The sequence below is a fragment of the Papilio machaon genome, chromosome 7 (assembly GCF_912999745.1).
Source record: "Papilio machaon chromosome 7, ilPapMach1.1, whole genome shotgun sequence".
NCBI classification, from domain to species: domain Eukaryota; kingdom Metazoa; phylum Arthropoda; class Insecta; order Lepidoptera; family Papilionidae; genus Papilio; species Papilio machaon.
In genome coordinates this window covers 6,666,554-6,800,202 of record NC_059992.1, presented here as the reverse complement: position 1 = coordinate 6,800,202, position 133,649 = coordinate 6,666,554, and the positions used below count along the sequence as shown (strand labels likewise).

Below are 133,649 nucleotides of genomic sequence, written 5' to 3'. Positions count from 1 at the left end.
TCCTCGATGATAAGTTTCTTTAAAAGTTATTAAATCTTATTATTTCGCTCAGTACTTGTCTTAACTATTTGTAATGCATAGGTACATGTTACCTTACATAAATATTGTGTGTGCAGATAACGTTTTGTTTAGAGTAGTGCGAGTAAGCTTAATTTAGCGATTTAAGTTTGTATAAAATCTCAAAATACGTTTAGGTGGTGTAGCACAAATAATTGCAGTTTAAATGCGGCCTGCAGCCGCGTCGCCCGCAATAAATAAAGCGGTGGAGTGAGCGCAACGTAAACAGATCGCGAGCATTAACCGCGCCGGCGTACATAAAGAGACCGGTATAAATATAAAGTTCCCACTCGCCGCCGCGCAAACTTAGCTAAACAACGCCATAATTGCCTTCATTACTTAAATTACTGAAATTATTTATTCAAAAAGCTGGCAACACCGTGGCGCGGGGAGCTCCGCCCACTCGGGGCGCACGGCCAATGGCGGACTCCGTGCCATTCCGGGCGGGCTTCGCACAACATGGCTGCCACGGCACGCTACAGCCTTTTTAAACGTCCCAGGTCTACAGGCGAGGTTGGCTTCGATGGCTTTTCGTTTTTCCGTGTCTGGTGACGTGCTTGTTTGTGTGTTTAATTGATTAGCGTTGTTAATTTGTGTGTGCGGTACGATGCCGAGTGTAGCGATACTGGTCCGCCGGAGTACGCCCCGCGCCGACGGCAACTAGCCGACGGCGACTTATCGATTCGATGCGTAATTGCAATTGATCGCTAGGTATTTTAGTTTTAATTTTTACATTGCGACTCACATTGTTAACACGGAAAAATTATCTTTATACAAGGTGTTGTGGAATTAACTAGAGATAAGTAATTTTTTTTTATAAAAACTACATTTAAATATATTACATAAATAAAATTTTAATTTTTAATTTACATTATATAACTCTTTTTTACAAACTTTGTGTAATAACTAAATGTAAAACAAATTACTAATATTTAGGTATGAATATTTAATTGTTAAATATTAATATTAAGTTAAATTATGTCGGCTATAAATTTGATTAAATGAAATCATTGTTTTATAATATGTTTGCAACGTGTAACTATTTTAAACAAAAGAGTAGTAAAAAATATTGTAAATAAATAGGCTATGTAATAGACATCACTATATTTTGCACACTTTACTATTACTGTACAAAAAAAATATTATTACTATATAATATTAATATATAATAGGTATAAGAATATTAAACAAGGATATTTATTTTAAGAATTAATTTTTCTTTTTAAATTTGCTCTAACTAATGTATTAATGTAAATTGCAATAAAATATGCTTTTAATATTGTCAAAATAACTTCCTTACATCATAAATAAACAATAATGAATGATAATTACGACAAATAATTAAAATTATGTCATAATTTTATTCTAATCTTATATTGTACCTATATGTAGGTATAGAGTTCGTGATATTAATTTATGTTATTAAATTAGGTACTCCAAATGTAAATTATTTACCTAAAAAACACCAATTTTGATAAATTTCATATAACGACATTGTATTTCAATTAAAGAAATAAACAAATATTAATTAAACATTTGTTTCACTAGTCTATATATATACTTTCCAAAAGACTTGTGTACTGGGTGAAGAATTCCGATGAAATTGGGTTTCTGATGATTAACTGTTTTACAAAGATGTTAAAAAAACAATAATTATTGAAATAAATTAAGATTAATTATATTTTAATCGTCCAAAGACATTCAGTAATGTGACACTAAACACTAATCAGAAAGCATGACCTCATGCCATTGTCATTTTTGATGTTTTGATAGTTCAGAATTCAGTACCACAACAATAACAGAGATACGATTCTCCTCTACAACACGACGTCACTGAAGACTTCATGACAGGTTATCGTACTTTCGCGGGACTCTGAAATAGATTTTTTAAAACACTAACTACACAATTTTTTTTAAATAAATCGTACATTATTTACTTTAAAAAATTAAACATTTTTAAAATTTTAGTATACAAACCTATCCTGTGTAGTATGTTTTTTTTTAATTTCTGATACATAACAATGGAGTAAATTTAATTTTAGTCCTCTTTCCTTTCCCCTCCCTTTATTCTTATAAGGCAAGAATGAGATGGGTAAGTAGATATGACGGGAAAGGAGATGCATAGGAAGAGAAATTATTCTCTTCCTGTGAATCCGTAGACAAAAGACAGGCAACGCATCTGCAATTGTGGATGTCTATGGGCAACGGTAGCTTCGCTTTTTCGATGAATACAGGTGGCCGCCTGTTCTATTGCCACCTTATTTTAAAAAAAAACTTATAGATACTCTGTAGTCTGTATTCTTATATGAAAGGGTAATGAGTATGACCGTGAGTATTCCTGTCAAAACACAAATAAAAAAAATAGTTTGACAGTAGTAGCAACTCACGATAGGGTAAAGTCAATCTATAAACGCAGACCAAGATTAACTTTTTCGTAATAATACTAACTTACATAATATTTAGAATATTCATAATGAACCACAATAACATCCTGGCAATACAAATAGATAACTTTCTGCTTAAAAATGTGTAAAAGCTACGTTTTAAATTTTAACGTAAGCAAACAAAAGTAAAATGATAATTGTTATTACAGGGACTGTTGTCCCTGTTTCCATTGTAAACACGTCAACGTGAATGATAATCGGTCAAAACGGCAGCATCGCGGTCTCGCAGCGATTTGTCTGATTAATCGTGCGTCGCAGATGTCTAGCCAAAAATAAAGGGCATTTAGGGTCGATAGATCGCGGAATAATCGAGAATCGTCCCCAACGACAGCGCCTAATGGATAGTGTTCATGCCCTTTTTTATTATGATTGCTGTTTTTTTTGTACAAACAAACAACCTGATGTCGATTTATTAGAGTTGATGGATACGTGCAGCATCATCTGGTATCAAGCATATTTTTTTTTAATAAAAAAGTTAGTTGAAACTTTTCTTAGTACTCATAGAAGCTGCTTTTTACAACAATACAATCATAGGCTACTTCTATTTCATGATGACTGGAAAGTAAGAGAAAATGCGAAAACCGAAACCATTCCTAACCACCCTCACAATGCCCCCATACGTAGTACTAAGCTGATGATGTTGGTAATTCATGGGTCAATTCGGCACGCTCTTGTATTGTAGAATTTTCTTGAATTTTCTCCTCTTGAAAATTGTAGAAGAATCTCGTAGTTTGACAAGAATTGTAAACCGTTGTCTACAACGAGTATTGACCCGAATCAAATTTACCAGGCTGTAGCAGACTTACCGTAGCTTTGCAAAGCTCCTTAGTGCGCAATAGAGCAAACTCATATTAAACAGTCGCCCTTCTAACAAGCCAAAAAATTATACACGTGCTTCAATAGTGGAAATCTACAGCTTCATTATGCACCACAGAACAACTCCATCCGCATTTAAACAGCGTGAGTTTGATGCATTCTGGGTAAACTCTCTTTTAGTAACTAAATACCTAACCTCTATAAATTAACTTACGTCAGCTAAATTCTATGAATCCCACATAACATTTTATTGCATATACACATGAATGTAATATATCAATTAATTATTATGTAATTAAATTTGATGGGCGATTCATTTCTCATATAATTTGGCGCTAATGCGAAACAATTTGCATGATCTGATTGCAGTCATTAATGGATGTATGAAGCCTCTAACGACATAATTAAACTTTATACTACCTGCTTAGTACATTATGTGGAACATTATCTAGGTACTAAGTCTTAGGTCAACACTAACTATAACTAATAATAATAACAATTACTTCGTCATTTCGAAAGTTACTCAATACCTATTACTTAACGTAAAATACTTAATAGCATCGAAATAAAGGTACATGTGAAAGGTGTGTTTTTGGAAAACCCCTAAATCTCTATTAATATAAAAAAGTACAAGAGACTTCATGAAAAGTTTAAACTTTAGTATTTTTTATTTTAAAAACAAAATAACTTATGTTAGGTTAATACTTTTCGTCAACATTTCTATGTAATACAATATCATAGGAAGCTTAGGTAAATGTGCATAAAGCGCGAGATATATCGTCTGCTAATGTCATCGCTGGTGCCTCAGCAACGTTCTGCATTCGGAAGATTACGAACAGATTAGCTATAAGAACATAATCCGTGCGGCGTCACCGTCTGAACTTGACCGGGTTTCACCCGCACTCCACACACATGCTGCACGTTATATACGACTAAAATCGAGTATCATACACATAACAATTTTTTAACTGACAAGAGTGAGACACAAATTACTACAAAGATTAAAAATTAGGTACTTGAGTAAATTTCTAGGGTACATTTGCAGAGAGTAAGTTATCATTGACGTACGTAAACATCTTCAACATCAGTGGGCCTAGCATGAATGTTTGTGATAATCACCTTCGTATCGTCAACGTCAATGATGTTTTTTTTTTTATAAGAGAAGGGGGCAAACCAGCAGCGGGAACACCAAGGTGTTCATCGACGCCCATGGACAACTGCAATACCAGAGGAATCGCACATGCGTTGCCGGCCTTTGAGATGGTGTTACGCTAGTTCTTGTCAAAATGAGTATGAGATTTTTGGTGTACTTTTAGTGCCTATCGCCACTTAGGGTTAATAATTCTTCGATGATGAAGATTTATATGCTTGCAAGGAAATAATACGGCCTTTTCTTGAACGATATTAAGTCGTAATGGTTAGAAAGTTCTGTAGCCGATAGATCATTTCATAATAATGTAAAATTAAAGTACGTATTGTAGCTTTAATGTCTCTTTTGCCCATTACAGGTTCTACGATAACGTTCTCATTAGATTTGTTAAATACTTGGTGGCAAAATTTTTCCACTTTTAGATAAAATCAAGTTGTTGTTAACGATTATACTACATTAGTTTTAATAAATGTTTGTCTCTATTTATTTCTTGAGTAAATTAATAATTAATTAATAAGAAAGAGATGACGTAAGTCGTCAGCGCACGGCGGCAGTCACACGGTAGCGTTTTAAAATCCATATTTAACTTCACATAGATTAGGTAATGCATTTTTATCACTATGGTCATAAATTAAAATAAATCTAAACGGTTATCGGCGACACGGCACGCCGCTGTGCTTTTGATTAGATACAAATTAAATGTTGTTTGTTGTCGAAAATATTTTAAGGAAACTTTTACAAAAATATAGGTAATTACATACCTGCTTATACCTATATCATATGCAATTTATCTTTTCAATCGATTTGAAATTGATAAGTTATGATTGAATATTATTATAATTGGAACGAAGTTCCTTATCGCGCGTTGTGAAGGGGGCTAGACGGAAAAAATTCTTACGAAAAGTTGTCACGACACTTTTTGCTATATCACCACGGCAACGACGTGACAATATATATATATTGAAAATTCATAGAAATAAAATGTACTTCTTGTGAAGACTTAAGTTTTTTATTCATAGAATAAACATTGGTTCCTTCCCTAATTAATAGAAAGGAACTTCGTTCCATCCGGGTGTCCCTTGACACCTCTCAAGTTTTTTTATATGATATATTTAGGTTTAGATATATTTACACCTTAAGTTAACTTCGCTCACTAATATCTGAACGAATTATATGTTATTCAATAACTTCTTTTTCTTCAAAACGTGCAAACTTTAGCAGTAATAATTTAATTCCAAAATTTTCCGCTGTTATACTAAACCAAGACGGGTAACGTAACTTGCCCGACCGTCACGATTTCCCTCAGCGCTGTCTGTTTACAATTGCCCTACTTACTGCTAATTTATTCACTTGGAATATTCAAAGCTGTAGCTCTCAATATTCATTTAAATTTTCTAATATACAAAGCACAAATTCGTGAGATAATATTTTGTTAAATTCGAACAATATTCCGATGTCTCAAATAGGGTAACCATGTATCTTCGCAAACGACTCAAAACTTTGTTGTGAACAAATTTATGAAAATAATCTAGATGCATTCAGTTTCACAAAAATATATCTCTTTAAAAAGAAGCGTTGACTGCTATCTCCTACAAGAAACTCACTGAAATAAACGCATTATCAAATCAATATAGAAAATTTCCTGATCATGTTCCACTTGGTTTCCTGAAAAACAAATGAGATCGTGGTTACGCACTAGTTTACTTAGTTCCAAAAGTAAGAATCAACAGTCGATTACATCGCCAACATTTTCCTTAATACAGCACTTAATGTCATCATGGTCACAATACAAGAGACTTAGCGAAATGATCCCCATTATTAATGATTCCAGTATTCTAATGAAGTGAAATTATGCAGCTTCAGTTGTGATCACAATAGACGCGATTCTTGCTGGTGATACCATCTTAAGATAAAGGCTTTCTGTTAATTCTTGAAGGAATGTCTCATTCTTACGGACGGTATATAACCAAAGATGTATAATATGTATAGGTAATGTTCCTATCTAAAGCATTTACAATATATTACCCTAGTAAAAACAAAAATGTAACTCGAAATATTTATACGCTTCATAAAACTACTTCTATTGGTAACACTTGTAATTTGGTTAATTTTCTAGTTCAATTTACTCAATTACAACAAATACGAGTCGTTGTTTTCGTCTTAATTCGTTTCGTAACCAGCCAAAGAAAATATTTTAGCAAATTTGATAAAACCCCGTCCGCAGATAATGCTTGAGAAAACGGCGTCCTGTAATTAAGAGAGGTCGCCGTAAGCCTATAAAAACAGAAGGCAGGACCTAAATTAATTTGGTCGGCGCAAGCCTTGAGAAACTTCGCAAATTGAGATCTTATCTTTTAATTCCTTTACGACTCAACGTCTATTGGTTTAGTAACTAAGTTTGTTGGTTACTGTTTAACTCGATAAACAATTTTAAATGTAAATTTTCCATGATGAGATCTATTACAATTGTCAACTGACTCTTTCAACTATAAAATAATCAACTTGATCAGTGAAACTATTCCTTAAACTGACTAAAGTGATTTTTACCTATTACGTGAAAACAGTAAATTAAAAAAAAACAGTTAAAACAATTTCAACTATCTTGCTTTCGTGTCACGTCGTTTGCTAGTTTCTTACCTTGTGTCTATATCACGTGAAAAAAGTGATCTAAATACGATACCTTTCTAAGATATCATGAAATAACTTAGTCGTTAGTATTAAGACATACTAAAGTAAATTAATATTGAACAGAGTTACATATTCAAGTGATTTGCGTTGTAACAGAGCGACAATGGAAACTGAACCCGTGCTTAATTACCGACCGGAATCAATAAAGCGCTGCGGCCCGGCTGTCTCAAGCTTGCCTAGTGACCGCACACGTTTCGTTGTGCGAGACTCTCCTGATTTACTCCTGTCCTTATGGCTCTATGGAAGCCTGGTTCTTTTCAAAAAAGGAAAATGGAAAATACTTCAATCATACACTTACTTTACATCTTGTTTTAGTATTATCATCAGCTTGAAAATTTGAGTGGTCCTTCGTCGTCCTGTAGCAACTAAGATTTATAACAAATCTCTATGTAACTAATAAACCTTGCTACAAAGAATGTGTCTGACATAATATTACATGAGGTATGCATAACACAGATTTAAATAATTCTACTGTATTTAAATTATAAATGTGCTAGTGAAGTCTAAACTTTGTTTGACAAAAACATTAATAAACATAGAACTTTCGTGTCCTAAATTTCAGTCAGTTAATATTGTCATCCGAGTTCGAAATAGTTAGTGTGTCTCAATCACACGGCTCGTAAAGCTGCCGCTACGATAGTTGCCGCTCCCTGTTACTTCCACTACATATAATTACGATTAAATTTACTGCTTTTATTGTTGCTCCCCGACAGCAGTGTCTGCATAGAGTATTGCAGCCAACTACCTTAGACACCGACGCTCTTAACGGATTAAGACATTAAACTAATTAATACTAAACTATCTTATATTTAAAGGAATTAGTTTTATTTCTTATTCTTGGTACCTAGCGCTGTGCGCAACATCAATTTTGTTAAATTAAATAGGTAATTCGCGTTCTTATTTTGATTCTTAAAGAGGAAAAATAATTACAGGTACTGGCCAGTATTATATTATATATCTCTCTACTGCTACTCTACTCTACTGGCTGATATTATTTTAATATAACTTAAAAACTGGCGAAACAATTGAAATTCTAAAGTTAAAAATATAAATTTTAAACAATGATCGATTTCACAGCACAACACAGCTCGTTTTCAAAACAATCCATTGATCAGATTTACGAAATAGTACCCAACATGGGGATAGTCTGAGGTCTGCATTGTGTATAAATCAATCCGATTCCCGGGAGCGGTGAAATTAGCGTGTAATACTTCCTGTTAGAATTATAAACGCCCCATTCTTCGGTAAATAGATGTCGCGACGCTGCTGCGAGGTCTGTACGGAGGCGACAGCACGCGACACGCACGCGATGCGCACGCGACTGGCAAGCGGCGGACACGCGCGCTCCAAGCTACAACCCCGCGCCTTCCGTAAGTATTATCCACCCACCCGAATAGTGACCATTTACTAGGAATACATCAGGACACATCCTACTTGTGATCTTGTCTTATCCAATAAGGAAATACTTGTATTATAAAAAAAATATAGATTAAATATATTTATTTCTGTATTTTATATGTGGTGATAGACCGCGCTGTTGGTCCATACATACATGCAAAATTAAAATATTTTAATAAAGAAAAAGAACGAAATTCCCCAATTATCTATAGGGATTGGTGACCCCCAAACTTCATTGTATTTATTTTCTAACTGTCCTCTCATTCGTATGACGTTCGAATCCAGTTTAGATTTCATCAGTTGCCGCCCTCGTTGCGTCCGAACAAACACACAAACAGATTGCATTATTATTTAATTGTTTCGAGTGCTACTTTCTTTTGTTAGTTTAAAAATTATGCTTACACTGATCCGATGTTCATTTTCTCTTTGTTTATAATATTTTCTCTATTCCCAGGACACTTTAAAACCATAGAATTTTTATAAACAATAAAACGATTTCATCGTTTCTTTTGATTTAGATACTTGCAATAATGGACATTTTTATTATAAGTAAATAAATAACCATAGGTGGGCACAGTTAATCAAAAAGTTAACTTCGTTAATCGTTAATTCGTTAAATAAAAATTTAACTTCGTTAATCGTTAAAGCGTTTAATTTACGAAAATTTAACGCAAGTTAAAGTTAACAGTTAAAGTTAATTTTTGTTTATATTACGAGTATAAGGCGCAAGCGGGAAATGGTCATATGAATAATCTCCGAATCGTATGGACCGATTTTGTCGAGACTTTCAATAGAAGTTAGGCTATTTTTTTACTGCGCTTACGAAATCTCGGGCTCGATCGCTAATCCTATCTATAGTTTAGTTATATAATATACTAAAATATAATTTAGACAATAGGAGCGATGTACTAATGCCTGTACCATAATAATGACATAGCATGCACTTGTTACACACACTTATATACTACACTGACAATGATGGACAATTTGCTTTTTCAGTCAATTTTTTTATCGACAATCCGACGTCACGGAATTAGAGAGCTAACTAAATTTAGACAACACAAATTTTCTATTAAACAGTAAGACATGTGATAATATTCAAAAGAAAACAATCAAAACTTTTGTGCAGTATTTACATTTATCTGTTACTATTTGCACCCGGATATTCATTAGCTCATACTCCAACAACTGAACATTTAATTTTATGTATAATTGGGTAATATTTTTGGAACGAAGTTCCTTATCGCGCGTTGTGAAAGGGGGCTATACGAAAAAAATTCTTACGAAAAGTTGTCACGACACTTTTTGCTATAGACGAATGAGCGCTACTTCACCATGGCAACGACGTGACAATAGGTATATAACGAAAATTCATAGAAATAAAATGTACTTCTTGTGAAGAATTTAGTTTTTTATTCATAGAATAAACATTGGTTCCTTCGCTAATTAATTGAAAGGAAATTCGTTCCATCCGGGTGTCCCTTGACACCCCTCAAGTATTTTTTATTTTATTTTAGCTAAGGACCCACGAACAGACTTATCATTTTTACGTACTTTTTATTTATTAATATAGATTTATTAATAGAACTTCTAACATCAGAGGAAACTTATTATAACATTGATAAATAAACTATATTATAACCAATCCAGTGATACATCTCAACGCATCAAACCATACAACTGAGATGCCTTCGATAACTTCTATCATCTAATGATCTATCGTCCGATCTATTGTTATATGTTAAATCAAGTTAAATTACTCTCAGTGTATAGAGCATAAGTTACACGACATAACGAAAACAACCGATCGCGGGTGATGTCTTCTCTCTTTCTTATCACCTATAAAATCGTTATAGTTAATTAGTAAGAATATGTTTTGAATTATTTTCAACGACATTCGATTAATTTTAAAATAAACTTTCGATATACGTAAAAAAATCGATGTCTTTTTGTAAAGGTCACTTGTGGCGACATTTCATATATTAAATTTAGTATAACACAGTTTAACATTATTTCACTAACATAATTATTTTATCTTTTTCCTCATTCTTTCTCGTTTTGTCGTATACTTTTTTTTATAAACAAACAAATTATCTTCGCTATTGTCTTTGCGCAGCGCACGTGCATCCCCGACCATTAGAAGGGTTGGGGCCATAAATCCATCGAGTTCGTTATCGCATTCTCTGTGCGGCTGACCATTTGATCCTTTGTTCATATTTTTGGTGTTGTTAAAATTATTTTTCGTTGACTATGAAGAAGCCCCAAAAAAACAAACGACGGTAATAAACACCTAAATCCCTTTTGTTTTTGAGGAACGTTTATTGCGTGCACATTTCGTCTTTCGAATTTGTAAATTTATTTTTCATTGTTTCTTATCTACGCAATGACAAAAAAATCCTATTTGTACGCTTTTTCAAATGAACCATAAACTATTTTTTTTTATATTTGTTGTTGTCTTTAAACTCCAACATTAAAATAAACATTTTTGTCTGCAACAAAGTTTAGTTGTATTTTAGGTACGACGTTGAAGAGTAATGCACTATTGATTATTTTGATTGTAATTCAACGCAGAGTTTATCTCTTTTAATAGATTTTGCGTCTCACGTATAACAATTATTGTATTAAGAGTAAAGTGTTTTCGAACCTTATGTTGATTTTATAACAGTCTTGTTCTAAAAAAAGTGATGTTAAATAAATGAAAACCAGTTTTAATGTGAATTAAATGTAATAAAGACTTTTCGAGATATTTGTGTAAATGTGAAATAATTACATATTAAACTTTGAAGGTGTCTAGCGCCTAAACTTCGCAATATTTGATAGAGGTAAGTTTGTTTAAATCGTCACTATTTTCTAACAAGGATTCTGTGGTACTCTTTTGATCACGTCTATCCCGGCCTCTCGGTGTATTGTATAACATGCATCACACTCGCTCGTTCTCGTTCTCTCTCGTTCTCGTTCACCATTCGACTCGCCGACGGTCTCCGAACATAGCCGAACTTACGAATGTACCCTGATGCATAATTTAAATAAAATGACAACACGTCAATAAGAGTCTATTGTAACAATTAACGGACTAAATTAACGGAAGTAGAATTTAACGGAAGTTAACAAGAGCGTTAACACTTTTTGAATTTAACTTAAAAGTTAATCCGTTAAGGAAAATGTTAACTTCGTTAATTAACGATTAACGGATTAACGAGTTAATGCCCACCTTTGTAAATAACTTTAGAAAAACACCAAATAAATGATTAAATTTGTAACTCAAAGTTTCAGGAAATGCACCATTTAACACATTCATTAAACATGTTCGGAAATGTTCAAAAAAATATTAATATATCAAAAACTAGTGCATCGTTGCAAACGTGCTAGCTAGCTATCTAGAGTAATGCTGGTGGGCCATAGATCAGTTCGCTCCATTCTAATGTTAATGCGCCCGCCGCGCGGAGCCCGATATTGTGCGTCCCTTCCGCAATAACAAATGTTTATTTTATACACAACGCCACTAACAATAGTGCGCAAATACCTAGACACCGTAAATGTTCACGCGATGCGATTTAGATGGTAATGCCCCCGCAGTAATAATAACGACCGTTTGTTGTAATTTCACTGTTTATTCGGATTGCGGTCCTCTATTGTGAATTTAGGGAATATTACACGCTTTTGTAATTTTGATATCCTATAGAATGTAAAGATGTCATTTTAATTAATTAATTCTTTAAATTCCGGTTTTTATAATATACCACGGAATAAACGATTTGTATGCGTATTTATGTCATAGTTGGATCTTATCCGTCAAAATCACCCAAAAACATAAACCTAATCTAACTAATATTATAAATGCTAATGTTTATTTAAAGGTGTCTCAAGAACGCCTCAACGGATCTGGATAAAATTTGGCACAAATGTAGAACATATTCTAGAAGAACACATAAGCAATTAATTAAGTATTTTTTTAATTCCGCGCAGACGAAATCGCGGGCGACAGCTAATTTACAACTACTTCATAAAATACAAATTTAACATTAGCCAGCTACAGTACATAACTTCCGCATTATTTTCTATGCTTATTTATTAGCATTAAATAAGGGCCTACTTTGTTTTATTTACTTAAAGAATAAATCAAAGTACATACGGACTGCCTGTTAAGGCGTAGTAAACACGAAACAAAGGGGCCGCCTACATGTTTAATTCGATATTTAAAGGTGCTTGCCTGCCCGAGGCACCTGACAGCGCTCATGCATATTCATATTGTGTGATTAATCACGCTCCAGCGTACCCCTGCCTCGATACCTACAAGATACTCACACCTACAAACAGTCTCCCTTTGATAACGATGTTGCCATGAACTGATATTATTTTTAATTTTCCTTTGTTTTTTTTTTTTGTATTAACGATATAGAATTATATAGTAACTTAACTCCAGAGGGTTTGTTTGACAAAAAAAAGGTTATGTGACGTTAGTTTGGTTTTAATAATAATTATACATACATATATTATTATTCATTTTTTTATTTTAAAACTGAGTTGAAAGATAATCATCATGACTAATCTCTTACGTCTCAATTCTGACTTTTTCATTTTACACTGTTGCATAATATGAGAAAACTGTCTTTAAACATATATGAAGTAGAAATATATTTATTTGGATAAGTTTTTTAATAAATTTACTTACATGCATAAATCTTAAAATACGGGAGTAGATAAACATTATTTTTTTTAATAACAAATTACAAGTTTTAATTTTAAAAGTCAAAAGTCTACAGTGTGGCAACACTATAAACAAAAGAAATTCGCGCCTTACGTTATAAAATATGTCAGTTTAAATGGGGGTAATTAGTTATACCATGCCCAATTTCTCGTGATTAACTTGTGCATAAAATTAAATCTTAAATATCTTAATATATAGAGCTATAGAGCGTCGGTGGTTCAGAGATTAAGAACTTGACTTGCAATCTGCAAGTCCTGGGTTCGAATCTCGCCAGGTACCAGTGTGTTTTTCGATTTTCGATTTTCATATATACCTACACTAATCAAGCAACCTGCACATATCTGAGAAGAAATTCAATGATATGTGTGAAGTTAACCAACCCGCACTTGGCCAGCGTGGTTGACTATGGCCTAGTTACCCCTAACTTAGGGTAGGCCCTTCGGTGGGGACGTATAGTAAGCTGATGATGATGATGATGATGATGATCTTAATAATGTTATAAATTTGCTCTTTTATGATAATCCCCATAAAGAGATTTTGTAGAAAACGAAACATGCGTTAGATAAATTAGTAAACAGAAATTAATTATTTTTGCGGTTTATTAAATTGTTTTTTTACAGGGCACGTATGGATTAAAAATAAATCAAATTAAAATGTTCATTCACAAATTCACAAACCAAAAAAAAAACTACTTTACACAGCACAAATATCAATGTGATTTATTAATCTTTATTAATTTATTTTATTAACGCAAAGCATACGCCGCGCGTGCCCACAATTTTTTACATTCCTTTCATAAAAAGTAGTTTACAATGTCATGTCTAAATCCGTCCATAGAATATAAAAAAATATTAGCATACGGAATCCATATTGAAGTCGTACCTTTCTTGTAAGCCTACATCTGTCAGTGGGCGGATGAAACGCGAGATGCATTCGACTTTTATGCTAATTTTCCACGCGCTTTAGCGACTATTAGCAGTGATATTGCAATTTGGTTAATGTGATTACACCCTTTAATACATAGCAATGAGTAAACTAATAACGTTTTGTTTCAAATAAAAATGTAATGGAGTGTGAAGTGATGTTTATAAACAGGTTTCTCAAACATATTGATTACGACAGAAGTGTAAGTCCCAATTAAAAAGGTAAATATTGGCTTGAAGAGCCACAAAATGATGAAAACCAAACATCAACCAAGTAAGTAATGTATATAAAACCTTTTTTATCTAGTTGTTGTTTAGCAGCATATGTTTCCTACTGATTGCCCATCGGCGTCAATCAGAAATAGCGTGTTGCCATGTGAAAAATTAAGTGAATTCCGTGGAGTGACAAATTAGGCTGGTCAGGGGGCAGAGACGAGGGGCCAGGCGCGTGCCGCGGTCTCGCGGGACCGCTGACGGATTGCGGGCCGATTGCAACTGACGCTGACGGCCCGATATTCCCCCAATCGTCAGCAGACGCTTGACGCTTTGATGTTGACTGGCCGATGACACTGATGTGATTCCTGACATATAGTGGAAACGTTATCTTAAACTTCATATTATGTGAATTATGAAAATAAAAATAAATGTCAGACGACCTTACCAATGTATAGTGTAAATCTTTTCAGCTATATAATTGAAAATAACTCAAGTATGGTTCATCAAATGCCTTTACTTTGAACTAATTTATATTCAGGAGTGGAATGATAAATAGTTATTCATTTAGGAATGAAAATTGTAAATTATGGCTAAATCATTGAAGAATATAGAAGATTTGTTTATTCTAAAAACCTTATAAACACTATACAATACAAAACTTATATCTATAACTATGTGACCCAACAAAAGCGCACACCAAAAGTGTATGCGTATACAAAAACAAACATTTTTCATCTATTAAAAGTGCAAACAGAATGTTTGGACAATTTTTTTTTCATTTACTCGTAACAGTTGGGGCGCAAAAAGGTAAGTGATCGAGGCATATTTTCAGTGTGAGCAAACACACTCTCCATTCATCGGCACAATGAAAATATTGGCCATTTATCTTTCCCTTTTCCCGGCAGACCTGTCGCGGCGAGCCTGTCGCCGCCGGACCTGTCGCCGGCGGGCCTGTCGCGCCCGCACACCGTTTGCTGTATGCATTTTCTGTGTGCTGTGTCAATGGAATTCATTTATCGAGTTCGCTGATATGTGAAATCACTATTTCGTTTTGATGCCCGTTGATCCTTTCCAATTTTATTGTTTTTGCAGTACAGTGGGTAGATAAATGTATTTTTCCCTCGCTTCATGTCACGAATGTTGTATTCGCGTATTACGGAGAAAGTAATCGTAGTGTTTATTATTATTCACTTTTAACACCAAAAATATTTAATGATAAGTAGGAAGAGGATGTAGGTCCTAATCCGTTTTGCCTGTTTACCTGTAAAATTAAGTTTCGTGATAAATATATTTCTAAAGAAAGAAAATACGATTTTTTTTTTTAATTATTAACACCTAGATATTTTGGAAAATTCTAACTAACAGATTTTAAATGGTATGAGAGCAATGATTTTTTTTTATCAAAGTAATAAACAAAATGGAATCCAACAACATTGCCCATCAGAAGCATTGTGACTTGAAAAAGTTACATTTGTAACCTAATTTCGACATACAATAATTAATTCAAACAATTGAAGCATAGATAAACAGAAATTCGTTAAGTACGACAAAATTGCAATACGAACTTTATAAGTCGACCAAGATAGTCGCGAAAATTCAGTTATAAATTTATACAATAACTAAAAATCACAGTTTGTAAACGAAAAAAATAAACCGAAACAAGAATAACAATTTTAAAACTAGTCACGCCATCTATTGTCGGATAGCATAAGCAAATATTTTAATGAAGACGGTTTTCATCAATAGATGTCACTTATTGTAATATGTCAAAATTTTCAGATCGAACATATAAAATGAATTACCAAGGAGAAAGGACTCATAAATAACTAGTTGTCGCCCGCGACTCCGTCCACTCGGAATTAAAAAACGATTAGTAGTCTATGTGTTCTTCCAGACTATGTTCTACATCTATGCCAAATATCATCAAAATTCGTTTAGCTGTTTTGGAGATATCTTACATCCTTCCATTCACCTAAACATTCGCATTTATTATTATAAATTATATATTACTATTGTTTTATACAGATTTCTAAATGTAATTTAATGCCTTCAATTATTTTGGTTCATAATTAATTGTATTCCGTAAAAAGTCTAAAATGTCAATAAAACCACTTCATTGTATCAAAAATATTTATTACCTCCACATTAGACCCAAACAATAACCCATAAACATAAAATACAAAAGTAACAAAAATACAAGAAGTAAAAAAAAGAAATCACAGACATAAATTAAATACTAAATACAGTTAGGAACGAAAGGAATGTTAACTGAACACAATATGAAAAACCTAATACAATGCAGCACATTTCTAATATTTATTTTATTTACTTCGGAAATTATAATGTAGAAATGTTCACATCTTTTTCATACATTTTCTAACAGATCTTTTATCAACACTGTTAAGATTACCCGCAATATTTAATTGAGCAATTTTATTTAGATATAATATATATATATATATATATATATATATATATATATATATATATATATATATATATATATATATACATCAGACATAAGCTGGACATTACGAACCAAATCATACAAAAACACGTAGAGTGTTTTTGTGTGTTTGTATTTCACAACCGAATTCCGATTATATTAAAAACTAGCTTTTACCCGCGACTCCGTCTGCGCGGAATAAAAAATAGAAAACGAGGTAAAAATTATCCTATGTCCTATTCCTGGTTCTAAGCTACCTGCCCACCAATTTTCAGTCAAATCGATTCAGCCGTTCTTGAGTTATAAATGGTGTAACTAACACGACTTTCTTTTATATATATAGATATTTATTGAAAATTATTCGTAATGTCCACTCTATAACTAATATTATATTTTAATCTCTTGATCTCCAAAAAATTGTCATGTAAATTATTATGTTGTCATATACATGCTAATATTTTTGTAAAAGTTTCTTAAATCTGCCTTTTCAAGGTTGATTCTAGAAACTTCGTCTTTTTATTTTATTATTAATAACGCCATTTTATTAGACATCAAATTTCATTTTTTTCGTATCACAAATTACATTAACAATTTTAAATTTATAAAATAAAATTTATATTAATAAAATAATTTCCTTAATTTATTTGCATTGATTGATAATATTTTGAGCAGATCATTATTATTATTAGTTTAATAAATAATTCAAGTCAGAAATAAATTTTAATATTTCCTAGAACTCTGGTATTAATAATATAAGTTCTTGAAAATTAATTTCGAGCTTTCTTAGGGTTTAAGACCCGTTTTCCACTAACACTACTGTGCGACTCCAGTCAGATTAAAATTTGTATAAGTGTTGCTAGTTCACAATCACTCTTAGAAATAGCAGTGAGCTAGTGGAAAATTGGTTTAAATTAATTTGCTATATTATAGGCCTTATAAGCGAACACTATTGGTATAAAAATCCAAAAGGACTAAGGCACTCAGATTGTCCATCATTGACACCTGGTCTTAAATTGATTCCTAATAAATATAAGACAGTTGTTAGAATATTCGCATGGTGTTAGCGCAGCCGTGGTTCATCCTATACTGGACGTAGATCATGGCTGAGTTATGCCAGTAGTACAACGCACCCAGTACTAAAATATGCCACCACTGGTGTGAGTGACCGATGTAGTCTACCTTGCCTGGGAACCACCGCTCTGGGATCTGTTACACGAAATATTAATTATTTTCTCTTAAACAATATTACAATTGATTTTTACATTTGCTAAAAAAAATATTGCCAATCTTACCTTAAAGGCGTATATTGCAAAAGCAGTACCACTAATAACATACATGCCGATCACTCGTGGAAAGAACATCTGAAAGTAAAACAATAAAATACTTACTAGATAAAAAAAACCTTACGAAAATGCTATTCCCATTGTTTATTTTTTTTAAATGTCGATTGCCATTACATAATCTTTGAAACATTTTCAAAGAGCATATTACAACTAACGTGCTAAGCTATATTTAATCTTTGACCAAACTTAACCCACTATTGCCAACATTTTAACATTACACTAAATAACTTTAAATCAACTCTAATAGAAAAGAAATAAGGCTGAAAATACCATATCTTTGAACTACGGAACACAGGTATTTAACGATAAACCAGCTAACCTGAACCATAGGGTTATCGAATCCCCCCATAACATAGGTCCAGTGTAAAGTGGGCAGGACGCCGTACGCCGCCCAGCCGATGAAGACGCACATCTTGACAGCATAGGGAACGTTGAAGCGCGGCACTTGCAGCGCCATCGCTACACCAAATATCACAGTCACTGTCAGCATGTAGAATATTTTTAGCTCCTGAAAACAATAAAAAACGAATAGAGTTTATTTTAAAATTACAACAAGCCCAAAACCAAGAGTTCGAGCGCGGTCCTGACACACCTCTTGTCTCTTTCACATGCATGCTCGTCGTTTTCGAATGCTCCTACTAAAGCACTTGCTTAATTATCAAAGTTAGGCGTTCAGATTATGTCTTGGCATTTTTTAAATAAGTTACATAAAGTTGATAAGTCAATCAACTTTTTTTTTCGTTAACATAGTATAACGTAACATGTTAAAACATGCGTGCGTCATTACACTATAAATTATTGAACAAAAAACTTAAATATGTTTCATTAGCTTAGATTCTTCGTGACCAATCCAATAAAAAATGAAAGAACATAAGTCTCAAAGGTGACGTCAATTTTATTTTTACATGTCACACTGTCAAGTTGTATCCATACTTTTACTTAGGGAATATTGAAGTTAAAGAGAAAAAACTTTATCAATATTTCTATCTTTAAAAAATATATTTGTGTAACAGTCAGTTGCGAAATATGTAATCGTAATGCCCTTGTGGGCCTGGGCGACTATATGTGACAATCGATCGTATCGTCGTCAACAAAATTTGTGCAGCGTACGATACAAAGGCCAACCGCCTTAGTAACATCGCCTTCAATTATGTCTAAATCACAAATATTCGTGCTAGACCCACTGTTTTCTTAAAGGAGACTTATCAACCCAAGGTATCACTTAAAATAATTTTTAAAATATTCTTGTAACATTTTAACTTTTCCGACTTATATAGGATGTGTTGCGAAGTACTATAATTGACCTTGCCCTAATACCAGGTCAAGTTGAGGCACGTGGCATTGCGGGAACACTGCGGAATGCAAATCAATACGCTGGCAATACCGTGGATGCTTCCAGAAGGTCATTATGTCACGCATACAGTTATATTGCTAAAGGATCGCACAGAATTTCTAATTGTCTTTGATTTGAAGTCGATATAAAAAGATCGAACACTAACAAATGGTTACATTAAGGCTCTAGAAGGTCACAACTAACGAAAACTAATATACCCACCACAAACAATAATAAGTTTTGCTTTAAAAAATGAATACTACAGATGCAAGTAGCGTTGCCAGGCGTTCGGATAAATCCGGACATAGATTGGCTTTTTGATAGCGTGTCCGGCTAAAATAAACGGTTTTCTGGCTTTTGGTAGGCTTTTTACATTTTCCAAACGAGAGTGTACCTATTAATACTGAGACAAAATCCTAAATAATATAGGGTGTCCGACCTTTCTACCCAAATGTCCGGCCAAACTGGCTGGTCTGTCCGGCTAGTAGGTTTGGCGACCTGGCAACCCTACATGCAAGCTAAAAATAATTAGAATTGCAATTTAACACTCACTCCTATACAAAATAATCTTTTGATATTTTTCAATTAAAACAAATCAATTCAAAGCTCTGAAGACCAATCTCTATTAATGAGATTGTGGGTGAAATAGAAAGCTAGTTCTAGTTACGAGTAGTACAATCATAACTCGTACATAACAAAATGTATTGTTCTATGTTTTTTTAAACAAAAAATAACAAAAAAAACATCAATTAATATTATCAACACAACCTTGAACACAATTATTTATGCTATAATCATGATTAGATATCATTTTAAATATAAAATTATTTCTTGGGAAATATCAGTAAAGGACAACTACGCTCAATCTATAGATTAGAATATTTTTGTGTTGTATGTTAAACAATTAAACACTATAATCTCAAAGAATTAAGGATAGCCACATAACTGGAATTTTAATACAATGTCACACCTTACATTTGAATTCATTGCCTTTATTATTAACTAGCTGTCGCACGCGACTCCGTCCGCGCGGAATAAAAAAAAACTTAATAAGTAGCCTATGTGTTCTTACAGACTATGTTCTATACAAACAAAACATCCATGCATCCATCCATCTAAACTTTCGCATTTATAATATTAGTAAGATATCCATCAAGAATATAAAAATTTCATTCATTCCTTCTTATTTCAGCAGACAAAATAACTTCTTATCGTATCAGATTTGTAACATCTACCTATTTATGTCGTAATGTTAAAAACAATGCGTTAGTACATTTAGTTTCAAATAACATAAAACTTTATGATGTATAAATCTACAACAAAAACTTGTATAATATTTTTTTAAATATTCTTAAACGCGAATTGGTAATCCGTACACAGTTGAGACAAGTTTGCAACGACCGTGAAATAAACTGGATGCTATTATAATCAGTTATAAAGTAAAAGGCAAATTAATTCGTATTATTTTGTAAGATAAAGTTCATTATTTCACAATCTTTTTATTTTATTAAAGAAAACAACAATTTAAATTATTACTTAATAAAAGGCCGGTTACATTTTTGTAACTTAAAGCATTATTTACGGTAAACAAAAGACCCATAAAAAAGGGTCTATCTACTTTTGGAACGAAGTTCCTTATCGCGCGTTGTGAAAGGGGGCTAGACGGAAAAAATTCTTACGAAAAGTTGTCACGACACTTTTTGCTATAGTAAGTATGTTAACGACGAATGAGCGCTACTTCACCATGGCAACGACGTGACAATATATAACGAAAATTCATAGAAATAAAATGTACTTCTTGTGAAGACTTAAGTTTTTTATTCATAAAATAAACATTGGTTCCTTCACTAATTAATCGAAAGGAACTTCGTTCCATCCGGGTGTCCCTTGGCACCTCTCAAGTTTTTTTTTTTTTTTTTTTGTAAATGTAAATTTCGTTGAAAAATATACTTACGTGGTGGCACCAAAATGCATAGTATACGCCGGATGTGTAAATAGCGAGCAAGGAGAGCGCTATACCGAAGAGGTCGTACATGAGGAACGTGTTGTAATCCGACTCGGAGCGGCACGAGAAAGTGTGGTACAGAGCGGACAGCGCCATGCAAACCTAAAATTACAAATATTGTTCGGGATTTTATATAAGTAATTTGTTGGGGATTTAATTTAATCTAGGTGTTTTCTGGTTCCGAGTACGATTTGATTCACAGACTCCCACAAGATATGTTAAAGGCCCTTTCTATGTTGTACTTTAACAATCTCTAAGCATTATAATGCATATTGGAGATCACAAGGTAATACTCAACCACATTCTTTTTAGTGAAACGTATTATTAATTGATCAAGTAAGTATACTTAAGTCCAAGTTAAAAGACACATTGCCAGCTTCAAGTCAAAGACCTTGAGCTCACAGTAAATGACAAATTACGGTATTTTTTCATTTCTCAAAACTAAGTGTGTTGGACTATAAACATTAAAATTAAACTAACACAAAACAGGTAAAAAATCATCTTGCTAATTTTTTACACAAATCTTCAGGTCAATCACATCAGAGCAACTTTAAATTATACATTGCTCGCGTCACTGAACTAACAACATGCTATTTGTTAAAAAGAACCATAAATAATATTTAACAGTTAAAACAAGAGTTATTATAAAGATGAAAAAACTTTTATTAAACAAAAATTGATAGTTCGCTGACTTAAAACGCAATTAATCTTGATTATATTGTCTTCAATTCTGAGGTAACTTAAATTTTTAGTTTTTTTAATCATCGTTATTACCAGACACTAAACGCAGTTATAACGGTAAAGGTGCTGTATTTGACCGCTATCTGCCTTCAATAGTTGCACGGAGCATGTCGTCCGAAAGTCATCGAAATTTGCAAGTCAGCGAACTTAATAACTGGTACTGTACGAGAGCAAAAATTAAATACTACCGAATAATTAAAAGATATTGAACAAAACTACGCTAAAACGGGTTATTTCCGTAAATTAACTCACTGATAGAAAAATATACTTCTAATTACCACTTAATTGTTACTCGAGGTTACAAAATAATTGTAAGTTATATTATGTTTCCTTCAGTTTTTGTTACTGACATTAATTTAAATTAATAAATATGAAAATTAAAAACCAGATTAACGTTCCTATATTTTCCGGCTGTACGAGTGTTTACATCGAAGTGATGGTAACAAGTTTAATTCTATTGCCATTAAAAGTCAACGTATGTGTTACGTTTGCTACACGTAATAATGGCTATGATGACAAAATTCTCAGTAATTATATTGTTCATACAACTTGTCGAACATTGCACTTACAATGTTGTACAATGGAAACGTACACATAACTTTCCAATAGCCTCGTTTTTGCAGATTCGTGACTGTATACTTATAACAAGTGTTTATAGCTAGAGATTGACATCGGATGCAGTTGTTACTTTCATCGCTCGCCACATCTATAGCTTTCTCTCATCACGGACACGCAAATACTATATATATCTAGTCACAATAAATACAGAGCTTCGACAATTATAATACATATTTATATTTAGTATATAAATATGTATTATAATAGTCGAAGCAAAGGGTCTAAACTACACTTCAGATCAAAGTATGTTGATCTGAATCGCTCAAGAATAATATAGTATACTAGCTGTCGCCCGCGACTCCGTCCGCGCGCATTTAAAAAATGGGGGGGGGGTTATGAAAAATAGATGTTGGCCGATTCTCATAGATACCGGATAAGCACAAAAAATTTCATCAAAATCGGTCAAGGCGTTTCGGAGGAGTATGGCAACGAAAACTGTGACACGAGAATTTTATATATTAGATTGAGTAAAAAATCTACAAAAATGACTTGACACCCAATAAAATTTGTCATCGTTATTTTATTTTTTGCACAATTAAATTGACATTTTATATTTTATCCAATTTTAATTAATGTTCACAGTACCAGAGTATTTACATTCGAATCACTTATGGTGTTAAAAGCAACGTCAAAACTAACATATGGCTCGTAGGCAATTTCCTCTTGTACATGGAACTATTAAGCTCATAAAGTACAATTAGATGAGAAAAGAAAGAGTCCATTTTTAAGCTAACGGTACAAAAATTAATGTCAAACTATTGTACTAATAACTATAAGAATGAAAGTTTAAAGTCCTAAATACCTTTAGACTTAAGTAAATAAAACTGTTTTGACATTTTCAAAGATTGGAAATAAGTTTTTGTCGTTTTTTCAACGCATAACTTTCACTAAAACATCTGTGGAATGGGCCGGTCATCTGCCCACTGCGCAGTGGGCACTTTCGTTAGGTCCACCAATGAGGCAGCACGTACATTTCGTAATGCATCTCGAGGAAATAATGACACTTCATGATGAAGTCGAGACGGAGAAATCATGACCGTACATAGCTTTAGCATGCCAAGATATTGCGTATATGTAGGAATGTTAGCTTACATTAGTTGCTTTATTACATAAGTATATAGTTTAAGTAATTAGAGCCTAAATAACGCCAAGGAATGGTTATAAATACATACCTACGTATTATACATTATATATCACATAAAATAAATTACTGTACTTAGTTATCGTTATGAAAATTCATATGCCATCCCATAATTTGATAACATAATAGACTTGAAGGCAAACAGCTGATCAACCGGAAGGTATAACCGGAAGATAAAACCGGAAACAGTATGACCGCAAAACATAAATTTTAATATCATTATGTAACCAGTATGTGCATCTTTAATATTTAATTCGTAACCTTGGTACGTGACACAATTAGTTATATTTTATAAAGTTTTTTGTTTCCGTAGAAAATAATAATGTACATTTTTTTATTCGAGTTGAACCTGGCCAGATATAAGGAAATTATAGTGACATCGAAATTGTCCAACTCCCTAACAAACACACTAGTGAAGCATACAAGTGTGTGATAGTCTGTCACTTGCATATGCTTATATTCTCTATACTCACCAAAAAACAGGAGAACAAAATCGCTGCAACTGTCTTGTCAGTTAATGTGGCGTGAATATTTATGATGACAAGGTCGTTGATTGTTAGGAAGAGCAGGAGAAAGAAACCAAATATATGTGTCCATATGTTCATAGTTTCATTCGTCCACCAGAATATACTGAAACAAATATCTTTATTACTTTATTTGATTGAGATGATTATCGAGATTTCTAACACGCTGCATGCGACGCCGTTTTAGTACGTAAGTGAATTTCGGCCAGTCAATGGCACTGAACGTGTTAAATATATTTGAATATTCAATGACTTCGTCACGTAAAAGAATGGATGGTTAAAAAAATTGTAACATAAACAACACCCATGATAGCCTCGAGTGCGGTTCAGTTTTATTTAAATAGTTTATAGGTCCTATAAGTACACATCCATTCTTTTTTAGTCTATCTTCCCTTACTTTTTGTGTACACTTCAAAAGACAAAATTAACATAACTCTGACAGTATTGTTTATCGAATATAGCGTAAATGTAGAATTAATTATATGTCCGCGAAACTGATTAATATTACAATTTATACTGAAAATGGAATATTTTCTTATGACCTGACATCAAGATCCGATCAGCAATTCACAGAACTGCGAATTGGCTTAAATTTACATGTTTACATATTTGTAATGGTTAATTACTTAAATATAAAAAAAAACAATAAACCCGATTAACAATTATAACCATCCGGGAGAAGAATACGGATCGAATTCTTAATCTTTAAAATAGGTCAATCTGCTTTACAGGTAGACACAATGGAACAGACATATGTATAACCTATTAGCGTGAAAAACGAATTACTACAACCTAAACATCCCGGTTGCGATCGTACGGTAATAATAGGCCTAACTATAAAAACTTAGACTGTGTTTCAATTATATTTTTGCCTAAATAATGTATTTATATACATTTTATTAACACAAACAAAAAGTATTCAAAAATAACTTGCTGTATTCAAGTACAAATAAATGGATTTAACCTTAAAATAAACTACGTTGTTTACGGAAATGCAACAATACGTAATATTACAGACGCTGTTAAATTAATATCTAGGTTATAATAGCTTATTTTTATTACAGTCATTTAAAAGTAAAAGTATCAATACTAAAATGTACAATAAAGATCTGACTAAGCTAATCATATTGGCATAATTAGTAAATTTTAATAATTGACTATCACATTTTTACTTAATATAAAAACTAAATAAATTAACTATTGGATCCAAAGACAAAAGGACCTGATCACATGTTACCATGTTTCCAGTTGTAGAATGTATAACTAACTATTAACTCAAAGAATTGCACAATTTGATTATTTGCAGTAATGTTACACTCCAATTGGAATGGTTCACAATCACTTACAACACAATAATCTATATTCATCTGTAACAGTTTTGTTAGTTAATGTACTTTTATTCATAGAATTATAAGAGAACAATACATTGAAATTCAATATGAATATATACATAACATGTTTAAATTTCTCTTTTAATAGAACTATTTTGATCTAAGAGGGTTGTAATATAACATTTTTTTAAATAACTATTAAACTTTTCATTATGTCAATTGTTCTCCGAAACCAAATCTGTAGCACATTTATATGTATCAAATACCATTGTGAAATATTTAACATTTAAAATTATATTTGGTAACTAAAAGATGGTAATATAAGTCATAAAAATTGTTATTTTTGAAAGTAATAAAAGACTTACCTCTCCCAGCATAATTTAGTGGGTAGTAATTTCCGATATCCATCCCTGATAAAAGGGTTGTGTTGCAAATATGCTGGAGCTTCTTCATATTTTAAGAGCTGTCTATAGTTTATATATAAAATATCTTCCTTAGTTATATTATTATTGTCTTCAAGTCTTTTCCCTCTACGTAGTAGTGTGGTGCTGCTGCAGTAGTCTTTTTCCATAATACATTCTTCTTCTACCTTAAAAAAGTAAATAAGTTAATGTAGTATATAAAAAAGGCACTGTAGATATCATGGAGGTTGTTGTGGATTCTCAATTTGCATGACCATAGCATATTTCCATGTTCTTTTTTTCATTCATAATTCTAGATTTTTTACCAATCCATAACTTAAAAATTTTTGCTAAAACTCATAAAAACCTTGACATATCTGATAAAAATTAGGTCATTTTACCCATGAAAAACATTTTAATTTAGGATTGACACCTTATACTGGTTACTAGTTGATAAACTTTAAATTTTTCACATAATCTTATAACGTTCTAGCTTGTGTACTTAACAAAAAAAAAATAATCAGAAGTTATTACTAAAACTTTTGAAAATAGGCATTAGGCTAAAAATTAATACTTACTTTCTCAATAGGCATAAACTGGAGAGTTTCTGCTTGGCATTCACTTACTTTTCTTGTCATCGTTATAGTCATGGTGTATTATTTAATATATGGTGTGTTATAAAATGTTGTGTGAAATATTAAAATTACTAATAATTTATTCACAAGTAAATTTCCAACTTCGAAACAGTTCGCCTACTATTGCTACTACGTTTATTTGTATTTTATGACTACCAAATTGATTGCACACTATGATTTAAAAATTAATAGTAAAATAAACACAAAAAAGACACTGCGGCACACACACCCTACACATTTGGAACTAATTTAAAGACTAAAAAGTTTTGTTTAGTTTTTGTTGGTAATGGTACTATTTTGTAATCAACGAAAACTCAAACTGAAATGACAAAAGTTATACTGTCAACCATCGGTCTACTGGGTCTACTGTCAACTACACGAATGACGTGTGATGAGCGCTAAGTGTGTCAAAGAGTAAAACGGCTGTTTGGTTCGTGATCTGAAGCAAAAATTCAGTTTCAGCATGACTCTTGGAAATTCATAAACATCAGTCTATTTTTCAAAACCATTAAATTATTTAAATAACCCTTCAATATTAGCAATTATAATTTATGATAATTTAAAAAACTTACAATAGAATTGACTGTCGATTTACCATTACCACACAATATATTTTCTGTATAACTCTAGTATTAGGAATATTCGAACTACCTACCTATTCATACCCTAAAATAACTACTAGAAAGTATAAAAAAAATTACTACTTTTATAACTTTTCGAAGTACCATAAAATTAACTTCTATATGATATAAGCAAGTATTATAGTTTTCAGATATCTTAGCGGCTCTTAACTTCGGACGAGTCGCTACGCATTACACAATTTTAGATTTACCGGATAGTAAAGGGATGCGGAGGGAGGGCCAAAATATTTGAAAAAAATTTATACTAAAATGCGGACCTTTTTTATATGTTCATTTAGAAGGTTAGGCCAGGCACTCCTTTAAGTTTTATATCATCATCGTTGTTTAAATATTGATATGTATTTAATGCATTTAAATATTTATAAGTTTGAATATTATACGTTATATGAAAAAATTATATAACAATTTTTTTTTCTAAACAGTGTAAATTCCTGTATACACCTGAGAAAGTTTCAAATTGCAGAAACGTGACGAATGAAAATAGCTTCTACTCTACAACTATTGCATCCAAAAATAGCGCCTAAAATTCTCAAGTAGTCGTCACTTCCGAAAACCAAGTGTTGCTACTTTAAGCTTGTAAATAGTATCAATTACAGTTGTATTTTAAGAACAAGTAAATAATATACAAAGATGATCTATTTAAAGTTACTGAACAATAATAACTATTTTTTTATCCCATTTGGACATGACACAGCAAAAGTCGTTAAAATATAATAAAAAAAAAATCTGAATACTAAAAATTTTATGCATACTACATAAAATGAACGCTCCTTGCAAATGGTCGATTTTCCTGTTTGCTGTTCTCCATTCGCCGCGAGTGCGTTAATTTTGTTGGAACTTGCGCTCTGTCCTAATTCTTATTATTTATTAATATTAGTTATTATTATTTTTTATTTAAGTATTTAAAGTTTTACTCCAATTGTTATTATTTCAATATTACTACATAAAACGACTAAGAAGTACTTTTGCGTTTAGACGGGAGCCATCTTGCAATCTCTAATCAAAGGTCCTTGGCTCACAGTTTCGTTGTCTGGTTGAAAGTCAGTTTATTCCATCATATTATAATCAAATGGCGTTAAAACGAATTAATAGGGTACGTACAGCTATATTTTCTCTTTATTTGAAAGAATACTAATTAAAAAATAAAGTGCTATAAAATTTTAACACAGTTCGCAGTCGCAGTGAATGTTTCGTCATTGTGAATACCTATTAGGTATCGAAATTTCTTCTGGATAATTCTGAGTGTGTGATTTTTAAAAATTCTAGTGTTACTGTAATCATATTTAGATTTCGTATCTTAAATACGAAAAAATGATTTTGCTGGTTAACTTTGATGACAATTTTATGCACACGGCGAACATAAAATGTCGGAATTATGTGCCAATTTTGAGGTTTTCATGTCATGTTTCCGAGACTTACAATGATTGAAGATAAAATGCTAAATTCTTATGTAGGAAATGTAATGTCGGAATTTTAATTTCACTATTTTTAAATTGTAATATATTAAAACACTGATTTTGCAAGTGATGATGTGTTTGACTTATCTCGTATTGTGTTTCCTGCTTTGTATGTAGATGTTATTTCTATTTCCAGGAATTACAAGATCTGGGCAGAGATCCACCAGCACAATGTTCGGCAGGACCACACGGGGAAGATCGTAAGTGCCTACTGATTTTTAATTTTATCACACCACTTTGTGAGTCATTTATAAAGCAGGAACAAAACAAATATCGTTCAAAAATAATACTTTTGATCAATATCCTTCTTTGTCTAAGGAAAAAGATTGATTTTCTAAATAGGTAAAAGTAGAAGAATAAATACAATCAGCTGTTTCTTTTGTACCCAAGGAAGTGCATTGTCGTTTCTTTTTTTAACTTTTCGCTTTTAACATTTTTTACTTGTAATTTCTTGTCAATATTTAAAACCATTAACTTTGTATAAACTGTTATGAATGCATTATAGTATATAGGTATATTTTATAATGTTATTGTCTTTCTTTTTCAGTATTCCATTGGCAAGCCACAATTATGGGTCCAGTAAGTTTTTTTTTATTATATATAAATATTAAATGCATAACAATGCTGTTTATAAATCAATAAATTATTACCATTAATTCTTATGAGAACAAAAGTAAAGGAAGTACAGTTTTGTTTTTATTTTTGTTCAATGTAAATTTATATTTTCCAGGTGGACAGTCCTTACCAAGGAGGTGTCTTCTTCCTAACTATACATTTCCCTACAGACTACCCGTTCAAACCACCTAAAGTTGCATTCACAACGCGTATTTACCATCCCAATATAAATAGTAACGGGTCGATCTGTCTTGATATTCTACGTGCACAATGGTCACCTGCACTTACCATATCCAAAGGTACCAGACTTCACCTTCTAAATTATTGTAATTTTTAAAAATATTTTATAATAACACATTACTTATTTTATTTTCCAGTGTTGCTTTCAATCTGCTCATTGTTATGCGATCCAAACCCTGATGATCCACTGGTGCCGGAAATTGCTAGGATCTACAAAACCGACAGAGAAAAGTACAATGAATTAGCCCGTGAGTGGACAAGGAAATATGCCATGTGATGAGTCAATTGTGACATTTGCAAACCATATACACACACATCGCCACAGCCCGGGCTCTAACCCCTTTCTAAGTTCCCGCTCCCCACTCCCTCTTAGTATAAAATTTCAATAAAAAAAACCCAAAATTAATTAAAATTGTATAAAACACTATTGGTCATTTGTAGAGTTTGCAAAGTTTGATGTCATCTCCAATAATTTTAATGTGCAACTCATCACATCAAAGTAAATTGTGTACAAGAGGCATTTTCTATGATGGCAAAAATTGTTTTGTTAGCATCATCACTCATTTAGTTGAAGTTTTGATTATTAGTTAAATTTATATAACTTGAATTTATGTATTCCTAAAAGAATTTGTACTTTAATTAGAACTAAATTGCATTGTGAAACTGTACAATAGCATGTGTTTAGGATACGGAGCGTTCCTTGCTTGTCACTTATCTGGTTCACTTAAGATTTTGTCAATGTTATTGTAAGCAAAGCTCATGATAAGAACATTCTGGTAATGTATGTAAATGGTACAACACGATGAGCTTCTCGACGGTGTTGAGTGAGTGGATTTTTTTTACTAGTAAAGCATCTCGTTTAAGTTAGTGAATGTAGCTCGCTACACAACAGACTGACATTGGCTGAGTGTTCAGTTTTCTTTCATCCACAATATCGTGAGTATCGACGAAAACGCTCCAATAGGGCCGAGATTTCAGTATAAATTACAGTGTATCTCATAAGATAATAAGTTTAATCTAGACATTTTTTTCAATATGGCGATCTTTATAATTATAATTTTATCTAATATATATTGTGGTTGTAAGGATACTTGCGTTGTGATTTCCTCTCCAAATTCTCCTTTCCACATTACCATCCTTTTAATCCATTTTAATATTAGCAGTATGGCAAACTGACAGCATGTTGGCACAAGTGGCAGGACATGGTGTGTTACAGTTGCCAGGAGAAAACACTCACTTGGCTAACACTGGGAGAGAGCAAAGTTAAAGCTTTTGAATTGTAATCAACAGACAAGATGTATTTTAGCTTCACTAAATTGTAAGAAAACAATAAATTATTGTGTATGTAAATAACCAATTGAGCTTTATTTAGGGGTCATTTCCTTGATTTGGGCGGTATTGGCAGTCATGGACTGACTTATCTTAATTCTTATAAAGATCAGTATTTTGTACACAATCTTGATCATTTTTGTTTAATCATTCAAAATTTATGAAAATTGATGTGTTCTTAATTAACCTGAACACTAATTTGGACTTAGACGTCAGTATTGAGCTTTTGGTGGAAGTAATACATCTTTGTCTTTAGACAAATAATTTTGCTTTTTAAATGTTCAAAACACAGCTTTTACTCGAATATCCTATTCTTGACTTATTTGGGACTATTTTAACAATATTTTATGTGTGGCCAATCTAAAATATATACAATTACCTAAGGCGTCTCCTTTCCATTTGTGTTCGCCATTAATATAGTATTCTTATTCATTCTACGTTACATAGAACAACGGTAGTATAGTTTTCTAAATTATTCGAGTTGACCATAAAAAACGTCGAGTAAAAAGAAAAAATCTAATGAAATTAAAACATTACTTAAATTTGAGAGGGAAATTTAAATGGATCAGACGTTTCTGCAAAGCAAATTGGGAAGTAAAACATGTTTCTAGGTTCACCTAAAAAAGCTATTATTGGATCTGTGATTTCAGCAATGAGGATAGGTCGTTGAGGATATGACTTAAAAACGTTTAACATTAAGGTGTAGGAAATTAGATTCATGACCGTTAACCGTGATGCTGACGTCAGAGGTAAATACACTTTGAACTCTCCGAGACTTACAGGGAATTATTAGATTTAGCATGCGATGACGCATTTTTATAAGACCTATAGCAAGACAGACACTAGAAAACTGCCTCTAGTCATGACATCTACAGAGCTAGAGTGGTTGATGTTATTCAAGGGCAGACTAACGTTGGGCCTGGAAGGATGTACAGTTTTTTTCCTGATACATGGTAACACTAACCGCAATGATAATTAGAGTTGGGTTAATATATCTCCCTCCCTCATCGTCATTTGTCGCCATCTATAAAAATGTAATCTCCTGATCCAATTATTGGTTACAACTCATACTATTTTTATCTTCAAGGCCAATATATCTGCATTATTTCTGCTCCCTTATCTATTGACCATATGCGGTATTCTAAAATTGTTTACCCTTATTAAAGGTACCTATTCGGTATAGGTATAATAATAATGAAAATATGCGTATCTTTACAGACTACTTTCTTATCGGTGTGTGATTTTAAAGTAAAAATATACTATACTAGCTTTTACCCGCGACTCCGTCCGCGCGGAATAAAAAATAGAAAACGGGGTAAAAATTATCCTATATCCGTTTCCAGGTTCTAAGCTACCTGCCCGCCAATTTTCAGTCAAATCGATTCATCCGTTCTTCAGTTATAAGTAGTGTAACTAACACGACTTTCTTTTATATATATAAGATTAGATAGACATATTTATAAATCACCACATCACTGTAGTAATGCTACAATTTTCATTGTTTACGATACCGTTAATAGAAAGTCCCGAACATTGGAATCCAATCTATTGTTTTATGAAGGTTATGGAGTTGCGTAATTAGTTACATTTCCATTTTCTATTGATTTACCTTTTATACGGCAGTCGGTTTTCCTGAATTCAATATTTAAAAGATAGTATAGTTGAAATTTCAACTTTACAATAGGTAGGTAATGCTAATAGAGAATTTGCTTATAAAGGTTCCTATAAATTATAAAGCACTAGCTTTTACCCGCGACTCCGTCCGCGCGGAATAAAAAAAAATTGAAAACGGGGTAAAACTTATCCTATGTCCTTTTCCTGGTTCTAAGCTACCCGCCCACCAATTTTCAGTCAAATCGATTCAGCCGTTCTTGAGTTATAAATGGTGTAACTAACACAACTTTCTTTTATATATATAGATATAGATTAAACTTACCAACTCAATCTTAAAAAGATCAGACATAAACAGATGTGAATTGACGTACAACCCCGTGTAAGCGGACAGGAACATGGGATTCTGTGCATTACGTCAGTGCCAGCGCCTGATGCTAATTATAATAGTGTTGTGAATGTTTTCCCTTTTAAAGGATGCCGATAAATTGCATGTCTTTTCTATAAGGAGGGAAACGAGCAATTTGCTAGGTTACCTACAATATAGTTTACACCATAAGTTTCTCCGAATGATTTTTAAGTGTGTTTGAAAGATCCTTTTCAATAAAATGAGAAATTGTATCAATGTTTCAGCATAAATTAATTCATTGAAACGCAATTAAATCTCACGTAGTAGATAATCTACGTATCTATGTTAATTTTCTTATCTAGTTATGATAAATATGTTTCATATGCTGTTTTATTTCTTTTTTTTAACTCGTAAAAAATCGTCTACGTGTAATAGGTATGTGCTGTAATATGTTCTGGATGTCGGGGCAAAGTGACTTACCAAGGAATTACCACAGTGTAAAAAAGACAAGACTATAATAATGCTTATATTTATTACTACCAAAATAACATAAGCAAAATAAATACAAATTTCGATACAAGACATTGAAGACATAATGGTTCTTATAATTTATATCTTAAGAGCATTGACAATCATTATTAATTTAACTTACGTATTATTTTTATGACTGGCAATACAAAACATACAAACTAAAACGTATAATTTAAATCTTACATTTTACAATTTATTTGTACACATATAAGCCTCTTAAATAAAATAATAGATTTACTTGTAAGCATAGTGACAGCAGGATATTTTCCAATCAGCAATTGTCCTGCCTTAATCACGTGGTGTAAAATATTATTTTAAAAATATATAGGCCTAATTTTAATCCACGTTCACTTCTCACCCTTTTATTTTAAGAAAATGATAAGAAGAGGAAGTGGATTTAGCGGTGCAGGGGACGCATAGGAAGAGACTTTCGGTACGTCCCCGTCTCTGTTGATTAAAGATAGGTAACGCATCTGCAATTGCAGATGTTAGTGGGCAACGCTGCGCTATTTCGGCGAACTCTGGTGTCCACATGCTTGTTTGCCACATTAAAAAAAACTTTTAAATCCATATCTCAAATAACTTCTATCCAGTGATTTTATTCAAAATCCTCAGCAACACATTTTTTTTCTTGTCACCATGACTAATTAATTATAGTCAGTATTTATGCAATTCATTACTTTAGAACAGCTGATAGCGGTGGGTAAATATTAATGTTTGAATACGTCATACGTTGTTATATCTGTATAAAAAATCAAATGTTCTCTTTGTGTATTTATCAGTTGGTTTCCATTGCCAAAATAATTGCACAAACGTGTAACTGTCACTGAAAACAGCGCAAACTTACAATAAGACAGTGAATTTATCTTCGTGTAACTATGATAACAAAAATGGTTTTATTATTTAAGTGGATATTGGAAATTTTAATTTGCATTCTTTTAAGTTTTCTCAAGTCAAATGGTATATCTATTTGTCTATAATCTCGCTCATAAAAAATCTCTGCTAATAAAATAAATTTCGTTAATTTTTTTTTATTTAGTTGAAGAAGAAGAAATCTTTTATTGGTGGCACAACTTATTTTAAATTGAAAATCATGTAATCATTTTAAAAATCATACGATTAGCAGTTAAAATGTTATTATTTTTTTATGTAGAATATGTGGATACAAGCAAAATTAAGCGAAGTTGCGAACGTGATCTATCTTTGTGACATTATCTCCTTTGTACACTCAATTGTAAATAAAAGTTCATTGCAGACTACCGTTTTACATTTCTGCGTCATAGATCGACCAAAATATATTTGTTCACTTATAAATATACGTTATTTATAATCCACATACAAAATATGTTACATTGTAATAATCTGTTACTATTAAAAATGTTATATAATTTAAAATGATGCTTTCAACAAGTTTTTGTATAAAACACACTCATATTTAGCAGAATTTTATAGTATTCTTTTGTCCGAGTTTATTTTGCGGAGACTACAATTCAGAAAGAACTAGTTTTAAGACATCAGATAGAATAGTTTCTGGCGGCAATATTTTCTCTTCAGCACTTTTGGGTAATACTTTCGACACTTTTGGGTAATATTTTATTATTAAATAAGGAACATTAACAACATTATTCGGGCTCAAAGAATATGTTTACTAAATAATTATTAGACATATGACATATTATATTTTAACCGTTATTATCGTATTATCCATTAGTCAGTTACTAGAGTTCGGTAGTTTCCATATTTTTAGCGTTCTTCATTTGCTCTAGCTGTTGGTAGAAAGCACAATCTGCCTGGTTTGTTCCAGTTTCAGTGTCATTAGACTGTATCGATGGGAACGCACCAGTTGTTATAAAATAAGGTTTATCAGCAGCCAGGTCCTGGTTGACCGCGTTCTCGTCCAGAGAGTCGCGTTCCGACTGACTCAGTTGTTCGTCGGATTTGTACCAGTCGTTCTCGTAAGCCTGCAGCCATATTGGGTTAGATCCCTTGGTGCTGTGCTTGTTTGTATTCGGTACTCGACCCGTGCTTCGGATAGTCATGTCAGAATCTCCGGGAGTTGGTGATGCTAAATAAAATTACAAATTAAATACAATATAAGAGTAAAGTCAGACAGAGGAACTCGCAGAATCTGTATAACACCTTGATAAAAATGACCAAACTTACAGTACGCAGTAGCGGTGGCGGCTTTAAGCCTCCTGACGTAGTCCGCTCTCTGAGTGAGACAGAGCACGAGGCAGAGTGCCAGCAGTGCGGCCAGCAGCAGTGAGGTCCACACGAGCCAGTAGACCGCCCGCCCGCCCCCCGCCCCGCCCACACCCGCCCCCGCCCCCGCCCCGCGCAGCGCCGCCCACCCCGCAGGCTGCGTGTCCAACACGTTAAACTCCTACACACGCAACGTACGGGTTAACATCACATACAAAAACACTATTTGTAGTTAATACTTCGTCAGTGTGCAAATCAAAAATAGCCTATGTTACTCTCACATATATCGGCCACCTTCTAGTGTGAGTCGTGTCAAAGTTGGTCTCACTGTTTCGGAGATTACTCGGAACAAAGGATTTGAAATAAATCTAGTTGAAATGAAATTAAAATGTAGTTGATATTACAAATACGATTTTTTTTGTGTCATTCCGTACCTTAATTTAACAGATATGGATGAATAAATATAATTAAAAACATGTCTTTGATTAAATTGTAGACTGCGTATTTTTACAGATATAATTGGAAGTAAATTTTTAGTCTTAGACCTTTTAATTTTGTTTTAATTGCAATTTTAGACAAGTAAATCCAACGGTGATTGTAACAAACTAAACGTTTGCAATGCAAAATTAATCTAATGAGGTCAACGAATATTAAACAATTTATTCGTTCTTGTAGAAAAAAATATCACACGTGTGAATGTGGAACATAACCAAATAAGAGTGATTTTCCTTCACAATATGAACATATAATGTATTAAAACTATTTAAAACTTGTACTAATTTGAACATAGTCATTAAAACTTTTTAAAAGCTGTCCCCTATTTTCTTTCATTCATTAATTTACAAAACAAAAAAGAAAATGACTATTATCCATACCTTAAAAAGGCTGTCTAGCTGCTCAATATTATTATCCACGAGTTTCAAAACTTGATCCACTTCTAGGACCGAATGGTCTTCTTTATTCACCAGATGTAGGTACAAATCCGTCTTGGTATGGTCTACTGAGCCGTCTTTGTTCTCATGGACCCGCAAATCATCTATATTGACCACAGATTGTGTCACATGTGCTAATGTTTCTCTGAACATCTGTATCTTGTCTCGTATTTCTGATGGGTGGGCGCGTAGAACGAAGCGCACTCGTTGGTCTTCTCGTAATAGATATATAAATACATGGGATTCATCATGATAGCCGTCTGTATCGTTTGCTAACACCTGGAAGTAGTTCAGATGTATTTTATATTTATACATTATGGAAGTAAATGTAAAAAAAGAGAGACATTAATTCCTCAAACATTTTTATTTATGTACAATGTTTTTCTTTAAATTTAGAGTAAATGAGTTATCATGAGTTGTATTAAAAGACTTGTACTTATCCTCAAATGTATAATAATTAAAAAAAATATGCGTTTTATATTATACTAACAACACTGATCTCTATAAATTGATAGGTCATTGCTTGGAAATTACAGAATTTGCTTTGTTCCGACTTGAACGTAGGTGTCGATGTTCCTGTCAGTTAATTCTATCTCTATTATTAGTTCAAATCCTCACCAATCGCAACAATCAGTACCAAAATGACAAAAATGAAATAAGCACAAAAAACTACGTATTATAGCCTGTGCTTTTTAATAAATGTCAGTGACTAAGTCACTCAATGAGTCATAATTTTCAGTAGTACCAACCTTAAAATCAAAGTATCCCTTCATCCCTTTCTGCGGGTCGAAGTTGAGCGAGACGGCACCAGTGTCGATGTTGACCAGGAAGGGTGACACCGCTAAATTCTCTAAGCCCTCAGTTAATGTTTCTTTCACGTCCCCGATCAAATAGTAGTTAATTTTAGCATTATCTCCTTCGTCTATATCAATAGCCTAAGTAAAAAAATATTTTAAGCCATTAATTATTGTACACAATTAGCTTTCAAATTAATAATTATAAATAATTTGCCCAGTTTTCTTCCCCCGTAATTTTATTTAATAGAACTGTTTTAAAGACATGATTTTAATGTCTTCCAATATAATTTAGTTTGAAATTTCAATTAATTTACTAAGGAATTATTAAAGAATATTAATATTAATCTCGATTTCATATATTCAATAGTAATAAGACGAAATAATTATTTATTTTAATAGAAATATCACAAAAACTTGATACATTACCTTAACATGCATAAATTCGATTCCAAAATCAGCGTCAGTAGTAATACCACCTGTGAATATCTCACTGACGAACTTTGGTGCGTTATCATTTACATCTAACACTTTGATGTACAATTTAAGTGAACTGACTGCATCTTCTGAAGACTGATATATAGGTGTATTGACACAATCTTCAGTAGCTAGGACTGTTAATGTGTAATTCGATTTCTGCTCACGATCTAACGCTATTGATGTTAACCTAATTAAAAATAGACACGTTTTATTGGTTTTGTAGTTAATTTTAAATTAGAAAAACATAACATAAAAATGCAATGCTTGTGGTTTTTTTAAGGAAAAATTTTGCTTTATTAATGTTTATGTAATTCATTAAAAGCAATATATTTATATCTTAAGTCTTCTCGAATCTTTCTTCACTATAAGAAAAAGTATAATAAAAGAAGCATATTGAAGTTATTTATTAAATTATTTTCCGTTACCTGTGAGTGCTCCTATCCAAATCAAACATGGCGTCTTCATTCCCTTCCACTACGTAGTAACAGACCGGCAGAATAGGTTCATCTCCTCTATCTATAGGGTCTCTTTCCACTACATTTGGTAAAATAACTTCATAATCTGCTACATTTTCAGTGATATTAATGTAAATGGCTTTATCAGGAAAGCGAGGTCTGTAGTTGTCAACATTCTGTACGTATATTGTGAGGTCCAAGTCCGAACTTAGCGGAGTGGGCATGCCCAAGTCGTACGCTTCTATTCTGAGCTGTAAAACGACATACTTTTTAATTCTGGATCTTGTTCTATTAACCGTGGGTTTCTGAGACCAAAATCTCCGTTTAAAAGATTTTAGTTTCAGAAACCCACTGTAATTAGAGCAAAATCAAACTAGTATTGATCTAAGTACGTGACTGTATACACAGATGTACGCGACTGTACGTAGTTATAACACAACTATATTTGGTTTTGTTCGCGATAGTGGTTATACGTAGTTGTTAGGGTATTAATGTAGCTAAACTTGCGTCTGTGTAACTGTAGTTAATAGTGTTTTGTGTAGTTCTCGACAGTTTTTCCAATTTGCTCGTTGTGTACGCAATTTTTTGTATTAGTTCACGTTGTGTACGTGACTATCATGTTACTTCACGTTGTGTACACGACTGTTCGTGTTAATTCACGTTGTGTAGGTACGCGACTGTTCGCTTTAATTCACCTTGTGTACGCGACTGTTCGTGCTAGTACGCGTTGTATGTGACTGTTGTTGTACATGCACGTCGTGTACACGAATGTACTTGTTAATGCACATGTACGCAACTATATAACTATTTTTAAATGTCTTGGCAACTTAGTCATCAGTGAACTGCGCAGTGCTCTCCCCCTGCATTCCTTTAGCCTCCGTTACAACTAAAATTGTGTTGTGGGCAGCTATTCGAGCGAAGTTAAGAGCCGCCAAGATATCTGAAAACATTTGTACCTGGTATGAGGTGCGGTGGTCGGTGTCGAGGGGCGCAGCGGTGCGCAGTACGCCGGTGGCGGGGTGCACGGCGAAGGTGCGCCAGGCGCCGGCCGCGTCTCGCCGCACACGATACCGCACTGCGCCGTTGGGGCCGATGTCCGCGTCGATGGCCCTCACCTCCACAACCACCGTACCGATTGTTGCGTTCTGTTTGACATAATGACGTCATACTGATATTTGAATATCATACTAATAATATAAATGCGAATGTTTAGATGGATGTATGTTTGAAGATATCTCCATAACGTCTCAACGGATGTTAATAAAATTTGGCACAGATGTATAACGTAGTGTGGAAGTACACATAGGATACTTTATTATGTCTTTTTTTAATTAAGTAATCTCTCGTAAGTTACCTCTGGCACTTTAATGGTGACATTCTGTGGAGGGTGCACGAATACTGGCGGATGGTCATTATAGTCAGTGACGCAGACACGTAAAATTCCTCGTGCTGTTAGCGAGGGATGGCCAGCATCTCGTGCTTCAACCACCAGCGAGTAGTTCCCAAAGCGATCTTGTAACGACTGTCGTGCGAACAACCGCGCAGTGTTAACTTCACCAGCAATTTGCTCGAAACGGAATAACTCTGTACGGAACATAAATATTTCACTACCACACGTATTCACTGTCAATCGTTTAGCAGTAACTTAAGTAGTTAATTGACTAAAGTCCTTTAAGTAGAGGTACTCAGAGGATGCCGGAGACCTAATTTTGTTCCATCCTTTTCTTATAAGAAAAGGATCGAAAGGGGCAGTGCGTTTAACGAAGGATGGGACGCATAAGAAAGGGAAATATTCTCTTTCTATGTCCCCAATCCTCCGTTTATAAGGTAGGCAGCGCATCTGCAATCGCAGATGTCTATGGGCAGTGGTTGCTTCGCTATTTCGGCGAATCAAGTAGCTGTTTGCTCGTTTGCTACTTTATACTATATATAAAAAAATACTATGAAGACAATTTATTCCATTAGACCTAGATCGAACTATTTTATTCGACTATTAACAATATAAGGCTTTATTTATTTAGGTTTAAATCAGTGATTCTCAAAGGGGTCCATATCGAACTTAAAGCATTGCTAATTCTCACTCAGTCTTTTTCTATTGACCTAAGTCAGAATTATTAATAATAATAATTGATCTTAAAAGTAGGTAATATTGCCATGGGAGGTAACAGTTCATTTTGGAAAAGGGTTCACTTGTCCAAAATAGTTTGGGGATCCTTGGTTTAATGAAAGTGAAAGGTATAAGGTTATTTACCATGTCCCTTGCCGCCGACAAGATGGAAGGTGACTTGTCCATTGGGCGAGGTGTTGTCGTCCGCATCAACAGCGGACACAGTGGTGACGTGCTCCCGTTGTTCATGGAACTCTGTCACTGTGGCACACTCGTTTGGCAGCTTCAACTGTGGTGGGTTGTCATTCACGTCTTCCACGTGCACACTGACAAAATTAAAAAAAGTTATGTTAACGAATCAAATAGTAGCAATGAACATTTTTTTATATTTTTTTTATTAGCATAATATGTGTTCTTCTAGATCAGGTATCCCCAAACTATTTTGGACAAGTGACCCCTTTTCCAAAATGAACTGTTACCTCAGACCCCCCATGGCCAATTTACTACTACTTACCACAATTACCTACTTTTAAGATCAATTATTATTATTATTTTTCATTTTGACTTAGGTGAATAGAAGAAGACAGAGTGAGAATTAGTAATGTTTAAAGGGGTCGACCGTGATATCGACCACTTTGGGAATCCCTGTTCTAGACTGTTCTACATATATGACAAATTTCAGTATGATCCGTGTAGCTGTTCTGGAGATACGTATCCAGGATGTTTCTTTTCTTCATCTATACATTCGCATTTATAATATTAGTAAGAAGTAAGATTATTCAGGCAAAATCTACATAGCCTGTTAGTATCTAATCTTTTATACCAAAAATTCACCAAATTAGTTTAATAGTTTTTAAGTGCTTCAGACTAAGAGATATTTTTTTATGTTGTAGTTGAAATCACGTGATACTTACACGATCTGTTTGAATGCGTTCCTACTCTCCCCGCTGAGGAATCCGAACTGGTAGTTGTCCCAGGCTTCCACCACCAGGTTGTAGGTCACCTGTGTCTCGCGATCCAATGGCTCCGATACTATAAGTGTACCCGTCTCTGCTCTTATAAGGAATTTGCCCTGGAATTAAGTAACTAAAGCTTTAATTTCTAATTCCTGATCTATATAGCATATTATGTAACATATAATGTTATATTATGTTGGAGAGATAAAAAAAACTATTAACATACTATAGGAAATGGATCGTCCTAATATTATCAATATCAATCCTACTGCTTACAAATACTTAGGAATTAATTTTTTGTTATAAATGTTTTTTTTTGTTTTGTTTACTACCTGTGTAGACATACGATCTAATAAGTATGTGATCTTCCCAAACTCCCCGGAGTCTGCGTCTCGCGCCACAATGTCCGCCACCGCTGTCCCAGGTTTGATATCCTCTGGTATTGTGTATTCAAATTTACTCGTCTCAAATACTGGATTGTTGTCGTTCTCATCTAAAACCTTAATGTAATAACAAAAAATTTAACACTCTAATAAACAAAATCTTATATAAACCTCGATCTTCGACATTCATATACATCTCAGATATATTTTTATATACATTTCACCAGTGCTAATTTTAGCACTACCAGTGTTTTACGAGATTTCCATGGTCCCCTTTTTTACAATACCATTGCAGAGGGGGGGAGGGGTTCCAATAGCGCCCAACTTTAACGCCAATACTGTATTTCCCTTCCTTACTTTCATCGGTCTTCATACCTGTATAAATAGATCGGCAACAGAGTATCGTTGCGGCAGACCACTGTCCACCGCCTTCACTGTGAGGTTGATCCAGGAGTGCTGCTCGTGGTCCAACTTGCTGCTCACCACCAGCTCACCACTCGCACGCTCCATGTGCACCAGCTCTAACAGCTCAGAAGGACCTAGTCGTAATTCACCAAGTTTAAATTAAACTACAGTCATAAAGGTTATAAATCGAAGGTACTGGCAATATTCAATCGTGAAAACCGTTAGTAACCTATGGTTATATCGCTGCAACCGATATGTAGTTTTAACCATAACCAAAAGTGTACCGTTAAGTTATAACTAGAGTATAAACGACGTAACAATTTGGTATTGGTTTTGTTACGAGACATTTAACACGAGAAATTTAAGATACCTTAAATTGCTTTGATTACGTCACCATATTATCCTTCCTCTGAGGACGTCATCAATGTTGTTTCGTCTATGAGGCATATATTTGAAAGTTTAAAATTGCCTGATATTGTATGTCGATTTAAACTTACGAGTGTCGGTGGCTCAGGGGTAAGAATTTGACTTGCAATCTGCAGGTCCTGGGTACGAATCCCGCCATGTACCAGTGTTTTTCTATTTTCGATTTACATATGTACATTTATCCGACATTCGTACGGTGAAGGAAAACATCGTGATGCAACCTGCACATATGTGTGAATTCCTAGGAGAAAAAGAAGGCTATAAAGTTCGCCACCCGTTACGTTTCGTCTCCCGAAATGGCGAAAAGTGGATTACGGATGTTCATTTGGCCACACCAAATGGAGGTCCGTAATCTCTGCCTACCCCTTTGGGTTTACAGGCGTGTGTTGTGTGTGTGTGTGTGTATTTTAATATAGTGCTTACATACCCTCAAGAAAATAGCTCATAGTTCTATTCTTATCAGCATCATCGGCGATTACTTTGTCAATAAGAGCACCGTTCTTTGAATTCTCAGCAATAGATGTCTTGTAGTAAGGCTTCCTGAACTTAGGATTATTATCGTTTTCGTCTTCAACGACAATAGTGAGTGTCGCAGACGCGGTCTGTTTCGGTCCGGTCTCAATCGCCGCCATGTCTTCAACTTTTATCATCAGTTTCACTATTTCGATTTTCTCTCGATCCAAAAGTCTGTAATAATTAATTCACGTCACTGTTAGTGGGACTAGAATATCTTTCCATCTTACTAATTTTATAAATGTGAAAGTTTAGATGGGTGGCGTACGGATGGATGGATGGATGGATGGATGGATGGATGGATGGATGGATGGATGGATGGATGGATGAATGGATGGATGAATGGATGGATAGATGGATGGATGAATGGATGGATGGATGGATGGGTGGATGTATGGATTGATGGATGGATGGGTGGATTTATGGATTGATGGATGGATAGATGGTTGGATGGATGGACGGATGGATGGATAGATATATGGATGGTTTAGTTAGTTTGGAAGAACACATAGGCTACTAATTATTATTATTTTTTATTTCCGAACGTACGGAGTCGCGGAGGACAGCTAGTTATATCAAAAAAAAGATTGAACTCTTCTCATCTCATCAGACATGTTATAAAGAATCTTACCTTACAACTTTGAGTGTTCCATCTACGGGATTCAAGTCCCACATTGTGAGGTAGTCGTACTCAGAGAGGTGCACAGGAACGCCCTCCTCGTTCTTGGCCGCGCTGCCCGCCTTGTCTATCAAGTAGCGCAACACTGGCTGCTCGTCCGGGTCGTGCGCTTGAGCGCGGTAGATCACTGTACCCACCTATACACAACTTGTACTTTAATTATACCCCGTTAAACTGTGGCACTCAAAGTCAATTAAGAGAGACCCTTAGTGTATATTTTTCACAATAAATCTCCTATATAAATAGAATTTTCTATAGGAGGCGGCTATTCTTGTATTTTCATCGATGTTGCAATTTTGTGAAAATTGTGTGTGGAATTTGCAATCCATACAATTTGTATGGATTGCAAATTTTCTATGATAAAATGGGAATATGCTTTCAACAAATTACAAATTTTAGTGTAAAATACTAAATTTAGTTCATAAATACCTGTGTGTTTTCCATAACACTAACAGTGCCCGGTTCGTACAAGATGGGCGGCTTGTTGTTGACATCCACTATAGTGATGTTGACGAGTACTGCAGCTCTCAGCTGTTGCTCTCCAATACCGCCGTCTATTGCGATCTATCCATACATTTATACAATGAATGATTAAATCACAATTAACTGGGTGTGTTTACTCATTTGTAAAAGTAGACTATATCAGCACCCACCTTCAAAGCACAAGTGAACAGTATCGCCCCCAGGGGGTTTTAAGTTTTAATTTTAGGGGGCGATTAAAAGTTCAAGTAAATTTGAAGAGCGTTAAATAAAAATAGGTGGGAAAAGAGAGCAACAAGTACTACAATCTAATAAAATCAGGGGAGTCTTCTGTCACGTGTATAAGATGTTAACAAAACTTGTGTACTTTTTGAACCCCATACCTGCTGATTCAATCCATGCAGAAACGTTGGTAACCTATAGCTACGTACCAGTGTGAGAGTATAGGTGGTCATCTTGGGGCTGGCGACGTCTGGGTCTAGACTGGCGCCCTGTGCGACGGCCACCACCCCGCTGTCCGCCTGCACCACGAACTTGTCCGCAGCCCCGCGCTCAATGCGGTACACCACGCGATTGTTCGGAGACGAACCGTCCATATCACGAGCTTTCACCTGATTTAACATATTTTATAATACTATATACTATATATACTATAACTAAAGAATTTCAAACATGAATGACTAATGAAATCTATTAATTAGAAATTTCAAAAAGAGAGGGGCAGCATTTGTTGCTTTCAGCATTATCTAACTGTAATTACTAATATTAATATTTAACTAAGAAACAATATTGTTACTTGTACACATGGAAAATTTACGGTTACAAAAACATATAAATAAGCATTACTATACCTCTAATATACTAGTGCCACCTGGCATATCTTCAGGGATGGATCGCTTGTAGATCATCTGTTGGAACATGGGGGCGTGGTCGTTGACGTCCTGTACGTACACGGTAACAGGCACTGTAGATGACAGCGGCGGTACGCCAAAGTCTCGAGCCTTCACCTGAATTCAATTTTAATTCTCATTTCAATAAAGATCTATTATTTTGTTGGTTCCAGCATGATAAGACAGCAAAGTGTCAAATAACATGCGGTTGACAGATGTACAATCTTAAACTACTTGTCTTGTTTTACTAGTTAAGGAATACTTTTTTTTTATATTATAAGGTGGCAAGCGAGCAAGCCTGATTTCGCCAAAATAGCCAAGCAACCTCTAGCAATAGACATAGATCTTTCCGTCCTGTCCTTATAAGAAAACGGAAAAGGAAATAGGACTAAAATTAGATCTCCGCATACTCATCAGACAAAACGAAATTACTACTACTTTGCGTCTAACACTGTTAAACATTTAGAAACTGTACTCACAACTAAATGTATTGGTCGTATGTTGCCATTGTCGCCAGGTATTTGTTCAAAGTCCAAACCCGATACCGGAGTGATGATTCCAAGGTTAGGATCGATTGTGAAATTGTTCTTGTAATCACCGCCTACTATTGAGTATTCTATATGACTGTTTTTAGTTCCTATAAACAGAATTTACAAATATTCAAATAAAATAAGGATGGATGGATGTTTGCCTAAAGGTATCTTCGGAACGGCTCAACGGATCTTTATGAAATTTGACATAGATGGCTACTAATAGACACTTTTTTAACTCCGCGCGAAAGGAGTTGCGAGCGACTGCTAGAGTTATATAAATATGAACTGTATAAATAACAATCAAATCAAATAAAGTCGCTATTTGATATGGCTAGGATTAGTACTGTTTTATATTTCGTATCCTAGGAAGAGTTGGATGGATTGTGTGACATCATCATGAAGGGAGAGACAACTGAAATTACGGAAGAAAGATCAATCTGGAGGATGAAACCTGATAAAGACAGAAACAGTGATATGAAAAAAAACTTACCATTTAAATCAGCATCCCTCGCCTCTACAATCAGTGGATTTTCAAAATGTCGCTCATTCTCCAACAATCTGGCTTCATATTTATTAGCTAAGAACATTGGTGCATTATCATTAACATCTTCTATATTGATCACAAGTTGTGCTGTATTTCTGTTACCATCACCCTGGTCATCTCTCGCTTCCACTGTAAGATAGTGTCTTGAAACCAACTCTCTATCGAAACTACCGTCTCCTGATTGCTTAACTGTTATTACACCTGTTATTTCATTTAGATTTAATCTGAAATTACGAATATGTTAAATAATATTTAAGCTAAATGTCACCGTTGATTTGTTTTATCTATAGTTTTACAAGTTATGTATATCTTCACATTATATAACTTTTATTATTACATATGTTATGAAGTGTCCAATTATCTTATTTAATTGCCAACCAAATAAAAAAAATACTTACAAATGTGCAATACTCCCTCCAAGGTATGTATATCGAATACCTTTTGTTCCGTAATTATCAGAATCTTGGTCCATAGCTTGTACCCAAGCAACTGTAGTTCCTACTCCACAGTTCTCAGGAACTGACACTGTATATACTGACTCCGTAAACTCCGGGAAATTGTCATTTTCATCTTTTATGTAAATTGTTATTGGCACTATACTGAAATTAAATATACACATTTTTAAAAGGTTATCATATCAAGGAAGCATCTTTATCTTTTTCTGTTAAGAGAAAAAAAAAAGTTGTAAAACTATTTACACAAAATAAATATTTAGTCAAAGCTGGATAAGCGGAAGTCCAAGAGACTGCAATTATTCGCTTATAGAGGTTTATCTCTTACCCAAGTTTCTTGCTTATGAAGGCCTTTTGCCGGGACTGGATAATTCCTCTCGCTTATCCAGGTTCAACTGTATCCTTAGAAATTTGTCTACTAACCTCATTTTTGGGTCTTTGGTAACAACTTCTTTGGCGATTAGAGTAAAATTCATCATTGTAATTTTTTCATAATCAAGATAAGATGGATTATTTACCCTGATCAAGAATGAGGCCTCATTGACACCTTTGAATGGTGTCACCTCAAACACACCACTATCACCTATTAAGTATAACTCAAATGTTCCATTTTTACCCTGAAATTTAATGTTATAATTAAGTTCTTAGTTTTAATTATTATTACTTATAGTAAAACAATGCTGAATAAATTAACAGACTGTCACAGAGCCTTCAAATATTTTACTCCTATTTTTGTGTGAACTTTGAATAAAGAAATAATTAAATCCCTTTTCTTTATAACATTAAAATAGACTAATTTTACTACTTAGTAGTAGTAGAGGTTATGGCTTTCGTAATTATTTAATTGAACTTAAAATAGCCATATTATATCAAAAAATATATCTGAATAAATATTAGAATACCTGATCATAATCATAGACTTCAGGCACACCATGCTGTAAGAGTGTGATAGGTGTATTCTGTTGGGCATTCTCTAATATTTCTCCAACATATTGCTCACTTCGGAACCTTGGTATCTCATCATTAACATCTGTTACAATTATTGTTACCTCAGTGGTAGCGCTGGGCAGAGGTGATATATGCTGTGATTCTTCTGTAGCCTACAAATATCTTTGTAATCAATATATTTTAAACATAAACATAAAAAAATGTTTTTAAAAGTTATATATTAAAATGAAAATGTTAGCATTATCGTAGTTATTTTTAGATAAGTAATTTATAATCATCATCAAATATAATTTATTTCACTGAGGCATACAAAAATTATGGCATTGTTTAATTGTTTATTTTCTTACCAATATCTCCAAGATATAAGCTCCATTGCTGTTAAGTGGATCTTCTCTATCCAATGGATTAAATGTATAGATAACACCCGATGTGCCATCAATATCAAAATGTTCCTCTCCACCTGACACAATGCTGTAGGAAATGCGATTGTTAATCCCCCTATCTCCATCGATGGCTCGCACTGAAAGATAGAATTAGGGAATGCAACACAAAAAATCTACAATTGCATTTATTGCAATCAAATAAGATCTCTTTACCTTGTAAAACTGAAGTCCCGATGGGTGCATCTTCGCTGATCCTAGTAACGGGACTGGCAACAATAAACTCTGGCGGCTGATCCTCAACGTCCTGGACTTTCACTAAAATAGCAGCCGTCCCCGTATTAATCCTGCCTTGATTAGCACGATCCACAGCCAATACTCGCAGTTGATAAAGGGATTTTCGCTCATAATCTAAACCATTTACTAAGCGTATCACACCTCTCCCGTTCACTGTTTGTATTAAAAAATTCTCAAGGTCGCCATCTAATTCTTGTAATTGATAAAGTACCTTTAAATCGTAAAATACATAAATTTAATTTATCTTTTGAAAATAAAAACAAGAAAGATTTACAGTAGTATTTGACAGTGATATTGCCAGACGTAACAGACTGACAAGAAAATCGTGACGTTGACATTAGTTTTGATGAGCAAGTTTCGTTTTACGATAAATATTAACTAAATGAAAAAGCGAAGAAGATATAAAAATTATGAATAGGTTACAGAATGAGAATTACACTCGTGTGCATTATTTAAGACCATGGATATGCTTACTTGGCCGTATGCCCCTTCATCAAGGTCAGTGGCTTCAACAGTTACTAAAATACCAGGATCAGCATCTTCTCTTACTGTGATAGCGGAAGGATATGGTTTGAAAACAGGTTCGTTGTCGTTTACATCTTCAACTAACAACAAAAAGCTTTGAGTGACAAAGTTACCCTCCCCTAAATATCCGTCAGTTAGTGTTAACACAAATGAGTATTCATCGCGTGTCTGTAAAAAAATTATAATTATAATTTGGGAAAGCTATGGCAATGATGTAATGTCTGATTTATCTTAATTAGCAAGATTGCAAATGTAAAGTGACTGTTAAAAAATTAAATGTAAAAGTAACAGGCGCTTTTAAATTAGATGTAACCAGAGTAAATAGATAGATATATACCTCTCTATCTAATTCCTTAACTAAATATACATTAGCTTCGTTGGACGAAATGGCTTCTATTCTTAATATATCACTACCAATTTGGTCTTTAATACCGAATTTTAACGTGTCCTCATCAGGGTCAATGCCCCGAAGTCGGTAAATTAAACTCCCTGAAATATATCAAATAAATAGTAAATAAATAAAAACATGGATGTACATATTACTACAATATTAGTTATGACAACAGAAATTATGAAAATATCTTAAAAGATACATGACAACATAAAATTACGCATAGTAGTTTTAGTTAAAGTTAATAAAACATTTATTCTACACAGGAAGGAAGACCTGTTACATAGAAAGTATACATATTAGGTATACTGTGACACAAAAGTAACAGGATCCTTATAGTATTAAATATAAAGAACATTATGCATGTCTCCCTCGAGGCTAATCGTTCGTTAACTTCCGTAAAAGCAGGTAACATGAGAAGTGTGAGGCTTCCCCTGTTTATGGTTTGTTGTCTTGGTAACACTCCACCCTAACTAAAGCAATATCCGGATAGTCATCGTTAAAGCGATGCCTAAATGCAATTACGCTCACTCGAATGCAGGTCTTGTCATGTTTACATAGACGTTAGAATAACAAGCAACAGTAATATCGTGTAAAAATTTTAATCAAAGTTTCCGTGACTTATATTTATGTTGTTAGCCTAGTGAATGACAGATATTTTTGCTTTTGATATTACCCAAAATATTGGTAAAATGCCAAGTAAAATCCAACATTCTTGAGTTTTTTATTTATGGTAAGAAAGTGCGCTATTTCGCATCGACATGAGATTCATTACACAACAAGAAATGGAAAAAGAATTAGGAAGACTAATATATATGTATATATGAAATGAAAATGGAAAGTACAATTGACTATCGAATTGCTGTGAATAGGAATCTCTTGCACGTAAATTTTACAAAGAAAGTATTACATAAAATATCTATAATATGTTCCTCGGTTAATTCCTCTTAAGCTTTATTTATATATTTACTGGCGATAAGCCTTTTAAACGGATCATTAAGGTAATTCTAAACCGGAAGGTTAAAATCGTAATTGGATTGCCAATTTAAGTAGGCTTTCATTACTACTTTTGTATTTGGTGTTAATTTCAAGTAAACGTTAGCGACTTGAGTCTTATAACCCACAAGCGCAACCAACTGTTTCGTATTATGTGGAGCTTGTATTAAATGCGATTTTTAACATAGCTTCGTGTAAAGTGACTCAATGTTACTTACCTACTGGAGTTTCGGGTCCTTCCTTTAACCTTACGACAATTTCTGATCGTCCATCGATCAAAAAGCGGGGTGGTCTGTTGGCTGAGCATGTCGCAATGAGCGTTGTGAGCACCAGCAACAGCAGTATCTGAGACCATTTGAGAGATGGTTTTAACCGGACTCTGGGCTGCTTCCTCGTAAAATCTGAGCATAACATCATCATCTTTCCAGTTCATCTGATGCATGGGTTCCTCTTTTTATCTAAGGAGACAAAGAACATTTTTCTGAAGCTTTCCTTCGCACGGTTTCTCCGTGGGAAGGCCGCGTGCTCTACTGGAGAAAGTGTTGTCACCTCAGGTTGACACTTAAGCGAGTTAATTTCGTTTACGTGACGTTTACTTCACGTGCACCTGTAAAAGAGAGACGAGTTTTAGACAGGTGTGAAATTAACAGTCGATCTTACGTAAATAGCAACAGTCACGTCCTTGCTTTCTTTAAAAATATTAAGTGTGAAGAACAGCTTCGTAGGTTTGAATTTGATTGCGAAATAAATGGTCATGACCGTCCGTCGCCTATAGTCTTGCAGTAGCCAAAGACTTATCCTATGTCTAACTGACTCTTGTGTACGTAGTCCAAGCTAACTATTGTCGAAAAGTTAGTCAATCAGTAGATGCTAGCCTTGTTATAGGTTCCAAATGACTACGCCTTAGACAATCGTCTTCAAACTGATCGATGTGATTTGAGCATGAAAAGCAGTTACAATGAAGCCTATGGCAGTGATCTAATGTTTTTTGTTTCTGTCTACACAAACAATTAGACAGATCGCTATGACAACATGAGAGTAGTCAAAAATATTATTAGATCTCACCTATCTATGTTCTTATTGTTTATAAACAATCATCACATCAGTATTCGTCAATTACCATTGCCCAGAAAACGTAATCGCTACATTGGTTATAATAATTTTATGTTTTCTATAAACGTAAAAAAATAAAAGATATTAATGGATATAAATCTATACTGCTTGTCTGGCGTTTACGTGACTCATATTTTAAATCGATGGCTCCTACTAATAAAGGCCAATGTGCAAATTGACAACTTTTCAGAAGAGGCTTTCAAAGATTCAAGCATATCGGAAAATAGGCCGCATGGGCCCTTTTACTTAAGCAAAAAATAACACACCTGTAAATGTGTTTTTTTAGTGCATGCTGTTAACTAAACTCAGAGGTAGGTTTTAAAAATCATCAATTTGTTACTTTGGCCCATATACATAGGACCCATCGAAATGTTGAAAAGGAATTTTAATATTTAAATTCGAGCTACACCAATCCAATGCGGTTAGACAGTGAGAAATCATTATGCTATCTTACTGCTTTGGGTACCAAATGTGGCTATACGGTTACTCATTGAACCCAAAATTAAATGCTTTGTCCCGCTTGCAATTTGTTAATAGAATTGCTATCACTAAATGATCGCTAAGTGCTATATAAGTGTATAGCTTGTAGGTTACCTAGGCACGGGATGGGAAGCAGTGCGTGTTAAACTGTGAACACATCGCACCTCATTGTTTAGACATGCACATGTTTGTACACACTTGCTTAACATGTCTATCTGATGATGATTGTAAAAAAAATTTAATGTATTGATTCTTCCACAGAATTTGTATGTAACGCGCTTAATGTGTTTTCGTCTAAAATAAACTAACTTGTAACAATTATCAATATAGTAAATTGTACTGTTGAAGTTACTTTTGATATGGGTATTATACAGTTGGTATTATCTTCCGTTACTTTAAAGTTACCGCCTACATTTTACAAAAAGGTATTTCGTGAATTGATAGCGGATAAAATTAGGTGAAGCGAATCACCTACATTTTGGATGTCTTTTATTTTCCATGAGTTATGAAATCTACTTCTTTCACTAAATGTTACCAGACTTTTGATCCGAAGCTTTGCTTCATTTTTAAATGTTTTTCTTTTTGAATAGACAAACCTGCGCAATCTGAGAACTGATTATGTAAGTACATTTTTGTGTCTTTTGTTTTAAGACTTTATACCTTTTCTTCGAATTCGTTTCAGCCATAGGGTTATTTTGTCTAAGTCTAAGTAGGCAGCAGAATAATTTATTTTATTTTTGATCAAGTAACTTACGAGTACCTTAATTCGTACATTGTTATTTAGCTTAGCATAACATTTCTCCCCAAAAAACTATACCTACTGGTATATTTATATTTGCAGCTTAGATTATTGACTTTAAGCCTTAGAATGTAAATGATAAATATGAATGTCTTAGGACGGGTAATTATTCTTAATATTCTTATTAAAAGCGTTGCATAAAACGATAGTAAGAGACTAATTTAGACGCTGTGGTTCATTCACACGCAACATATCAAAACAATAGACGAAATTATGTAAAATATAACAATTAAAAATGACCTCGTGTCAACCGGATATGTGTAACGTGCAGACGAGTCATTGACGTTTATTTTGGCGGGAACTGATGAGTTGTCATGTTGACAGAAACAAAAGAGGCAGCAAGCGCGACGGCGCGAAGGCCGTTGACTGTCAGCCAATGCGACAATTCATGCGATATCCAGGGAATTGACCCTTACATTCCTTTAATATTTTGTACACGTCACATTCAAAGATTCCAACACTGTTTTAGATTTAATTTCATATATGCGATTAGTTTCATATGTACGTAGTTAGTAATTAGATGGGAATCTAAAGGTGATGAGCTTTGTGAAAGTTACAAAATTATTTGGACAATGATCGTGAGTTTTATTTTCTGTTTGTACAGCCGGACCCAGAAAAATAAACATTGATGCTCGAATGCTTAAATCTATTTGGTCTGTTATCTCATATGTCATGTATTTTTTGTTTTCAATATAAAAAAGAGACTAGACCATGACCTATAATCTCATTTAATTTAATAATAGCTAATAATATCACAAACATGGCGTACTCAATGGTATCATTAAGAAAGTGTTATAGTGGCCAAATTAGTGAACTTAAAGCAAGGAGCGTGACGGAGTATGCAAAGCGCGGCCGAAAGCCGACCGACTCGCCCGAGACGAGAGAAAGCCTCTTCCCTCCGTTATTCGTCTCTATCATAGTATTTATCTTAAATTTCATATTTGCAGCATTTTAATACATCTTGAATAGAAACTATCGCGGTCTTGTTCTTTCGTCACAATCACAGATTATCTATTGAAATTGTAAAATATGTAAGTTTATTACATTATGATGACTATTTATAAATTAAACTGAAAACCACTTACGGTAAACAACATACGGTATATTTTTGTAATTTTAAAACTGCGTAAACGCGTCTCGAATTAAAAGTATACTATAAATTGAAATTTGTTTCATACTATAAACAAGGTATTGATTAAAGGCCTATGGTAAATTATGTTTCTACACGATCTTTCGCAGTTAAAAATTAATTAAGCGTATTTGATAACAGTAACTATGTAATAAAATATATATTCTCAGAGCGTGAGTACATTCACATTAAAGTTGTGTGAATGTTGATAATTTGGAATGGAGTATTTCACACGTAACAAATGTCAATGCTGTAAAATGCTGGGACAAAATCCGTGTGAAGACCACATGCAAGTGACGGACCTTAATTTATAACTAAATAATGATTAATACCGAAATTATACGAATGATATCAGTCTTATTCATTTTTTTCTGTATTTATAAACAAAAACATTACTTCTAGTTTTTAACTTAAATGTACTCTACTTATCTTTATTTAGAAATAAAATAAGTAATTGTAAACATATTATCGTAAAACGGCATTAATTTTATCATCTACCTAGATTAGAATACCACAATGCCAATTGAACCAGAACACAAAGATTCAAAATGTATTCTATTTCACGGATAAGGTTAGTGAAAAGCTCAAGGCCCTCAGACATTAAAAGCTATTATTATAGCCAGGTATCACTTTTTCAACATTTTTCACGAAGAGTCTTTCATAACATATCAAAATATTTAGCGACTCTCTCACCACCGGACTGGACGATGATGATTTCATCAAAGTCGTATTCTAAACTGATAAATGACCAAAACTAAATAAACGAATGTATATTCAAACGTGCCGAAACCAGTACATTATCATAAAAATTAATTTGTAACAAATTGGTAATACGACTTTTTTATAAGCAGAGAACAATGTTGAGAAGTAACTTAAGTTACTATAAATGACGTAAAGATTTTGTAACTTGTTTTGTACGTTCCTACGAACAACGAAACATACTAAATATGAAAGATACGACTCCCTTTACACTTTCGATTGAATTTTTAAACTTTCCATTTAATCTGGCAAATCTATTTATAATGATATAGTCTCATAAGTGTATAAAATTACAAAGAACAATTCCTCTGTTATAATAATAGGCACTTCCGCACGCTTTTGTATTGGACAGGTGGATCACGCAACATTGTAGCTCGTATAGGTAATATCAAGGGAAATCATTAAAGCTATTTTTGGTGATGAGGATTAGATCAGGCAATAGACCGCTAAATATGGCGAAAATAATTTCATAACTGTTTTCAGTTTGCAAAGAGCAAAACATAGGTATAATGAGATCATATTATATGATACTATCCAGTCCTGATGGAAATCAAGAATGTAATAGTATGAAATAATATCTAATATATAAAATTCTCGTGTCACAGTTTTCGTCACCGTACTCCTCCGAAACGGCTTGACCGATTCTCATGAAATTTTGTGAGCATATTCAGTAGGTCTGAGAATCGGCCAACATCTATTTTTCATTTTTTTTTAACTGCTCGTGGACGGATTCGCGGGCGTCAGCTAGTTTACAATAAAATTTTGAGTACAGTCACTACCAAAAAAAATACATTTCAAAACTTTTTAAGAAACTTGTAGATTTTCAATAAAATATATCATCTGACAGATTTTTTGATCGTGTATTATTTAAGATAAAGATCTTTGGGAAAGTGATTGCTATCTCATATACGTTTGGGAAACAAAGGTGTGCAGCGTTGCGAAGCGACGCGACACAGACACATGCTGAATATTTATGCAATTTAATTTAAAAGGCTAATATACTAATACTTAAAAGTTAGAAAGGCTGGAAAGGCTGGCTAATATACTAAAAAGGTAGAAAGCTGAATTATAGACTTTAGGAAGATAAATGAAAACAAAAGGTTACAGTTTATTAAGTAGGACCCGTTGGATTAACATCCCACTTTCAATCACCAATGGCTTTATACAGATCACAAGATAGCATCTGAATATCTTAACCTGTAACGTATGCGTACATCTTCCCAGTAAAGTCAGTTTGTAATTAATTTTTTGCCACTGAGGTACGGATAAGGATGCTGCTTAGCCTAGGTATTATAATGTGATAGTTTATACCTTCTGATTAGTAATGTATATTTTAAAATAAATATACATTTATTTTATTGTCTATATTTTGCCATAAAAATAGATTAAAAAGTTTTGTACTGAACAAGAAAGCGACTTATCTGGTAAGTTTTATTCGTACCGGTAGCAAGATGTTTTCATAAATTGTTCCTTTGTGGTAAAAAATACCGCAATGGGTATATTATAGTAACCAACAATAACAATTTACAGGTGCAAATTTATCGTAACTATTTGTTTCTTTCTTTAATGAAATCAAGAATTCGATCGAAATTTAGGGTCTAAAAGAAAAGTTATTTAAATAAAATCATCGTCTCCGTAAGCCTTTTTTTTTTATTTCATTAAAATTAATCATGTAAATCGCAGCCCTGTTAATATTGAGCAACAAATCCGGTGAAGATACGGAGCGGGTGAGCCAGTTTTTGCGCGAAAGTATCTCGGCCTCCACAATTACGCGTAATTATAAGGTGACTTCCTTGTCATTCAATGCTTGTTTAGTTCTGTTCTTGTTGTCACAGAAATATTGATAGGAAACGTTTTCCAATTTTGTTAATACGGGCAAAAGTTACTTAGTTACACGGAGAAATGATAATGTAAAATATCGATGACGTTATTTTTTTAATCTGTCTAGCGTCGTCCGAGGCACAGGTTCGTATCGCGCGCGGGTACCGTGACGGCGGCTGGCGCGGCCGAGCGTGCCTCCCCCGGGAACATGGCCGGTCGTCCCGTAACATATCCGGTAACGTTCCAACATCTAAGCCGTTACGGCTTTTTGCAACGCGTTTGACAAGACTAATTAATTTCATTTATATTTACCAATAACTAAGGTTTAAGGTTACCAAACCAATGTAAAAAATAGACTTTTTTCAAGTTTATTAAAGTATTGGACCTTATATTTATTTACCTGTGTGTTTGGACTATCCGCGGTCGTTGCACTGTCGGTTTTATAAAAAGCTCAATCACCTAGAAACTCACTGTACTGTTAACACTTTTTGCACAAAATTTCGATAATATTTTTCTGTTATCTGGTTACGGAAACTAAATGTTACTTACATAATTTTTAACGGTCACAAATTTCAAATCTATTCTAAAAATGTGGACTCATTGAATTTATGTTATTTAAAATGTCAATAAGTTTTGTGAGGTCATGGCATACTCTATCTTGAAGTTTGTTCCTACATTACGTAGTTTTCTGTTAAGAGTACTTTCATTTTACGAAAATTTTGAAGCATTTTAACAACATTGTGTTGAGATATTGTGCTAAAATGTTCCCAACATTCAATTGTTACAAAAAGTTGGCTTATCAGATTAATTTTATAGTTGCGTTCCACCATTATCACTCTTTTAATTGATAATAAATGGATGTGCAATAAACATTACGTAAATTTAGATGTAGTAGAAAACATGTCGAAATCATATTAGTATTTAAATTTTTATTAAAAAGAAATGGTGGTAAAAATGGATCATATTAGAAATCGATAAGTGCAATGCAATTTATCGGTTGATTTACGTGTCGACGTAATCAATGATGGGAAATTTTCCCATGGAAACAACAAAACAACAAAGCTTCATGTAGATTTTACTGATACAAGTGAAAGACATGTTAATTAATAAGAAACAATATCGGTTGTTTGTTGTTAGATATAACAGATTGTGTGAAACTAAACGAGATCTGATATACGATTGATAATGTATGATAAGTTTTATTCAGATAAATATGGCTTGTCTATTTAGCAAATCCACGCAACATGTTTTTGCTATATTGTCTGGAAATAATCTAATGGAGTCAACAAAACAATGAACCTCCACGAAGATGTTTCTGATGCAAGAGACTGTAGATATAATATTAATTTGGTCACAAATTTGGTGATTTTAAAGCGATTTCTAAGTGTCCTTATGCTATCTATCCTAATTCTAAGAATTTTAGTAAATACAAAATGTATGAAAATTAATAAAGACTCGATAACTTTCCTAGTCTGAATAATTTGTCGTCAGTTTGACCCATAAATCGAGATTTGATTCGGTCTACTTAACGCCATAATTCATTTGTGTACCTGTTGACAAATTATGGGCCTCGACGACTGATTCTACCTGTTCAATGGAGGGAGCAATCTCAATCGATTGGCGTGAAGCGTATCTCTAACTTGGATTCCTTCTAAATAGAGTGTAGAGTATCGGGCGAAGACAGAGCCGAGAAATGTGGGAACTGTTTTACTTTATATGCGTTGTATATAGTGATTGGCAATTTTAGAAACATTGTAGTTGACCATGGTTTAAGATACCTCGTGGCGCTTTCTTAGATGATGATCAGATGCATAAGAACTACTTAAGGGAGTTAAGAGAGGACTACTACTGAGTTATGTACTTATATTTAAATTCACTGTCGTGTAGGTACATATCTAATGTAAAAGAGATGACTGCAAAAGGAGTAAATCTTATTTTTAAACAGTAATCCATACATCAATAATATAATTGTATTTTCTCTATTATATACTACTTGATTACCAAATTATAAATTCACTAAATTGAATAATGCTATTAGAGATTTTATTTAAATATATACTGATCACCACAGAAAGTTTGCTTACTTATTTATGGACTGCAAAAACTCGATTTACATAATATGTATACACAATTACGCCCAATTGCAAAACATAAATAGTCATTGTTAAATTAAGCGCAATGTATCATCAGTACATTATGTTACCAAGGTTCTTGAAACCCATTAAATTACCTAAAATGCTTTAAAATTTGTTGTAGTACTTATTCCCGGAGACCTAGAATCAAGTACTAGAATGTATGTATCAGTATATGACATAAATAATTGTGTTAAAATGAATTTCATACATTCTATATGTTAATAACTACATTACGTGAAATAGTCGCAAACACACGACAACCGTCAATCGACTGCATTTTTTAAAAATGTTAGAGCATTAAGTTGTTTTAAGAAACTTTAACCAGAATTGGGTGCTGGAAGGAAAACCTTTTAAAAATAAAAAGGATTTCCTTCCAACATCCCTAATTTTGTTGCTACGTACGCTAAATTACCTATTTTGAAACTAACGCTAAAGCGACTAATGGTTAACTATTTTATAACGGCGCAAACAAACTTTTTCTAAATAAAATATTTGTAACGGACACAGCGTGGTGCCGAAATTTACTGAAAAACGAATCTGAAAGGTAAAAAAAAAAACCAGTTGTTTTGATAATGTTTCAGTGAAAGTTAAAATTGGTCCGTTGGATTTTGAGATCATTTCATGATATTAATTACATTTAATATTTGTGCGCGATTTCATATTAACATCCTAAATTAAAAAAAATAGTTTTTGTGTTTTTTTATTAATATATGAGTGATGTAGAGAAATGCGGAGATACTTTGTGATGTTTCTGCAATTAAATAACAAAATTGTATTGGAATTAAATTTTCATATCTATTATATATTACAGACTTATTCGTTTTATTTTATTACTACATTTTGTTTACGTAAAATATACGTTTTCAACTGTCCACAAATGTAGATTTTGTAATTTTCATTTACAAAGTAATTAAATTAAATTAAAGTACAGGTGTCGTATTACATTTTAAAATTAAATAAACATCAAAAAAAAATTACTTACGTGGAAAACAAAAACACTTATTGTTAAATAAATCCCTCCATTCAAGTTAAAAATTAAAATAATGGTTGCGGAATACTCGTTCACTGCACTTCCGATATATTTTATGAACACTTACGACGCGACTTACGCGCGTGAATCGCTTACTTCAACTGACTGTACAGTCAAGTGACAACCCTAAAACCCAGGTGTCAGCGCTTAATGATGGCAGACGGACGCTACAACAGTTTCTTTCTATATTTGCTAAAGCTTTATTAAAATGTGTTAATGTCACATGAATACTTATAGAAAACGATTTTTCACTTGTTTTTAAACATGTTGTCTTTCCCGAAACCTTAAAGCTACATCTGTCTGTTATCACCCCTATCGCCAGGTGTTGGTATGGTGGTAGCTACATTTAAAATTTCTTCGTATGGTTCTAAAAGTTATTGAAAGTGTCGTGAGAAGAATAAGCTAATATAAATTAAATTGTGTGATTTTGAGAGTTCGGAATTATTTTTTGGAACATTTCTTTGCGATTAATCATGCTTAATAATACATGACGTAGTGTTATGTAACTATGAAATAGAATTTCACTTGTAAACTGTTTCTTTTGTTATTGAGGCAGAAGATACATATTTTTATGAGTCATAATATATATATTAAAAAAAATAATAAGATAAAATTCACAGGAGAATAACCGGTTCTTCCTGTCATGGTTTTTCATTAAACTATAACCGCAATACCACAGTGACCACATAGGAGTCAAGTTAAAACTTTATTAACTCATTTTCAAGATAAGAAATAAATTGTAAAACATTCTTTTTAGCGTTTAATTCCTGCTAAACTTTCGTAATTATTTTGGGAATCGAATACAGGACCAGTAATGTAATCATAGTGCTACAAAGTGGTTCTACTTTCACTGCGGATCTATTTATTTTGAAAACATAATGAAATTCTTGTCTAAGCTTAATCTCGAATATTATCAGCTAGAATCTTACTCTTTACTTCGGTCTATTCAAATTTGGAACGTTGTTTGTGCAGCGGAGCGTATCCCACCTCGTCCCTTCCCCCTGACTAGTATGTGTCGGTGGACGATCGCTGACCGTGACCACCATATGCCACAAGTGCGTTAGTACTAATAATAATTAACTGTCTTCACTTAATACACACGTAAGTCGATTTTAGGGGCACAACTGTTTCGCTCAGTTGCCCAGGTATTTAATAAAACTATGTCAATCTGCATGATGTTATGACCATGATCATTACGTCGTGATCGGTTTTTGCGCGATAAATTAAATCAGCGTGGCTATTATTTTAAGTACATCAGGATAGACTGGATAGCAATGAGAGAGGCTTGCGATTAGTAATTTTGTTCTTCGCTTCATCATTCAGAACCAATATTGCATTAAATTTATTTGGGATAAAAATTGAAACGAAAGCACATAAAATTACAGCTTTTTAAGCCCGTTTTTCTTCTACAAACAACTATAGATTAACCTAAGAACCATTTATAATACAAATGCATTATATGTTTTATTAATTTTTCTTAAATTATGGAAGCAGTTGCATTACACCATTAGCTGTCTCGGATGGTCGGTCGACGACGCGGGACCCGTTCGTTGTTCCGCACCATGACTTCAGGTTCAATAATCGCTTACAGGTGTACTGAATGTATCTTATCTTCCTATTATATAATCATAACTAGAACATATTCTATATCTATGTTTAAATTTAGTACAAGAAAATAAACTAAAAAGTTTAATTTCGTTCTTTACAATAATTCACTGCTCAGCATAGGCATGTTCCAATTGAAGGTTAATTTCGCAAACCCACCATTAAAATTACTAATTTGTTTGCACAAAGGATAGATTAGTGATCAAAGCTTTTATAAAATATGGGTGAAGTAAACACTTTTTACCAAATACCGAAAGTGCAACAAGAGTACGGACGGGATATAAGATTGGGATCGGATCGAGTTTAAAATAAAAGAGAAAAGGAAATTTTCAATTTTATATTTAACAAAATTTGTGAGCACGAAGTAGATGACGTCACGCGGCGCCGCAGCGCCCTCTTATATATTATTTGCACTAATCAATATGTATATAATATTAATTACGTTTCACTAATACATATAACTCTATTAGACATTAAGAATGTATGCAATACAGTAAATATCTACTAACACAAATCCATCACAATAATTTTAGAATATCAGTTGATTTTTGATTCGTTCAGATTACGTTAATGTTTGTTAACCTAGTATACTTTATCTTAAACTAACTTTTTATTAAAATATATTTTCGACTTGATTTGTTGATAAAATCTTTCAATTGTCAACATTACATATTTAGCAACCGAAGTAGAAATAAATGTTTTTTTTAATATCATATTATATAGCTGCTTATCCTTATTATTATTATTGATTTATATTAAATTATTACAAAAAGAAATGATCAAATTTATTTCAGATTTGACTAGATTAATATATTTAGTACCTAGAGGAAAGTACGCTAAATATCCATTATATAAGATCTTATTTGTTTTTATTTATTGCATTAATATATGGCGTAATCATTTATATGTTAATGGCGATTAATTTCATATTGGTATATTAAGATGATATAAAAAAAATGTGAAACCTTAAAAAACTCGACATGCACAAAACTGTTGCATTCACCTTTGTATGGAAAAATACATTGAAACTAGTTACATGCAAAAAAATAAACAAACATGTGATTATTTATATTTGATATGAGTTTCTATGATCTTATCAAATTAACGCACTACAAGTTACAATTAAGTCTTTTAATGTTAATTAAATATATTTCACTTATCGTTGGTTTCTGAGATTAAAATCTCAGTATAAAACATATCGTCATCCCTGTCATTATCTTAGACAAAACAGAGACAACAATATCTTTTAAAAAGGAGATTTTGGTCTCAGAAATTAACGATAAGTAATTAAATTATTCTTTCATAATATGAATATTTTTCAGGCCATATATTAAAATACAATGTGCAAGTAAATAGTCCTTACGACGATTTTCTAAGATTCATATTAATTTTACATTTTTTATAATATAAATTATTATTTGCATTGTTATATTAAAATATTTGCAAATAAATTGTTTGATTAATTAAAGCATGGAATGCTATAACTACAGATAGTTTGCGATTACGACGTTTTATAATTTTAATTTATTTTTTAATTTAAAATTAGAATTATTTTGACATCAAACGTAAATCTTTTTCAATAGGAAAATAGGTATAAATGTGATTTCCAAATTTTTTTTTTCTTTATTATCGTTATTTTTTGAACGTTATAATGCTATGATTTTTTTAGTATAGATCGTGTTATTTGACCAAAGAAATATAACTTTATCGTAATTATTTTTTTACTAGCTAACGCTATTAATTTTTATGCAATTTTTTATCAATATCAAATTATATAAATTTTATGAGACTCTTTGAGAGATCAATTCCACAATATAGTAAGATAAAAACCAATTTAGTGTTAAAAAAACAACTAGTAGAAGAATGAAAATTAATTTGTATAGGAACTTTTAATATATTGTAGTAAGTTAAAAGTTTTCTATAACATAAATAATTAGGATGGTGACACATTGTACTGTAATTAAACGTTATTTGATGGCTTATTTTGATTCATCACTACGTGTTATTTACGTTCAAGATAAAGCATTTGTGCGGGTATTTTTTTACTAATGATTGTCTTAATAATTCCTACATATCACACAAATATTACTGTCATAGTGATATTCAAACTTTATAGTAGCTCGAGTTTTGAAAAACACTAACATAAAATATTTATTTTGTTTATATTAGTGTTATGAGGGGGGAGGGGGAGAAGTAAAATTATGCGGATAAGTGTACGCCCCTACGAACGGCGAGCGACCATAAAGTTTGAATCTTGTAATACTTTAATCTATTAAAAGTCCTTTTTTAGAATTCAATTACTCCTTTGAATACGAACGAAGCTATGTTGTCTTTATAAATAATCTCATTTTATAAACCATGAAATATGTGTTCAAATATCTAAGGGCTTGTGATGTTCACAAGCAATATGTGCTATTTGGTGCTCATTAAAATAATCATTTTTAATTGTATGTGAGTATAATTTATAACGATCTTTGTCCGCTTATCGTTTTATTTCCGTAGACATTTCATTTAGAGTTGGGAGGTCGCAGTACGGTGATGCAGATCGAGCCTCGGAGTATTCTTAGTAAGTCTATCACTTCTGGTGTCTTCATTGATGTCACATTTTCATCGTTCACCTGAAAAATAGTATTTCAAAAATTTTGTAATCAAAATATTGAGCAATTTTTCTATCATTGTCACTGTAATTGTAACGTTAAAATGTGAAATCATGAACAGGAACTCCTCAGAAAGGCTTAATGCTTTGATTTAAGGTGTGTCTTCTGTGTGTGGATGCAAGGTTTCTTACTGTAAGTGAGATGGTGCTGTGGAAGTTGTGTACCTGCAGTATGACGTCGCCGGGACGCAGACGGCCATCGCGCGCGGCCACACTGTCGCTGTATACAGCGGAGATGTAGCTCTGACCTGACTCCGGATGGCTCTGAACACTGAACCCCAGCCGACTGTTCCAGCCCCGGTTCAGTTCCACTGTAACTATCTGCAAACACAAACATGTTGGTACAAGCGACTGAACCCGGCTTAAGCAGTGGCTGCTTGAAGCTATCCGTGTACAGTCAGTCGCATAAATGTTAATACATTAGAAACTTTTATAGGCCTTCGATTTCAAAATTACGTATGCATGTTTTCTTCAGTAATGTATCGTGGTCGGACGCATACAAATTTAATGTAAATGTAATGATGGATAAGTGCATACAAACTTTGGAAACCGAAGATGTATACAAATTTCTGAAATTTTATTAAATGTACAAATAGTTATGCAGCTGACTGTACAGTGGATCTAGGAGTAGGAGAAACTGGAAACTTTAAAAAAAAAATTTAAATAAATATAACATACCGTCGGTTCATTGTTAACGTTTTCTTGAGGCGGTACAGGTTTGACGTTTTCTTTTTGCGCAATATCCACATCTTTCTGTTTCAGCTGTGTTTCAGGAAGCATCTTACGTTCGTTGTCCGGTGACAAGGCGACACCCTTCCATTTCTTTAAACCATTTCCTGAAAATAAATTGTTAAAACATCAACTAATGCATCAAATTTCACTTTTTTTATAGATGATAAGACTATCCGATCCTTTTATCTATGTATTATGACAGATAAAGAATAAAAAATACAATCTAGTTTACCATCATCCTTGTGTCCATCTGAGGCGGTCTCGCTGCCAGAAGTGAGTACAGCGCTCTGGTACGCCGGGTTAGAGTGTTTGAAGCGCGCTTCATCACTCGACAGTTCCACGGGCATTGACACCGGTTCGTCGGAGTCCGCGGGGAACACGGCCTCCGTGTACCTCGCCCTTATATCCTCCTGGTACACATTCGGCGCGTCCAGGGTATCGTTGTCCAGGTTATTTAACTCGTAACCATGAGGAGGCACTGGAATCACGAATATATAAGGTTAAATATAATTATTACAGTTACTTTCATAGACAGATTTTGTTAAATGAAACCGGTATAGCCCAAAAGTGGCTAATAATTTTAAATTATCGTGCTGCAAAATACTTTTCTACGTTCGTGCATATTGAAGTAAAATCCATTTATCTAACAGATAAAAATGTGAATGTGTAATAGGAAAATGTATTTACTATTGTTTATAAAGAACGTTGAAATTATATTTCAAGATGTGTGTTAAAATGCTGTAGGTTTGAAGTACTTAATGTGTTTAATAAAAGCAAGGACAACCTCTTGTTTGATACTACGAACACTAGCTCAATACATTTGAATTCAAAGATGTAATTGTGTAAAAAATGCAAACAGTGAAGGGTACTAACAAGCGGTATTGGTTACAGATCAAACCAATATAGATGGCAGTGAAAAAGTGCAATATGCGAGAAATGTACTTTGAATGTACGAATTGAAATTCGTTGTGCAACGTTTACTTATTCACGATACATTTTTCAATTTAATATAAAAATAAATATTACGAAAAATCTATTCCAAGTTTCATGTATTTATTCCTTTGAACATCTTTAATATTTATTTTCAATACATTTAAGTAACAATCGTTTGAAATTCTGCAACGTTGTAAAAGATACTTTCGTTCGTTATATTTAATGGCCAAATTTAAAATGATATATATTTCTGATAAATAATATCGGAATAGACGTATTTCAAACTTATCTAGTTTAAAGTTAGACGAAACGGAAAATTTATAATTTGTTAACCAACATTATTTGGTTATTAGGAAAGTATATTTTGTTGAGTTACTTAATATCGCCAAAAAATTGGAATATGGAATATTAAATAAATATATTATTTATTTAACTTAAAACCATTTTTCACAAAATTGGTGGGGCTCTGTCTCCCGAACTAGTTGAAACTGTGTTTCTGAAGGCAGCGCCTTCTCTTATTTATTACTTAATTAAGCGTTAGTTGCTATATTATATATTGAAATAGACATTGTATATTACTTTAAAACGTATCGTGAGCAAGAAAATCATTGTAATTTTCTACAAAGATTAAAGGAGACTTAAATAAATGCCGATAGACGATCGATTCGTCGTTCAAGATCGGACTATTCGCATAGTATAAGTGTGAGGGGTACTGACAGAGTCTCACCTGTCAGACTCAATTTTTGTTTCCTACAAGTGGGCGGGGCTGTGGGGCTGGTGAGTGTAGCAGTACGCTGCGGCAGCTGTTGTAACTGTTGCAGTTTTGGCAGCTGTTGCTGCTTGTGCTCGCACACCGTACCGTCGACGGTATCGGTTGGCGGATAGTGTGTCTCAAGCTTTATGTCCATACTTGGGCCATCTGTGCAGAAACTGTCGCTTAGTGCTTGTGTGTTGGATAGCGATATAAAAATATGTAACGTATAAAATATTGTTTAGTGTCTTTTGAAGATGAATAAAAAAAAGTATTTTAGTAATAGTAATAAGACTTTGATTTATTTTCTTCCTTTTTGTCTTAATTTTGTCTATATCACCAGCTTTACCTATAGCTCCAAATGTCAGTTACCGAGTAAATACAGAAACAAATTTGGTATTAGAAATAATTAAACCTTTATTAGAAATCGATAAAGGTCAAAGGGATTCGGTTACGAGATCAATCAATCGTTTTACGCAGATGGGTAATATTAACACGTAGTTTGTAAAACATTTTCAATTTAATAACTGTTCACTTTAACATAATTTAAAATATTAAATCAAAAAGAAGTAGTATTCAAAATAAGTGTAAAGTAATTAGTTTAAATAACAACACATTCTATAGCTATTAACAAACAATGGTCGGAAACGTGTTTTCGTTTGAATGCCAGTGACAGTAATGCGAATCAATTAAGCTCATAAACGTACATTTGTCCGGCCAGTGCGCATAATTAGCTTTCAATGTTAGTAGCAATTTGCACTTGGAAAAGCTTTACTGTAGTTTCATTCTTTGAGTAAAAAACATATTGAATTAAAACATTTGTTATAATACAAATGATAACCTAATATTTCTTTGTTCCTTATGCGTGCAGAAAATAATTTACAGATAAAAAAAAATATTTGATTTAGTTGAAACAGATAAAAAAATATATCCTTTTAATAGTATTAAAATGTTGTAGCTTTACTGGTCATTAATCCTTTTGAATATCGGTCGTCCCGTGTGTACATAGATAAATTATAAACGTGGCTCGCTTGCTCAAACCAGTGCAGACTGTACTGTGCGCATTGCATTGTTTTATCCATTATTTAAATGATACCCACATTATACTTTTTATTTTACTCTCTGCTCATAAATATACATATTCTATGCATGTTATGTGATTTGAATTATAATTAAATTATTTTATTTAAAGTATACAAGTTAATGTTCTGGTCTGTTTTACTTTCTAAAATAAATATGTTTATTCACTTAGGATAAATAGAGCTGCAAATTATCAAGTTATCTGTAAATTCAGTGGCGTCATTCCCGTCGATAATTCTTCAGATTCAAATTAATATATGTCGTTCTAATTTTGGTGAATTAAAAGATGAGTTAGTTAAACAGTTAGGGTGGTGTACTCACCAGTGGGTTGTTCGTAATGGTTGTTGTCTTTAGTTAGCTTGCGGAATTTGCGCGGAGAGAGACATGGAGAGCGCGCGCCGTCCGTCGCGTCCGGTGTCAGTCGCCGCGCCGCCAGGTCGCATAGCATTGATACTGCTTCAGGTCTGCACATACATATATGTTGTGAACACGTGTTTATTCACTAATATGTGTCATGACTGGTGAGTGTAGAAATACATTTAACATGTAAACTAACCCTTAAATAATTATCTTTAGAACTTACTACTAAATGTCTAGGTTTTTGTTTTATTGAATTTTTTTACGTTTCTCAAATGTACACCCTGTATTAAAGCGACAAAGCTAGGGAGCCTTGTTCGTGAGGTATAATCAATTACGAAGTATTAGTTCAATGAAACCGTTCAATGTCTGAGGAAACCTTACGTTTGAACATAAATCTATGTTGATAATTGTAAATTTCTACCTATGTATTTTGCATGAGGCTTACTGTCGTACTAAGTCATGGTCACTATGAGACCCTTAGTGAAGATTGACTATGGTACATTCCTCTGATTGATACTAGCAATAGCAAAAAATCTCTCTAATAATTAATAATTTTTATGTGTGGCATAAGACAAAGTATTCGAGTTAACTGTGATGACGTATTGTTTATACGCACCGCAAAGGTGGCTTAGGTCTGTTGAGTGGTGGGTCGGAGTCTGTGGGTCCATCATCCTTGGGTGAGACGGGCGAAAGTGGTGTGGCGGCGTGGTCACGGTACAGCCGCAGGCGCACATCTGCGCCGCACGCGCGGAGGAATGACACCGCCTCAGTGTGCGACATGTTGGACATCGGCGTATCGTTCACCTGTAATAAAACACAAAACATTGTTTCAGGTAAATGAAAATTTATGATTACACATTCCTAACATTTTGTATTAGATACAGGGTGTTAGCGAGTTATTGTTATAATAATAGTAGTAGTATAGGATATTGTTAGTATTTCTTACCGCGACGATCCTGTCCCCTGGCTGTATCCTGCCGTCGCTGAGCGCGGGTTCCCGCACCAGCGCACGCACATAATGCCCCAGTGCACTGTGGTCTTCCTTCCGCAGTGTGAAGCCCAGGGAACCGTTCACTTTCGTTATCACTATGTCGAATTCCTGCCATTTTTAAAAACGTATAGTAACTTGATATAAAAATCAGGTTATCTGATTGTTCCTGCTGTATTTGAAGTAGAAAACTCAATAAAAATAAAAAGCCAACTTTGATGACGTATATTAAAATTTCGATTCATTAAACTGAGCGATTTTAATGGTAAAAGAGACAATTAAAAAGCTCGCACTTTTAGCATTGAAATAAATAACAATGTTATCAACAGAAAACAGCTCGCAATATTGGAACACAATCAGCGAAAGCAAATACAAGTATCATAAAAACAAAAGCCATCCATTCATTACGGCGCTCCCAAGGAACGGGTATAAAATAATTATACGAAAATACATTTACGAAATTTGTACGGGCAGCAGAGCGGTGTTTTATTGGCAGCGGATTTTAATTAAAAAGGATTATTCAACTTTTAACGGCTGATCCTCTAAAGCTATTGAATAATTTACTCACCACCGATCCATCATCCTGCAGCCGTGAATAAATAGTTTTATTAATTGGGAAAGGGTTATCTAGCTGACTATTTTTGATATGCATAAAGTGAGAAGATAGTTACAACGTGTGTATATATAATCATCTAAAGAGCACAAAACCTTTTTATAAGATTGAATGTAGTAAAAATATACTAGTAAGATATAGAGAGTTAAGTCTTAGAAAACGTAGGATTAATTGCAACGAGATAAAACAAGACGATCGACACTTGTTTTAATTGATGATCCGCTCACTGAACTGAAATATATTCGAGGATTACAGCATATAGAGCTAGCGTCTTAATGATGTAAGAGAAAGACATTTATCTTACTCCTTTCTAAACTATTTTGTTCTTGCTATAAAATAGTTTACAAATTTAATTTACTCTCTTAAGAAATGACATTTATATACTAAAACCAGCTTTTCCCGCACCTCCATCCGCGCGTAATTGAAAAAAAAAACAATGAATTTTGGAAAAAATTATAAGTAGCCTATGTATTCTTCCAGACTATGTTCTACATCTGTGCCAAATTTCATCAGGATCCCTTAAGCCTTTTCGGAGATAACTTCAAACAAACATCCATCCATCCGTCTAAACTCTAAACATTGGCATTTAAAATATTAATCAGATAAGAATAAGATTAACAAGATATGTTTTGTACACTTTTACACACTTTATTATTAAAATATTAATAAAAGAAATTTACAATCTCATCAAGAAATAACAACCGTTTTTATATTTGCCTAAGGATTTAAAGAATTTCAGAGTATATTTATTTCGTACAAAATACTTTTTATGCAAAAACAGACTGATGGCATTCTTTAGAATACTAAAACATTTCTTTTTGCAAAGTTAATTCGATTACGCAGATTTGTTTTCGATTCCGGCCGCATTTTTACCCTCAAGGGTTGAATTTTTAAACGCGCAGCATTAATGTCGACTATCAATAAAAGAAATTGCCCGACCGTTTACTTTTCACAATGACTGCTCTGCTACTTCTGAATTGGCGGCCATTTAACTTTATAGGTCTTTACATTCAATCACCGAAGAGATGAAAAATATTATCGTAATTGTTAATGAGGCTACATTAAATATAAGCGAAGAATTGCGTACTAAGAAGTTACATACTTTGACTAAAGCTTATAATATTTTATTGAGTTCAACTTAAATATTTTATTTTCAATTTAATTTTGGTAAGAGAGTTTCTTATGAGAGAGTGAAAAAAGAAATAATGTACGGCTACGGAGAAATGTCTGAAAACTGTGTTTAGATATATTTGGTCTAATATTTCATAAAACCGTGAACTTATACATTTTCTAATTTAAACTTGTTATCAAACAGAAATTTTAAATACATTTATATGGATTTGAATGCGCCTATTCTCTATTATATGACACATATTAAAGAGTTGTAAATGAGGAGTACAATACGCTGTGCAATAACTTGTAATGTAGAGCAATGTACAGGCTGTTGTTAGGAACATAGTCGTGATATAGCTTTAGGATTGTATGAGAACGATAATGGTAACATTATGTAAACTGCCTACATTGATAGTTGTTGTCTATTCAATAAATTAAGTTACTACGGAAACAGTACTAGTAGTAGACTGTATTTGACAATATACATGTGATTAATATGTATTTAAATTCATTCAATAAAGTTGTTTCGACTTTTTGTATTATATCTAGCTTTTACATTGAGAAATGTTGTTAATGTTGCTTTAAATGCGTAATACTCACTCCATACTGTATATCGTAGACAGGCAGCGGCTTGTCCAGGTCTGGGAGGTGTAGATCCCGCCTGTCGGGTTCAGGGCTCGCCTCTCGTCTGCCCCGGCCTTCTGATGACGATGTGGTCGCGCTGCTAGTTGTTTGAGATAGCCTGCGTTACAATTATTTAATTAATATCCTAAGTATTATAAATGAGAATATAATATTTACTCGTAGTCTGAACATTATCAGAAGTTAGGAAAATCAAGATGTGATTTTTATCGTAAAAAACTGAATAAGAGACACCAAAGTGATCGTAGTTTTGGGTAAAAAGACAAGTCTTAAGTATATAGTATAGATATAAAAAGGTAGGTAGGATTTATTTACATAGGACATAGACCACCAATGTTTAATTTTACTTAAAGGTTAAGAAAGGGTTTTTACGTAAATGTTTTTAAAAAGGGTCTAATTTTCTAAAGTGACTTTAATTCACTAAAAAGACTAGGACGACATAATTAACAACAGCTTTCTTGTGCGTAGCCTTTGAATATGCGTAGTAACAACTTTATGTGCGCTTGTTTCTCTGATTATCTTGTCATACTATGTAAGGAATGGAGCCGCGGTTGTGCCGCTCCCCTTTAATTCCAAGTTACACGGCCAGACTCGTTTAGTCGACATCCAGAGAATTATTAATTGCCAATTGGATGTCTTAATTTAGAGCTTTGTAATCATATTTTTTTATTTTAATTATCTATTGGCTGGAATTAATAACTGCACACTGAAACACATAATTGTAAGGAAAATATATGTGCACTTGTTGTTTTTAATTGATTATATGTTAATAAGTAACATACGTATTTCACATTTTATATTAAATTATATCATGGGCAACAAAAATATATTCAGGCAATTGTGTAGTTTTTTTTTTACAAATATCTTGGTGGCTCAGAAGCTACGCAGAACACCATTTTAGGTGTAGTTATGCGGGGGGAGGGCACTGCGCAGTGCGCAGCGGACCCCTGGTCACCAAGATATTTAAAATAGCCCATATTGGTTTGTTCTCGTGTGAAACTATAATTACCGAGCATGTAAGGGATGGCAGTTGAGGGGGTCAAGCGGTGGTAGATGTGGCGGGTGCGGCGTGCGGACGGGCGGCGTGGGCGGGTCGGGCGGCGTCAGACTTTCCAGTGCGTCGCTCGGCGGCCGGCAAACACGCAGCTCAACACGCGTCGCCGCTGTCCGTAGCACCTCCAGTGCTTCCTACGACATAGAAGCAAAGAATGAAAAGGATTTAATAAAATTATACCTAAAAACGAACTTAAAAGTACAATCAGCATTTGCTTCGTGATCTTTTCAATGAGGGGGAAGTGTTCTTATGGCATATATACATATATTCCATTCAAAATGTAACGAAATAAACAGGATATCTATTTTATTCAATTACAGAACTATGCCTTATTTACTTACGGAGTTAGTCTTAGTTCGTTTTACTTAATGAATAAACTTCTTAAAAAGAAACTCGTGAAGTAAATTACATTTAACGGAATGTTTCATAGTACGTGCAATGTTTTCTTGACCGTATTTCTTTTCTTATTGGTATCGGCGCGTACCTGCTAAGTTTCCTCCGGGACTGCCTGAGATTCATTGCTCGGCTAAACTTCAAGCATTTGTTTCGTTTGTTTCGAACAATCCGATAAAGCATTGGGGAGTAAAAACTTTAGTCGTTTCTAATAAAAAACCTTATTCATGGGAAACAATAAGTAACAAAGTTACGCAATACTTAGGTCATTTTTTCAATACGTAATAATATAAATTCTAAAAGCTTTAGTGAAATTTACTAAAAATACAGTTATTGATTTTCAGTTTATTGTTCTAAATTGGCAGACATAATAAGTTTACCAAGACGTGTTTTTATCTATTTTGCCAAAGGGTTTTTTCCTTCGACGTAGCGTGTTTATTATATCTTTAAGAGGTGGATTTTAAAGACATATCGACATGTTATAATGTATTGTAGTGGACTCCATATTTAAATATAATCTATCCTTTTAAATGTACCTTTTATACAGAACCTTGATGATGTTAATCAAAGAAAAGGATTTTAATGAACCGCAACGTCGGGGCGGTAATGTTCTCGACTTTTCATTTCACGGAACTACGTTAATATTAGCTTCATTATTATACTTTATGCTAAATAATGAGCAGCTTCTTGCCATCATAAAGATTTTTATTAAAATATTAGCTGAGACCCGCAATTTTGGTATCATGCAGTTTTTGATTTAATTATGCTATTTTTTCTAGGCTCGAAATTCAATTAAGAATTTAAATTATTAGACAGAATTAATTGAATATTTCTTATACAACAAACGTAACACTGTTTGGCGACAGACTTTTGAACTTGAGCGTTTTACTTTATAGTATGAATCAATTTAAAATTTCTGAGGCCGTGGCAACGTCGCGGATAAATGGTCTGAGGAAACGAAGCATTCTTCAACATCCGTTGCTTTATGCCCTTTGAAGCTAAGTTCTGAAATACTAACATGTAAATCTAATTTTCCGCAGTTTAAAACAATAACATTTATTCCTAATCATATGTTAGGTACATACTTGTATCTTGAATTTATTACTTAAAGTTGAGATTGGCTTATCCTATTCAATAAAGAAATTTATAATGTATGGGCATTTTTGGAAAGAAAAACAATTTTGATTAGGAAGGAGGATTTGAATTTGGGAAGGGGATTTAAAGGAATAAAAATATGGTGAGCGTAATATTGCCTAGCTTTGTGTTGTTTGTGGTACACAATGGTGAAACAAACATTTGCAAAGCACGGAATACACTAAATGTACTAAGTGGGGATTAAATTAAGCAATAGTATGGGGATTAGGAGGCGCTGGCGTTAATCTTGTTTCAGCGGCAGGCGAGCGTCGAACCCGAGACGTTTGATATCTGATCGTTAAATTGCCGCGTTATGTGCTCCCGGGGCGCATTAGGTCTGCAATAAACCATTGCCCTGACTGCTTTATGGCTCACGGCCAATTGCTCTGTTACGTGGAGGATATAGTAATGTTTAGCATTTTATATCCTTTGACGTTAGTAGTATAATAGGCACGTGACATAGATATAGAAAGAAAATTGGCCTTGAAAAGAAATGGCTTATGTGGGTAACGTAAGGAGAAATCGATTACAAGCTTGTTTTTGTAGTTAGCGTCAAAGTTACCCAGTGGAGTAAGTCGTGCCGTTTATTCTATAGCGTTCTCCCATAATTAATGCACAACCTGGCTGAACGAGTATACACTTTGATAGAATCGTGCGAATGCGAAAGCTGTAACAATGTATGACGCCGTTCTAAAACGAGAAAGTAGTGCTTCATTTGATTATTTCTCATTATAAGTAAAGTACTTTTCAATCACGTAATGTAGAGCAACTTAGCTAAAGTCGTATTTTATTGATATTTTTACTATTTTTTTTAAAGGAACGTAAGACGCTGTTTAGCTGTTTCGCTTCATGCATTTTACTATTGAAAACTTTTTTTTAACGCCTTCTACTTCTCGGTTTCCGGGAAACAATAACGACAGTAAATGATTAAGAATGAATTGGTAGTTTCGTCTATTAGCTGTATAAAACATATCTGTATGTAACTCGTAACATAACTGTTTCTTAATAAGACAGAATGCGGATCGGGAATGTTGTTATGACGAGCCTCAATTGTTCTGCTATTCAACTTCGTTACGGCCGTCGTCGTTCTCGTTCTTTTGACCTATGCTTGTAATCGAATTGCGTACAATCTGTGACGCCATTTATTAAATTGTGTGTGCCGTAATATCTGTTAGAATGGTCGGACGAGGCCCGCGGCGTCAGATATAACATGTAATTCAATATCCTTAACTTTCTTTTGATAAGATTTTTTTAGATCAGTATTTCTTTTTCCCGAGTGGGATGTTTGGCACGGGTATACTTACATATGTATGTCTGTTATATTACAATCTCTTAAGGTCTTAACGGTTTTTAAAATTTTAGGTTAGGTTTGATTTTCCTCGATTCAGGATGTAACCAGCCTCTATTATTTATATAATTGCGTGTTCAATTTTTTGAAAAAAAAAAACAGTTTTAGAAATTTATAAAATCGTTTTTCCATTGTTCATCATTGGATTGCTACTCACGTTCTGCTTGAACGAGGTAAATGCTGCGATGAAAAATAAATTTCTTAGACGATCTTAGATGTAGTAAATGCTATTGAATTGATTCAACTACCCTTACTTTTAAAAATGAAGTTTAAGCTTTAGTTTCTTTATAAATATTCTTGTGTATATTAAAATTAAGTTGTATTCAATATAAAATAGTTATTTCTATTCATTCGTTTGTGAGACTTGCTTCCAAAGTGTATAGTGTTCTAAATTGTGAATCAATATAAGATCATTAACCTCAAGTCGGATATAGAGCTCCAGTTTTATATCAGATCGCATTTAGTTTATACGGAAACATTAGGTCGGCAGCAACGTTACCGTGACTGTGTTCCCGCACGCGACCAATTTCTGCGCTACTAGGAAATCAGCGATATTATATTTGTGCTACTTTTTTGGAATCCAGTCACGTTATTTCATAATTACGGGAAATTTTCCCGTTTTCAATTTTAAAATACTTTTTCATGAAATTGCGATGTATTAATGCAAAACGAGATTCGTAATTACATTTTAAAAATGTACCTATTTAAGGAAGAAAATATATGGTTACAGTGCACATTTGCTAATTGGGCCCAATAAATATCATTAAAGAAAAATAAATTCACGTTCTTCAGAATACAGAAGTATTTTGAAAGAGAACCTTATAATTTTATATGTAGGTATGCGTTTAACGTCTTATTTCACTATATACGGTAAAAGTTAGACTACTATCTCGTAGGTAATATCTCACGTTGTCAAGACGAGCCCGTAGCTGACAACAGGTCGCGGCGGAAGAGGAATGCTCTTCAATTTCCCCGCCTTTGTACACTCAGACTGTTTCTTTTAGCTGAGACGTTGAATAATGAGCAACCCGTTTGATACAAAGACCTAGAACGTTTTACTATTACAAACATTAAGGTTTCTAGGAAATACATTTTCATACGAGTAGAACGAACTATAAGTTCTAAGATTATATAACTGTTATATTTTTAACTTGAAAATTAGTAATTAATAATTATGATATTTAAATGCAATTAAATGTATCATTATTTCCTACTAACATTTGATGCTTAAATATAAACACAGTATTACTGTTGTTGAAAATAATATTTTCATACAGTCCGCTACATTTTAACTTTTCGGTCATCTGTTGGTCTGTTCTTTTCAGAATTTTAAAATTAATAAAAAAGAGACCCACCTCCAAATACTACCTTTCGATTAAAAAATATATAAAAATCGGAGCACCGGTAGCGTTGTTACGTGGTAACGAGTACGAGTATGCATTAAAAATACAGAGTTATTGATATCCTCCTTAAAAAGTTAATGAAGTTCTTTGTTCCTTAATTTCCTTTATTTTATTTGTTAGTCAGTTTTATCAGTTTCAGTAGCGCAGGTAACGCACTGGGCATTTTAATTTAGCGACACAATGGACGCCGGCCCAATTTTAAAATGTTCCCAACAGTTGCAATTTCTGTTTTGAATTGTTTGTATGATATGAATTTATTTCAAAAAAAATCTTGTACAATTTTGATTAAGAACACATTTTTAATAATTGCTGAAATTAACACTTATGAACAATATTTGGCACATTCACGCAATATAAATATTTTCTAATATAAAGTTGAAAGAAAATTGAAACAACATCATCGTTAAAAAGCGTAAAGAATCAAAGACAACATTGAGTTACCGTTCGCAAGAACTTATTTTAACTCAAACAAATTAAAGTAACTTGTAGAGTACAAGCACGGACTGTCTTTACACTTATAATCATTAGAAGGCAGGGAAAAGTAAAAATTTCAAACTACGTGGAGCTTCGCCGAGTCGTAACAAAGTTAAAAACTCATCGACTTAAGAAAAACATAAAAAAACTGTATTAAAGCGTTATTATGCTCGTTATATTTGTTCTATTTGGCATTTTAAGAGTAGAGTTAGAAGATATACAATGCAATAACTACATTATTTCACTCACATTTGAAGCTAATCCAAAGTAATTAATATTGGGCTCCCATTTCGTTGAATCACAAATCACATTTAAGTTTTCGAATACCTTCACAGATATTTAAATTCACATTAGAATGAGTAGGACTTTGTTTTTTTATAATTTTGAACTTCATAATTTTTGCGACAAATACTGAGTGAAATACATTTATATCTTTTATGTTATGCTACAAACATGTGAAATAGTCGTCATTAGTAAGAAACGAGACGTGCATTTCTGATTAACGTCATTGTCTTAAAGGCGCAATTAGGCAGGGGAGTGATGCAAGAGACGGCCCAAGCGATGCAGATGACAGCATTTTTATATTTTTAAGCATAACCCGCCACTTCGTCAGCAAGGAATTAAAAAAATAGCTTAAGTTACTCCCATATATATTAGATACCTTCCAATAAAAGTCCCGTTAGAATCGGTCCACCTGTTTCAGAGGTTACCCGGAACAAATGCGAATTTGCGGCCAGACAAACTGTTTTAAAAATTGGATTTTCATTATAAACAACGCAAAAACATATGCAAGTTTACGAAATAGGATTTTTTTAATAATATACAGACTCTAATTTATACATTATATATTATTATATAGAATATTTTTAGAATTATATTTTACTTGTATAGATAAAAAATCCTGCATTTCTATTTACACTCGTTCATTTGTGATATATTGAAGCGACTGTGTAGATAAATAACATTACAACTACCGTACAGTCCGATTTGTAATTAAATCTACGTAAGTGAGACAATGACTCTGCGTGCTGCAGTATTACTATAAGAGTAAAACGGTATAGACATGCAATGAAAGATCATCAACATCACCTCATTATACGTCCCCACTGAGGGGCTCGGAGCCCACCCCAAGGCGAATGATGAAAGAAACAAATGTAAAATTACTGAAATAAAGCAAAGGGAATTCAATTTCAAAATAAGGACAGCTTCACTTTGTTCGAGTTGTTAATTCTGTTCGTGACACCCATCGTTCTTCACCCTTCGACCTCCGGAACGGAATCAAGAGTTAAATATAATCCCAGAAAGTATTTTATTCAATTACATTTCGAAATCAATTTTGGACGAAAGAAAAAGAGCGATCCATTTTATTTTCGTTTCAAGTTCCATCAGTTTTTATTCCTTCAAAACGAATTTATTATTAAAGTTTGAAGTTATTTCGTAAATAGAAATTATATTATCTCTTAATATAGACTTTGTAAGTTTCTATCTTATACAGTGATATAAGGTTTCTATCAACTTCGTTCACGAAATTACCTTACAGAATCATACAAGAAAAGATTTTGTGTGTTCACATCAAAGTTGGGCAAAGTTATAACTTTATCGACAGGCCTAATATGTTACCGAAGATTTTAGTACCGCGGGCGACGGAGGATCCGAGACGTTTCCAACAGGGCTGTAATTGGAGAACTTTATGAGAAATTAAAACTTTTCTGACTGGAAGTACAAAAGTGTATTGATGTAGATGGAAATAGACATTTTCGCTAAATAAATCTGATAATGGGAGATCAATTTACTATAGCCATTTATTATATTTATTAAAAATATCCTCATGTAGTAGTTGATAATTGTAAAATTTAGGCTGTTTCTTTTAGTTTGAAGTTTTCATCAGAGCCTTTGAAAAAATTAATGCATAATAATTTTTATACGATGGCGTGACAACCCTGTAACCTTTGCAGTTTATTGCTGCAGCATTAGCGCAAGCAATTTCAACGTTAACATATTTTTTATGTTTAATACTCTGTCGTCGGAAGTGCTAAAACATGAAATTGCAACTTTTATAGATGACGTAATATTTACATTACTTAAGTGTACAAGATATAGAGCGTACAAATTATATGTACTATGTAATTTGTAAATACTACTATGATATGCTACATGTAAAAATATAGAACCTATTATTTCTCCCCACCTCAGACTGAGAAAGCTTTGATTATGAGCTTATGACAATGGCTGTTATTATTTCATGTAAAATTCAAAATTTTCCCTTTAGTATAAATGTACATTACATTTGTAACTTTATTATATCTTAGGAAAGTTTCCGCACGGAAGTTTAACAAATTCTAACTTTGTGAAGACATCTCTTGGGTCTAATGATATTGTAACTTGAAAAACAAATTTAAAAATGTCGAAAGAAATGCTAAACTTATTTTTAGGCAAAATATATAAATTTAGATGCTAGAATACCGAAATCAATAAACGACATTGGCATCTCAGTTGCGGGTAGAAGCAGTTAAATATGGTATTGCTAACAAATAAGCAGCTAAGACCCCATTTTCAAGTAAACAACTAGTCGCGGTTACAGTAAAGAGGCCAGTTAAAATACAAGATTACTAACAAATTAGAAGCTTAAACATGGAAAAACAAAGGATGCTGCGCAGGATTCCTATTAATATGAGTACAAGGCAGGTTAAATATAACAGTATAGGTACTCACGTAGGTACTAAGGCCGGCTAGTGGCACACCGTTCGCTGCGAGTAGGAGGTCCCTGGGCGCTAGGCGGCCGGTGCGCCAAGCAGGCTGCGGCGGGTACAGACGCCGAATGCGCACCAGCCCTGCCCCTCCACACACCGACATGCCTAGACCTCGCCCGTCCTTCTCAACCACCACGGTGAATGTGTTATCTATGAAATAAGATAGGAATTAATGTTATATATATTTAAGTCATAGCACATTTCATACTTAACTACAATCTTAGCAGTCGACCGCCACTTCATCGGCGAAGAAAAAAAGAACACGCGTGCATCAGCTTCCTTCCCGTCAAAGTCGTACCGGATATAACCCGGAACAAATGTGGTCTTGCGGACGGACCGACATACAGACAGACTGACAGACAAAAATTTTATAATTGGATTTTCGTAATCAGGAACGTAAATACATCACGTGTACGAAATATGATTTTTTATGAGTATGGACATTGTTTAAATAATGATAGTGAAGCCCGTCGTATGAAAGCTTAGTCCCGGGAGATGAGGCATGTTTTCGTTAAACACGACGCAGGCGACAGGTAAGTTAGGGTTGTTTGGCCTTTATTAACATTGTTTGTTCAGTCCTGTCCGAGAGTATGTTTGGGTCGACTTTTAGTGCTCCCCTGCAGTGCGGTCAGCGCGATGTTTTTAGTACAGATTACAGTTTCTCTCTCGGTTTATTGTTTCAGTCTATTAAATTATTTAGTACACGTCGTGAATTTTAATGCAATCTATAAGTGTTTATGTATTAGACACTATTCGAAAATGAAGACACTAAAAATAGAACGATAGAGTAATTAAAATTGTGTACTATTTATTTACTACGACTAATTTACTTTTTTCTTGTAATTTTTCAAAAACTAGATAACAACTAGTTAACAAATAGCACCATTTGTAAACGGTATGTTGGCGTAGCGACATATCTAGCATGCCTCTTTAAAAGGTCGAATATATATTTAACAATAGGATATTGTCGGTGAGAATTGATGCCAAATGGCAAAAAGCCATTGTTTCATATGAAATAATATAATGTACAAAAACATTTTTTTTATATAAAATGTACTTATTATTTGAGGCGACTAGCAATACGAATCGACATAGTATAAAGATCAAAGTTAATTTATTTTTTAAACCAAATATTTTAAAGTAAAACTATGCACCCATAAGTAAGTTAAAATCTGTCTAAAGATATACAGGAAAGCTCTTACGCAGCGATTTGCCGAAATCGACTTCACAAATACGCACGTAAAAGTAATAAAACTTTTCGAATTACTGCGATATTTTCCTTATGCCGTGAGAATTGCGTGGAAACAAGCGGAATTGAATGAGATCATTGGCGGAATTGTTTCTGTGTACTTCCCTTAGGTAATGTATAATTCATGTCGAAGCTTCTGGAACGTCCGTTACTAGTTGGTTCGAAACAAAATTTGACCGTGACACGACACGAGGTTTATTTGTCAGCAGCTCTCTATATTCAGAAAAATTAAAGGAAAAGTAAAGGGAAAAAGCTGCTATATAAAATTATTGCAACTATTATCTGATGTGTTAAGAAGAGTTAAAGAGTATTTTTGGAAGGTAAAAACTTACGTGAAACATAAAATTATGACAAAGAAAACTATATTCAACGTAAACCATAAATAGAAAGAAAAGAAAGACGTATATGTCATAAAAAGAACGCTATAAATAGTAAGCGGTTTACTTGCGGAGTTCGAAGCTCGAAGGCTTTTGAAAAAATGTATGTTGCAGAAAAAGTTTGAATTCAACGCATACTACGTTACACGCTCCAAAGCATTGAACACGGCACTGACTTGAACTCACTTCTATTTATTTAAAAAGATGATAAAACTACTTTATACGTGACTAAATTCTCTGTAAAGTCGTTCAACTATATTTTTAAACATACTAGAAAATAAACTTAAACGTTATAACTTTCGAAAATAGTTGTATTTCGTAACAGTATTTGATTATTTAACAAAAAATTGCTCGTTCTAATCCAAATTGATGACTTTTGAACTTCTATCAAGAATAACAATGTTATATGTAAATTTGAAGAGAGAAGTATGCTCTGCGAGATGTTGCCGCGCTAACACGGCTCTCCTCACAAAATTGAAACGTTACATCAACTCTGTATGACTAACAAAGTGATATTATCATAAGCCGTAAAATTATAATTTCTGTCTTATGTAGATGTAAAAGAAATAAAACAAGTATATTAATTTGACATTAACAAAACGTCAATTTTACAAAACCATTGTCCCCAAAGCTCTAATGGCTTTAAGTTACCAATTTCTGTGGAAAAATTTTACTCAGTGAAAATTGTTTTATTTTTCTTACATGTTAAGGGAAATCTTTAAGTATTATAAAAACATTACGACAGGAAATTAAAATCTCTTCATCATAGAATTTTGTCTTTTAGTTGGTAGTATATCGTATTTATTTGACGTTGACATTTCGAACGTGGCGCCATTTAAAATAGGGCGAGTGCACGCATGGCAGGCCACCTCGCCGGCACGCGTTGATCCGAATCGTGTGCACGAACCCGATGACCGGGTTTGCATCATACTTTAAAATATTACATGTCATATTTTTAATATTCAATTTAAATCAAAACCCCAGGAATCGAAGTTTTTAATTGATATTTCGTAACACTTGGTTATAAAATAATTTAGTCTTGAAATCCACAATCACAACTTAATGGATTTGTATATTATAATTAGCATATAGTATAAAGCAGAATGGTTACTGAAGTGTCTGAAATATCTATGAAATTGCTGTAACCATATTTTTTATTATGAAATCTCACAAACATGTACATATTTTGTTAAACACGTTTGTCTATACCGCAATTAATAACTAAAACTGCCGTCAGTGTAATGAAGTCTTGTAACTAATTACCGTTGGAAGCAATTGAGTTTGCAGGTAATTAGCAACGAGGTCAATTTCCGAGAGCTTGTCAAGTGCCGCAAAATATTCGGCTAACCACTACCTGTCCGCAAATTCAGTATTACCTAAGTTAATGGAATTTGGGATAAACGTATTAATAAATCTATATATATAAAAGAAAGTCGTGTTAGTTACACTATTTATAACTCAAGAACGGCTGAATCGATTTGACTGAAAATTGGTGGGCAGGTAGCTTAGAACCAGGAAACGGACATAGGATAATTTTTACCCCGTTTTCTCTTTTTTATTCTGCGCGGACGGAGTCGCGGGTAAAAGCTATCTATATATATATAAAAGAAAGTCGTGTTAGTTACACTATTTATAACTCAAGAACGGCTGAATCGATTTGACTGAAAATTGGTGGGCAGGTAGATTAGAACCAGGAAACGGACCATAGGATAATTTTTATCCCGTTTTCTATTTTTTTATTCCGCGCGGACGGAGTCGCGGGTAAAAGCTAGTGAATAATAATTAATATTCTCGAAGTTGCATTTGTCTTGGTACGCTTCTCGGGCTTCGCGTATGATCTTTGTTACGAGTGCTCTTCAAATCTTCTTAGCATGTAAACTGCTAAATTTCATATCAATAACGCTACTTTTACTAGCTATAGAAATATATAACAGCCTTGACCTTTCTTTATTCATCCTTTAAATTTGGTCAAACCCCAAAAGCCACCTTTCTCAATGTCAGTTACAATAAGCTCTTTTTAGGGCAAATTTCGTTGAAAGCTGAATTTTTCTATTGCCTTGACAGAAAGAATCATTTAGTGTAGATCTGGAAGCTTTTAATTGTTGGTATTAACTAACTAATTATTTTGTGGGATTTCGATTTGATTCTACGATTTTTCATTTATAACAAGAAGATGTATAAACGTATGCGAAAGAGTTGGGAATAATTAAATCATGAAATTATAAATTATAAAAGCTCATATACAACAAGAATTATAGAAATATCATTTTATTTTATTATTTTATTGTATATCCATAGTATTACTTATTTTAGTGCGGTCTTTATTCTTTTATACTATGTTAAACATACTAAGTTAAGTATGCACTCGTATATGTTATATATCATATTATCGTAAACTATTTCACTTATACTAAATATGTATTATTCTTATAATATATATTATAAGAATAATACATATATTTTTAAAATTTTGTGAAGTACATACACGATGGCAAGAAAATTATAATAAACGAATACGCTAAATCTTCGTTCGAGTTCCGATAATTTTATCAAATATGTGTACACAAGTAACTTTTAATGGTCCCCTTAATAACTTGTGAAGCTTTTCCGAAGAGACGTGAGGGGAGATGAAACAACTTTCATATACGTCACTGATTATTGATATACATAACATTATGATTTGAGATCGGATCGGCAAATGTTTAATCAAATATTTATCAATGTTAATCGAAATCTAAAATTAAGACTTCAAAATTGATCATTTTTTATTAGCGATTCGTTAGAAAAATACTTCTTAAATGACACTGACTTCTTCATTTTTCCGTGTACATATTTTAAATATTAATTTCTATCTTTTTCACTCTCGGCGTAATATAGAAAAAAATATTTTTAATTTCTTACTGTAAAATAAATGTTTCTTGGAAACCTTTATAATGTTAACAGCTCTTCATTATATGCTAAATGACAGCACTTAGTTAATTGCAAAAATAAATACTGTTCCAGTAGTAGGAAATATATCAAACAGACAAATTGAAAATACCTTTTTCTTTACAGATTTCTATTTTTTAATAAGCCCTAGAGCACAAAGTAGATGGTTAAAGGTACGGATTTAACATAAGATTAAAAAAAAACTTTCTAAGTTATGATATAACTTTAAGCAGTAAAATTTGAATCCATATTCTTAACAAGTTAGGAAGTTGTTAAGATGAAAAATGTGAGGCGAAGTTTCCTACCGCCTTGACAACCGACATCCGTTATAAGCAGATGATGTTTAATTAAGAAAACGTTAAACCAAATTTTTGTGGCATTAAATTGGAGTAATTAAATTACATTTCGCTTTACAATTTACGTAAACATAAGAACAAAAGACACAAGGGACAGAGGTCTTTTTTACCGACGGTTTCTGAGACCAAAATATCTGTTTTGTAAAAAATAATCACAGATATGTTTATTACAAAGATTTTCGTAACAGAAACCCGCAGTGAGAAATTGATCCTAACTGTTACTTCAAATTTAATAATAGTATTTGCCTTTCCCCCATAAAAAATGTTGCATTTGATTCCATGTAGGAAATAAAACATATTAATTTCAACGATAAACAACAAACACCATTTGCAATTGATACAAATGAGGCATCGAAAGAGATATTAGCTGATCACGTTAATTGCAGTAAACATGTTCATTTAGAGAAAACCGATAATGAAAAGGGGGAAAACGAGCTAGCCTTTAACATGCAGAAGTTAATTAAAAACCTCTCGTAATGGATTCGTTGGAACATTCAATCCAATAAGCTATTAAGTTAACACGTACACAAAGCGATGTGCTATTTTATTAGCACGTTTACGTTTTCCGTATCATATACACTTATTTGAAACGTCGAATAACGACTTAGAAACGTTAGCACTTTCAAATATTCAAAAAAATCGACATAGTTGGACTAATTTTTAAGTAATCCGAATTACACTTTTTAATGATATTCCATTGAAATCGGTTAAGCAGTTTTGGACTTAAATCGGACGATGTACGACAAATTAGATTTTTATTTTAAATGTTGTATATTAAGTATTATGCTTTATCTAATTACACCGGACGACCCGATATTCAGTGTTCTGCAATTAATAAATCAGTGAAAATATCTAATATGTAATGTTAAAACTAGTTGATAATATCTAGTTAATGATTTATCTGAAGATGTAATCAAAAATCATTTAAATTTATTATTACATCAATGACAATAGACAACTTAACGTGTGTAGAAGTTTCACCGCATCATAATTCTAATTTTAATAACACCGCATGTTTGTTATCACTCAGTTCTCACAGATAGTATTTATGTTGATCATATTTCTTGCTAGTCTCCGGATGAATAGACATTCTCACGAACTTCGAACTAAAACAATAATGCGATAAAATCTTTTTATCTAACGGTTGCGCGATGCAGTATGCTTACTGGTTTATTGATGTTAGACCCGGAATAAAAACATTATAAAGAAAAAAAAAGTTGCTGCATTTAATATTAGTTAAGGTCAGAAACTTTCTTTTTCTGAACCAAGAAATTTAAAACTATGCCCTTAGCAGGTCATCTTGAAGACAAAAAGCAGGAGTACAAAGTCTGCTATGGATCGAGATTAAATAGCTATTGTGCGCATTAAAACTTTAGCAGTTTCAGTTAAACAGAACTTAATTCATATTCTTAACAAGTTGAGAGCAGTTAAATGAAAAACGTGGCGGCCAACCGTTAGTTATCTCCTCGACTGCGAACATTATGTACAGAAATTTACTTAAGAAAATGTTAAACTCTTCTTGCTCGTTGTATGTCTTTTAACTCGTGTATTATTAATGCCTACATTTTATCTTTTAGACTAAGATTTTAAGTGAAAAAAAACGATTTGGGAATATTACATGTTTCATTATTTGACATTAAGCTTATATGTTTTAGTAAATTTCAGAAATTAGCATAAATATTGTTTTTCCTGTTAGCTACATTTTAGTTTAGTGTAATTTGCCAAAATATTTTATGTGCTTACATAATTAAGCTGTGACCGAGTAATTGTTGAAAATGTCAACCAGAGATGTGCGATTAGCATGCAAATTGAATATATGTCATGTTTGTAGCGTGGAAATTAGCTTTATTTAAAAACTAAAATATCGATTTTTTTTTATAAAATTGCTTACTACTTTTTTTGTTTTTTCCAAATAAAATTTGTCTTCTGCTATAAACTCGTACGTTACCCTGTCCGTATTAAAATTATATATATAATTATTTTTATATTTAGGTATATTTAAAAAATGCAAGGGCAATTTCAAAACAATAAAAATTAATTATTTATTATATAAGATTCTTTATAAAAAGAGTTAGATAGAATAAGAATAGAATGAAATAGTACTACAATACATACATGTGTAGTTACAATTTTCTACTCATTTACTAGTATAGTGATACAAGAGTACGGAAAATAAGTCTATTGTTACTTACTTCGGCATACGATGTAAATGATTGCTCCTTTTTTACTTCGGAATTGGATTCTAAGTGGATCCGATTATAATGTGGCGATGAATAAATGTGCTGAGTTTTATTTCTACGCAACAGATTAAACGCAGCACAAATGTGTAGTTTTCGAATTAAAATTTCATTGTCGTATTCTCGCTTTGTTATTTAACTTTAATGCTGTAAGTGATGCAAATGAATAAACTTTCGAAACGCAAGAGTAGTTTCATAGTTTTCATGGAAATGTGATCGATATTTGTATTCGCATGACGTAGGTGCTCGTAGCATCGTAGCACGTCTACGACTTAATAATAATTTATCAAGGTTATTTTGTCCCTTCTTACAAATGCTAAACAAAATCTGATGTAGCAACTTTTGGCCGAACTGCCAAGAGGGTTTATTTCAATGAATGTGTATAATTTTAATTGATACTCGTTTTTTACTTGTGCAATTTTTCGAATTATAAAAGTTGTCTCAGCCTCTATCATAAATTAAATTTTTGACACAGAAAATATATGACGAACGTAATAGAAGTAGTGTCGGCAGTTTGTGAAATCACAACAGCTGAACGTACCAGTTCGCGAAGTGGGATATTAGCAAAGTTGTTCGCTTACGGAATCGCGCAAAATGTCGCTACTTTGCCATTGTTTTGTTGATATATTACTATTTCTGTCTCTTGTATTTTGCGCATTGGTTATGTAACTTTACATATGTACTATCTCTATGCTTTACTTACATTTTCTAAATTGTAGAATATGTGCAAGACATAGTACAAAAAAACAAATGGGAAAATTATTTTGAAAATCTGATTACATAGAATAAGTAGTAAGAAAGCTATTATTTAACAAAATATGATAGTACAAAGTATGTCTAAACGTCCGAAGTTAAAGCAAAGATCGAGAAAATTTAAACATATAAAAAAATCGTAGAACTTTATGATTCTTATAGGGTAAATTGAACATTTCTTTTTGGCATAAGTTAGTATGCAAAGTTGACGATAGCTGATAGCTATCAGGCACAAGGTCGAGAGACTTAAAATGTGGTTCCGTTTTCTTTTCCGCTGCCAAGTTTTCTTTTGTTTCAAATTCTAAAACGGTATTCAAATTTCAATGATAGCATAATCAAGGTTGCTGTGAACTGACAAAGTTCAGTGGTGTTTTCTCTTTATTTGTTTCAGCCTTATAACATATAAAAAAACTTTACACATTATTTTATAAAATGGGTATTAAAAAATATAGCATATTTTTTTAAAATTATATAAACAAAGTCTACGGGATTTTAAAAATTTAAATAAGCATCGTAAAACATTTTGTAATGAAGGCAGTCTTCAATTTGCAATGGTAAGTTATAATATAAATAATATGCAACGCGACTTCAAAAGAAAATAGGCATCGTCAACTTTTTGAACAAAAATGTTAATGCCAATTTCACCTTTATTGAATTATCAGGTTTATTTACATGCAAGGGTTGAAAGGCTACCTTCATAAATCGAAACGCTTTCTTCAACAACAGATAGAAACTACTCCTATGTAATTTTTACCCGAAATCTATAATTTGAACAATAAAATCAGAATTCAGTTATTTATATATATAAATATATATAAATTGCAATTATTGCAATAATTACAATAATTGTTAATAATAATTACTACTACACTAGAAATCCTATTTACTATAGCCATACAAACGTTTTGGTACTACCAAACTTTGCCAATAACAACAGCCATCTTGTATATTCAGCTGTAGTCGTACACTTAGTTTGGAAACAGCGGGCGCAGAGAGCAGTTTTAATGTTGTATTCGACTTAAGTGATACTTGCTAATTAAACTTTATTAATATTCTTCATTGTGAGTTATCTTAGTTAATTTGAAAATAGCAGAAATATTTATTACGATTTAATTTTTTACTAAACACCACTTTTTATATCGTTTCTTTGCTGGAAGATACAAGATCCTCTTGTCGTATCGGCAAATTAGAATTTGGAATTAATCAATATGCAAAGTTAGACATCTCAGGAGTGGCCAGATATTATGTTATTGTCTGTTTATTTTTTACTCAACTTAATCAAAAAAAAAAATAATATCAGTTAACATTATCTGCGAGTTGGCTATTGGTTCAAAGGTTTAAAAGACCTTGTACCATCATAAATGTAATAACAACGGTCAATAAAAAAGGGTGGCTATTAGGATTAAAAAACAGAATTAATCCTTCAGCCGATAGTCGAACCTAGACTAGACTGTCATATAGATATATAGATAATCTCTGGCACATTCGCATCTATAAATCATGTTAGAATTAGATATTGTACAAATATGCAAATTATGTACGTACGTAAATTACATATTTGCCAATGAACTAATTAATCATTGCGAGGCTCGCATTAGAGATTGATGCGCTGCGTGACCCGAGTTGTGACATTTGTTCGTTAACAAATGTCATAACACAAGAGTCGTTACTCTGTGACAGAGTACTTCCTTTTAATATTTATTGTTAAAAATCGATAATACAACGCGTTAAAAATGTCATTTTGTAAGTGGTAAATTAACCTTGTAACAAATATTTAAAACTTGATTTTATTTAATTGTCAATGTGACGAAATTGTTATTACTGAACGAAGGAACATATCTTTGTGATACATATGTGTATATAGTATGTTCTAAAGATGTTGCCTTTCTTAGTAAATTAAACACGCTGTACCTATCTAACGCAGGAAGATACTTTTCTAAAGTTCAAATGTGAAGAAGGCTATACTTTCTAGTTATCGAATACCAGGTTGACGTTTAAGACACGTGTAAGATCAGCCCAACAAATTGATCTCGCTTGCATCGGGGATTGCACTCAGCTATCGTACGTGTTTAGAAATTTAAATATGCCATTCGATATTTGAACTACGGCACATTCTATATACTCCATACAAAAGGAGATTGAGTACAACGTTACGTTGATAAAAAATACAATCTTAAAGTGATACGATACAAAAAAGTCGGAGATATCATATTAAATGCTGTTTTAAGGATATCGCCAAATAAATCTAATACCTAATGACAGATAAGAGATATACCCTTTCGACCCGAGATATACAATTCAATTACGATGTATGATATCAAAGTTAACAGGGATCCTCTATATTCTTCAATTACTCGGGCGAGCAAATGATACGAGACAAGGAATAGCCAAGGGAGCTTTGGCTTTTACATAGAAATTGGACTTGTAAATGTGATAACATCTTATTCCCGCCTGCGGCCAGGTTTCACGATAAAGAAATGTCGAACAAAAATAAAACATTACATTTAGATGTTTGTTTGACAGAATAATATCTTTCTTTGAAATAAACAAGTTTTTTTTTTTTATAAAAAATGGATTTTTCAATTTAATTTACTATACTTTGAAGGTATACGTATTATTTAGAGAAATATCTAATCAACCTAAGTAGTATTATTATTATGTTACAACAAACTTTCCTACTAAACATCTTCCAGTAATTCATTGCAAAGTTCACTCGCTCCTGCAAACCCAAAACTAACAGTGATAAATAAAACATACATGGAGCTATTTTTTAATACTTTTTAAAATTGTAAAATTCAATTTTTCATTGTAGTTGGAACAGAGTTGACAATGGTCGAAAGCCATTTTATAAAAGCTTTGTTTATCAGTAAAAACAAAAGGCGGTGTTTGTTTAGGTATACTTGGGTTGTGTGCGTCTGTTTTTCTTTCCGGAAAATATTAAAGTTTCCCGAGGGACGGCCGGAAACAGCAGACTGGCTGTGGACGACTGTCGCCAATAAAGATAAAAACATTTAATATTATAGGTGTATATTAGTATAGAATTCTACTTATATGCATTTAAATAGGGGAAATATGCCAGAATGCCTTGAACGAATATTAAAAATTAAAATAAAAAAAAAATACTAAAAAGCAGACATAGAGCGTAAAAGCTGTTAGAATATCGTAAAAATATTAACTATTTATTTTAGCTAAAAATTAATATATTTAAGGTAACAAAAGTTGTTTAGTTTGTAATCTTTTTGATCAACGACCTCCATTAATTTCTCAATGGGTGGTAGGCCTAAATCCTATATTAAAGTACACGTTCTAAACCATTGTACTAGTTTGTGAAAGGACAAACACTGCGCGTGCCAGTTACTGAGGCAAACATTATTAAAGTAGGTTGCCCTACGTATAAATAATAAAGCCATGCTCGGTTATAGACGAGTATGGAAATTTTAAAACGAAAATAGCGGTTCCTAAATATCATATTTTGAAATGAGGATCATAAATTTTATTGTGAAATATCTAGGGTTATTTTTCTTATTAGACTAATGTACCCAGCATTGCTTTAAATATTTGTACATTTTTTTTTAAAATAAAATGTCGTTGAAATCATTTAATATAAATTAAATAAGTGAATTGATGTACATAAATGATGAAATACTTGAATTTAATTCATTTATAATTAGCGCTCGATACAAAGCTGATCAAAATCATTTCACCGGAAAATACAATTTCACTTCGACAGTTTTCATGATTCTATTTAGTTTATTTCACGGTTGTTATTCGATGCAATAATTCAATTTCGATAAAAGAGCTGCCTGAAATATAACTTATCAATTTAATATTTTGTGAAATTATTTATTAAACTGATTTTATAAATATTGTTTTTATTTTATTTTAGAGCATTTAAATAGATCTTGAGACCTAGTTAGTTCTAGTTAGTCTTTCTGACTAAGATGACTAACCGTGGGTTTTTGAGACCAAAATCCCCGTTTTAAAACATATTGTTATCTCTGTTTTGTCAAACATAATGACAGGGATGACGATATATTTTGTACAGACATAATGCTATCAGAAACCAACGGTTCGTTATTAAAAACGTAAACAAGAGTAGATAACCTATTTTACAGTAGTTTATAACAGCTGTTCTTTTTATACTTGGTAATAAAAATACTACAAAATAAATCCTATCCCCAGTTCAACCCACATCTGATTAGCAAAAACCATTATTTGTAATACGTTCTCACAATATGAAACAGTAGCGGCCATAAATTAAACATCGTGTGATCCTTTTGTTTAGCTTTAATATCCAGACTGTAAGGAAACTGTCACACTGTGTACTCTGTACTTTGTGATGAGGGTCATGAGATCGCACGACTTAATAAAAGTATTCCTTGCAATATATTATCCAAGTTACCAAATTGTTATTGTTGACATTGAACAGCGTCTAAAGGGTTAATAAAATTATATTATCAAGTAACATTTCTCATAAAGGATATACCAAAAGTAATATAAGCCTATTGCGGTACTGTCTGCTACATAGCTGAAGTTAATGAAATAAATTAATTGAAGGAAGTCTAAACAGAGTAAGAAGCACGTTCAGTAAAACAACGAGAGAGTCATCGCCCGTGAAATCGGTGGACACTAAACGGAGTTTCAAGCGATATTTTCACGTAAATACAAACACCGCGCTGTAAAAGAGAATTTTAAAAAGGTTAAGCGTTACGTTGGGGAGCGTTTTATTGCTTACATTATGAATAATTTATTCAACGGTATACGCCACTTAACTTCCTGCAAAAACATTGCTTTACAATGTTCATCTGCAATTTTAACTCTGTTCCATTTTATTTGTTATGTAACTTTTATTATCTCTTCGTTATTTTATTTTTGCACGAATGAGCCGGCTCGACCGGTGAAATACAAATACTATACAGAAGAAAGGCGTGAAGTTGAAGTAAACGTAGTCGTTTGTTAAAAATCAAACTCTAGCATTATAAAACGACATTAGCGTAACGAAGTGTACTTATATGTTCCCAATGAAGAGTAAGAATCTTACATATAAAATTGTCATGTCATAATGTTAATTACCATACTCCTACGAAATGGCTCGACCGATTGTTATGAAATTTTATATTCAAATTCAAATTCAATAGGTGTGAGAATCGGCTACTATCTATTTTTCATACCGCTATTAAGTTTTTTTTAATTGCGCGCGGACGGAGTCGCGGGCGACAGCTAGTAATATTACATATACGGTAGCTATATAGTGACTTAATTAAATGCGATTTATTTATTTTTTTTTATAAGAGAAGGGGGCAAACGAGCAGCGGGAACACCAAGGTGTTCATCGACGCCCATGGACATCTGCAATACCAGAGGAATCGCAGATGCGTTGCCGGCCTTTGAGAAGGTGATACGCTCGCTTCTTGAAGGACCCTAAGTCGTAGCGGTTTGGAAATACCGCCGAGGACAGACTATTCCACAACGCGGCGGTACGCGGTAGAAAGCTACGCGAAAACCGCACGGTTGTGGATTGCCAGCCATCGAGGTGGTGTGGATGGAACTTGGCGGAAATTTATATAAACTTCGTACATTTACACAAATAAAGTTGTATAAGATTTATTTCATGTCTCTTCTGGGAACAACAGATGATTAGTTACATATTAGTGCATTGACGATACCTATCTAATATATTACTAAATGTGGAAACATTAAAATTTAATTTATTGCTATTGTAAAATTGTTTACAAATTAATTTAAACCACATCAGTAATTTCAGAGTGTTTATGACATGTAACTCACCTTTTTGAAATAATAAATTAAAAGCTTTATGGTATATCTATATATTAGGTCCTTACATATGAAATTGGCGTTTTTCGTACTGGCCACTTTAATCACGAATTTCTCCTCTTTGGTAAGGAATTCCAAATTCAAATTTGTACAGCTATAGACTCATGTATTTGTGGTTCGATGACCGTCATTCATTTGTTTTTTTTCTTCTGTTTTTTTCTGTTTGCGTCACTCATTTTACAAAATGGAAAACTTAAAATATCGCATTATTTACGAGTACGAGTTCCGCCGTGGCACTAGTGCTGCGGAATCGACTCGAAGGGTGAATGATGTGTATGGCGGTCGTGTTGCAAAAGAAAACACAGTTCGTTTTTGGTTCCAACGTTTTCGTTCTGGAAATTTCGATCTGCAGAACAAGCCCCGTGGACGGCCTGAGACTCAAGTTGATAATGAAGAGTTGAAGGCTATTGTGGAAGCGGATCCATCGCAAACCACGTCCGAGTTAGCTGCAGGCTGCGATGTTAGTGATAAAACTGTTTTAATTCACTTGAAGCAAATTGGGAAGATTAAAAAGCTTGAAAGGTGGGTACCTCACGAATTGACTGAAGCAAACCGGCAAACGCGCGTCGACTGTTGCGTTACATTACTAAACCGGCACAATAATGAAGGTATTTTAAACCGAATCATTACCTGTGATGAAAAATGGGTTCTTTACGATAATCGGAAGCGCTCAGCGCAATGGTTGGATCCTGGCCAGCCAGCCAAATCCTGCCCCAAGCGAAAATTAACCCCAAAAAAGTTACTTGTAAGCGTTTGGTGGACTAGTGCCGGTATTGTTCATTACAGTTTTCTCAAATCTGGCCAGACTATTACGGCTGATGTCTATTGTCAGCAATTGCAAACCATGATGGAAAAGCTAGCGGCTAAACAACCTAGGCTGGTCAATCGCTCCACGCCACTGCTACTTCACGACAACGCTAGACCACACACTGCGCAACAGTCGGCTACTAAATTAGAAGAGCTTCAATTGGAAAGTCTAAGACATCCTCCGTACTCCCCGGACCTTGCTCCAACAGATTACCATTTTTTTCGAAATTTGGATAACTTCTTGCAAGGGAAAAAATTCAACTCCGATGGGGCAGTCCAAATCGCCTTCAAAGATTTTATTGATTCCCGTCCGACTGGTTTTTTTAGTAAAGGGATCAATGAACTACCTATGAGATGGCAAAAGTGCATAGAAAATAATGGTTCATACTTTGATTAGTTAAATATATTATATTAAAAAATATTCGACTTTTTGTTCCTCCCATACAAAACGCCAATTTCATATGTAAGGACCTAATATATAAAAGAAAGTCGTGTTAGTTACACTATTTATAACTCAAGAACGGCTGAATCGATTTGACTGAAAATTGGTGGGCAGGTAGCTTAGAACCAGGAAACGGACATAGGATAGTTTTTACCCCGTTTTCTATTTTTTATTCCGCGCGGACGGAGTCGCGGGTAAAAGCTAGTTTTATATAAAACATTATTGAACATATTTCAACTTACGACAAAAACCAAACAAGTATTGAATTATGAGAAGGGTCTTTGCGTCAAATAAAATAAAAGATGTTTGGCCAGGTCTACACTGGAGTACCGGGTAAAATGGATACGTTGTTTCTTATCCCGGAAAATATCAAGACTCCCCAGGGCACAAGACGAAGCAAATAAATAGTTCGACGAAAAGTAAACATAAAATACTACTTTTATTTCACATTTTCACGTCATTGTGGGAAAATAAATCATTTTATTTCATAACATGCGACGAACAGTATGATTAGGTTTTTATTGGTTGGTATATTGTAATTATTTATTGGTTCCATATTGAAAGATACAATCGTTATAACAAGCTTATTGATAAATCTGAATACATATCGAACGTTGATTAGTTAGTAATTGATCATTCAACAAGTTTAAATTCACATTTCCGTAAATTAATCGCTAAAAATCTTAATTCTTGTTATCGCCCACAACAAAATAAAATATCAATTTACCTATATTTTGACTTTTAATTAATCCTTATTTCAATTTGAAAAATATAGTATAAAATAAAATTTTGTACATCACAACTCAAGATGGCCGTTTCAGTAAGCAAAGATAAGAAATATAAAACTCCCGAATTTGCGGAAAGTCAACAAATGTAAACTCCTTCAGAGTCTTATCTGGATAAATTGAAAAGGGGAAGCGGACTTTAGATCTGAGAGGAAAATTTTTGTGTACATTTACGGAATGTATCCAATTCCACGATACCAATTTCTTTGTTTAGTTATGTTTTACGAAGGGGCTACAGAATCGCATTTGTTTATTCATTGGAAATTCGTTTCGGCAACATGTCGCGCATGTCATCGTGTCGCTGTCGGATTTTGCAAACGAATGACGTAATGCCATGTAGATTTGTTAGTGACGATATCGCAACTGTCGCAACAATGAGAACACGAACAAAGTAAGAAGTTAAATCTTTTGGTTATAAAAATACTTGTTCAACAATGACGATTCGTTTTAGAAAATGATAACAATGTAGTTACACAGAATCATTAATTTCAATATGCTAGAAATCGTTAATCGAATCACAGTGGCAATTTCAAGTAAAGTAACTCTATAAATCGATGGTTTATAATACTTATAGGTACAGAGTATTAAATAAATACCAAAACGCAAATTTACACTCAAAATACGCACTAAAATTATTAAACAATAGTTAATATTGAGTATTCTATTCAAACATCTTAAGAACGTCTTAGTAAATTAATCACTCCCCATTTCCCGAGGGATCTCCGCCACGTTGTTTACTAGTTACGGATAAATGTATTGACATTAAGCTCTTCACACCTCTCTACATATGCGCGTACTATTGCGTTTACTTTGCTTCAATATTATATTCATAAATAACTACTTTGGCAGTGAGGCTACCTATATTCCTACTAAAAGGCCTATAAGCCCTATTAGTACCGAAAATGGAACCATCGCCAAAATATAAAATTTACGGAAATTACTAAAAATTTTGGTCAATAGTTCAGAGATCGCGCTTTAACGATGTGGTTTTTCGTTAGATCGTGGTGTTGTCTTACATGTCATATAAGTCTTAAAATGTAATTTCGTAAGTCCCATGTCTTACAACTTGTCGTATAAGAAAATGCAACCATTGCTTGAATTGCGACATCTGGTAATGCTTACATTGTTTGAAGCGACGAATTTAAAAGCTCCTGACAAAAGCGGGCTAAGCCTAGTCAACAAGATAGTGTCAATAAAGATAAAGGCACTGAAATGTCCCACGTATATGTACTGTAACTCTGTGTGACGGAACCTTCTTTTGTCTGAGTGTGTGTGTTTCTGCGTGAGTTCAATTACCCGGATACGTGCGCAGTTACGTTTTTGCGTACGTCATTCGGTACTCGAACATTGACCAAATATTGCCATGGATTATTTAATAAGTATCGAGACGAAATTATATCCAAATGTAGAAATTTAAACCAATTTTTATTAGTTTCTATTCTAGAAAACAATTTTTTTTTCAGATCTATTTACAAATATTTAAGTTTTAAACAAGCCAATGCGTAAGTAAAAATATTCGCTAACGTGTTTTATCCATTAATAGCAGTTAAAGTGTGAATTAACAAATTTGTTTATTTAACACTTCGTTAAAATGTCAACCGATGTTCGCCTCAACCTTCAGCAAGGTTATATTATTTACGAATGATGTCACGGGCTAGAATTTTGTATTTACAGAAAAAAAAAACAGTCGAATACGAACGTTCTACGAACTCAAATCGGTTTTCATAAACACGAAACTTTTCATACCAGTTTTAATTGTTTATCACAAAATGTAAACGATTTTTGAAGGACTATTGATTATGAACCATTTATTTTCATATTAAAATTTCTTCCATAATCTACAATCTATCTCTTATTTCTAAGAACAGCATGGACATAGAGAACGCCAACAAAAGCTAGTTTGTATAAAATAAACAATAATAGTGTGCAGCAAACAGTGGCATAACATTCTGAGGGGAATAGCTTTATAGGAAAGAATTTACGAGGCTTACCCTCGGTGATAAATGGGTAGAGGTTGCGTAGTTCCGCCTCATACTCCTCCAGGGAGGCTGCGGCGGCGAGGGGAGCGAGGGGCAGGGGCGCCACGTACTCCTCCTCCGGCGACCGCTCCGACCCGTAGCCCTGGTCGAACTGAGAGTCTTGCAGCTTCCATACTGGTTCAGCATCTGAACCTAAAAGAACTACAGTTTTAGTTTTGAAATATAATATTTTGGACCAAAGTGGCCAATGATCAAAGGTAAATTTCATGTCAATTGACCGCTATTTTATTTTTTGTGCAATAACGAATAAATATATATTAAGCTCTAAATAATTTTAAAATATTCAATACGGACCTTACTTTTGGAACAATCGAAATAGATCAGTACTTTATACGAAGAGTCGTCTAATGTTTCTAGTTTATTTCTGCACATTTTAGAGAGAACACACAGGTGTTATGTTTTGAATTAGCTAACTAGTTCAATTAAAAGTTCAACATGCACGGCAGCGTGGAGTTGCTTCGTTGATTATAACTTTTTAGAATGTTTAACATAACTCATTTGTTTTTCAAAGTTCACAAGTATTTTTTAGTGTCATATTACTGATGTCATACGTTGATTTTGCTCAAGAAAAATGTATCCAGAATGTGATTTTTTATTCGTAAGCTAGAATAATGTATAGGTCACTGAAGATGAGTTTGAAGTCTAACACTATCCAATCTATTTGTGTATGTAACAACTAACATGTACAACAATAATATAACGTGTATGTTTGACTAACAATGAAGTTTGAGTCTACAAAACACCACTCATTGAATCAATACAATAGTTGTTGTTGATTTACAATGGACAGTATTTGTGAGTTACCAGCAGCATGTATAAGTCATTCAAAAATACTAAAACATGATATTAATTTATATCTAAGCGCCATCGGTCACACATTTTATTTTATTTAAAAAAAAAAAACAAGGACAAGTTTATATCGACGTTTGAAGCAGAATGGAACCCTTTAATAATACTCGTACGTGTCAATGTTTGAAGAGTTCATTCAGCGAAAAACTTTATCAAACAAAAAGCCTTTGTGAAGATCAAAAGAAAATAAAACCTCATTATATATACATTTCTCCTTCACTGCGTTATGGCTATTATTTCGGCCTCACCCTTTTTGTTACTTCGCTTTGCAAATGGAGCGAAAACGGAATCTCTGTTTTTTCAAACCATATGGCTGGCCTTTTTTGTAATGATTTTATTTACAGAGCCTAATGTAATAATTCTAGTAAGACAATAAACATTTCCATGAAATTCTTAATTTATCTCAGAGAAAACGAAAATGAAAATCGACACAATACTTTCATTACAATTATTAATATTGTAACGATTAACCGATGGTTCTAAGATCAAAATCTCTGTATAAAACATATCGTCAACTCTGTCATTATCTTTGACAAATAAGAAATATAAAGATGTTTATTACGGGGATTTGGTCTCAGAAACCCACTATCAATAATTACTTTCTACACAAATGTAACGTAAAATGAATTCGTAGTGCACTAGGGAATATTTATAAAATTGATGATCTCGGACATAAAATTATATGATCACATAAAATTAAACAAACAGACTTAATATTCCATTAACCTTATTTCTCGAACCTGTACAATATCGTGATCGGAAACAATAAAACCCTTTCGTTAGGTAACAAAGTAAGGATCATTTGCTTTGATGGAGGAATGCTTTGAAAAATATCAGTTTCGTGCTATGAGTCAGTTAGGCGATACTGTAGAATACGTTACTAACATTGATTTATAAGGCCCCGCCTTTGCGTTTGCCGCGTCGCGTGTACGACGGCTGAGGCGTGTCTGTTGAATTCTAAATAATCTTAAATTTTTAGGGTAATACCATCGATCCGTCTGAACAATAAATTCAAGCTACGACAGTTACACTTAAAGTTGTGTTTGTGATCTTGCTATTTATACGACTTTCATCGTTCTAATTTTTAATATACATTAAAAAGTTCAATATTTTATTGTACCTAGAATCTTATGACTAAGAACATAAATCGTGATTCCTTCATGGACTGCTACAAAAGTATAAAATTAAAAAAGAAATATTTAAACAATGTTATTTCCAATATTAAAATGTAATACAATACCACCTTGAGAAATGTTGAAAAATAGAACTATCAATACTCGTATTGATTTGTTTGTATTGTAGTGTGGGTTTCCCTTGATTAATCCAGAATCGGCTCACAAGGCAGCCGTCGGTTCATTAGATACGAAACGCTTCTATTATTCTCGCCTGTAATAACTCCCCACAGGAGGTATAGGGCCTATATATCACGAAGGAAAAACAAATTATTCCAAACAGGCTTCTATATTGTACACATACAGCGATAAGCGATGCCATTGTATGCTGTGTATATATAAATGATATACTTAATAAAGGATGAAAGAACGCCTTTAAATGAGGAGAAAATGGAATTGTTTTCACATAGTAGATATTGTAATTATTGGAGTTAAATATTTTATGAATATAATGTCAAAAAGTGACGACTGAAATTAGATTGACAGATCGGTTTGTAAAATGAAAAGCCTCAAATGATCAGGGCAAGGAGATAATAAATGTAAAACTATAAAATAATGAGCTAGATGAGAGGCATAAATATAGCTTTAGTATATCTATAGCGATGCAGTGTGTAGGGAGCTTAATTGGTCGAGTTGCGGAGACATAACTCACGGGTACCGTTTACTTATCATAATGTGCCGCCAGCCGAGCTCGCCTCGGATACACCTGCACTGCTTTTACGTAGGTTTAATAATGAATCATAACATTACGCCTCTATCTACTTATGTTTACTTTGAAAATTGTTTCTAAGATACTTGGGAAATTTATTAAAACACTATATATGTATTACGATTGTTCACGATATGATTAACTCGTGCCCTAAACAGCTTCTTGGATTTTAGTAGACGTGATCTTGTCGTAAATTTTGGCGTAAGAAATATCGTTAATATTTATGTATTGATCTTAGAAACGATGTTCCAAACAGAAAGCAGTTTTTTTCTAAAAGATACGATTTTTTTTTAACCAATAAAGATTGATAGCAACGAAATCTCATTAGGTTTTTCCCGCTCAAACAAATCATCAGAACGCTTTGTTTTGTAACAAACGTTTCTAATAAACGAAATGGCTCACAAATAAAGCAACAAAGTCCTGACTATAAATTACATTGACTACACATTTCAACAGTGTAAATTTTTATCGCTCTCCGATACGGACGCATTGAGAATAAAATTCAAATCTGGATATTTTTACAATTCAATTCGAGCAATTCTTTAAGGATTTGCTAGAAAGTAACAAAACTTTGAATTTATTTCGCCACCAACTCGGTAAACTGGGTTCAAGACGGAGTTGTATTTGTTACATCCAAATTGAAGAAAAGATTGTTTGTTCTGAAATTTCGACGCGTGATAACAATGACAATTATTCAAAGTTGGCATATTGTCTCTCATTCCACGAATGTTTGACTTTTTGTTACATATAATTCTGTAACAAAACAGTCGTTGTGAACTAGTTTTATGTTATAAATAAATTCTGTAGATAAAAAGTAAAGTGTAATCTTAATTTCTTAGTAAATTAACGTGAAAAATTAAACCTAACCTAAAAATTAACCTAATTAAAAAAATCTTGAAGTTCGAGAAACTAATCAAGCTGATTAAATTACTGTTTTAATATTTCATAAGAATAAAACTTATTCTGAAGACGTAATTAGTATATCTAATTAATATAATTTTAATTACTTTTGTAAATATGAATTTCTTCCAAGTAGAAGTGAATAAACAGGCTAAGTCATAAAGATAAAATTTAAATTTGCAAGAATTTCTTATTAACCTCAAAAAACCTAAAATTTCATTTTGCAGAAATTTCTAGAACAAGATATAACTCTCATAGATTACTCCCCGGCGGACTTATAATCATGATATTCCTTGTTGCAAAAGTGTCCTCTGTGGATCATTAACTTCTGAGATAGCATCAAGGATCTACGGAGTGTCAGCTTTTGATGATAAATGTATTAAGTTTAAAGAGATCCTAGAAATTAAGTCGTCTCGTAAATGATTAATAGAAATTTTTGTCCACAACATTGTGTTTATAATCTTAGGATTAAAAACTTTCGATATTTATGTTTTAAGTTTTTTATATTACAACTAAACTCTTCGATGTAAGAATTTGATCATATCACGTACAATAGTCTGTCATTGCTTCATAAGCCAAATACAAAAATATTTATTACCCAAATCTTTTGTTTAGTACATTCTGTGTAATAAAAAATGCCTACAGTATAGTACCGTCCTTGGCCGGCGCAGTAACTGGCGACGCAGTATAATGTCGGCGGATATGTTTCGTTTGACCCCACTCTAGTGATTTACCACCCTTACCCTACGCCGAAATGGCGTTCCATTTTCTAGAAATTAGGTTGGTCAGACTATTTCTCTACTTTTATTATTTGTTGCTTTAAGCACCATTTTGCTTGTCATAAAAAATTACAATACAGAACATGGATTGTTTTATATCCATTTCCGTTTCAATGCTATTGTTAGTGTCACAGTAAAACACTTTAACAACGTGCCATCGAGGATTCTATCTAAACCTTGTGTTACGAAAATTTAACAGTGGTAAAGCCCGCAATAAAATCTTCAACGCCTACCGACCTCCTGGATCAGTGTAATACTACACGACTACACAGAAGACAGGCGTGAATTGGAAGTAATTCCGCGTTTCGTCTGATCAGTCTGCGTACTGTGGCCTTATTTTAGTCATTTATCCCTTTCAGCCCTTACATTACCTACATATCTATGGGCAAAAGTCACATCGCTACTTTAGCAAATTCAAGTGGCCGCTTGCTTTTTTGTCATCTTTTGCTATTGCATTACAAGCATTGAAAAGTTGCGCGTATAAAATAATTACTTGAGATTTAGTAAATTGAAAGGTCTTTTTAAAACCAAATATATATAAAGCCAAAATAATTAATCCGGGTATTGTTCCAAATTAATTAAACAAAGCATATATGACTATTCCTTCATGACGCAACAGAAGTTAAATTTAAAAAATTGCATACACATTCTAAAAATCTTGAAACGGCTTTATTTTTAAGTTCACTTGCAACGTCCTAGATTTTACTCATCATAAAAACAATACGTTCGTCGTAGAGGAATGTAAAACAATTTCTCAGCTTCGCATCCAGACGTTCGGGGAAGGAATAAAATAAAAAATAAAAACACTTCGCAAATCATAAATCCAATTTGCAAGCTGTTGAATTTCGTAGTAGAATATGACATGACAACAGAACTGTACTGAAATAAAACTATATTTTTTAATTTTTAGTGTTGTGTTTATGCAATATCGATTACTCTTTTTTTAGAAAATAAAACCGATTGAATTTATTGATTGAAATTGATAAGACCATAATTGCAAATAGTAATCCAAGTGATTAGTTAGATTAGTGTTGTACTTGGACCACAAAAATACTTTTTTTTTCACAATACATATTCTTCTGTATATGTATAATTGGAGTTCTTTATTTATACGTACTTTATTAATCTTAAAAGTAAATATAGAGCAGTAATAAAACCAATTCCAGTACAAACAAAAGCGCTTAGATGGGATGCGGCCGAAACGAAGCTGTGAAACTTTTATTTAAGAAATCCTCGGAGTGCGCAAGCAAAAGAAAGCCGCAGACTGAACTGAAAAGAACTGTTTGTAATGCACAGAGATATAAAGAAATCTCTTTTTCTCTGTCGCCACCTCGTAAAGTGATAGTAGTAGTTTTTTCTTGTAGATAATATTTGTAAAATACATTTTCTCGCAATAGTCAGAAAGTTACATGATTTTTGAAGAGATTGCCGTTGTAGTTATTATTTTTTAAATCATAAGGTGGCAAACATGCAAGCCACCACGTGATTCGCTGAAATAGTGAAGCGACCTTTGCCTATAGACGCAATTGCAGATGCGTCGCCTACCTTTTAAAAACGGAGGAGGAGACGAACAGAAAAAGAATATTTCCCTTATTATGCGTCCCCTCGTCCAACAAATCCCAATCCCATCCTTTCTTTTATAAGAAAAGGGTAGGAATGGATAAAAGAATAAAATTAGGCCTCCGGCAGCACACTCGTTAGACGAAACGAGGACTACTTCACGCCTGTCTTCTGTGTGGTCGAGGTTTTGTACCAGGCGAGCCGATCAGCCGAATAGATGTTGATGCTGGCGTCTACCACTATAAGAAAAACACTGATGGAATGGGTAAGTAAATTGTAATGACAGATGTTAGATCGATTTGGAAAACCAAGAAAAAATAATGGAACGTTTTGTAAGAAATTATTTTATTTATTATTCAATTTCATTTTAGTATAAAAATCATTTACTTCAAAGCTACAGAGTAATAAATCGTGTAATCTCAATCTGAGTAATGGAGCAGCTGAGTCACGGTCTAGTACGAAAACCAGTTAGAAGTTTTTATGAATCAACATTAACAGTTTTGTTATGATTGCTATCACGTTTGAGTAATCAAAACGGATTCGTCTAATTAAACATCATCTATTAATTACACTGACCGACCCTGGTTAAACTTGTTTTTGGGATTGGACTGTTGCTTTTTGTTTTAAGAAATGAAATTAAAAAAATAACTGCTAAGTTTTCCAAAACCATTTTTTTTAGCTTAAACATCAGAACATTCCATTACCAGTATTATATTGAGACAGATGACAAAAAGGAAAAGAATTATGTGAAAGAAAGGCTTTTTAAAATATGCTCTATTGTTTTGTTTTTTATACAGATCTAAAATTACATCTAGATGCTTTGACGCTCTAAAGGCCAAATAAAAATTCGTTATATCGTAACATGTAATGTTGATTTATTTTATGTTTTTTTTTAAGTCATCTACATATTAGAACTCGAAATATGTCACAAAGTGCAAAAAGAAAAAACTCTTTACAAGGAAATATTTTACTTTAGTAATATTTACTCAAATCGATGAATAAAATAGAGAGAAAAATTCACACAATGTTCTGTTATTAAAAATTGTTCGAACGACACAATATTGGCAATAAAATGTATCTAAGCCAGCCATTGTTTAGAGGGGAAATAAATTTTCTGTTAATATAATGAAATTCTTAAAAATAGCTTTATTTTATTTGCAACGGCTCTTTAATTTTAAAATTTAACGATATTATTAGTTTTAAATATAGATTTTAAATGAAATGTATTAAGCAATACTTTTCGGTATTAATTATATTATATTTTATTTATTTTATTTAATATCAATATTTTTTAAATACAATATTAAACTGAAAATTTTAATCAACTATTGTAAGAATAAATTAAATTAAACCATAAATTAACTACAATATTTATAACACTAACTAATACGTGCTTCTGTAAAAAAGTATGGTTGAGGTTTCTTTTGTTTTACCAAGAAAGAAATGCAATATTTAAAAGTAAGTTTTTAATGTTAAATTCAAAGCTATAAATTTCAAAAGTACAAACCAATAAAAAATATTTTGTAACTTCCTTCTTCTATACAGTTTTGATTAAAACTAAAAAACATGTAAACTGTAAAATGCGGTAATGTGTATTAAGAAGTTCTCTAACTTTTTATATAGAAAATCCGTTGCAATGTAAAACTAAAAGTTTATACTTCAAAGTTGTATCGCAGTTAAGACAAACTCGGATTAACTGGACAATGTTACTTTTAAGTGTGTTCTGTTCATATAAAATTGTACGACTTATGTGATTTTTGCGCTCTTGGCAATTTAATGTTTAAATGTAGGTGCAGGATTACAGTAATAAGTATCAGATCATCAGTAGATAATATTAAAATTTAATGTCTTATTAGCAGAATAAAAATTCTAAGATATTTACGAATAAATTAAAAAAAAACTTAATTAATGTAACTTGACACAGCGACCCATGCCCATAGAGATTAGCAATTTCAGATGCGTTGCTTACCTATAATCAACGGAGGAGGGGACGCACAGAAAGAGAATATTTCCCCTTCCTATACATTCATTATAAGAAAAGGGTGGGAAGGGAATGTGGACTAATATTAGGACTCCGGCACCACACTCAGTAGACGAAACGCGGAATTACTTCCACTTCACGCCTGTCTTCGTGTGGTCGTGGTATTGCATCAGGCGAGCTGGCCAATTCGTGCAACATATGTTGTTGCTGGCGTCTACCACTGTTTTAATTTTCGTATATACTCATCAAAATATAAACAGAGACACTCAAAATGCTACTTTGTTAAAAGGTATTTCCCGTAGTAACAACAAATTTGAAACATAAGCACAAAAATGTCTATTCTACACAAGCCACGTAGTTCGCCGCTCATTTACTTACAGGCTTTTACTAAAATTAGTATTAGTGCAGAGCTCTTTATGTGGGAGAGTATTTCATGTTGCAAAAGCTGTTTTCATGTTGTTAAAGCTTTTTGGTGAAGTGCCCTTTTAGTTTCATTTGGAAAAGCGATGTTAACCGATTATGTTAACTAAATTAAATTAGGAAATGTTGTCCTCTACTATATACAACAATTAATTTGTTACTACAAGTTGCTAGTTTTCAATCGACCAACATTTTATACAAGACGTATTTAAAAAAGGGTAGTTAATAATCAAAATGTTGAATAGAATTATGTACTAATTATATTATAGCAACGCATCTGCAGTTTCTTTGGTGTTGTTGATGTCCATAGGCATCAGATCAACTAATATTAGGCGATCATTTGCATCTTTCTCCTATATATAAAAAATTATTTGATTATTTATATTTCAGAAGTCAAAGGAAGATTTTACAACTAGTCTTCTAGGTCCAACGATGATACTATTTTATAACTAACACTACTGTGGATGTAATTAACAAAATGTGATTGTATACAATTAATCTAGTAGGTTTAATTGATAAAATTTATTTTTATCCTAACAGAGAGACATTGTACTTTTTTAAGATCATAAACATTCGAACTGAAAAAAAAAAATACATCAACATTAAAAGGGAAACTTCTTCAAATTAGCAGTAATAATGTCTAGGCACTGGGAGAATGGTCCGTATTTGTCACTGATTAGTAGAAAGACAAATTGGTAAAGAAAATGTAACTTGAAGTTGTACTTTTCTTCCTAATTCGTCTTGATTTACGACTTTGTTAGAGAAATTCAGATAAGAAGAGGAACTTCGGCGAAAATGGAAAGTTCCTTGGGGCTAATAAATATAAAACCGGCATAAAATAGTTACTACATTTTTTATTTTATACTAAGCTGTTTGTATTATGAAGGTTGAAATTTGACAATGAATAAAAAGCACTCACGGTCGTTCCTAATCCTACTAGGACTAATAACCAAACTTTAAATATTTTTGTCTAACTTTAAGTTTTAGTAATATTGATAAATAAATAAGGGGAAAACATCTTTGGTAATAGTAGTTTTAAAATAAAAGGCCAATTAAAAGTAGGAAAGTTACAATGGAACGTTTAGTCACAATTTCGGTGCCGTTTTCTCCGCCTAATTAAAAGCTATTCGTTGGCTAAACGGGTCATACATCAACGTCGGCGGAGGGACGAATTGCAAATTAGGATTACCTAAAAAGGACAAATGTTCCAACATTTCTTTGCATGATAACAAGTAAGAGAAATAGGTTAGAAAAGAACCTTAAAGATTTTTATAGCAGCGAAAATTGAACCTATTTTTATCTAAATACTAAAAAAAATTATTAAGGAACAATTTTAAAATAGACGCAAAAACTTCGTCAAAACTGGATTTGTTTTGCAGTTAGAGGGATATAAAATTACTTAATGCCTTACATATCTTTAAAAATAATCATCGCATTTTAATATTAATTAAATGGACTTGTATTGAGTAATGAAATTTATGAGTTTCATAAATATATAAATTATTTTTCAGAGAGGATTAAAGGTAATCCTGTGGGGTTTCCTGTGGCTGGTTAAATTAATTAAAAGTTGTTTGTAATTTAGGTGTATAAAGTAATAATATTTAAGATACTTCATTATAAGATAGACTACATAAAAATATTCAATATATTATTTTGATTTTTACAATTTTTAATTAAGTATCTTTTACAATAGCCGAAAATTTCATTTAATCGTCTTTTTGTACAACTTTTGTTACTCTGGTTTACATCATTAAAAAACAATTTTATAGCAATTAAGGCCAAGGCTATTAAAATTATCTAAAAAGATTTGACGATCTTGATGAGATATATTTGTAAATTTATTAATTAGCTGCATAATAAAATTCTACAGACAATATTTTGTAATTAAAAATGCTATTAATCTTCAACTGGTTTCCCCTGGAAAACGCAAGCAAAAATCCATCGCAGAAAATTCTCATAAATCAAAAAGTTGAAAAGACATACTAAAGTCCATAAATTGCTGGTGTAATTTTTAAATAGAAAGCGGATGAAATTAAATGTTTCAAAAAGTGCAAACGGCAAGTGTACACAAAGTGCGCTTTAAAGCCTGGATTGTAGTCCTCAAAGTGACATGAAAAGACTTCGCTTCCACAGCTTTGCATTGCAGACACCCTTCTGACTATTCACTTTGTGTTCAGTTCTGACAACTATTCTATTGCCTTTGACTCTAACAGTTTTGAAACGATCCGCTTGATTTTTATATACGTTTAACTAAGTTTAAATAGGGAGACCAATTAAATTAGGTAATGTATTAGCTTGTAATAAAACGATCGATGGGATAATTCCAAATTTTGTGAAATAACTAAGGTAATAAAAGTTATTGTAAAAACACCAAAATAAATGAAAATAACTTAATAAAAAGAATAAAATTACGCTGACATTTCGAGCGGCACAATTTTAATGAAAAGATTTTTCGTTGCGATTATATTATGCTTCTATTTTTAAACTGAACGGCGAAGTCAGAAGCAGCCTACGTTCAAAAGCATTGATAAAAGTCCTTATAGTGAGATGAAAAGACTGTCGTCCCACCTCGCGGCCACACGAACTTCCGAAAACTCAGACAATTATTCCTAAAGCCTAACGCCCGGCGTTTTAAATACCGTTTATTTGAACTACGCAAGACTTTAAATCTTTTAATCAAATTAGAACCGTGGCGCATTTTATTTTCACTACTGAATTTAACTGAATTAAAATTATTCATGGCTTAATTTTATGCGCGCAGTTTTTTAAAAATACATGTTATTTAAAAAGAACAAAACCTCTATTGGAGTTGTTTTCTTTGATGTTATTTTTAAAATCCATTCAATGAATCCATATAAAAGCTTTCATAGACATAGTTTACGAGGTTGAAGACTAACGTTTTCCCCAAGGGAAATTCCGTCATAACCTTTACTTATAACGTATATTTAGTTATATTTCTAACATTAAATAAATAAGACTTTATTGCTTGTTTAAGTATATTAGATTTGATAAAAAATAATAGTTAAGGCACGGTTCAACTATTCAATTACCAGAGTTATTATCATGCGATCTCACTTACATTTTGGAATATTGGCTATAAGTACTCATTATATAAATTGGAAATAAATTCTTAAAATACATAAATTTTGTATCCTAATCGTGTAATTATCCAAACAACAACTTTTAATCTAGTATGCTACCTTTTTACGAAAAGCACAACTTTAGGCAAGTATAAAAAGATTAGACAATTTATACAACAAAAATGGGGCAAACTAGAGACGTCGTTAAAGGATTAGGGTTATAAATCACCAGGAGGTCAATCTCGCACCGACGTCACCCACTGCGTCAATAATGCCGGTCAAGGACGTCATAGCAGTCACTCTAAGTTTCTAATTATATCAACGTTTCATTATACTGTACAGGTCACACTCACGTCAATATTTTAATACGACTAAAAAAAAACATTTTTTAAATGTACACATATTTTGCTAACCTAACCTACAGATAGATTATAAAATAACCGTGACACAGAGTGTCACAGACAATTAATGGCCACTGAGGGATCCGCTTAATGCAGATTTAATACAACAAATACTCCATTAATGGACTACTCAAGTTACCGAGAAAACTGACTCTGAATGTAGCAGTCAGTAAGACAACTATGTGTAGATAAGTATTACTTAATTTATGGGATGTATTTCAGGAACAGTATAACATACTATGTAAATTTTTGTATATTTTAATATAATAAATAATAAAACTGTGGCATTCATTGTGCAGTTCATAATTAGATATGTTGTCCATCAAGTCAACATATTATGTTCGTTAGGGATTCCACTCTGCAGTATGTCGTTCTGTCTAGTTTATGTCCGACAGTGTCCCAGTAGCTATGTCGACATGTTACGCTAGAGGAACATCGTAAGGCTTTATTAGGTGCGAGTGCGACACAATCTGGAAATACGTAGAGGTACGTCGTTACGAGGTTACGCACAAAAAGATACTTTGCTACGGACACAGCTAATTAGTACAGTAGAAAAAGTTTAAAAAGAAAAAAAATAGCTAATCTTTTTTTTAAGAATACCATGTTTCATACATCTATTAATCAATCGTGCTACTTCCAATCTCGTGGCTAATTACATCGAAAAAGAAAAAGAATTGTATTTCTCAAACAGTCATTTTTCCTTCTGATACGCGGTTCATTTGCCTCTTAGCATTTTTTACGATTCAACATTGATATAATATCTTTAGATACGGATAAGAACATTATAGCAAAACACATAGGCTTCGTGTAACAAGAAAGAAGATTGATGTTAGTCTTGTGAAGCAAGTTATATGCGTTTTTCTAACCTTGTATCTTCTAACCATGCTGAACGAATGATCAAATGATGTATGTACAATGAATTTATGATAGTTTGTACCGTTTTTAATGATATGAATAAAGTAGTGCTTAAGTGTAATTCCATGCAATTAAATATGGACAAGGCTCTGAGTGATTTTTTTGTAACTTAAGATAAATTTTATCAACATAAGTAATGCTATTTAGGTAGGTACTTAATACATTTGCTCGCCTGAGGGTTAATGATATAGAAATTATTTTCATATATCTTACAAAAAAATTAAAATATATAAAAAAAAACTAAATTAAATATATCTATAGTGCGAAAATGTTTATGCAATTAGGACTCTATTAGGAATTTCTTGTGAAATAAAATATCATTACTCCGTCCATTTAATCCAACGGTAGAGGGTCCTAAGTGGTAAAGAGGTTTCAATTAAGACCTCAGTTCGTCATTAATTTTTCACGTCAATTAATTCTAACTCTATTTCCTTCTTAACACAAGAAAGTGTTTGTTTGCAAACAATTATTGAAAAACAAAACGACAAATATGGAAAAAATAAAATATAGTGAATGTTTTGTAGAACAAAATAACGATGTCACGATATTATTTTTTATTAATGGCAACCCTTGCTTTGAAGCGTGTAATCCAAAGCTTTTACCTGCTTACACTCAAGACTTAGCTTTCTTAGCCACTATTGCGCAATAATGAAGATGGAGGTGTGCTAAAAGCAACCACTGATATTTTATGTGACCATAAACAACATTTATGTGACTTTGTAATGCCGTTTACAGGTTAGTTTGATAAAACAGTATTTGTTTTTCGACAAAACAACATTGGAGAATAGTTTTTTATGGGAAAATGCAAACTTTGCAAGACTTTCGCATGTGTCATTTATTCAATGTAAGAAAGAAGTAAGTTCAATGAAAAACTATTAGCAAAAGTGTTTCTAAAAAACTGGATACGAATTTAGTATATTACGTATTGAACCTTGAATGGTTTGAAATAAAATAGTATAAATACATATTCTGCAGTAATACTGTCTTCTATGGTTTTGGAAATCGTCGTAAAACGTAACGTGAAATAAGGAGGAACAAACAATTACGTTCGCAATTAAAACAGACTTAAACGTACAAAACCGTTTCGGTCTCTTTGTAAACTATTATTCAATTTGTTGAGCTAATGTCTGGACGCGGTTCGTGGAAGCTGGCCAACGTCTAGTTCTACGTGACTTTATATCAACGTAGCCGTTTGATATTATTTGCATTTAAAGTTCATGAACTGAACATTTTCCTTGAATTAAATATTCTTGTTTATAAAAAAGAAAATTTAAAAATGTTGTCTTATACATTTTCTGGTTCATTTCTCTCATTTCATCTACTGTTTATCTTGGTAAACTTCTTAAAACTAATGACTTTTTAACTCGATGTAATGAATTGTTGTTAATTAAACTATATTAAAAGGATATTCACTCACCTGATTTTGAAACTCTGTACCGCAATCCGCGCCCGCCTTTTTGACATCGATTATACGTTCCGAGTTCTCCATAGTTATTGTTGACACGACTATAATCCGCTAGGTGGCGGTTACCATCAAGATGATTCGGCAGGGACCTATTCCATCCCATGACTTCACCCACCACGGACCCACATACTGAAGACTCAGTTTGACTTTTAGAGTCGCCATTGCAGAGATCTCCGCTAGACCTTGCCCGTCGGCCCTTGAGACCTTTAGAGGAGTGCTGGCTGATGTTGGAGCCCATAGCGTGGCGGGACCTTAAGTCGGCCCCGCCGGCGTCATAGCGCCACTGTTTTGTGTCGCTATCGCTAAGTCTTCCACTCTGGTGTTGATCTGAAAAAGAACACCACTGATCAAGTAAATGAAAAACGTAGCAGTCGAAAATAAAAAAAGCTTTAAAAATAAGCTCTTAAATAAACCTATCGAATTTAAGTTTTCCACTAATAGACTTAAAAAAAATGTTTAACTACTTTAATACCTTATTACCAACTGAAACTTGTACCTAAGCATATTACTTTGAAGTAAGAAATATCAAAACGGATCTCTTTGTCGTCAAGTAGGAGTAGGCTGGCGTAGGCATCTCGCCCTGCTTATAATGCTGTGTACATATTCATAAAAATTCACGGGACGTGAATACGAAAGCACAACCCACTTATTGAAATCTACTGTGAGAAAATACATATATATTTTTCTGTGCTTGTCGACACTTTTCTAGAAATGTATTGAATAGAACTTCATTTCCAACGAAAATTTTATAAAATTCATGTCAAATATGATGTAACATCTTGATATCGGAACTGAATAAAAATCCGCAAAAATGTTATTACCCGGAAATTAAAAAGTCTTTTAATATTAGAGAAAATTTAAGACTGTCCTTCAAGTTTTGAAACAATATTCAGCAGGTATTTCTCATCACAATGAGAAAAAAAACCATTGGTCTGATCGATCGGTAGGTCCAAAGGAATCACCAGACTCAGCAAGTATGAAAAAGTATCGTAAGAATAATTAAATTTAATAAGTTTCTTGCTTTCAGAGTTCATGTTATTCATGTAATATGGCGGGCTAACCAAGTGGTAATTGATTTTTGGTTTAATCAGGCCCAGGTTCATTAGCGTTGCAACCGCAATGTGAGTCGTTACACTGGATTCCACTTACGGCTTAAATCAAACGACCGCTTCATAAACAGAATGATTAAAGCTTACCGAAACTAACCTTATTTTGAATTGCTACAATCTTTTGTTCTGCACTAATTAACCATGAATTTCCATAGTCTAAACACCGGTACAAAAACATGTAAGAAAAAAATTGTGCAATTATTATTATTCGAAAACAATAATGAAATCATTTCACGGCAGAATAAAAACCTTCTTTTTTTAGTCGGGTAAAAAACAGGAACTGTCGCAAATGACGTCATTTATCATGAGCACTATTGGCAACATGTCCGGCGTTCGAAGAAACGACAAGATACTTTAAAATGCAAGCATTCTCAATTCTATTTATTTATGAAAGAATAAAAAAAAAACTCCATCATTGGCAAAGGCATTGTGCTATAGACAATGCCGCCGCAGTATGCGATGCATTGTTAATGCGTTATACAATAGAACTTCCTTCCCGTATCCGACCTTATTTCTTATATTGGTTATTGCAGTAAAAAAGAGTCACATTAGGAACAGATTTGGTCAAATTGGTATAGCTACAGATACTGATTTGTCTGAGCAAATCTATGTACAATAATTGCACCAATACGATTACAAATTGTTGAGAAAAGCTTAAAACAATAATATAAGCTAAACTAAAAAAATAGATATGCAGATAAAGAAAAAAATTAGAATACGTAAGTGCAAGTTTAAAAGGTTTCTAGTTCTAGAACATTAGTATCGTGTCACTACACACCGTTAATGTCCTCTGACATTAGTGCTCACCACATCGTTGGCATAAATTTAAATTTTCAATAAATCAAGAGATTTCCGATAAAAGAAAACTCCGTATAAAATTACTATCAGTCTTTAATTTTTTTTTTTTGTTATTTCACAACCAAGAAACTTCTGACAACGTACTTGAGTAAACCGTTCACTGAATCTACACATATGTGAAAATATAGAATGAAGTACAGTACTAGTTCATTAGTATTGCAGACCACAAGACTTAACAGACAGTAGGTCCCACCAACCTCTGTCACATGTCAGGCACAATGCAGACTAATTTCCATGTGGTTGTGGCTTGGGGGAATTTCTTGCGAGTCAAAGCTCGTCTTTGTTAGTCTATAAATCTATACTGATGCGAAGTATACATTAATCCTATTTTGTTAATACATTTTCATTGAAATATTAGTGGCGCTATCCACCGCACTCAGATTCGTTAAGTGACCACTAAGAGAGTGCCTTAGATGTATGCTTCCAATCCTTTGAAAGCCTAAATTAAGTAAACAGAGGCACGACAAATTCCAAACATGGCAGCCATTACTATATTTCACTTTCATTTAGCTTTTTTGTCGAAATTAAGTGGTCGCTTGCAAATTAGCAACCTTTCGCTATAAAAATTATATTGACATCACAAGATTCAAACATTTCTTAAAAAATAGAAATGCTTAAATTGGTTTATGCTTTATTACAAACATACACCGTATTATATATGGTTTCATATTTAATTTGTCTTTATTGTACAACATAACCTATGAGATTAAGATAGAATTATAGCGAGCATAATTAAAGCGAAGCTTCAATTACAAATTGTAATCCTTAACGAGCATAACTACGCACAGGAAAACTAATTTATATGTTTAATAGCTTACATATTAGCTATTTACAGTGTAGTTACATATAAATCGTATCCTAAGATATTATAAACTAAGATACAAGAATAGGGAGTATAATATAGGTATATGTTGTACGAAAAGTTTGGGATTTTGATTTAGCACAATTTTCAACGTAACGCACGTCTATCTGACACGAAAAAGTAAAATCCATTGATACATGTCGTTAAAAATCCTATGTCCTATCTTATGTCTATCGTATATCTATTCGTGTTTAACTGCGACTTAAAATTCACTTCAAACCACGTTCAAGATGTAAACAATGCTACAACTATTGCTATTCAATGAGGAATTTCAGACTGCAAGGAAAGCTTTAAACGAACCATTTGTATTCAGATGCGACATTTCAAAATATCTTCGGCACATAATTTGAAATTACAATCAGACTTACTGTATAGTTTTCGTTCAGAGAAGAGATTCTATGAACTTTTAGCATATACTTTTAAGGGTAAAGTTTCATTTATGCTTATTTACAAGACATAAATATGAATGTCCCATAAAAAGTTGAAGACGTACCCACCTAGCGCACAGGCTCACGCGGCAGCCTCGGTGTCCGGATCGCGAGCGATGGCTCCTGCGGCAGCCTCAGTAGTTTTGTTCCGCGTGGCCGTGGCCGCCTCGCGAGGCAGGCTGAGCCATCATAAGTCCGCGAGTATTCGTAATGGACAGTCGTGTATTTTCAGCTACAGCTATTTTCCTAGCTGCTTATTGTTTAAAGAAACGAAAACAGTCACGTATCAAAAAAACCTACTGGACTCCTCCTGACTGCCCATGATTTCAAAATTACAGAAGACAAACACGGCAAAAGACAAAACTTGAAGTAGCTTCGCGCGCGAGCCAAAACATAACCGTCCCCACCTAACGCACAGCGCTCACTGAGGCACCTTTGAGCGCGTCAAGTTTACCGACAACAGATGGATCGGGGCCGAGCCGTACTCGGTCGAGGAAACGCGCGCCCGAGGCACGTCCACACCGTGCCGCGTGAGCCTGTGCGCTAGGTGGGTACGCGGCTAATATGTTGGTACAATATTATTTTATGTTTTTATTAATGACAAATTGTTGTTCACACACATAATTCATTTTAAATCGATATATTAACTATTTTAAAGCTTACTAGTATTATAAATGCCAATGTTAAGATTCAGGGACGAATGGATGGGATGGATGGATGAATGTTTGTTACAAGGTATCTTCAGAATAGCTGCAGGGATCTAGACGGAATTTGGTACAGATGTAGAACACAATCTAGAAGAACACATACAACTAAATAAGTTTTTTCTTTAATTCCTCGTGGAGTTACGGGCGACAGCTAGTATTAAATACTTCCTAAGCCTATTAAAGCTGCACACTTAAATAGCCAGTTTTATACAATTTGCAAGAGATTTTATAATTTTATTACATTTAATTAAACTAATATGCTTACGTATGTACTGAGATTACAGTATTCCTAACAGTTAAAACTATAGGCAAAAGTCAAGGGATAATGGAATTGTAAAGGTTGAAATTGTAAGGTTTAAGGGTTTAAGGGTTACTACGACTTATAGATATCTTACCTATTGGTGAGTTAAAGGCAGAAGATGTGATGACATTATTTATAGAAAAGCGAGAAATAATTTTTCACGTTATTTCTTTTACTACATTAATTTCAATTTATATTTTTCTACAAACAAAATATATTATATTTTCTTACATAAATAAAAATGTATATTAAATGAATATTACGGAAACATGCATAAAATAATTCAGAATAACAGTAATTACTGTTTTCGAGTCTTTCAAAGAGTTAGCGTTAAAGTACTAAAGTGGGGGTAGGTAATAAACTTTCCGTAGCTAGAGTAGAGCGCAGTACTTTAACTGAAGGACTCTCATACCGTAGGACCGATCGTAACAAGAGCACGGCCCGATATTAATACCATGATAGCCTAAACTATCCTCGCTGATGATGGAGGGTATTTATTAAAAGTATAAACCAACGCATCTTTATTAACCAAACTGGTATACCCTCTATGCATTGGACAGCATCCTTAATAACTTTTTGAAACAATTCCTAGAACCAAATTCCATTTTCCTTCAATACAGCAAAGTTCTAAATTCCATCTTCCCGGTGGCATTCCACAACAATACGGGTTTCGCACAATTATGAGACAATTGCTTCTCTCATAACCTCATAGATTATGAATTAAAGTATATTATTTTTAAGCCCATAGATTTTTAATGAATCTGAATGTTGTTGCACGCGTTGTAGCGAATGCCCAAAATGCTGCGAAATATCCCGGGACTTTAGTAATATGCAGAAATTCATCAACAGTAAATCTCTGTCTACCCGTCTCCCGGGATTCGGCACGATTGCTCAAAGGCAATAAAAGAAACGGTTATGACACAGTAAATTGAAACCAGAGCGACGTGCACCACCCACAAACAAATGATTTGAGTGCTACCAACTTAATTGCTTTTGAGAGATTTCATTGTGACCTTTTGCGAAAAGGTCGAACACCGCTAAAGAGATTAATTTTCTAGTGATCGGATTGCAATTCATATGAAAAAATACACTAAAATGCAGGACTCATTTACATTGATACGACAAAAGAAGAAAAACAAACTTGAATATCCTACATATTTTGAATTTAATTAAGATAAATAAGAAGCGACCAATATTATAAGTATAAAGTATAATGAATTCACATCACTGAACATTTGGATGGACATTTTTTATAAACACAAATGAAACTATAAATCGGCATAAAATGATAATCCTGCATAGACGTCGTAACAAAATTCCGCAACGTTAAATGTTCAGTTAATTCCAACAATTTAACCGAACATAACAATAGCAATATTTGAAAATTAATTCATACACCACAAACCTTAAGTTGCCTGAATCAAATTTCAATGAAGGAGGCGAACCCTTTAACTGCGCAAAGGATTAAAAGCATTCCTAGGAATCCATTCCTTCGAAGCCCCGCTCTGCATCACTTTCGTTTAATGGAAGTCGTAAAGTAAATTCAATCGAAAAGTACGGCGCAGTGCGGCGTACAGACGGAATTGATAAAACGCTAAAAGCTTGTAATAGACCGTAATAATGAGATAAATCGCTAACTATATATAAATTAGCACACCACATCATAGATATTTTAAAATTCAAAAATTTTTTGGGTTTAGTTCAATTTTGTATCTTTGAAACTCCTGACGTACTGAACAGATATTGCAAACTTTATCTCCACAGTATTATGCCAATTTAAATGTGTCGTACTAACAAATTTTTGAAAACTTACCCATTGTTGGACTCTCATCATCTTATCCATGGGTCTAATTAAAACATTGTAATATTTCAAGAATTTCCAAGTAAAACAGTGAGCTTCTTTAAAACGCATTCTTATCTCTCATGTACCTTAGTACTGAAATGAGTCATCTAAGACTTTGTTAACAAAGCAAAAGCTATGGTTCGTTGATATCGCCGGCCGTGAAATACTTCTAAGTATCAGGTTAACTTTGAACTTGTTTATTATTATAAATGACAGCTAAGGTCATGAATCTAAAATTACATATAAAAGCAATTACAAATATCACAATTTAAGAATATATAGCAGAGTAGGTAAAAGTTTAGTAGTATGATTGTTACTCTCTACTATCTACGTACATTTAGATCGAACACCCTCATAGCATGAATAGCATTCGATATTGATATTTCGCACGCTTCCGACAGAAAAATATGATTTATTGAATCTTTTCTACAGACGATCCTTTTATTGAACAACTTTTAGTTCAATGTTATATCAAATGTTATAAAAAAAATGCGTTTTCTACAACTTACATTCTGAGTAGGTAGTAAATTACGTGAATTTTATTTGTCAACAATTTGCATAAATATCAACTTAATCGTAAAAACAATTAGTTAGCATTCAAGCGAGTACACACAATCAAAACATCTCACGTTTTCTTTAATCCCTTATAAGGCGGAGATCTTAACAGCTTCTGTGTGTGCCAGTCTTGTCGGTGAGTCAGATTATAAGGAATTTGGTAGATTAGCATTTTAAAACAAGTTCCTTAAGGATATTATCAGTGTATGTTCAAGTACCACAAATGCAAGTGACTGCATTTCAATAATCACTTTACAAAGTGAGTTAAAAATGAAAAATGCATTGACGTAACTCAGAACTCGCAAGCGCATAATTCTATTATGGTCAACCATGAGTAAGTTTGTGTTGTAGATTTAATGGCATTTATACTTACTCGTCTGAAAGGTCATCGTATACTTATAATATTTAATAGAAATATTTCACCCTAATAGTAAGATTTTCAAAATCGTTAACTTTTTATTATTGATTCTACTATCGGTAATTAAAAGGAATTTGCGGATAATATTTTCCTTATTCTATCTACTAAAGCTTGCTGATAGAAGCTTTAAAAATATAAATTTTTCCGGTAGTATCTTTGATAATGGACTTTTTAACATGAAAGCAAAAACCATTTGATACCCAAATGTGACTACTGTAACTGCGGAATGTCGCAGATTTTTTTTTAAATTATAAAGATTGTTTTACTAAAATAATATGATAGTGTTTAGCCATAGAATTTAATTCGCTATCTAAAATAAAAGCCTTCCTAAATCCAATTAAATTTTTGGACGTCTTGATTTTTAATGACATTTCACAGAAATGTTGCTCAATTGTACATTTCCGCGGTTCTAATAGTCGGTGCATTTCAATCGAAATAAATTAAAACTTAGTTGCCGTCTCTGAGATATTGCACCAAAAGTTTTTGACTGCATAACGTTTACTAGTACATAAATACGAACACTGCAAAACTGTACAGCTGTTACGCTATGCCAAAACTTTTTAACATTCACAGCCGTCGACAGAAATTCGTGATAAGTTATTTTAGTCATTTGAAATATAAATCAATACAAATTAGATGCATCAATTTTTAAAACTAATTGAAAAAAAAATCAACAAAAAAATTGTTAGAAATAATGAATTCTAAAACACAAAATCGACTTACATATATTTATCGACGTTCAATTTCAATATAGGTTGACATTTACAAATAAACGTGAACGAATTGTAATGTAAAATTTACAAGAATCACGTGGTCTATTAATAAATTTAAGCGATTTTAAGATACTTTATTAACAAATGTCTGAGTGGTAAGTTTATGTGGTTGTTTTGAGTTTTATTACTCTTGGCCTTGGACTAGTTTTGCACGGATTGTGTTTCGAAGCAAACCGACTATACAATGAGATAAAATATCTCACGATTTCTTCTAATGTAATTGAGTCCGAATGTATAATGGATTGGGTAAGTGCCGTAGGATAATGTCGCATTAGATATATATAATATAGATATATCTACTTACACGTAATAGAACATAGTACTATGTCAAATATTGTTACTACATGTAATATATATTTAATTACATAGCTAGTTTTTAGAGATACATTTGTAAGTCTTTATTATTCTTTAATTGCCAATTTGCTGGGATATATTACTTGCGTTCGTTTTACAAATGATCTTATTCCGGACCCGTAAAAGTCCCGTTTAGCAATCGTATTAGGATGAGTATTCAAATTTTGGTTCCATATTTATTAATTGGCGACATTAATTCTTGGAAGGGAAAGTCATTTTTAACTTTAATGCTTTTGCTGAGTGCTTCGCCATGGCCGTTATGAAAAGGTCAACATTTTAATAATACCAACTATAAAAAAATTGTTTTTAAAAAATATACGAGTATTTAAAACATGATCGAATGTCTACTCGTATAGAAGTTACCAGGGGTGAAAACAGTTTTTAATTTTATGCAAAATTGCGGAAAAAACATTTAGACCAATGAAATTTTACCGACAAAATTGTCACGATAATATTTGGAACGAATATGACGTAAGAAACGCACATTTTACATTTAATGTTTGGTTTTGTTGTGTATGTATAAAATGTATAACGTACACTTTCAACAAATATTATACAACCAGTTTTTTCTTTTCTATTTATCATGTAACGGAAACGGCTCGAATCTCAATGACCAAGTTGTTTTCGGTCGATTTGATGCACTGGCCTTGCAGAATGTCACGGCTCTTTGCATTTTTCGTCGTCATTTACCACGGCTACATTTTGCAAGATTTGTTTCTAACAACTTAATTAAATACCAGCAAAATTAAAATAACAATAGAATTAGATTAAGCAGAATTCGAAAAGTAACCAAGTTAAGATGAAATTCTATAATAATTTATAAACGATAATGGTTTTTGTTGTTAATTATGTACTTTCATGTTTGTATCTATTTCAGTATTGACATATCATGTCCGATTTTGACGTGTGACGTATCATCCAATTTGCATTCTTCCCCGGAGTGTCTGAGAAGTATTGTCTCTTTACACTTTTTTTCACTTCTAAATTAATTTCTCAGTATCTATATAGTATATAGAGTATTATATAGTAGTAGTATATAGACTTTCTATTTAAGGCTGTCTTTAAAGGTAAACGAAGTCGACTTTTTATCGGTTATTCCGATAGATTTGAAGCAACATCGTAACAACTTCGCAGTGACTGTATAAATTGAAAATTTATTGCCAATTTCGATTCCCAGCAGTCGGTTTGATGGATGCGGTTAGATATCTTAAAACATTTTAATATATGTTTTAGAATTAAATCGTTTGACATTTACTTAGTTATGTTTCAATTTTTCCATTGATGTGATTGGAATTAACTGTTCTAACATTATCAGAATAGTAAATACGCAGCAATTAAAATGTTTTTGATATTGTATTGTCATCGATTTTCTACCAAAAGTGTCTTTACAATGGCGTGCTTATTTTTGTGATTCTATCATAACACATATTTCAAGTTCCTGTTAAGTGTTAAACTCGAATATTGTATTTTTTGCAAAAAAACCCTAATTGCATACATAGTGTTAGACGGTTAAAAATGTCCTACTTTTTAAACGCTAGTGTAGATAATCTTATAATATTATGATTTAATACGCGTTGTTTGTTCAACAATAACGACTGTATTGTGAATTCGCATAGCGACTTAAGAACAATATCAACACACTCAGAAAGCGGACGTTCCAAAAATTGTTCAATCTCATGACTAATGTAAGTAATGTCAAAAGACAAGTAAAATTGCAAACATCTCCTACTTAAGGAATTACACAAAACCTGAAATTATTTCGTCATCATCATCATCAGCTCACTATACGTCCCCACCGAAGGGCTCCGAACCTACCCTAACTTAGGGGTGATTAGGCCACAGTCAACCACGCTGGCCAAGTGTGGATTGGTTGACTTCACACATATCTTTGAATTTCTTCTTAGATATGTGCAGGTTGCATCACGATGTTTTTCTTTCACCGTAAGAATGTCGGATAAATGTACATATGTAAATCGAAACTCGAAAAACATATTGGAACATGTCGGGATTCGAACCCTGTATCTGTAGATTGCAAGTCAAGTGCTTAATCCCTGAGCCACCGACGCTCTCTTAAATAATTTACTAAGAAATTATTTATATCAATCCTAATTTAATACTTAATACTTTCGGATTCTTAAATCCGAAAGTATATCGTTAATTCAGGTCCCACCTTACCGCTCTTCCAAGTTACATCGACATTTTTCAACAAAAAAAAAAGAAACAATAACGATAACCTAATTACTTCGAAATGATATTCAATTATTGTTTTAAGTGTATTATAACGTATTAAAGGATAGAATAAGTTATTACAATACCCTTCGGGGCTTCTGTAAAATTAATATTATTTCAGAGGCTGAAAGCGAACCTTGTCGTACTTTGATACAACTGTGTACCTCCTCCGATCCGAATACCGTATTTAAGTCGTTCAATATTTAACTCATTTACGTAGAATTATATTCTATAAGCCGTTATGAGTTTCTCCTTTACAAACGGATGCCGCCCTATTTAATTAAACATCAAACGATTTCTTTTGTTCTGTCGTAAAATGGTGGATGTTTCTTAAGACTATCAAAGGAATTGAATTCCTAGTTGAAAATTAATTTGTAACTAATCTATCGATTTAAGAAGCGATAGGCAGACGTCAGACTTTTTAACGAACTGTATGAATTAAAATTTGCTTTCAAGTACTTAGGCTTGTTTTTGACTACTGCACTTGTGTACCTATTCTTTTATGGCTAAAAAAGTTAGATTATGAGCTTTTTTTCGATCTCACAAATAATAGAGTTGGCAGCAAATTATTATAGTACCAGCTATCGCCAGCGACACCGTCCGCGTGGCTTCAAACAAAACATTTATTAGTAGCCAATGTGTTCTACTAGACTATGTTCTGCATCTATGCCAAATTTCATCGACATCCATACAGCCATTCTGGAAATACCTTCTAACAAAAATCCATCCATTCATCTAAACATTCGCATTTATACTATTATTAAGTAGTAAGGTATACTATCAACGACACTAAAACGGTAGTATTGAAAATCACTTAGTATTGTTTGCATTGGTAAACTGCTAAAGGACCTATATAGATAAATGACTACGTTATCAGTGGACGCATTGGATTGTTAGCAGAATGATAAGAACGCATCGTTAGGCAAATGCTTTACTCTACTCTGTTAGTTTTATGATAATGAGTCTATGTAACAGTCGGACAGGTGACTGTTATTAGTAGTTAGATTGCCTTAATCACTGCAACACTAGTTCAGTCGGCAAAACATTTCTTCTAAAAGTAATACCGTTTTTAAAAAAAGCAATGAAACTTTTCAGTGAACTGTAACGTCGCTTAAGTAAATACGTCCAGTAGATTTTATATAAAAATCAAAGCCAGAGTAATAAGTTTTTTTTTTAATAATTTTAACAAAAAATATTAGGAACAGATTAAAACGCTTTACAATGTACTTAATTATATAAATGACATTATCATGCGTTCAGAAAACTTTTGGTTTAACTTTTAACCAGGGCTTGAGAGTAAAAATGAACAATGACATCGTTCCATTTCTATTAACCTATTCTACCAGTAAATGTAGAGGATTATACGAAACAATTAATGAAATCGGATTTCATAAAGCTGAATTGGAAAGGGTTTAGCGTTGAGAGTAGATAATAATTAATATTTGTCAACCGCTAAAATTCAGTTCAATTTTTAGCTTTAATGTTATTTAAAAATATAGCAAGAAGTGAGAAGCTTTAGACCCTACTTTTGATGATAACAAGAGTGGTGCTCACTTCATCAGTTCCCATTAAATCCCAGATAAAATTTATGAAATGCAATTAATATAATTAATTAATATAATTTAATTTGTACAGTTAAATTTAGATTAATAGATTCCATATTTAAATAGTGCCTATACCTATAAAAATGGAGATTTTTTTTAATGTATGTTTGCAATATGTAATAATATAAACAGGAAATAAAATAAATAATTGGCTAATTCGAGCTTAAATACTTCAGGTGACAACTATAACATTAATGTGATATGTAATTTCATCATTCGGCGGGATAATAAATGGTCAGAAACCGAAAGAATAAAAAGAAACGGTACTTCAAAAATACAGTAACAATGTATATTTGTCAATGTGTCAATAAACATAAAAGATCCATAAACAAAAATGAAGTCGTATAAGCCACAAATATCTATTTATAAGAATTCGGGCTCAAAAGTCTCGATTAATCTACTCTGAAGTTACGAGACGTAGTGTCCCCGAGGGTCACGTTATTTTTTAAGTAACATTTGGATGATAGATGTCCGTACGAGGTGTTCAGAGAGCTCGGAGAGAAAGGGGCGTCGAGATCAACAGAGATGGGCCATTATCACATATCGATAGCCAATGACAAATATTTTAAGTTTTTTGTATGAATTTCATTTTAGTGTCTTCCTTTTACCTTCATGTCTAGTGCTATAGAATATATATAATTATTTGACATAACTTTCATTTATTTCTGATCAGTGTTACGCCATCCCAATTATTTAGGTACCTCACGAAATTTAATTTACGTTAGTTTACTTAGTCGTTAGTCGCACTAAAAGCTTTGGGTACGGCATATCAATCACTTTGAGGAGAATTTTTACCTCTTCTTGCTGTATTTGTACAATATACCGAGTGCTAAATATAATATCCAGTAGTATATCGATAATATTGGGTACCTCCCTAGTATCCGCACACACGCCGCAGGTATTTATAGCTGCGTCGGCAACAGGAATGCACATCGCCCACCTACAGGCGAGCAATAATATCACCACTGTCAAGTTCATTACTCACTCATCCCGTCGCATCGTTACGCAGAGTAAGCCTGGCGTTACTTCTATACCGAGCAATTTTTATGAACCTTTATTGATGGACGACATAATGTAAGTTTAAACGTTACAGACAGCACTTTAGCTGTTATTTGCGTTGTTTATTTATAGCGTATAAGATCTTCATTCCCTTGCATATTTCTGTTATTGCAGGAAATCATTGGTTAAGATAAAATGGTCGAGTCAAATGTACAGTAAGAGTGTGAGTTTACAAGTAAATAGGTATAAAAGCTCTGTAATGTAGTTCGTTAAAAAGTTATTAATTCTTATTCCAGCCATCGAATTATTTCCAACACTGACTCGTATTTTAACTTACATAAGTTAGACTTGATGAACAAAGTAGAAATTGTTAAAAAAATCCAAGAACTTTATCTTGCTTTATTTGTGTATTCCAAAATACATTTTTTATTTTGTAATCTTTATTAGTTTGTTATGAGGCAAATTTATGTTCCAAAAGCGAACGTGTCGTACTAATAAACAGATAAATAAACTAGAAGGGTTATAGGTTTTATCTATTTCTTCTCTGATTGTACTATTGAAATATCAAATACAAATTGAACCATCCGACGAAGTAAATTAACGTTTAGCTGCGAACATCGTAGCTTACGGCAGTGAATAGAAAAAAAGTTGCAGCATTTGTAGCGCTTTGGTAAGCCATATACCATTCTTCGAGCTGGAAAAATACAGCGAAAGTGGTGGCCTGCCAAGTTTGCTATTTATCTGCAGCCGCCTACCCAGCAAATGTATTTCGCTTCGATCGTAAGTATAGTTTATTACGGTTCGCTTCAATGCATTTCAAATGAAAGAGGATTACTTCATCTTACTAATATTATAAGTGCGAATATTTGGATGTAAGGATGGATGGATATTTGCTGGTGGTATCTGGCGAACGGCTGAACGGATCTCGATGAAATTTGGCATAGATGAAGAAGAACACATATGCTACTAATTATGTTTCTTTTTATTTCCGCACGGACGCAGTCGCGGTCGACAGCTAGTAAACTAAAATCGGAGGTTATATAATCGGTAATATATATAACTTGGAAGTAAATCATTTTAAGGAACACAGTATCTTTAGATTAGAAATGTAAGTAAATATAATTTGTCTAGCGGCCTTGCTACATAAAAAAAAATCTTTTGTCAATGAATAACGCTGTAACCACAACAGCAATTTCATGACGACAATTCTTTTCGGAAGTCATAATGGAATAGAAAATCATCTTTTTTAAAGATCTGTAAAAATCACAATGATAAGAAAGTGACAGACTTTTAAATTACACATACATTACATTTAAAAGAAAAATTTTGAAAGTATTTTGTTGTACGTTAAGGGAAACCTTCGTTATCCTATACAGGTTATTTTTAATACACTCAGAAAGACAAACACTACGTCTTATCGGTTGTTTTTATGGATCCACGCGGAGTCGAAAAGGTATACCGCCAATGGAATGCTCGTTAAAGCGATATTAGATTTGTTTGTCCGTCTCTTCCGAATGGTATTACAATGATAACGACCGTGTTTGGATAAAAATGGACGGAAAATAAATGGATACAACAATTATATTTATAAAGTAAAACCATGATTTGGATATACCCATCGAGTGTCATGAAATGACAACGAAAGTGATTGTTTTCATCAATAATCAAAGATAGGATTTTAGTATAGAAATAGAATAATTTATATTGTTTTTTATATTTGAAATACTCAAAGAAATACTGTACCTACTTAATAAAAAAAATTATTTAATTGTTTTATTAATTTTAGGTAGAACCACAGCACAATGAATCGAGCTGCCTAATCCATGTTTAACATCAAAGTTGGAAGTTGTGGAGTGGCACGAGACTGGTACCCGCTGTCACTCCCTGGCACAAAATACTTTACAACTTTATAGCTGATAAAGCGGCCGCGCCATCCTCTATTCAATTCACGAAAGAATTTCATGAATAATTTACTTTTATTGCAACTATGAAAAGGTCATGAAAGATAAACGTGTTGAATTCTCAAGTTTTATTTGTTGGAAAAATAAACGAAAATCATTTGAATAGAATGTGTTTTGAAATTATCTGTATCTGGAAATACATATTCAAATTATAAGTTTATTATTTAATATTACTCTATGTTTGTGTTTGTAATAGTAACCGCATCTATAACACAATTTAATACAAAGATTTTCACAGTGATGTATTTTAAAAAAATTTAAAAACGTAGGGATGTAATAAAAATGTCAAGAACATGGAAATAAATTGTCGATAAAAATCCTCCACTATCAGACATTTTTATAAAATCGCCCGAACGTTCGCAGTCCGTAAATCATCACTAGCAAAGATGGTGAAAACGGAATGAGCAAGCATTCTGCCATCAACAAAGTGCGACGCGAACCATCCCTCGGTTTTTAACACGTCCAACGATTTATTCCAACGTCCAACGTTCCATTCCACTACGATTTTTTCATATGAAGATGAACTCGTCAAGAGAGTCAGTGACAGTGAAAGGGTTAATATATCTATAGAATTAAGTTTTGGAACGAAGTTCCTTATCGCGCGTTGTGAAAGGGGGCTAGACGGAAAAAATTCTTACGAAAAGTTGTCACGACACTTTTTGCCATAGTAAGTATGTTAACGACGAATGAGCGCTACTTCACCATGGCAACGACGTGACAATATATAACGAAAATTCATAGAAATAAAATGTACTTCTTGTGAAAACTTAAGTTTTTTATTCATAGAATAAACATTGGTTCCTTCACTAATTAATAGAAAGGAACTTCGTTACAAAATAAAATTTTTAAATAATTTAAAATTTTTTCTAAAGCCATTCGATTTGTACGCGAAACGCTTCAATCGTTTTGCAATGCGCAGATACTGTCAAGGCATAAATTTATTAGATTTTCTTTTGTATAACGAAAATACCCCAGGGTCTTGTAAATTATAATTCTGGAGAAGTACCTATCTACTTAAAAAAAATCCCTTATATCTAAAATTATATTTAAAAGTAAAGATACTAAACAAGCAACAATAAAAAAGTAAAAAAATAATTAAGTCTGTGTTTGTGATATCCAAGAGTTGACTTATCTTTGCAAAAATGATGTAGTAGTTTTGTTTATAATGAATATATAACAAAAGTATATTTGGTTATATTAAAACAGTAGCCAATACGCTAACATCATAAATATTGAGCGCAATGACTCACTCAAATTTCCAGGTAATTAAGCTTTCAAAGGCGCTAACTTACTTTCGAGAAAGATGAATTTGTTATGGAACAGTTACGACGAGTTCCCACAAAGTTCGCTAACTACTGCTTTCAAGGTTTCCTCTGTAGTTAGTTGCAGTGATACGTAACGAATTATGTTATAAAACTGATCCCTGAATATTTCATTTAAGGGCCTAATATCGAACCGAAGTTGAAATGCATTCCGGTTTGAAATAATTAATTAACGTGGTAATGTTTTCACTAAATAAACTAAATAATGGCGGTCCGATATTAAGCGACTTCATTAAAATCCAAATTACCAAAATTAAAAGAAATCAACAACTTAATATATAAAATTTTATAAGCATTTCTAGTATATTCTCTAGTCAATGCAGATAATTAAGTGTAAAGGTGTCAAAGAGAGATATACATGTTATTTTCTAGAAACTGGATTGTAAGTGAAGAAAACGTCAGTCTATAAGTAATGTCGGTCATTGTCGCACTGTGTAAGAAACAAGACGGCGAGTAGATGTAAAACTATATAACATTTTGTTTGTATATATTTGCCGTATATATTTTTTTCCTAAGAGAGATCTTTTTTTGGTATCAGGGGGAAATCTTCGAATGATACCCTGCCTTCTGGGGGACAGGGTTATGTGGGGTTTGACATACTAAAAGGAGGTCTAAGATTCATCTATAACAGCATACTCTATGTGTATTTTTAGTGCGGTGTCCTGACCATCCTTGTTCGCCCTTCTTAGATATTATTCGTTCAAAAGATTCGGGATTCTACTGTAACGTTGCGCTGCACCCATGTACATTTCTACCATAGATATTATACAATAATGTGAATGTGAACTGCTTCGTTGACTAGAGGGGTGTGCAGTGATCCTCATCAAGTGAGAAGGAAGTCATAAAAACTCGAAAAATAGAGAGAGATACATGATAAAGAAATTGATACATTTCTTTCTATAACATTGTTAAAACAGATAAGAAACTCTATGTTCTGCTTTTTTTCCAACTATATTTTGAATAATTCAACGTAGAAAAAGTTATAATATACCTACAGGAGGCACTATAAATTTTTATACATCAAAAACTTCTTGATCTGTTTGGTAGCCATAAAAGATAGGATGTAAAAATTAAAGCCATTAGCCGTAATGCTAACGAATGATTACAATTGTAAAACTATTGACTTCCAATTAAAAAAAGACATTGTAATTAATAAATGCTTAGCAGCAAAGAACTTTTAATAAGTTTTGATAACATAAATGATACCGGTTTTTGTTTTTTGTCGTAAATTACTGTACGCGTCTTACATCAGCCTAGTTTGTACTTATAACGGTATAATACAATTAGAGTAACTTCATTTTAGTACGATACAAACACAGATAAACTTTTTAATCATCACGTAATCTATAAAAACTAAGGTCTAAGGTTTATTTTAACTGTTTTTGTGGATGCAATCTTACAATGCACGGTATTACTCTAAATTTTTCTCCTGTGCAACATCAACATTATCAATTCTGATTACTGTTAAACATATAATTTCGTTAATTTAATTTAATTACATATCTAACATAGTATTCGTTTCGTTTTCGTTTTACAGTTAACTGATCGGAGCCGATACAAAAGTAACTCATTGTGCGTGACTAATATTTGTGAGGCAAAACAAATTATTTATGAGTATTGTAAGTTTGCCTACGAATTCCATACTTCATCCGACAGTAAACAAATGTATGTGAATCATGCGTAACACAATCTGGGAATATGGATATATAAGTTCTTCAACTATATAGATTGAATAACCTAACAGACAAATATCATCATCTGTTGTTGCTTTATAACTTAGTTGATCCGATAAAGGCATGTTTTTTTTTTATTGAGTGTAATTGAAGGCATGTATTTACACTTCTACTTCCATTTCTCTTGACCTTGCTATCTTTGCTATAGAATAGCAACACATATTTTCGTTGTTACAAACATTTTTCTAGTGTCGTCCCAACAAAATATATACCTACTTCTACGTCCTTATCTGGTTGTAGGTTTTACTTGAAACCTCCTAAACGTTTTTGTTTTACGAAACTGTAAAAGAATACAAACATAATATTTAGGTATGCATAGGTTAACTCATTATAACCTAAGCATTCGTTAAATTAACGTAGTATAGAGCAAGATATTACATACTGAAGAATCTGTACTACGTCATTAGGTGCGTATGTATCGTACACAGGATGATCTCTATTGAAAATAGCGGAACAAACTATGGGCTTTGATCCGTCCACTTAGCACCACCTGTATATGAAAGGTATATTTGCGATTCGTTCTCCGAATTCTAATAAGCAATATCCGATAAATATCCCTTTTATTTTTTAGTTTTAATAACAATTTCATTGTTTACGTATAAAAATTAATTTACTAACGGTGGCTATATATTGAATCAAAACATGCTATTTGTTACAGATCGTCCTAAGAAGCTCAGGTAAAAACTAAAAACGCTATGGTTGTAGGTTAGGTAGGTACCCACAATATAGTGTTATACAACATGTTTATTACCAGGTTCTTGTTACTTAAACTGTAAAAAACGGTTAATATTTTTACGGTGGCATTATAAATTTAATATTCAAGTAATAGTGGTGCCGGTTGAAAAAGATTTCAATGTTGTCAAATTTTAGTTTAGGTAACTAGGCTTTTAGAGTATAATTACTTCATTATTATGTCAATTCAAATTATACATATTTCTGTATTTTAAATAATTTCTTTTTGAATTTGTGTTATAACTTTTGATTTTGAAAATCCTGTTTAAATCAAACATTTCCTAGTTACATTACACTTTTTCGTAGTTCTATAATGTAGTTATTAAAGCAATGGTAACAACATTTAATACTTAATGCAATAAATTTGTTTTGGTTAATATTTGGTCCAATTGTCGTTTTAATTCTAATAAGAGCTATATTTCGTCCTTACCTCCTTTTCTGACTTAGTTCCCGCTGGTAGTCTCAAAATGTAACAAAACAAATAAACTGTCACAACGGAAAGGTTACTTTGCACGGATACAATGCGACTTATACTTTTCACACAAAACAACGGAACAAAACTATTTCTTAAATCAAACAAACGCAGTTGGCATAAATCGCTCCATTTCTCTAGTCACCGTTCACTTTGTTATAGAACTTTCACAAGTTACATAAAAGTTTTCTAAGAAAGTTGCAGAGGTCAAAAATCGAAATATTATCCTTTGATAAACACGTGAATAAGGAATGCGCCGCTCGCCGGCACTCAAACACAAACCAGTCGACGTGCACCGAACACTGTCAAAACGAACCAGCTGGTTCGGCATCTCTGCGACTCTAGCGGCAAAACTCACAACTAACTTCAGTCTTGACGTAAAATGATACAACTTAGTTATTTGCAAAAAATATAGGCGATTAGTCTCTAAAGTATATAATATAAATGTATTTTGCTTGTATACTAGCGTACATTTTTCTAGAAATCAAATATACATTTTTCAAATTCTACAAGTAAGATTTTAGTCTTGCAAACCTAATCAAAAAAATAAATAAAAAGGTGAAAAGTAAAAATATAAACGTTAATTCAATGAATATAAAAAATGAGGACATTAAATTAACGATACTCTTAAATCAAACCACTATTACAATTTTACTATTACAATTTTTAAGTCACTAGGTACATAATTTCATTGCAGCGACACTCGTATTAATAGACATTCTCTTGGAAAAATAAGACAACAAGATGTGTCAAAACAAATATCTTGGATGTCAAAAACCACAGGAACATTAATTCAAAAAAAATAATAAATAAAAAAACTTATATAATTTTCCATCGAGTTACAAACGCGAAAACGGATCGCGTCATGGTGGCGCGTTGACGCTGGCTGAGGAGGATATTGACTTGCGATGCCGTCTTTGCGCATGTATATATTAACTAAAGCATGTGTTATGTTATTAAAATTATTCTTACGAAAATATAATCTTACATTCCGTTATTAAATTTATCTAACCATTCCATACATCGGTATTGATTAGTTACAAAAACTGCTGTCAATTTCTAACCACAAAAAAATTTCATGTCAGGCACCGCTAGCGTCGCGTCGCAGTCGACCCGGGCGGCCTTGACCCGAGGAAAAAATTAGCCTGTGTTCACGCTTTAATAATAACTTAGCGGATTATCATAATGGAGCCTAAAAATATCCGTAGCCATGTTCGTGCGTATTTAAGAGCTTAAAGCTAAATAATATTGAAATATATTTTTTAATTTTCTTACATTCTAGTTTTTGTGTGAAAAGTTTTTAATTGTTTTTCTTGGGCTTTACTTAGGAATCTTATGATTTTGGCCAGCAGCCAATTAAAGAAACCGAGAATAAGAGAGAAAACCTATAGAATATAACTTTTTGGAAAGGTCTGTTCCTACCAATTTATCGTAACGTAAATGACTGTGTAAAATTAATACATGTTAAAAATCATTTGGTTAATAGCAATAACATTTCAATCATATTTCATAAATATTGTCACAATTTTACATGCAGATGTTAAAAGATAGTAAACGTTAGACCTAGAATCAAGGTTGTAAAGCTATCTTCTAGTTTGGGAGTTTAATGTAAAAACCGAAGACAGGCTTAAAATGTTTGGTTAAAATTCTAAAACGATGATAGGACTGTACCTAACATTTTTTACATGATAATAAGGTAAAGGTAAAAGTAGAAAGTGATATTAAAATTTGGCATTGTTTATACAATACGCCGAAAGAGGTCTCTGTTTGTAATGTTACGAAAGTCGTCGACAAGTGCAGCTGAATGCAAAATTTTGTCGGCAATATATAGATGGCGCGAGTGTGTAGCACCATTGTTGGTCATTTTGTAGCTTGAAAAATAGTGACCCATTCATAGATGCCACTATTTTTAATTCAATGGCAGTTCAGTGAATTGTGTTTGAACAAAAATACAAATATAATTACATATACTTAAACTATAAAATAAAATTATCATGAAAAATTGTGGGTAATTTGCTTTTGTCACGTATTCAGAAATATGATAGTAATAGTAAAAAGTTAAAGTTGTAGCAGCACTAAAGAATATAAAAATAAAAATTACCTATAAAAACTTCTTGGAATAAAAATATATCAATGGTAGTTAGATCTAGTCTAGATCTTTATCATCGGCATGTATGTGTACCTATGTACATTATCCATCGTAATTTTATATCTTCACAAATGAGATATAAACCGCGTGGGTTACCAGTTAGATTGTCTTTCGAGGTAACAAGTTGCAATAAATTTGCGTTTTATTATTATAATAAATAGTTGCAGAAATACATTGTCTAGAGAAGTGATCATTATTTTTATGTCCTCTTTTGTCTTCCTCCTTAGATTCTATTGGTAATTCATGGAGTTTGTGTTAACCATCAAATCAATCTCTATCAACCTTGTGTTTTGTTTACATTGTGTCTAAAATGAAATTACTTAACGTGTTATTACATCTGTTCATAGAAATGTTATTTTTTTGGCAACTACTACGGACAATAATGCTTTCGTTACAACGGTGGCATAGATTATTTTGGCAACAAAAATTATTATTACATACAATTAA

At 32.9% G+C, this 133,649-nt stretch overlaps 4 protein-coding genes across 5 annotated transcripts; 1 reads left to right on the top strand and 3 right to left on the bottom strand.

Moving 5' to 3' along the window:
• Positions 1-17,577: 17,577 nt before the first annotated feature.
• Positions 17,578-26,942, bottom strand: LOC106719407 (progestin and adipoQ receptor family member 3). Its single transcript, XM_045678637.1, has 7 exons — positions 26,862-26,942; positions 26,248-26,471; positions 24,501-24,657; positions 21,477-21,629; positions 18,509-18,697; positions 18,139-18,207; positions 17,578-18,052 (listed from the first exon to the last, which is right to left on the bottom strand). The coding sequence occupies exons 1-7, from the start codon at positions 26,931-26,933 to the stop codon at positions 17,888-17,890; spliced, it is 1,029 nt and encodes a 342-aa protein (XP_045534593.1). The 5' UTR covers positions 26,934-26,942; the 3' UTR covers positions 17,578-17,887.
• A 1,451-nt stretch (positions 26,943-28,393) lies between these two features.
• LOC106719418 (ubiquitin-conjugating enzyme E2-17 kDa) lies at positions 28,394-31,141 on the top strand. The gene is made up of 5 exons (XM_014513755.2): positions 28,394-28,652; positions 29,153-29,216; positions 29,564-29,595; positions 29,747-29,930; positions 30,009-31,141. Exons 1-5 carry the CDS (start codon positions 28,629-28,631, stop codon positions 30,146-30,148), a joined length of 444 nt encoding a protein of 147 aa, XP_014369241.1. The 5' UTR covers positions 28,394-28,628; the 3' UTR covers positions 30,149-31,141.
• Positions 31,142-35,096: 3,955 nt separating this feature from the next.
• On the bottom strand, positions 35,097-59,808 carry LOC106719522 (cadherin-23). Its single transcript, XM_014513878.2, has 28 exons — positions 59,678-59,808; positions 50,678-51,066; positions 49,410-49,561; positions 49,022-49,240; positions 48,467-48,758; positions 48,218-48,390; positions 47,825-48,022; positions 47,346-47,539; positions 46,869-47,069; positions 46,417-46,694; positions 45,873-46,030; positions 45,355-45,510; positions 44,935-45,114; positions 44,453-44,587; positions 43,976-44,160; positions 43,259-43,518; positions 42,376-42,539; positions 41,950-42,117; positions 41,576-41,733; positions 40,806-40,987; positions 39,909-40,138; positions 39,511-39,699; positions 38,525-38,805; positions 38,049-38,286; positions 37,575-37,760; positions 36,769-37,104; positions 35,855-36,074; positions 35,097-35,756 (listed from the first exon to the last, which is right to left on the bottom strand). Exons 2-28 carry the CDS (start codon positions 50,877-50,879, stop codon positions 35,410-35,412), a joined length of 5,682 nt encoding a protein of 1,893 aa, XP_014369364.2. The 5' UTR covers positions 50,880-51,066; positions 59,678-59,808; the 3' UTR covers positions 35,097-35,409.
• A 3,464-nt stretch (positions 59,809-63,272) lies between these two features.
• On the bottom strand, positions 63,273-131,354 carry LOC106719408 (multiple PDZ domain protein). 2 transcript variants are annotated; one of them, XM_045678548.1, is made up of 14 exons: positions 131,012-131,354; positions 111,746-112,120; positions 97,515-97,694; positions 79,717-79,904; positions 72,208-72,386; positions 71,157-71,298; positions 68,789-68,941; positions 68,459-68,646; positions 67,804-67,946; positions 66,379-66,570; positions 64,951-65,196; positions 64,665-64,822; positions 64,152-64,307; positions 63,273-63,948 (listed from the first exon to the last, which is right to left on the bottom strand). In XM_045678548.1, exons 2-14 carry the CDS (start codon positions 112,029-112,031, stop codon positions 63,838-63,840), a joined length of 2,322 nt encoding a protein of 773 aa, XP_045534504.1. In that variant the 5' UTR covers positions 112,032-112,120; positions 131,012-131,354; the 3' UTR covers positions 63,273-63,837. The 2 variants fall into 2 exon arrangements, with proteins under 2 accessions (XP_045534504.1, XP_045534505.1); XM_045678549.1 differs by lacking the exon at positions 66,379-66,570.
• Positions 131,355-133,649: the final 2,295 nt, after the last annotated feature.

What these genes read in the sequence shown, in the direction of transcription:
- LOC106719408 (XM_045678548.1), bottom strand. Translation starts at nt 112,031, where the DNA reads ATGGGCTCCAACATCAGCCAGCACTCCTCTAAAGGTCTCAAGGGCCGA. An exon ending in GTACAGAGTTTCAAAATCAG is followed by an intron (nt 97,695 to 111,745) that starts GTGAGTGAATAT and finishes TAGTTCTTTTAG; the next exon opens with GTTCAGATGCTGAACCAGTA. An exon ending in TCTACGATATACAGTATGGA is followed by an intron (nt 68,942 to 71,156) that starts GTGAGTATTACG and finishes TAAAAATGGCAG; the next exon opens with GAATTCGACATAGTGATAAC.
- LOC106719418 (XM_014513755.2), top strand. Translation starts at nt 28,629, where the DNA reads ATGGCGTTAAAACGAATTAATAGG. An exon ending in AGGACCACACGGGGAAGATC is followed by an intron (nt 29,217 to 29,563) that starts GTAAGTGCCTAC and finishes TTTCTTTTTCAG; the next exon opens with TATTCCATTGGCAAGCCACA. An exon ending in AAGCCACAATTATGGGTCCA is followed by an intron (nt 29,596 to 29,746) that starts GTAAGTTTTTTT and finishes TATATTTTCCAG; the next exon opens with GTGGACAGTCCTTACCAAGG.
- LOC106719522 (XM_014513878.2), bottom strand. Translation starts at nt 50,879, where the DNA reads ATGATGATGTTATGCTCAGATTTTACGAGGAAGCAGCCCAGAGTCCGG. An exon ending in GTGGCACTAGTATATTAGAG is followed by an intron (nt 45,115 to 45,354) that starts GTATAGTAATGC and finishes ATGTTAAATCAG; the next exon opens with GTGAAAGCTCGTGATATGGA. An exon ending in AACGCATTCAAACAGATCGT is followed by an intron (nt 40,988 to 41,575) that starts GTAAGTATCACG and finishes TAATTTTGTCAG; the next exon opens with TGTGCACGTGGAAGACGTGA.
- LOC106719407 (XM_045678637.1), bottom strand. Translation starts at nt 26,933, where the DNA reads ATGACTATAACGATGACAAGAAAAGTAAGTGAATGCCAAGCAGAAACT. An exon ending in ACTAAATTATGCTGGGAGAG is followed by an intron (nt 24,658 to 26,247) that starts GTAAGTCTTTTA and finishes TATTTGTTTCAG; the next exon opens with TATATTCTGGTGGACGAATG. An exon ending in TTTTGTTCTCCTGTTTTTTG is followed by an intron (nt 21,630 to 24,500) that starts GTGAGTATAGAG and finishes TTGTAATTTTAG; the next exon opens with GTTTGCATGGCGCTGTCCGC.